This window comes from Mytilus galloprovincialis, chromosome 6 (assembly GCF_965363235.1).
Source record: "Mytilus galloprovincialis chromosome 6, xbMytGall1.hap1.1, whole genome shotgun sequence".
Classification (NCBI taxonomy): Eukaryota; Metazoa; Mollusca; class Bivalvia; order Mytilida; family Mytilidae; genus Mytilus; species Mytilus galloprovincialis.
In genome coordinates this window covers 7,870,242-8,014,420 of record NC_134843.1, presented here as the reverse complement: position 1 = coordinate 8,014,420, position 144,179 = coordinate 7,870,242, and the positions used below count along the sequence as shown (strand labels likewise).

At 32.5% G+C, this 144,179-nt stretch overlaps 5 protein-coding genes across 7 annotated transcripts; 3 read left to right on the top strand and 2 right to left on the bottom strand.

Moving 5' to 3' along the window:
- The first annotated feature begins 2,703 nt into the window (after window positions 1-2,703).
- On the top strand, window positions 2,704-30,504 carry LOC143078843 (proprotein convertase subtilisin/kexin type 7-like). The gene is made up of 17 exons (XM_076253838.1): window positions 2,704-2,771; window positions 5,423-5,992; window positions 6,503-6,596; window positions 7,891-7,992; window positions 8,604-8,699; window positions 9,500-9,590; window positions 10,324-10,378; window positions 20,836-20,974; window positions 24,248-24,345; window positions 24,989-25,156; window positions 25,530-25,637; window positions 26,399-26,504; window positions 26,810-26,966; window positions 27,489-27,583; window positions 28,497-28,590; window positions 29,094-29,211; window positions 29,806-30,504. Exons 2-17 carry the CDS (start codon window positions 5,426-5,428, stop codon window positions 30,472-30,474), a joined length of 2,757 nt encoding a protein of 918 aa, XP_076109953.1. The 5' UTR covers window positions 2,704-2,771; window positions 5,423-5,425; the 3' UTR covers window positions 30,475-30,504.
- Window positions 13,281-18,515, top strand: LOC143078840 (uncharacterized). The gene is made up of 5 exons (XM_076253833.1): window positions 13,281-14,464; window positions 15,291-16,090; window positions 16,446-16,594; window positions 17,244-17,330; window positions 17,773-18,515. Exons 1-4 carry the CDS (start codon window positions 13,348-13,350, stop codon window positions 17,251-17,253), a joined length of 2,076 nt encoding a protein of 691 aa, XP_076109948.1. The 5' UTR covers window positions 13,281-13,347; the 3' UTR covers window positions 17,254-17,330; window positions 17,773-18,515.
- A 12,094-nt stretch (window positions 30,505-42,598) lies between the features above and the next one.
- On the bottom strand, window positions 42,599-78,404 carry LOC143078842 (uncharacterized). Its single transcript, XM_076253837.1, has 8 exons — window positions 75,568-78,404; window positions 61,547-61,604; window positions 58,219-59,502; window positions 55,739-55,897; window positions 53,379-53,700; window positions 51,268-51,449; window positions 49,000-49,125; window positions 42,599-46,272 (listed from the first exon to the last, which is right to left on the bottom strand). The coding sequence occupies exons 2-8, from the start codon at window positions 61,566-61,568 to the stop codon at window positions 44,243-44,245; spliced, it is 4,125 nt and encodes a 1,374-aa protein (XP_076109952.1). The 5' UTR covers window positions 61,569-61,604; window positions 75,568-78,404; the 3' UTR covers window positions 42,599-44,242.
- Window positions 78,405-80,133: 1,729 nt separating this feature from the next.
- Window positions 80,134-101,990, bottom strand: LOC143078841 (uncharacterized). Of its 3 annotated transcripts, XM_076253834.1 has the most exons (8): window positions 101,837-101,990; window positions 96,692-96,746; window positions 94,530-95,759; window positions 93,719-94,273; window positions 90,878-91,199; window positions 88,772-88,962; window positions 87,063-87,194; window positions 80,134-82,349 (listed from the first exon to the last, which is right to left on the bottom strand). In XM_076253834.1, the coding sequence occupies exons 2-8, from the start codon at window positions 96,711-96,713 to the stop codon at window positions 80,332-80,334; spliced, it is 4,470 nt and encodes a 1,489-aa protein (XP_076109949.1). In that variant the 5' UTR covers window positions 96,714-96,746; window positions 101,837-101,990; the 3' UTR covers window positions 80,134-80,331. The 3 variants fall into 3 exon arrangements, with proteins under 3 accessions (XP_076109949.1, XP_076109950.1, XP_076109951.1); XM_076253835.1 differs by lacking the exons at window positions 94,530-95,759; window positions 96,692-96,746; window positions 101,837-101,990 and adding an exon at window positions 92,522-92,570 and having other exon boundaries at window positions 93,719-93,837; XM_076253836.1 differs by lacking the exons at window positions 80,134-82,349; window positions 87,063-87,194; window positions 88,772-88,962 and adding an exon at window positions 92,522-92,570 and having other exon boundaries at window positions 91,115-91,199.
- A 6,266-nt stretch (window positions 101,991-108,256) lies between these two features.
- LOC143078839 (sulfite oxidase-like) lies at window positions 108,257-112,513 on the top strand. The gene is made up of 2 exons (XM_076253832.1): window positions 108,257-108,583; window positions 110,673-112,513. Exons 1-2 carry the CDS (start codon window positions 108,316-108,318, stop codon window positions 112,169-112,171), a joined length of 1,767 nt encoding a protein of 588 aa, XP_076109947.1. The 5' UTR covers window positions 108,257-108,315; the 3' UTR covers window positions 112,172-112,513.
- Window positions 112,514-144,179: the final 31,666 nt, after the last annotated feature.

Below are 144,179 nucleotides of genomic sequence, written 5' to 3'. Positions count from 1 at the left end.
AAGAGATGATTTCAGCTTTCCAATTGTGAACTTTCCATTTCTAAGTAGCAACATTCCAGAGCACCTGCAAACGGGGTATATATCTCTCAATTGATACGATATTCCCGTGCTTGCATTTCCTATCATGATTTTCTTGATAGAGGGTTACTGCTCACAAGGAAGCTATTAAATCAAGAGTTCCAAATGGTGAAGTTGAAATCATCCCTTCGTAAATTTTACGGACGCCATCACGAGTTGGTTGACCGTTATGGAATAACCATTTCACAAATGATATCGGATATGTTCCTCACGTCGTAACTACAATCCCCTTCCCTTTCATGAATTTGACCTACCGAATTAGACTATTTACCGGATTTGTAATCACATAAGCAACACGACGGGTGCCGCATGTGGAGCAGGATCTGCTTACCCTTCCGGAGCACCTGAGATCACCCCTAGTTTTTGGTGGGGTTCGTGTTGTTTATTCTTTAGTTTTCTATGTTGTGTCATGTGTACTATTGTTTTTCTGTTTGTCTTTTTCATTTTTAGCCATGGCGTTGTCAGTTTGTTTTAGATTTATGAGTTTGACTGTCCCTTTGGTATCTTTCGTCCCTCTTTTACTATACATGATAAAATTTAATCAACACAAAAAAAGAAAAAAAAGAAACGTAGTCAGAATCTCACGTCATTTTGAAACAAGTCAATGAAACAAAAGTTATAGCAATACACTAACCAAAACATGATAAACAGTTATTCAACACAAAATAAAAAGTTGACAGAATCCCACTTTATTTAGAAAGGAATATAAATTTTTTTAACAATACACTATCCAAAACATGATTAAGATTTATTCAACACAAAAAAAATGCTGTCTCACTTTAGTTTGAGACCATGAAAACAATTATACTTATAAGAATACTACTTGCCAAAACTTGATTGCAAAGTTATTAAACACAAAACCAATTAAAATTGGGCGCGAACATGTAGGGTGCGAAAATGAAAGGGGGCGAACATGAGTGGGTGCGAACGTGAATAATTAAAAGTTATTCCTAAATTGTAAGAATCTACAACTTCTATAGCATTACCATATACATGAAAATCAAAGTTATCTCGTACCTTTTTTTTTTTTTTACTAAACACAATAATTTTTGTTTTATCTATATTAATTTGGTGCACAATTACAACTTGTAAATCTGTGTAATGGAATACTGTTTCTATGGTAATTTTCGTAGTCAAACATATACAAAAGTATATCCTCGTCTGAGTTAAATTTAAAAATATCAACTAGATTCTCGTCAGGTATAAAATAGTCTGGTAAAATACCAGTTTTGGCATTAAAATCACCAAAAATAATACAATTTAGACTATGTTTGATTATTATGATATATCATATTATCATCGGATTCCAGCAACAAGGATTAAATAATTATTCTAATAACGCAAAGTTTGTCTTGTTTGTTTTCAAGATATCATAAAAATGAAGTAAGGTTGTATAGGTTATTCATCTCATTGAAAAAAAACTCATATTTATGCATTTAAAGTTTTCGTACAAACGGCCTTAGTTCGTTATTTTATTAATTCGAAAATGAGATTATTTGTTATAACACTATTTGATGGATAAAACTTTTAACAGTGGCGAATCCAGGGAGTGTATATAGTGTACGTCACCCTATTTAATCGAGAGAAAAAAAATCATGTTTTTACAAGTTAAGGTAGATAGGGTGTCTTCCTCCATCTTGGATTTTGAAATACCAGAAAACAAGGTCTAGATCTTTTATAAAATGTGCAAATTTTGAGATAAGAAGGTAATTCATGTGTAAGAATTTTCATTGTAATACAGAAAATGTCATGTTTGACCATATTTATGGTAGTTTTTTTACAAAAAAAAGAATACTTTTGTTTTGATTCAACTTTTGCCAACTTTGCCAAATAAGGGGAGGCAACTCAAATGCAAGGGCAGATAATTTAGATAGTGCTACTTTTACAATAGAATGTGTTAGGAAATTTCTATTTTATTATGTAGCAAGAAAACGAGTTCGGTGACCGCCTTTGTTCTTTTTCTTATCTGAAAGCATAGTATTGGAGCTATCTTCTCATATTTTATCTCAAAATTCTATGGTGTAGTTTTCGTTTTATGGCAGAAAATTGGGTTTTCCATGCATAATCTATACAAAATCTGACAATTTTGCACAACCTGTAGTGTGAAAATAAGTCCTGTGACCCATTCTTTTTATTAATGTTTTCAAACAAGCAGGATATAAACTACATTTTGGCAAATTATTAAAACATTCTATGGATTATAATTTAGACACCCCATCTACCTTAAATGAATTTTAGAAAATGAATAAATCGTTCAAAAATGTGTTTTTGTCTTGCTCCGCTCACCAATATTTATTCCTTTTCCACATGAATACACAGAGCAAAATATCAACACTATTTATAATTATACTGATAGTAGTTAGCCAGGAAGGCATGTGCACACATGGGAATTTATAAATCTAATGAAAGTACACAGCTTTCTCAATTTAGATTTTTTATTTAAATTCATAATTTTCTAAAACATTATAATATTTGGTTAATTGGTTGCTCCAATATAAAAAATATAAAATACACATAGAACTAATGACAGCATTTTATTTTTATTACGATGTACCGGTAGTCCTCTTTATTTTACAGCTACTTCGGTTATTGGTAATATCAAAGCGCCAAAGAGATGCAGATAGTATAAGAAGACAACTTCCGGTCTATTTTTCTGGTACAAATCCTTATTTGATCACAACCACCGGTGAATTGTAAGTGCTTTGGTGGCAGGGCATGATAAAAGATTCCAAAATGACATTCCATTTTTCTGTGCACTTTCATAGCTTCCTTTATAATGCACATTAAGCTCCGATTTTAGTTCCAATTCCAAAGTATGTGCTGAGACAACCAAAATATTTTTTAGGATAATTTCTATGGAAATGGTCAGAAGGTTTTTCTGACAAAGCACTCGTATCTTACCTAATGCAACAGAACAGGAACCACCTGCTTTATAAGTCCCCTTCTGACTAAGGTTTGCACTTTGTTCGTCTACAAGGATAATGTATAGTTTATCAAGGCACATTGAGCATTTTCAAGATGCTTCACGGGTAATCACACAAAATCGGGTAACACTAATGACCGAATAACACTGTTATTATCCGAATAACGCTTGTAATGACCGAATAACACTTGAAATTTTAATATCAGCACATATTGGTGACTTTTAAACATTGATTATTAAATAAGAATATTGGAGCATTAGATATAAGAGGAGAACAACGACACAACATTAAAATGTAACACACAGAAACGAACTAAGCATTAGACAAAATCTGATGAGAATAACAAATATAACATCAAAACTAAATACATGAATTTTGGATAGAAAAGTACTGTGACACAACTTATATACACAAGTGTCCTTACAAACAGCGGTATATTGCTGGGTCTTCCAAGTGCTCCACAAAACCTCTTTCTAAATTATTAACATCCATTTTATCAGCAATCAAAGACGGGCTTCAAAGTTATTGTGAAACTGCCTATTCTAGAGGTGGCGTGAATCAGATGTGGATACTTAAAAATTCCAAAGATCTTTTAGAGTACATACAATCTAACTCTCTTTCATCTTGTAACAGTATTAAAACATTTGACTTCTCTACTCTTTACACAAGTATTCCACATTCCAAACTTAAAGACAAATTAAAAGAGTTGGTATTACTTTGCTTCATAAAAAAGAATGGCCAACGTAGATACAAGTATCTTGTCTTAGGGAGGGATAAATCCTACTTTGTAAAGAATCACTCTGATTCAAACAAAAAATTCTCTGAAACCGATATTATCAAGATGCTTGATTTCTTGATTGACAACATATTTGTTACGTTCGGAGGACGTGTTTTTCAACAGACTGTCGGCATACCAATGGGAACAAACTGTGCTCCTCTACTTGCTGACTTGTTTCTTTATTATTATGAGGCTGACTTCATGCAGGAACTTCTTAGGAAGAAAGATAAGAAGTTAGCAATATCCTTTAACTCTACTTTCCGCTATATAGATGACGTTCTTTCACTAAACAATTCAAAATTTGGTGACTATGTGGAACGCATCTATCCCATCGAATTGGAGATAAAGGATACTACAGATACAGTTAAGTCAGCTTCATATCTTGACTTACATCTAGAAATTGACAATGAGGGTCGGTTGAAGACAAAACTTTACGACAAAAGAGATGATTTCAGCTTTCCAATTGTGAACTTTCCATTTCTAAGTAGCAACATTCCAGCAGCACCTGCATACGGGGTATATATCTCTCAATTGATACGATATTCCCGTGCTTGCATTTCCTATCATGATTTTCTTGATAGAGGGTTACTGCTCACAAGGAAGCTATTAAATCAAGAGTTCCAAATGGTGAAGTTGAAATCATCCCTTCGTAAATTTTACGGACGCCATCACGAGTTGGTTGACCGTTATGGAATAACCATTTCACAAATGATATCGGATATGTTCCTCACGTCGTAACTACAATCCCCTTCCCTTTCATGAATTTGACCTACCGAATTAGACTATTTACCGGATTTGTAATCACATAAGCAACACGACGGGTGCCGCATGTGGAGCAGGATCTGCTTACCCTTCCGGAGCACCTGAGATCGCCCCTAGTTTTTGGTGGGGTTCGTGTTGTTTATTCTTTAGTTTTCTATGTTGTGTCATGTGTACTATTGTTTTTCTGTTTGTCTTTTTCATTTTTAGCCATGGCGTTGTCAGTTTGTTTTGGATTTATGAGTTTGACTGTCCCTTTGGTATCTTTCGTCCCTCTTTTATACATTTAGTAATGTGCATTCACACTCAAATATAAGAGGAAACAAATGACACAACAGAAGCACACTGTTAAAATGTAACGCACACAAAAACGAACTATAATATAACAGTGGTCATATTCCTGACTTGATACAGGTCATTTTTTAAAGAAAAAAATGGTGGGTTGAACCTGATTTTGTGGCATGCCAAACCTCCCGCTTTAATGGCAATGTTTAATACATGTATAACCCTATCGCATTTTTCGCAATAATACATTTTTTTTTTGCAATAAAAACATGGCAATAATTTCTGAATTTACTGTAGTCTTTTCTGAATTTTAGGCAGACAGGGGAAACACACAGTTTATATATAGTTAGCTAGATACATCCCATTATTTGACAATTAAATCTGACATATTCATCAGTTCCAACTGGCTAATATTTTTTCTGGATCAGCTCTAAATAAAAACTGAACATGCTGTCCTATCATTTTCTTGCCAATTATTGGTTATGATTTTCTAGTCATTTCAGAGCAGTAATTAATGTAAACTTTGTATTCCTCATGTTCCTTGACCACCTATGTTTTTATTATTGATAACATATCTCAATTATTTTATTGATTTCAGGACATGCATAATGGAGTAAAGACTTTGTTATGGCATGTATTGATTCTTCTTAGTCTTACATGTTGTTCATTTCAAAAACCTGCTGAAAGAAAAAAACAGATTCCAGTTGCTCCTCACACAGACAATTATAAAGACACTTTGTTATGGACGATTGAACTAAAACACAATAATAGTGAACATGTAAAACAAATTCCAGGTCACAGCCATGACCTTCAAGATGATCTCTTCAGATTTGGCGATATTTACATACACAGTGAAGGTCAAACTGAAAGTGACAGAAATCTGGCAAGAAAAATAGCACCAGAATGTAATCTAACCTTCCTTGGACATATTGGACATTTGAAAAATATATATCTGTTTGGGCATGCCTTGTCTGAGTATACAGGACAGAATACAACACATCAATTTATAAATGTTGACTTTAAAACATTGAAATCTGTGATAGATGATATAGAAACAAAACTAGATAATCATGATAATGTGGTTTGGTTCCACAGAGAGAAAGTTTTCTCCAGGGAAAAGAGAAGGATACAGTTCAGTGATCCAGCTTATAATCAACAGTGGCATTTGGTACGGTGGTTATTATTATTCCTCAGTTTACTTCTTGAAGATTTCTTATTCATGCTATTTGATATAAATTAGATTTGTTAATCATGTTAATGGCTGAATTATCTTTTTCCTCTTTTTTGCCAGCTGATGTTTCGAAGCAATAAGATATTAACATATTTTACATCTGAAAAAGGTCCATGGTATATTTTAATTGAAAGTTTCATTTCTTGAAGTGTTGTATTTGTGATATGTTGTAATATTGCCACAGTAAATTATATAATTCAAAAGTTCATCAGACTTGAAAAAATTATCAATTAATGAGATATGATGAGCACTAACATTGCTAACGCATGTAACATGCTTAAAATTGATTAAATCTTCTTATTTATAATTAAAACATAGCATGCTTCTTTTAATTGTGACAGCTAATATACAAGTTGCCATTATAATGTATTAATAATTTATTAACCAATATTTTTAATACGATTACGTAACACACCAAAATACAATACTAACACCTCTTTATTTCAGAATAACTATGCTAGTGGTATGGATATTAATGTAACTGGTGTATGGGAACACAATATCACTGGTTTAGGTATCACTGTTGCAGTTTTAGATGATGGTAAGTTAGGTTTCACTGTTTCAGTTGTAGATAATGGTAAGTCAGGTTTCACTGTTTTAGTTGCTAGATGATGATAAGCAAGGTTTCAGTTGAAGATGATGGTAAGTTAGGTTTCACTGTTTCAGTTGCATGAGTTGTAGATGATGGCAAGTTGGATCTCACTGTTTCAGTGGAAGATGATGGTAAGTAAGCTATATGTTTTACTGTATTAGTTGCAGATTATGGTAAGTCAGGTTTCACTGTATCAGTTGCAGATGATGGTAAGTCAGGTTTCACTGTTTCAGTTGTAGATGATGGTAAGTCAGGTTTCACTATTTCAGTTGTAGATGATGGTAAGTCAGGTTTCACTGTTTCAGTTGTAGATGATGGTAAGTCAGGTTTCACTGTTTCAGTTGCTAGATGATGATAAGTAAGGTTTCATTGTTTCAGTTGTAGATAATGGTAAGTCATGTTTCACTGTTTCAGTTGTAGATGATGGTAAGTCATGTTTCACTGTTTCAGTTGCTAGATGATGATAAGTAAGGTTTCAATGTTTCAGTTGAAGATGATGGTAAGTTAGGTTTAACTGTTTCAGTTGTAGAGGATGGCAAGTAAGATCTCACTGTTTCAGTGGAAGATGATGGTATTAAAGTTAGCTATAGGTTTAACTGTATCAGTTGCAGATGATGGTAGGTAAGTTAGATTTCACTGTTTCAGTTGTAGATGATGGTAAGTTAGGTTTCACTGTTTCAGTTGTAGATGATGGTGAGTTAGGTTTTACTGTATCAGTTGAAGATGATGGTGAGTTAGGTTTCACTTTTTCAAGTTGCAGATGATGGAAAGTTAGGTCTCACTGTTTCAGTTGTATATGATGGTAAGTTACATCTCACTGTTTCAGTTGTAGATGATGGTAAGTTAGGTCTCACTTATTCAGTTGTATATGATGGTAAGTTAGATCTCACTGCAGATGATGGTAATTATGTTGGAGAAATTTAATTCTGAACAAATAAGACAAATGTCTACTTTATGGATTGTAAATTCTGAAATTATTGTGATGTTTTTATTATATAAACATGTTTATAAAACACAGTTGGCAGCACTCACCCTTTTATCTGACACCCTGTGTTCTATTTTCTTGTGTTTGGCATCAGATTTTATTACACATTATAAGCACCTTTAAACACAATTGTTATTTTTTATGCCCCACCATTAGGCAAAGGGGGCATGAATTGTAACCCATGACCCTGAAAATTGTCACATTGTTGGGACAGTTTAGCATTGAAATATGTATATTTGCATGTATTATTTTTTTCAGGATTAGAATGGACCAATAAAGACATCACAGAAAACTATAGTAAAGAAGGAAGTTATGATTTAAATTCAAATGATGATGATCCGATGCCTAATGGGAGAGTTGGTAAATATTGTTTAAATCAGAAATAAACAAATAAAGCAATACAAACAAAAGCAAGTGATAACTATGGTCTATCAGGGGATTTCTTTTGGGTAGCTGCTGAATTTATAAATTAAAAGCAAGTTCTCTTCCCCTCTAAATATTTTTAAAGAAGAGACATTTATTTTTGTGTTGTTTGGTTGCTGTCTATATGATGTATATCATATATTTTTATTTATTTTGGATTAATGCAGACAGATTATTCAGTTTTTGTTATGAAATCATTCCAAATAACAGGTATAAAATAAACAAAGGATATGGGATATCCATCCATGACACATAATCATTACATGCACATAAAAAAAACATTTACAAAAGGAACAGCTCTGTTATAGTTTAATTTCAAAGATACAGTTAGGCCTCCAAAATATAGCAAAAAGACCAAACTCTCACCACACTGCAAGTTTAAGACACCCCCTAGCACTAAATTGGTATTTCATTTCTTAAAAAAATATTCTTGGTATAAATGACTAGTAGAATTTCTTTATGAATTAGAAAATGAAAATATACCCAAAGGAAAAAATCACAATAACGTTCACTTGTGACTTAATGTTTACATTTTTCTATTTATATAGCTAATAACCACCATGGTACTCGGTGTGCTGGAGAAATAGCAGCTGTGGTGAATAACTACTGTGCTGTAGGTGTGGCTTATAAAGCTAAAGTTTCTGGTAAGTGGATACTACAATTAGCTTGTCTGTCCTATGATACAATGACCGAGTTCTTCCATTTGTCTAGCATTTTGTCCCATTGTGGTGCTTTATTGAGTTGTGCCATGTATTTGTTTTCTGGATCTGACTGCATAGATTCCAACCTCTAGCATCAAGAAATCATGCCGTAAAATTGATTCCTGGTAGAATTTAACCAAAGACTTGCAAATTGTTATTTTTTTTATTCTCTGCTAAGCACAAAGTTTCAAAGTACTTTGAGTTATGCCATGTATTTGTTTTTTGGATCTGACTGCATAGGTTCCAACCTCTAGCATCAAGAAATCATGCCGTAAAATTGATTCCTGGTAGAATTTAACCAAAGACTTGCAAACTGGTATTTTCTGATTCTCTGCTAAGCACAAAGTTTCAAAGTACACCATAAATTTTTTCCCTGGGGTATCATATCTTCCCCCCCTCAAATATTTTGAAAATAGTTCAAATCCTCACCATTTAAAATATGTGTTCTTAATTGCCATGATCAGACATTTCCAGTGCAGCAAATTTTTTGTCAGTAACTTGAGGGTCATTACCTGCCCCTTCATATCATACCATAACACCCTTTCGACCTTTCCATAGGTTTGACCTCTCCGTTACCTAAGTTGCTAATGAAAATAAAAGGGGGATATGTGGTCAAGTCCACTAATATAAAAACAGATTCTACTTCTTTTCAAGTCAAGTAAAAAAGAAATGTATATTCAGTGTGGTGTGTTAGACACATGTTTTGATTGAGTGTAAATGATGTTAGTTATATTTTTGTTTAGGAATACGTATACTAGATGGACCAATGACGGACAGTCTGGAAGCTAAAGGTTTTAATGAAAGGATCCAAATCAATGACATATATAGCTGCAGGTACGATATTTTTATTGTCAAAACATATATATTGGAAGTATTTCGGCAGAGCCTTGCAACTTTAGTTACCATCAATTAATTGGAAGCGATTTATCAACATGACTGCTTGTACCAATAAGGACTTATGCCCTTTATAAGCAAAAGTCTAGAATGGACTGTTTCATTTATGTTTTTATAGCCCAATCACTTCAGTCTGACCCATATAGTGTTACCCTTACCAAATCTGTCATGCCCTCATGTGGCAAGGAACAGTTATAAAGCATTTTATTGTAAATGCCTTCACATATTGAGCTGACTTTTTATACATGAGCTTACTATGAAGAGTTACAAATTTTGGTTCCGCTCCGCTGGTTTTTTGCAGAAAATACAGTATTTTGACTTAAAATGGCTTCAAGCATTTTTTCAAGCTAGGCCATTTATGTGGTTCTGACACATCTAGTTTTAGCATATGTTTTCTTTAATCAAGATATTATTCACATATTAGGACTGTTCCATTAAATAACATACATCTACTTTTACAAATTGTCACTTGGATGGAGAGTTGTTTGATTAGCAACAATACATATCTTCTTATATCTATTGGACCCAAAGAATGCACTTTGAATTTGCAACTATGGGTAGGCCTCTAAAACCTTTTCCTGCAGTTGATATTTAAGGGATGTTCTTAAATTGCTTCTATATAAAGTGGTTAAGCTGAAATGTAGTTATTATAAGCTATGGCTTATATTTACAGTTGGGGACCTGATGATGATGGTAAAACAGTAGATGGACCTCATTTTTTGGCTGCTGTGAGTTTAATAAAATATTATTCTAATATATCTGTGATTAATACATTTTATTTTATTTTCTGTTAGTATTTTTAAAGATTTTTATACTTTGATACTGCTAATCTTTTTTTAAGTGTAATTCAAAGCAAATGGTAAAATCCTTTTATTAATTTTATTGAAGGGTAACACTGCACATATCTTTTTTTCTGTTCCTTGATGTTTCTGTGCTCGTTCAAAGTAAAAAAAATCCTGCTGTGATTTCCAATATTATGTTAATAAAATTTTAAAAGATGTTCTATCAGAGACAATTGTTTTAGTTAGTGACAACTGCTTTATGTACAAAATAGATAGAGTGATTAAAAGAAAGTTATAAAATAATACTAGATGTATAAAAATACCACATATATGCTGACAAGTCATATAATTAGCTCACCTGGCCTAAAAGGCCATGTGAGCTTTTCTCGTCACTTGGCGTCTGTCGTCGTCGTCTGTCGTCGTTAACAATTTTTCAAACATCTTCTCCTCTGAAACTACTGAATGGATTTGAATGAAACTTAGCATGATTGTTCCTTAGATTATCCTGCACAAAGTGTGTGCTTCGATTTTTGATCCGTCAAAAAACATGGCCGCCGTTACTGAAAATAGAACATAGGGGTCAAATGCAGTTTTTGGCTTATATCTCAAAAACGAAAGCATTTAGAGCAAATCTGACATCGGGTAAAAATGTTCATTAGGTCAAGATCTATCAGCCGTGAAATTTTCAGATGAATCAAACAAACCATTGTTGGATTGCTGCCACTTAATTGGTAATTTTAAGGAAATTTTGCAGTTTTTATACGACCGCAAAATTTGAAAAATTTTTCGTCGTATATTGCTATCACGTTGTCGTCGTCGTCGTCGTCCGAATACTTTTAGTTTTCGCACTCTAACTTTAGTAAAAGTGAATAGAAATCTATGAAATTTTAACACAAGGTTTATGACCACAAAAGGAAGGTTGGGATTGATTTTGGGAGTTTTGGTCCCAACATTTTAGGAATTAGGGGCCAAAAAGGGCCCAAATAAGCATTATTCTTGGTTTTCGCACAATAACTTTAGGTTAGGTAAATAGAAATCAATGAAATTTAAACACAATGTTTATGACCACAAAAGGAAGGTTGGTATTGATTTTGGGAGTTTAGGTCCCAACAGTTTAGGAATTAGGGGCCAAAAAGGGACCCAAATAAGCATTTTTCTTGGTTTTCGCACCATAACTTTAGTATAAGTAAATAGAAATCTATGAAATTTAAACACAAGGTTTATGACCATAAAAGGAAGGTTGGTATAGATTTTGGGAGTTTTGGTCCCAACAGTTTAGGAATAAAGAGCCCAAAGGGTCCAAAATTAAACTTTGTTTGATTTCATCAAAAATTGAATAATTGGGGTTCTTTGATATGCCGAATCTAACTGTGTATATAGATTCTTAATTTTTGTTCCCGTTTTCAAATTGGTCTACATTAAGGTCCAAAGGGTCCAAAATTAAACTTAGTTTGATTTTAACAAAAATTGAATCCTTGGGGTTCTTTGATATGCTGAATCTAAAAATGTACTTAGATTTTTTATTATTGGCCCAGTTTTCAAGTTGGTCCAAATCGGTGTCCAAAATTAAACTTTGTTTGATTTCATCAAAAATTGAATAATTGAGGTTCTTTGATATGCCAAATCTAACTGTGTATGTAGATTCTTAATTTTTGGTCCCGTTTTAAAATTGGTCTACATTAAAGTCCAAAGGGTCCAAAATTTAACTAAGTTTGATTTTAACAAAAATTGAATTCTTGGGCCTCTTTGATATGCTGAATCTAAACATGTACTTAGATTTTTGATTATGGGCCCAGTTTTCAAGTTGGTCCAAATCAGGATCCAAAATTATTATATTAAGTATTGTGCAATAGCAAGAAATTTTCAATTGCACAGTATTCAGCAATAGCAAGAAATCTTCAATTGCACAGTATTGTGCAATAGCAAGAAATCTTTAATTGCACAGTATTGTGCAATTGCAAATATTTTCAATTGCACAGTATTGCACAATAGCAAGAAATATCTAATTGCACAATATTGTGCAATAGCAAGAAATTCCAATTGGATTTCAATTGGAGTTATCTTTCTTTGTTCAGAATAGTAGTTGAATCAACTTAAATCATTGTTTTATACAATATACAATGTATATTCACTTTTACTACCAACTGATAGATTAAAACAATCTTTACCATTCAGTGATAACAAGCACTTTTTTTACATTTTAATATTTTATGATGTATTTAAATGAGTAGTTATCATTGCAAACTTCATTAGAAATTTGAATTGAGATCAGTTTTGAAATAAGGGAAAGGGGGATGTGAAAAAAAAATTGGGGGTCAATTTTTTTCATTTCAGATTTCATAAATAAGAAAATTTCTTCAAACATTTTTTTGAGAGGATTAATATTCAACAGCATAGTGAATTGCTCAAAGGCAAAAAAAAATTTTTAAGTTCATTAGACCACATTCATTCTGTGTCAGAAAGCTATTCTGTGTCAACTATTTAATCACAATCCAAATTTAGAGCTGATTCCAGCTTGAATGTTGTGTCCATACTTGCCCCAACCGTTCAGGGTCAGTGATTTTCCAACCCTCATTTTGGGGCCGAATTTCGGCCCCATTCCCAAAGAGAAATATGCTCTTTTTTTCCCAATTTTCAGCTCTAAAATTCCCAATCGTATATGGACATCGTCGCGAGATTTTGTTATTGTCGTATCTCCGTATCGTGTATTTTTTGTTGACAAATCTCTGAGCGTTTGGGGTATTTCGGGAGTTATCATTATCGTTCACTTAAGACGATGATTGGTTTGCAATCTTTTATGGATTGCATTGCAATCTACGATATTCTGGTCATGTTTGCGCTTGAAACATCCGAATGAATAATTCAATGACAAAGCAAAAAAATGAGACATAATGTAAACAAAATGAACGTAGATCATGTCTCATAATTCAAAATATTACACAAAGAAGCTAAAGGCGGCGGACGGTAGTAAATGCCGGAAGCTGGAAGCTTTTGGATTCAAAAAGTCGTTTCTACTTCCTTCTGATGAAACAAGTGAAATTCCAGCTGTTCCATCTCCGCCATCCGTCTCTGAGTTTCAACCATGTAAAGATGACAATGAACCTATAGCTAGTGTAACTGATCATGTTACAAATGAAATTCAAATTCAAAGTGAAGCTGTTTCATCTGAGTCTGAAACATGTAATGATCCTGACCCTTGTGTAACTGATAATGAGTCACAGTCTTCCTCCTCTTCTTGTCAAGTTTCTGATGCCAGAAAATTTAGCTCTCTGAAATATGAGAACAAATATCCCTGGTTGTATCACAGTGCTCAAGGATACTTGTGTAAATACTGTGAACTATTTGGTGGAACATGTGTAAATGCACGTGAATTTGTTAATATTGCTGTTGGTCTTGGGACCCATCCAACCAGAAAACTTGAAAAACATCAGTCAAGTGAAAAACATATTTTTTCGGTTGAAAGATATGCCCAGTTCAGTGCAAAGGTAAATGTTTTAGACGAAATAAAAAAACATTCTGAAAGTACCAAGGAGGCAAACAGGTCAGTGCTGAAAAAACTATTTCGCTGTCTGTACTTCATGATAAGACAAAAATGGGCCGTAACTGAAAACTTCGAAAGTTTCGTTCGTTTTATTGCTGAGCTTGGGGTGGAGGATTTACAAAGACATATTTCAAACTCTGAGTTTACTAAAGTTACCTACATGAGTTCAAAAATTGTAACTCAAATGACCACGCTGTTAAGCGATCTGATTGAATCATCACTACTCAACTCTTTAAGAACAGAAAAATTTGCATTATTGGCAGATGAATCAACTGACAATGCTAACCGCATGCAACTATCAGTCATGGCGAGATGGAATATGGGTGGAAATGTAAATGACCACTACATGGGGCTGATCCACCTGGACAGGGCAAGGGCAGAAGATATCTGCAAATCCCTTCAGTCATTCTTTGTAGGAAAGAATATTCCAATAGAAAACATGAGATTTATGGCATTTGATGGCTGTAACACAATGAGTGGCGAAGAAAAAGGTTGGTATACATATAAATTATTTAATAATATATTAATTTGCGCAAAATGTTGGGTCACATGTACACTGACAGGATTTATCTCATTCATACATGTATCAAAAATTACATTTACATGTACATGTACCCCACATTATTCAGCCAGTCCACAATAATGCTGACTATGATTTTTTTTTATTAGATATAATACAATAAAAGAAAAAGACAAAACAATTAAGGGTTAAGGTAGAACATTTTATTGCTCACATCATTTTCAATCATATTTATTTATTCATGAAGATACACAAATAAAAACAAGAAACCTGTAAAAAATATAAATTATTTTTATTGAACAAAACGCACAACTTACTTACATGTATGCATATTTATCATCATTTAATTATAATGACTCTTAATAACAGCCCCACAATGTTAGATCTGTAAATTTTTTGTTCTTCCCTCGCCGGGATTCAACTCGTGCCTCCGTGATCAAATTGCTTTGCACTATATACCGACAATTAAATAAATCAATAAATCAAAAAGAAGCCTTTATTAAGACCATTGAGGTTGTTTTCATCTTTATAATCTTACAACATAAGTAGACCTGCTAGACCACCTAGGCTTGATAAAAAACAAGCTTTCCCGTCCGTGGACGGGTGTTATCTTTCCTCGTCAGTTTTAATCAAGCGGCGTAATATAGTACATGATACATTATATAAGGCATCAGCTGAATTATCTATTAATTTATTTATATATATTTTAATGTATATAAAAAAACATATTACTGTAAAACACTGTGCATGTAAATTTATTAGTCTTTTTACTGTTATTAAAATTTGTAATGTTTTAGGTCTGCAGAGGAGAATGAGACACCTTTCACCATTGTCATTTTATATAAACTGCAGGAACCATAAGCTGGCTTTGTGTCTCAAACACTTGGCGAAAGATATTCCCCTACTTGCTGAATTGGACAAGACGCTTCTCTGTCTTTGGAAGATGTTTGAATACTCACCTTTAAAGGCAGGCGTTTTCAGAGTATTCCAAGAAACATATGGCCTAAAACCTATGGTACTAATCAAAGCATCCATGACTAGGTGGCTGTCGCACCTTCATGCATGTCTTAGGGTAATTGAGAGATATGAAACCATTGTTGACACCCTTGATTCATTGTATAATGATCTCAAAGAACCCGAGATCTTTGGAGTCAGACATATCTTAACACGGAAAGATGTTGTGGCCATGATGTTATTATTATGTGATGTACTAAAGCCAGTCAACATATTAAATCTTTGCTTGCAATCCGAAAATGTGAATTTTACAAATTTGGACCAAAATGTTCAGAAAACCATTGATGCATTGCATGAAATTAAAGATAAATATCAAAACAACAATTATCAGGACACTGAATTTGCCAAAATTGACACTTTAATGAATATCATAACAGAAAGAACTGCCCTTGGTAGGCGTGTCCGAGGAGCTGTGGAAAACCTTGTGCCACAACAGTTTCTTCTGAACACAGGCATTCCATTTATCTTTAAGTTAACTAATGAAATCCAAGATGCATTCCATTCTACTCCTCTACTGAAAGCTTTTGGAGCATTGGATCCAAGGAATTTACCTGAAGCAGATGATCTACAAGATTATGGCAATGTAAGAAAATAACAGAAATATTTTTAAGTCTGATATCTTTTAATTAGTTTTATTAATTACATTAATTTATAGATTGCTGACCTCTGTCAGCATAAAATTCCATAATGAATTCATAAAAAGATATTATACATTTTTTGCAAATTGTGTTGTTTTGAATTGTACACATCTTATTAACATACATACAATGTATATTAATAAGTAAATACAATAGAATTTTGAATATTGACAATACAACTTGGATTAACTCATGTTAATCATATGAGCAGCTAATAATAATAATTGATTGAATGTTTAATTTCAATTTAACAGAATTCTTTTGAATTTCAAATTTTTATATTTTATATTATTTTTCCAGGAAGAATATCAGAGACTTGCTGATTTTTATGGGCAACCCAAGGAGGATATTTACAATGGCCATACAACAGTGGTTAGATCTGACATAGATATTCCAGCTGTTGCCTTCAATGAGCTGAAGGTCTTTAAACCACAACTGTTGATGATGAGGTATTATTTTTATTCGTTTTTCTTGATGTTCAAATAAGAGTTGACAAGAAGCTTGCAAGCATTTTATTTTACAATCAGTCTGGCATTCATATTTTTTTCTAAGCTTCAATTCTTTTAATTATGCTAAATGAATGAAATAACATAATTTGTTATTTTTAATATTTAGTCTTGCAAACACTGTCAACTCTGATTTAAATTATTCTTTTAACATGTTGAAACTTTATTTGTTTTTTGACAAATGTTTTTATTTTATTTTTATGAAAGATTATTGAGATTGTCACAATACATCAGCATTTTTAAGTATGCAATTTATAATGTTTACATTAATTTTGAAATTTAATTTCAGTCAGTTTAATACTGAGTTAGTCAGTAATTTATTAAGTATATTAGATCATATATTGATAATTTTGTTCTTTTACTCAAATAACTTCTGTTTATATAAAAGGGCTTATTTTAGACATGTAGCATTGCAATGGATATCACTCCGTATGTGATAACCCTACTGAAAGTGATGCTACATAACAATCAAATAATCTTAGTCTATCTGATTTATTGAGTTCATATTATATTATTTTGTTTTGCATGAATTGTTAAATTAGTTTATTAACTTGTTCTTTTATTTTAATCCTTCATACAACATTTTTTTCAGCTTGAAATAAAAAAGGATTGTTTATGGATTTTAATCATAATGAAAAAGTTGTTCAAATCATGACTAGCAGCTTAGCTATATATAGAGGTACAAATATAAATTTAAAATTGTATAGTTCAGTGAGTATTAGAATGGATCATTAGGATCACCAAATAAAAATAAGGAAATATGGTACGCTTGCCAATGAGATCATCATTCTAGTTTAAATGTTATATTACAGTTATCAATCAAGGAACTTGTTTTTCATATTAATTTACGTGCATGATTCTTTTAATTGCAAAGCTTAAACAATAATTTTGAATTTCCATATTGATATAAATTTGATTTTATTTAAATTTCAAAAAGCAAGCAAAGGTTTGGAATTAGTTTTATTCAATTCATTAGTTATTTCTTATTAAAAGAATTTGTAAATGTTTTTTTCTGTTGAACAGGGATATTTTTGAATGTCAATGATAGAAATTTTAATTGCTTTATACACCTAAGGATACTATAAACTAAAAGAGGGATGTTTTTATTTTATTTTTTGCAGAATGAGAGGAATAGATTCAATAAGCAAAGTATTGCAAGCCTTTGAAGCTGATGATGTGCTAAGAACATGCTTTCCCAGAGTATTTAAACTGCTTTGTTATGCCCTGCTCATCCCATGTTCTACAGCAGCAGTTGAAAGATCATTCAGTCTGATGAATGACATATGTACTAATGATAGGAACAGATTAACACAAAAGAATCTAGATGCGATAATGAGGATAGCGAAAGAAGGAAAAGACCGACTCTCAGATACAGAACTGGAACAACTAGTTGACATGTTTAAAAATAAACATGAACGAAAACTTGAATTTTAAATAAAACTAAAAAATAAATGCTTCAGATTAATTTCAAATGTGTCTTTTTAGAATTTCTATAGATTCTCATCATTATAAATAGAATCAGAAGGGATAGGTTGAATTTTACCTTTCAAGAGTAAAGTTACAAAGCTTGAGTGCATGCAAAATGTGTCCTCAGACACATTCAACTTTTATTTTTAATCCTTTTCCTTAAAAAGATAGCTTATTTTGTAGGCAATTCATGCAGTTAATCCTTCTCAGAATGCAGGATTTTGCACCTAATTTTTCAAAATTTTCTTGGGGGGGCATGCCCCCAAACCCCCCTAGCGAGGCGCACACGGCTACGCCGTGTGCCCACCGTCGTAAACACCAATCATATTTTTCCCAAACCATAATTTTTTTCCCAATTGCATGGGCCCCAGGACCCTTCCCTTAAACACCAGGAAAATCACTGAGGGTTCAACCTCTGCGGTCGTATAAAGCTGCGCCCTGCGGAGCATCTGGTTGGTCATTATCTTGAATATTATTATAGATAAAGATAAACTGTAAACAGCAAAAATGATCAGCAAAGTAAGATCTACAAATAAGTTAAAATGACCAAAATTGTCAATTGACTCCTTAAGGGGTTATTGTCCTTTAATGACAATTTTTCACAATTTGTTCATCATATTTGCTTACTTTAAAAAATCTTCTCCTCTGAAACTACTGAATGGATTTGAATGAAACTTAGCATGATTGTTTCTTAGATTATCCTGCACAAAGTGTGTGCTTCGATTTTTGATCCGTCAAAAAACATGGCCGCCGTTACTTAAAATAGAACATAGGGGTCAAATGCAGTTTTTGGCTTATATCTCAAAAACGAAAGCATTTAGAGCAAATCTGACATCGGGTAAAAATGTTCATTAGGTCAAGATCTATCAGCCCTGAAATTTTCAGATGAATCAAACAAACTATTTTTGGGTTGCTGCCACTTAATTGGTAATTTTAAGGAAATTTTGCAGTTTTTGGTCATTATCTTGAATATTATTATAGATAAAGATAAACTGTAAACAGCAAGAATGATCAGCAAAGTAAGATCTACAAATAAGTTAATATGACCAAAATTGTCAATTGACCCCTTAAGGGGTTATTGTCCTTTAATGACAATTTTTCACAATTTGTTCATCATATTTGCTAACTTTAAAAAATCTTCTCCTCTGAAACTACTGAATGGATTTGAATGAAACTTAGCATGATTGTTCCTTAGATTATCCTGCACAAAGTGTGTGCTTCGATTTTTGATCCGTCAAAAAATATGGCCGCGGTTACTTAAAATAGAACATAGGGGTCAAATGCATTTTGTTGGCTTATATCTTAAAAACGAAAGCATTTAGAGCAAATCTGACATGATGTAAAAAGGTTCATTAGGTCAAGATCTATCAGCCCTGAAATTTTTAGATGAATCAAACAAACCATTGTTGGGTTGCTGCCACTTAATTGGTAATTTTAAGGAAATTTTGCAGTTTTTGGTCATTATCTTGAATATCATTATAGATAAAGATAAACTGTAAACAGCAAAAATGATCAGCAAAGTAAGATCTACAAATAAGTTAATGTGACCAAAATTGTCAATTGACCCCTTAAGGGGTTATTGTCCTTTAATGACAATTTTTCACAATTTGTTCATCATATTTGCTAACTTTAAAAAATCTTCTCTAAAACTGCCTAACCAAATTCAACCAAACTTCAACTGAATGATCAGTAGGGTGTATAAAATAAAGTTTGTGCTTTATTTTTTATTTCGTCAAAAAACATGGCCGTCATGGCTAAAAATAGAACACAGGGTAAAATGCAGTTTTTGGCTTATATCTCAAAAACTCCAGCATTTAGAGCAAATAAGACAAGAAGTTAAAGTATTTATTAGGTCAAGGTCTACCTGTCCTGAAATTTTCAGCCGAATTTGGTAACTGGTTTTTCAGGTATAATGCCCCTGAATTGATGATTTTAAAGAAATTTTGCAGTTTTTGGTTATTATCTTGAATATTATTATAGATACAGATAAACTGTTAATAGCAAAAATGTTAAGCAAAGTAAGATCAACAAATAAGTCAATTTGAGGAGTTATTGCCCTTTAAAGACTTTTTTCACAATTTGTTCATCATGTTGACTTACTTTAAAAAATCTTCTCCTTTGAAACTGCTGTATCAATTTCAGCCAAACTTAGGCTAAACGAGTTTCAGAGTATCTAGTATAAATTTTATATTTCATTTCCTTGTATGTCAGAAACATAGCTCCTATGGCTAAAATAGAACATAGGAGAAAATGATTTTTTTTTTGCTTTTGAAGAAAATAGGACGATTCAAAGAACATTTAAATAAATTGAAAAGCCAAAATAATCATTGATGAGAGATTTAACCAAAAAAATTAAGGTGAGCGATTCAGGCTCTTGAGAGCCTCTTGTTTTTCTTTTGTTATCTAGAAAAAAGCATCAGTGCCTAATCATCTTTCACAAAAGAACACATGTTCTATGCAGATCCTGTAATAACATTGTTAAACTTACTAACACATCATTTATAAATATCCTTTGAGAAACAGATTTATCCATTGTATCTAGAGAGAAATACACATATTTCAAGTTTGACTATCTATCTTGTATAGCTTAATAGTTGTAGACTGTATTTAATTTGAATATGTTTGTTAATGGTTTTCTATAACCTATCAATTGCAACAATGCAAAAAATAATGAGTTTACAATATACTTTATATTCTCCTAAATATTTATCTTTCAGAAAGCTATAAGATATGGTATAGATTTTGGTAGGAAAGGTTATGGTAGTATATATGTTGTTGCTAGTGGAAATGGAGGTCGTTTCCATGACAACTGTAACTATGATGGTTATGCAAATTCTATATATACTGTAACAATTGGTAAGTAACATGTGGAATCTCCTGATGATTTTATGGTTAGATAAATAATGGTCATATTTTGAATATAGAAAAATACATTTTTATGACATATAAGTTTTGATCAGGGTCTACAAGTGGTAGAATTAAAGTCATGAAACAATCCTCTTTCTTAATTATCTGACTGTGTTAAGGTTATACACCACTGTATACAAAGTTATGTGTCAAACTTTTTGTGGAAATTACAACAAATCAGTAAATAAATAATTTAAAAGAGTTATGTCCCTTTCAACTTAGAATCTATTACTTAAAGGTAATCATCTTCATTCAAATAGGATCCTCCCCTGCGAAATGATTATGAATAGTTCATGAATGTTCATGGATGATTCATGAATGATTCATGAACATAATTCATGAATTGTTCATAAAAGATTCATGAACAGTTAATGAACTAGACATGAACTACAAATGGACAAGCACGTTCATGAACCAGTGAATAATGAACTATTCATGAACAGAAAGTGTTCATGAACTCTTTGGTTCATTAAAGTTCATGAACAAAAATAGTTCTTGAACTTTTATTATTCATGAATTGTTCATGATTTTATAGTTCATGAACACGCTTGTCCATTTGTAGTTCATGTCCTGTTCATGTATAGTTCATGAATTTTTTTATGAATGATTCATGAATTTGTTCATGAATTTGTTCATGAACTATACCAGTCCATGAATCATTCATGAACACATGAACTACTGTGTTTATGAACTGTAACAGTGTTCATTAGTAATTTAATTCATGAACATTGTCTGTCCACTTGTAGTTCATGAACTGTTCATCTAAAGTTCATGAAATAATTTAAAAGGATTTTTTTGAATTTTCATTTTTTGTGTTATTATCATAAGTAAACTTCTCTTCCTGTCTGTAATTAAAATTGCTGTATCAGGACTTCCAACTAGAAATGCTAAATAACATCTTGGTGCAGTTGTTCTGCTTGAAATTCTTCACAGTTGAACAGATCTTTTATTCAATAAATGCATCTGAGTTTCCCCCTGCAAAATCAAAAATCACTCCACAAAGAATCAAAAGTCCTTGATATTTGTTTTTTAAATAAGCACTCAAGATTAAACAGTTTCTAACAGGTATAATACAATGTAATAATTTAATTTAATAAATGTTGTTTTTATTAAAATATCAATAGAGTAAGATTAATAACATGAATATCACTTCAGCCTTTTCATGACATTTCAAATAATGTACCTACCCCCCTTTTTCCCCTTTTAATTTACCCACACACAATCATAAGAGTGGCTGAAGCATGAATTATTTTTACCTTGAAATACAATATATTGTACAAATCTATCAGTTATTCCTGAATGGAAATCATTAAACTAACACTGTAAAATGTAAAGGCTACTTTCTGGTGTTTTATATTTATTTTAATTAATCAATAATTATTATAAAATGCTTCAACAAATAGTTATTCAGCAAAAAAATATAATCAAAATATATATAATTTACTTATCTGATAACAAATCTGCTTTGTTTTGACAGCTATATTACTTCACTCCTCATCAAACATCTTCATTTGTATTGTAAGCGTCAAAAACATCATTTTGCTGACGTCATTATGACGTTTTTCTATTCCCAGTCACTTGTAATCATTTGTCTACATTGTAATCTTTTGTCAAAGTCATTGAAGCGTTTTACAATAGGTAAACGTAATTCATTAATAATGATAATTATTGACACCAGTCTGCAATGTTTGGGAAAGAATGAATTGTCATTAATCTGTCCTTATTTTCCAAGTTCCTCTATGTGCCGTATGATGGTTAAGAAAGGCACATGTTTGAACTTTGAGAGACAATCAGAAATTACATCTTTAGAAGAAAGAAATTAAGTTTACCAAATTTGTCATGATTGTAAAAACGAAACATGAGAAACATCTCCAGCTCAAAGTAAGTTACAAAACTTCAAAGTGAGTCCCAAATTTTGTATGACTCTAAAAATGTAACACTCTTCTGGCATAGTATGAAAAAAAGAAAAAGGTGCTGAGCTAATATCTGTTGTTAAATGATTTTTTTTTAATGATTATTTTATTTTCTTTAATTTACCACAAAAAAGAGAGATATTTTATTTTTTGTCTCCAACTTTTTCTCTTTCTCCCAGCCTTCCTCTCCTTTCTCCTACCCCCTTTCTCCTTTCTCCTACACCCTTCCTCCCTGTCTCCCTTACCCCTGTCCTCCCCCTCATACATGTATTTACACTTTTGCTATTCAACTGAATTTTGTCTCAAAATGATCTCAAGATCTGTAAATGAATAAACTAGAGGTCATGCTAAAAGCACTTTAATTGTGATGTCATGATACAATGTAATGGATGTCAAATTTTATGAGAACTTGTATGACAGTCAAATTTATGAATTTTTTTATAAACTTTATGTATTCATTTATTCATTAAAGTTCATAAAATGTTCATGAACATGTGTTATGAACAATTTATGAACATTATGAACTGACTTACAGTTCATTAAAGTTCAGAAAATATTCATGAACTGCATTTTATGAACTATTCATGAACTAAATTCATGAACGAAACTTAATGAACTCATTATGAACAGTCATGCATTGTTCATGAACATTCATGAACAGTTCATGGTGGTTCATCAGTTCATGAATTTCATCTCGCAGGGGCTGAGATTGCTATGGTTGTGCAATTATTATTGACTATAATTTATTTTAATAAAACTGCATTCATTCATTTTTTCAAGCCTATTTTAACCTCAAACTAGGTCATACTTACTGTCAGTTTTACATAGTTTTTTGTTATGCAGAACTACTTTATTCAGATGTTATAACTGTATCTTATTTAATCCATATTTGTCAACAACATTTTGTTTACTATTACATTAGTGTACACACATACTTTATTTAGAGCAAATTGACTTGGTCTCGCAAACGTTTTTTAGAAAAAAAGTCAGTTTCAAATTAGAGCTTTGAGCATGTTGAGTAAACAGCTGAGTTTGACAGTTTAGTAGTATTTTTGTTATTGAGGTATTTTGCACACACTGCAAGTTATTTAGCACATATATCAACTTATTTATATTAGTTAATAACTTAAATTAAAAGTATTAGCTTTTGATAAAGCTGCTTTTATTTATCAAAACATATCTTGTTTTTAGTTATTCAAAGTTTTGATTTTAAACACTGTGACATTTGGAATCTATATTTGCATAATGTCTGCCAACCATTCAATTATTCAGTTTTTAAACTTGATAAACAATGTATTTATTTCTTCAGGGGCAGTTGATGAGCATGGTAATATGCCATACTATGCTGAAGAGTGTGCCTCTATGTTAGCTGTTACCTTTAGTAGTGGAATGGGAACCAGGAGTATCGTAAGTCAGATAAAATAATTTACCAGATTCTGGTTCCCAGTAATAACCCCTGTCACAATATATGTTTAATATCAACTGATTATTTTTATGCCCCATTTATAGGCATTATGTTTTCTGGTCTGTGCCTCGGTGTGTCTGTTCATCCGTCTGTTCGTCCCTCTGTCCCGTTTTAGGTTAAATTTTTGGTTAAAAATTTTAGTGGAGGTAGTTTTTGATGAAGTTGAAGTCCGATCAACTTGAAACTTAGTAAACATGTTATCTATGATATCATCTTTCTAATTTTAATGCCAAATTAGAGATTTTATCCCATTTTCATGGTCCACTGAACATAGAAAATGATAGTGGGGATGGGCCATCCGTGTACTTAGGACACATTCTTGTTTTTACCTAAAAACAAATAATTTGTGTATTCACCAGTCTGCCAAAATAGTGAAAAAGCTTAAAAAGAATCTAGTTAGTTTTATTTTGCTTTCAATAATTTTGAGCATTATTAGTTTATTACAATATAGTTTTTATTATTTATTTAAGTGAAATTGTGGGTTTTTTTTATCCGTTATGCCATTATTATTAAGTGTCTTTTTTCATCAGAATATTTTTTTAACATTCTTCAATGTATATTTTACCATTTTCTCTTTGACACCAGGTAACAACAGACTGGAATAAGCATGGAGCTTCAGGATGTACATACTCCCACACAGGTACCAGTGCATCAGCTCCTATCGCTGCGGGTATGGTAGCGTTGATGTTACAAGCTAGACCTTGCCTGACATGGAGAGATGTGCAGTATATCATTATAATGACAGCACAAAAGGTAGGAGTCACATTAGTATTAGATTTACCGGTTGTTTGATTTAGTAAAGTTTTTGAAATACTACTGTTTAAGGGGAAAGCTGCAATTTATAGCTTCATTTACATATATGATAATGAGAGCATGAGACATTGGGAGATTTTTTTTATAGTACAAGAAAAGAGACTGAAGTCATTTACTAAAGTAAAAGATTGTGTTAAATAAACAATATTTACATTTTATGTCATTACAGTGTACTATCAAATGAAAAGGTAAATTTTTTATATGAACTTTTTTTTTACGATTTTCTTTAAAATGAATGAAATTTTTGCCACTTGACATTAGCAAATCATCAATCGATCAATTATTCTAATAACTTAACATGATTGTTCTATAGGTGGACATAGATTTAGCTCATTGGCAGAAGAATAAAGCAGGTTTATATCACAGCCACAAACATGGATTTGGTCTAATGAAGGCTTGGAGGCTAGTTAATGCTGCAAGGGTATGTTGGACTAATAATGTTATCTAATGAAGGAATGTGGTCTATGCTTACCACAACTTGAAAAAAGACACATAAAAATGATTTACATATAGATCTACAAATACTTAAAAGCATGAAAAGTGATTAGTCTAATACTTGTCAGATTTTTATCTTATTTTACACTTGGATAGACTATGTTCCCAAAAACTACTTTCTTTAAAAATGCAATCACTATTTTCAGTTATTATAAATTTATTGGTTATACACATCAATGGAATCCAGGAGTATGCCAGACTCACAAACTATACATAAAGTCTTTTGGTACACATGTTGGTGCTGTAGAGCACTCCCCTCTTCTGTGACTATCTAGTCCATATGTTAGAAAAGTAACCCAACGAAGAAAAAGAGCTGGAAATCCAAGTGACCTAGAGGATGACCACTTGAACGTGGAAATAAAAGGTGGCAGATTATTTAAAAAGCAAGGTCAAAATGTTCTCTTTACTTCAGGAAGCTAGCTAACAGCTCAAGAAAAGAACGAAACATACTTGAAACAGGTTTCATGTAGTCTATCGATAAAATTTAATTGAAATCAGCGATATATATGTTTAATAGAGACCATTACCCTTTCTTTTCAAATAAACTGAGTAAACTTGCTGGATACCTTCATATGAATTGTTAGTAGACTCTGCTATATGTGCTTAACTAATTTTAAAATGTTTTTCATATGACATTTTCATATGACATTTGTTATTGCAGAATATTAATGACTTTTTACTTTGTAGGTATGGGAACCTGTTCCATGGTTGACCTCCTATATGCATTCCAGTGGTGATATCAATGTACAGATACCAAAAGGTGTAAACAAACCTCTTTTAATCAAGTACAAAGGTATATAGTCAATTCAGTTATTTATGTTCATTTAACATTTTGGTTTTTATGCCAACCCTTCAAAATGTTATCTTCAGTCTTTCCAAACTAGCAGTTCTTACGGTCTGTTCAAATGACATTCTACATTTTTGTCAACCTCTCATAATGTAACCTTCAACCTCTACTCAAGTCAGTGATTATTACTGATTGATATTTTTTGATGTTTCAAATTGTTTTTGTTATTTCAACCATACACAAAAAGCTGTGGCAAAATTAAATAGGTGTTCTCAAAATATAAGCAGCTTATAAACATATTTTGGTTTTAGTTTCCAAGGCAGACATTGAAGGATTTGACCTTTTTACCCTTGAGAATGCCCAGTTAGCAGTTACAATAACACATGGTACCAGAGGGGACTTAGAAACTGTCCTTCTTTGTCCCAGTGGAACCAGATCTATCATGGGGGCTTACAGAATGCATGATAGGTGAGATATTGTTTAAATAGAATATATTTATCTGTATCTTAATGTTTTTCCAAGTGCAATTGAGAATTATTTCCCCTGATCCTTGTTCAGTTATATTTTTAAGGTTTTACAAACTCTGAAAATTTATTTGGATAAAACTATCTATACTAAAAGCATACAGGAGTTAACATTTGAAAAAAAAAGACATTACACAATTGCCAAGTCATAAATTTTTATCAAGTTTATAGTATTTTGTTCATAAAATTCATAAAACGCGATTGTTTGCTATAAACACTAGAATTTTGTGGAGTTTCTTTTGTAAAGGAAATTTATGTCAGCACTACCAATAATTTTAACACCATTCTTTGCTTAAAGAAGGCTTTTACTGCTTTTGAATTAAACATACAATTTCTAAACTGAAATGCAACAGAATTGCATATTTTATTTGTTTTCAAAAGTCACCTTTTTTCTTACTGTTTTATATTTCTTCACATGCCATAATTTTGAGAGGTGTCCTCTGATATAATTAAGTTGATATTACAGATCTGATAAAGGGTTGAGTGACTGGACATTTAACACTGTAAGATGCTGGGGAGAGAGTCCAGTTGGAGAATGGGTTATAAAGATTACTGATAAAGGTATGAACACATATATATACTTACCATCTTTTGGTGTGCATAAAACACAGTTATGCATAGTACCTTTTTAACCTCTGAAACCTGTGAAAAAAGTACTAAATTATAGGGAAAAAAAGAGTTTTAAATGACCTTTTAAACTATCCAAGACTCTGTAATGAGGCGAACGTAAAAAGTACACATCCTTGTGTATGTGTTCCTAAAAATTGACACGTGTGTTTGTTTTAGCTGCACATTTTTAACAGTTTGACTATAGTACTGTCCATGCTTGTCATGAATTTTTTAAGCAGTGATCATGAATACCTGCAACATATTCTAGCTACTTATTTTTGGAAGTCTACTTTTAGTGGATGTTTTTATATTTTACTATTTTCACTGGAGACAGTGTGACAGGTTTGTGTATCTTTAAAAAACATTAAACTATGTTTAAAGATGTATATAATTGCAAATGACGAAAAAAATCAGATTGTTAGAAACCTGTAAGATTTCTAGCTTCCTTATTTCAAAATGGATGCAAGTTGGATTAGTGGATTTTAAACTTTTATATTAATTATGTTTTTACATGAATACAACATGTAAAAATGATATTTTCAGCTCTTTTATTACTGTAAGCAAATAATGCTTATCAGTACAATGCCATGCATTATATATAAAATCAGATAATTGACTTAGTTTTTCAGAGGCGGATCCAGTCATTTTAAAAAGGGGGGGTTCCAAACCCAGAGTAAAAGGGGGGGGGGGGGGGGTTCAACTATATGCTCCCATTCAAATGCATTGATCGACCAAAAAAAAGGGGGGGGGGGGTTCCAACCCCTGGAACCCCCCCTCTGGATCTGCCACTGTTTTGGCATCAATTTTGTGTAATTTAAAGGATTTCGCATACATGTAAATAAATATTTCTTACACTACATTATAGGAAGAGATATGTCCTCTATTGGATACCTGAAAAGATGGAAGTTACGATTGTTTGGTACATCTATGTCTACAGATATGTTTCAACAAAGAAGAAGGTACAATTTTACTGTTGTTTTCTATTATATTTTCCTAATATTACATAAGAGTTAACTTCTATATATTTGCCAGTTGTCAATATCAGAATGTCAGAAGGTTAGTGTTTTTTGTGATTTAGTTCTGAAAAAAACCAAAGACATCAATTATCATAGAATTTTATTGGAATTTGATATTGGGGTCTTAAATTTTTATGCTCTGCATAGCATTATGTATTCTGGTACCCCTGTTTCTCTGTAAATCTGTTCATCTATTTTGTATGTGGTTAAAGTTTTTGGTTAAGGTAGAATTCACAAGTTCATTATAATGTGAAATTTTTAGATTATATTCCAAATTATAAGTTTGACCCTGATTTCACATAAGAATCATCAAACATTGGGATTTATAGTAAAACATTATTTGTGAAAGATAACTTGAAACAAAAATTCTGCAAACTTTATGTGTTAAGTAGTTTTAACATTTGATGAATTCCTAAAACCATGCCACATTTTATTCTATTTAACAGTATAATAGAAGAGGCAATGAGTGGACAGTATTTGAACCAGAGTTACATTCCAGAGTGCCAGGCACCTCCCAACACAGCCAAACCTGATAGAACTGCCATGAGTGAGAAGACACTAAAGGTAAATACTATTTATTCACTTCTGTAAGCAAAAAACTTAATAAAAAAAAAACACTTGTATTTTCTATGTACTGTGGATTTCTTTATTATTTGTGGTATACCAATTTCCATGGATCATGAAGTTTAAGGTGAACCATGGCTACATGTAGGCTTGATTGCAGACTTTGGCTTAACCGCTAAACAAATATATAAAACTTCTATTTTTTTCTCGAAAAATTAATTTTGTTTTCTCCAAAAATTAATAAATCCAAAGTAGTTGACTGGTTTGTAGTTTTTGTGAATGATTGAAAATTGAACATGAGTAAAAATAAGTCAAATGAAAGAATGCTTTATAAAAATTACCTTATTGTGAAATGCAAAAAGCAGTTACTATATAAACTATAACATGTCTTTCACCAAATATATGAAATGCATTTTGTATAGTTTTAACATTCATGCATTTGAATGTAAGGAGATGTGGAATATACGTCAATGAGACAGCACCCGGATTTCAAAAATAGCCACAAGACATCGTAGTCTTAACAATATTTCTATGGTAGATTCGTAACTTGTAAGTAGATTCCAATTGTCATCTGATATGAATTTTTATTTGTAGATTTTGACACTTGCCAGTGCATTCTGTGTAGTTTTGGCAATTTACCAGTCTTTTGAATATATGTTCTGTTACAATGAAGAAAAAAAACTAGTTTCCAGAATGAGACAAGTATATACTAGAGCTCAGCAGCTTTCACAAGGCAATGACCCATCAGAAACCACAGGGTTGTTGTCGTCTGCTCAGGATACAACAGGAAGTAGTAATGAATTGTGGGAAGAATATCCAATGCAGGATTTAAGTTCTTCAACAAGTGAAGAGCAAGCTGATAGAGATCAGTTTTATAACCTTCGAGTGGCACTGCCACAACAAGGAGTTTATACAGAAAGACATTCCAGTTTACAGAATGGTAATAATGAGATTCAAAGTGACCTGCATGTGGCAGCAACTGACGGAACATGTCATAGTTCTGCACATGCTTGGTCAGACAATCTTGAAGAACGAGAATCATTTACAAGTAATGATACAAATCATATAGAAACAGATTTGAGCAGTATCCATAAATGTGCCAACCATTCAGAAAATCCACATACAACACATTGTGCCATAAATAGGTTACCTACAATCAGTGATGCAAGTGACAATGAGAATGTTATTTATAGTCAAGTTCTTTTAAATTCTAGTCATTCAGATGAGGAGCATGCTCATTTGATAAGTTCTAAGTCTACTTAACAGTTGCATTTTGTTTATGTATTTTGAAAATTCATAATATCAAAAAAAAAAAAAAAATTTCATGTTCAAATTTAAAATTTCATGTTCAAATTTTCCATTTAAGGATTTCTTCTTCAAAATTCTAAATAGAAATAAATTAAATTTTGTATTACTTAAAATCATCATTTATCATAGCTTTTATAATAAGTAAAATGGAATAAAAGTCTGGTACATTTATTTTGATCTCACACTTCTTTGTATTATAATTAGATTGTAATACTTTTAAAAAAAGAATAATATATGCCAACCTTTTAAAGTCTTCATTATTTGATATATATGAATTTACTGATTCCATATAAAATGTTTTTTAAATAGAATAAAACATACTTACGAATGTTATTATTTATTTCTAATATCTGTATAAAATCCATATCAGAAGTGCCATGTTTTGTCCATAATTATATTTTCTAGTCTGTTATTTTTATTCAAGTTTATGTTATGAATGTTTTATACAATAAGTTTTTTTTTAATATTTTTTTGTATAAAAGATTACAGTATCATGATTATTAGCTGTTATTTTATAAAGCTTCAAAAATATAGTGCAATGGGAATTTTTAAGCATTTTGGTTGGTGATAGTTAAAAATTGAAAAAAAACCGGGTTGCTGAAACATGGGTTTGTTATATGGGGTTAATAAAATTGTTAAGGTTGTTCCTAAACCATATATACAAGTCTTCCAAGGTGCTTTTCTAAATAAAATGGTGTTGGTTTAAAAATAGTTATAAAGGGTAATATTAGTCAGTTAAAAGTGTGGAGTTATGTATAAGGAAATGTTGTATAAATGGTATTTATAAATAGTTTTATGAGCTCCCTAAAATTTTTATTATGATTCATTCAAACTATTGTGCAACTTCTATTTCGTTTTTTCAGGAGAATCACTTTTTGGGTTTCCCTTGGCAAGTCATTAGGGGGGGGGTAGGACCTTAATCAAGACACCTGGATCAGTGTTTTGGAATCCCGGAATTCTTTTTTTCGAATTACAGGATGTCGGGATTTAAATTTCTTTAAATTTGGTCTGATTTCATGTTTTTTAAGCACAGGATTTTGGGATCATGACCCCTCCTACCCCCATCCCCCCTCAGTCAAGGTCTTTGCAAGAGACTACGAAAATCTTTTTGTGAGCTTTGATTTCAGTAACTATAGTTTTAGAATCTAGATAACCATGAATTGGAACTGTGTTAAAAGCAGTTGTTACGTGCCTTCTAATTTATGCAATTTTTATTTATTTATTTATAAATCTAAACATTTTAATAAACAATCAAGCTAAAAACGAATAATTCATCTTTCACTGTGAAACTAAAATACCAGAGTTCACCATGCATAATTATACTTAGACAAACAAGACTATTGACCAAACTTTCTCAAAAGTAAAAAAGTATTTGTAACTTTTGAAACACCTGGTCACTTCTTAATACTTTTATTCTTTTTTCTAAGTTATGGCTTATTTTATTTTTTGGTGGGTATCTTAAAAATATACCATATGCCTTTAATGCCCATATTCAATTTCTTCAAATGTTGTTCAATTGTCTAAAATAATATATAATTTGAATGTTGAATTATGCCCTATCTTTTTTTATGATATTTATTAATTTATTGCTAGGATAAATTCATGTGAATATTTTTAAAATTGTAACTTGTCCATTAATTAATACCCATTTACCTTATTTTTTTTCAACAGATTTATGAATTGCATAATGATTGTAATACCTTATATGTAAAATATGCACAATAAGATTCCTCATGTGTCAAAAGAACAACATTTCATTCAAGAAATCCATTTTTATTAAATTATACCTTGTAATATGCAGGCCATATTGCTTTATTTTTTTACTGTTTATTGGACATCAGGTCTCTCAGACATAAACTTCTACTCAGGAGTGTAAAATTTGTGCTTGAAAAAATTAATTCCAATATTTAGTCTTGTTGATTTCTGAATCCGAGTATGATAATCGTACCTAAGATGTTTATGACTGTAAGGCCCAATGTTTTGATCCTATATTAGTGATTTATATGCTACAACTGATTATGTTTTTAGTTGAGATCAGTTTAAATGAGTAGACCTTTGATTATTTATTATATTTTTGTTGTTTCTGTGATTCGTGATTTTGAAATATACTCAAGTTTCTGGGCTTTTAGCATTATTGTTTAGCTGATTTTGATAGAACTTGTTGTTTGTAGATTTAATAGCTTACTACGTTTGCCTTTTCCTTAATTAATTTTTGAACCACTTAATAGTTTTGATTATAAAATCAAATATATTTTTGAATCAATTTAAAGAAATATCAATTTAAAGTCAATTTTAAAAAAAATCATTTTATGATATTTACCTGTGTTATTTTTTCATATTTACATCTATTTGCTGTTATTTAATTTGCTTTATCATGAAACAGTAATTTGTTTCAGCATTTGTATGGGGTTCCATATGATTTATTTGCAATCAAAATTTCATAAAAAAAAACAGTAACCTTATAAAGAAAAAAATCATTTTACTCAGGCACTTTGAAATTGGGTAACCAACTATAGAGGCAAATTTAGATTTTCTCATGATAGTAGAGATTTCAAAGCCTTTCCCTAGGCTAGCACCATGTATGTTTAATTTGAACAACACTCTGGAATACTATAAACCTCTACAGATAAACATTTTTTTAAAATGAAAAGTACCTGCCTTATGGGATAAAGCTTTTACATAAATGTCAGTTTTGAATGCATGCATTTCACAGATTGTTACCTTGTGTTCACATATTTGAGTTTTAGTGTGTTCAAACTATAGCTAGTATGTAATTAGGGCAAATTCACATGCTTTTCAGAAATTATTTTTTTGGTTTGATATTCAACTACTGTGGATTCATTTATTTTCGTGGGTCTCAATTTTCGTGGATTGAAGAAAACTTGCATTTTCGTGGATATTTGATTTCGTTGTTTTGCATATCACTACATACAAAGCTTATACAAAATTTATAATTCATTGAACACTTGTATCAACGAAAGCCACGAAAATTGTTATCCAATGAATAAAAATGAATCCACAGTACATGTATTCTTAATGATTGTATTGTTATGATTCCTGTTATTTTGTGGTGCTATGATTATTATATATTTATAATAAAGGAGGGATAACTTTTATAAACTTTGACTTTTTCTTATTCATTTACAAGTATGTGTATTTAAAATATTTAGGGACTCGGTGGCCAAGTGGTCTCAGTAGTTACTACTGTAATCACTAGCCAATAAACACTGAGGTTCTGAGTTCAAACCCCGCTTGGGCAGGTGTACTCGACTCCAATCTTAATTGACGAGGATTGTCAGTTTTCCTATTGAAGGTCAGGCACTCTGGCTTCCTCTACCTATTTAAACTGGCCGCTATGAAATAGCCCAAATGTGATGCTCAAAAGTGGCGTTAAAAACCCATAAAATCAAATCTAAATATTTGTCTTTGAAATATTTATTAAATACCAGTATATATAAAGATTTTTCTCAGTCCTGCAGTATTTGAATTCTATTATTCATTTATTTCCTCAATTGCATTGCAAAGGAATAAAGGAATAGTCTGAATTGAATTGGCCATTGCCTTTGTTAATGCAGCACCTCATAAAAGTTTTGAAGAATATCACAGATAGGTTATAAAATGTTCTGTTCAAGCTAGTAAATGATTGTATTTTATATAAAATCTCTGGTCTAAATTAGAGGTATATTATTTTAGTTTGAACACAACTTTTTTGAAAGCTTAATAAAAAATAGATCTGATACAAACATCACATAATTAAAGATTTTATCATGAAGTTCAGATTACCATGCAGATCTGAAAATAACTTAAAACACATCACAAGAAAGATTTATTCTTTCCTTCATACAGAAGGTGAGAAACATATAACAAATTCATGGACAAACTGTTGTCTTTTGTAACCACCATTCAGTGAGAGGGTGTTCAATTAATTACATGGAGATTGATTTGCACCAAAGGTGATGTATATTTGATTAAAGAATGCTTACTACTGTTAGATAAACATAAGATGTGGTATGATTGCCAATGAGCCAACACTCCACCAGAGACAATTACATAAAAGATGACTTAATTAGCTAATCATATGGCCTTCAACAAGCTTTATATAGTAACCTATATGTAAAACAATTCAAACAAGTAAACTATCAGTCAGATTGATATACAAAACACTAAACAAAAACAATTATGAAACAGAAACAAATGTCAACCACTGAATTACAGGCTCCTGACAGAACAGGTACTTGTCTCATTGGCAATCATACCACATTTTCTTGTTATTTATAGCTTTTCCTTTGATGCAATAAGAAACCTTGACCTTTGACGACCAGTCTGAACATTATATTTGTACATCACAGTTGGAAACATTTTGTATTTTTTGGTTTAAATTAGACTATCTATTTATCTTTGTTGTAGCTACACTGTGGTATATAGATTGAAACATATATGTTAAACAAGGCATCTTATCAAAACAGACTCCAAATGTAACATCTGCTGAAATGTCTCACCTGCTTCACTGACCAGGATTGAAAATGATCATACAAGTTTTACATAAAATTAAAATTATCAAAAATACAAATTAATGAGGCCAAGGTTAGATGAAACCTGTCTGACAAACATGTTAGTCTTTCAATCATTCTATACTCCAAATAAAGTTGATCTATTGCCTTTGTGTGAGTCAAGTCATATCTAAGGTTTATATCAGATATCAACTAATTTTTTCATTCACATAATGGTAAACTCATTGTCCCAAGACATATGGTTTCCAGACAGTAACATGAGTATAAGTGTATGGATCTCTTTGAAATTGTACAACTAGGATCCAAACCACAACAGGAAGTATAAGATTGAATTTGGGGGTATTTTGTCCCAGCTGTTCATGAGTTATGTCCCTTTATAAAGTTTTATGCACCTACTTGTACAATATCAACCTGTAAGAGATATATATGAAAAGTCTTGAAAATAAAATAAGTAATTTGATATATTCATATATATATGCTATTCCTTGATGATTCCTGGTGTTAATTTTTTTCAAATTGGAAAAAAATAATATGATATTTATAAAAATACTTTATTCAGATGCAATACAGCTTATATAATATACAATTTACAACAAATATTCATTTCATAAGTGTCATATTAATGAAAATCATAATACAAACAAAACAAACAAACATTTTAATAAAATACACATATTGCGGAGAATGACAATAATCATAAGATAAAGTTAGTAAACATTTTTATTTAGGTGCCTGATTAAGTCCAACTCTGGGTGCAGGATTAGTGGCCTTTGGCAGTTTCCTACTCTTTGGTCGGGTTGTTGTTTCAATTTGACACATTCCCCATTTCCATTCTCAATTTTATTTTTGCTTAAAAATCATGTATTTTTAGAACCTTCTTTTTCTGCTGGGATTTATGTTATGTAGGTATGATATGGAAAAAAATATCAGCAAACAGGAAGTAGCTGTCTGACAAATCAAGGTCATGCATGCTGCTGAACAAACATGAAGTCATTCTGGGGATGAGTAATTCATAGGAAAAGTGTGTCAACAATATTGGTATTTATTTATAATGGATTTGGAAACAAGTTATTACAACTTATATTAATCCTTTTCGACTTTGCTGGTGCAATTAGTGCTGCCTTGTTGCGGCATTAGCCTGCTCTTTTTTTAAATCTACAAGGGTGCCTTTTATGTGCAAGAGATATTGCTCTCTCTTAAAAACTGTCAGCCATTTCTCGTCCCCTCCCTCCCCACTATCTTCATTTCTCTTGAAGATCATACTTCCAAATGGTGTCAAGGGAGAGCCAAAATTTTCTCAGCAGAATGGGGATCGAACCAGGAACATTTGTATTTGTAGTTGGACACACTAACCACTACACCACAGCACTCCATAATGTAATCTAGATGTGTCAAAGTGACACGAATGGCCCTGTCCCAAAAAGTTGAAACACATATGGACACAACCATGATGGTAGTCTCACATATCTAAAATCAGCTCAAAATCTGGAGGAGTATAGAAACTAGAGGCTCTAAAGAGCCTGTGTCGCTCACCTTGGTCTATGTGACTATTAAACAAAAGAAGCAGATGGATTCATGACAAAATTGTATTTTGGTGATGGTGATGTGTTTGTACATCTTACTTTACTGAACATCCTTGCTGCTTACAATTATCTCTATCTATAATGAACTTGGCCCAGTAGTTTCAGTGGAAAATGTTAGTAAAAATTTACAAATTTTATAAAAATTGTTGAAAATTGACTATAAAGGACAATAACTCCTTAGGGGGTCAACTGACCATTTCGTTCATGTTGACTTATTTGTAAATCTTACTTTGCTGAACATTATTGCTGTTTACAGTTTATCTCTATCTATAATAATATTCAAGACAATAACCAAAAACAGCAAAATTTCCTTAAAATTACCAATTCAGGGGCAGCAACCAAACAACGGGTTGTCTGATTCATCTGAAAATTTCGGGGCAGATAGATCTTGACCTGATAAATAGTTTAACCCCATGTCAGATTTGCTCTTAATGCTTTGGTTTTTGAGTTATAAGCCAAAAACTGCATTTTACCCCTATGTTCTATTTTTAGCCATGGTGGCCATCTTGGTTGAATGGCCAGGTCATCGGACACATTTTTTAAACTAGATACCCCAAAGAGGATTGTGGATAAGTTTGGATTAATTTGGCCCAGTAGTTTCAGAGGAAAAGATTTTTGTAAAAGATTACTAAGATTTACGAAAAATGGTTAAAAATTTACTATAAAGGGCAATAACTCCTAAAGGGGTCAACTGACCATTTCAGTCATGTTGACTTATTTGTAAATCTTACTTTGCTGAACATAATGGCTGTTTACAGTTTATCTCTATCTATAATAATATACAAGATAATAACCAAAAACAGCAAAATTTCCTTAAAATTACCAATTCAGGGGCAGCAACCCAACAACAGGTTGTCAGATTCATCTGAAAATTTCAGGGTAGATAGATCTTGACCTGATAAACAATTTTACCAATGTCAGATTTGCTCTAAATGCTTTGGTTTTTAAGTTATAAGCCAAAAACTGCATTTTACCCCTATGTTCTATTTTTAGCCGTGGCGGCCATCTTGGTTGGTTGGCCGGGTCACCGGACACATTTTTTAAACAAAATACCCCAAAGATAATTGTGGCCAAGTTTGGATAAATTTGGCCCAGTAGTTTCAGAGGAGAAGATTTTTGTAAAAGATTACTAAGATTTACGAAAAATGGTTAAAAATTGACTATAAAGGGCAATAACTCCTAAAGTGGTCAATTGACCATTTCGGTCATGTTGACTTATTTGTAAATCTTACTTTGATAAACATTATTGCTGTTTACAGTTTATCTCTATCTATAATAATATTCAAGATAATAAGCAAAAACTGCAAAATTTCCATAAAATAACTAATTCAGGGGCAGCAACCCAACAACGGGTTGTCCGATTTGTCTGAAAATTTCAGGGCAGATAGATCTTGACCTGATAAACAGTTTTACCCCGTGTCAGATTTGCTCTAGATGCTTTGGTTTTTGAGTTATAAGCCAAAAACTGCATTTTACCCCTATGTTCTATTTTTAGCCATGGCGGCCATCTTGGTTGGTTGGCCGGGTCACCGGACACAATTTTTAAACTAGATACCCCAATGATGATTGTAACCAAGTTTGGTTGAAATTAGCCCGGTAGTTTCAGAGGAGAAGATTTTTGTAAAAGTTAACGACGGACGACGACGACGGACGCCGGACGCCAGACGCCGGACGCCGGACGCCGGACGCCAAGTGATGAGAAAAGCTCACTTGGCCCTTCGGGCCAGGTGAGCTAAAAAAATCTGTACAACTATGATTTTCCAAAGCCTGTAATTTCAGCAAAAATTAGTGAAGCAGAACAAAACTTATACCTGATCTGTAACTCATCATGATTAACTCACATATCAAAAATCAGCCCAATATCTGAAGGCATTTAGAAAAAAAGTCTGTATAACTGTGATTTTCAACAATTTCTCAAAGTCCAAAGTCTGTAATTTTGGCAAAAATTAGTGGAGCAGAACGAAACTTAAACTTGATCTGTAACTCATCATGGTTAACTCCAAACCAAAAATCAGCCCAATATCTGAAGGCGTTTAGAAAAAAAATCTGTATAATGGTTTGTTGCGGAATGACGGAATTACGGAATTTCGGAATATCGGAATTACGAAATATCAGAATTATGGAATTATGGAATTACGGAATTACAGAATTTCGGACAAGGGTAAAACTATATGGCACCGACAACTTTGTTGCGGGGCCAAAAAAATATAAATTGAACAAAGGAGTCCAAAGGTAATTTCAATATAACCCCCACTCCTAGAATACAACTGGAATATAATATATGAAGATTGAGATCATTCAATGCACTCACACACAAAGGCTACATATTGTAACTAGAGGCTCTAAAGAGCCTGTGTCGCTCACCTTGGTCTATGTGCATATTAAACAAAGGACACAAATGGATTCATGACAAAATTGTATTTTGGTGATGGTGATGTGTTTGAAGTTCTTACTTTACTGAACGATTTTGCTTCTTACAATTATATCTATAATGAACTTTGCCCATTAGTAACAGAGAACTATATTTGGTAAAAATTTACATAAATTTACCAAATTAATGAAAATTGTTAAAAATTGACTATAAAGGGCAATAACTCCTTAAGGGGTCAATTGACCATTTAGGTCATGTTGACTTATTTGTAGATCTTACTTTGCTGAACATTATTGCTGTTTACAGTTTATCGCTATCTATAATAGTATTCAAGATAACCAAAAACGGCAAAATTTCTTTAAAAATTACCAATTGGAGGGCAGCAACCCAACAACCAGTTGTCCAATTCATCTGAAAAATTCAGGGCAGATAGATATTGACTTGATTAACAATTTAACTTTTTGTCAGATTTGCTCTAGATGCTTTGGTTTCATAGTTATAAGCCAAAAACTGCATTTTACCCCTATGTTCTATTTTTAGCCGTGGCGGCCATCTTGGTTGAATGGCCAGGTCATCGGACACATTTTTCAAACTAGATACCCCAAAGATGATTGTGGCCTAGTAGTTTCAGTGGAGATTTTGTAAAAGATTACTTAGATTTATGAAAAATGGTTAAAGATTGACTATAAAGGGCAATAACTCCTAAAGGGGTCAACTGACCATTTTGGTCATGTTGACTTATTTGTAGATCTTACTTTGCTGAACATTATTGCTGTTTACAATTTATCTCTATCTATAATAATATTCAAGATAATAACCAAAAACAGCAAAATTTCCTCAAAATTACCAATCCAGGGGCAGCAACCCAACAACCGATTGACCAATTCATCTGAAAATTTCAGGGCAGATAGATCTTGACCTGATAAACATTTTTATCCCCATGTCAGATTTCCTCAAAATGCTTTGGTTTTTGAGTTATAAGCCAAAAACTGCATTTTACCCCTATGTTCTATTTTTAGCGGTGGCGGCCATCTTGGTTGGTTGACCAGGTCACGCCACACATTTTTTAAACTAGATACCCCAAAGATGATTGTGGCCAAGTTTGGATTAATTTGGCCCAGTAGTTTCAGAGGAGAAGATTTTTGTAAAAGATTACTTTAATTTACGAAAAATGGTTAAAAATTGACTATAAAGGGCAATAACTCCTAAACGGGTCAACTGACCATGTTGGTCATGTTGACTTATTTGTAGATCTTACTTTGCTGAACATTATTGCTGTTTACAGTTTATCTCTATCTATAATAATATTCAAGATAATAACCAAAAACAGCAAAATTTCCTCAAAATTACCAATTCAAGGGCAGCAACCCAACAACCGATTACCCGATTCATCTGAAAATTTCAGGGCAGATAGATCTTGACCTGATAAACATTTTTATCCATGTCAGATTTCCTCAAAATGCTTTGGTTTTTGAGTTATAAGCCAAAAACTGCATTTTGGTCATGTTGACTTATTTGTAGATCTTATTTTGCTGAACATTATTGCTGTTTACAGTTTATCTCTATCTATAATAATATTCAAGATAATAACCAAAAACAGCAAAATTTCTTCAAAATTACCAATTCAGGGGCAGCAACCCAACAACCGATTGACCGATTCATCTGAAAATTTCAGGGCAGATAGATCTTGACCTGATAAACATTTTTACCCCATGTCAGATTTGCTCTAAATGCTTTGGTTTTTGAGTTGTAAGCCAAAAACTGCATTTTACCCCTATGTTCTATTTTTAGCCGTGGCGGCCATCTTGGTTGGTTGACCGGGTCACGCCACACATTTTTTAAACTAGATACCCCAATGATGATTGTGGCCAAGTTTGGTTTGATTTGGCCCAGTAGTTTCAGAGGAGAAGATTTCTGTAAAAGCTAACGCCGGACGACGACGGACGCCGGACGACGGACGCAAAGAGATGAGAAAAGCTCACTTGGCCCTTTGGGCCAGGTGAGCTAAAAAGCAGCTGTTTCTTTTTAAGTATTAGTATGCAGATAACTAACAGATAGTTACTTATCAACCTGCTTTCCCAATGCATATATACAATACATTAGACTTATCAGCTGATGTTCAATAGAATAATCAGGACAGTGTAATTTTTTAGCATAATTATTAATATAAATGTAAAAACAAAGTACAATAAATTGCTGTGTCTAGCGCAGCTGGATACGATCACAGAGGTCCAACCCTGAACAGCTGGGGCAAAATGGACACAATATCCGCACTTGATACAGGTCTTAATTTGGGTTGTAATTAAATATTTGACACATAATAGGTTTCTGACACAAATAACTATAGTCAAAGAACTTGAATTGGTAATGTGATTTAAATTTATATTCATTTTTTTGCTTTTGTGCAATAATCTTTGCTGTTGTGAATTGACCCCCTCCCCCCTTTTTTTGGCAGAAATTTTGTGTTTTTAATTTCTGAAAATTGACCCCCATCCCCTCAATTCCCCCCCCCCCCCTTTGCCTTTTTTCCCCCAAAAAAATTCTTTCCCTCAAGATATGGTCATTACCTGAATTTAAATTTCCAATGACGTTTGCAACCAAAACAATTCATTTTTTGAATTTAAAACTTTTTTCAAAATTCTTGTGACATTTTTTTGTGAAACTCAATTTCATATTTTCAAATATAAATATATATATTTACAAAATAATTACATAAAAGAAAAATAACATAATTCTGTCAAATTATATATTGGTTAATAACATAAAAATATAGTATTATATACCAATACACATAATTAACAGCGCCAGTGGTGATGTTTCATAGCCTGACCGGTTTCGATCCAAAAAGGACTTTCATCAGAGGCAGAATGGTGGATTAATGTTTGCACCCTATTTATATAGATATGGGAACCGGCGGTTGAGTTAACCAGCGGTTGAGAATGAACTGGCGGTTCAGATTTAAACGGCGGTTCAGATTTCACCGGCGGTTGAGTTAACCAGCGGTTGAGATTTAACCAGCAGTTCAGAGTTAACCGACAGATCAAAGTTATCCAGTGGATAAATATGTATCTGGTTGATATTTAAACAGGTTCAATTATCCTTTCAGTGAAAAATCCCGGTGGGATTTTCCATGGTTACAGTTATCTATATTTAGCTTAATGTACATGTTACAATAAACTTTTTGACATGTTACAGTAAACATTTTGACATTATACGGTAAACATGTGACCTGATGATATAACCAGATTTGGGCTTTAGCATAGGGTAAAGTGTGTTTTAATAATTTAAGAAGTACATGGTAATCATTTAGTCTTGGAATAGTATTTCATGGTAGTCGTGTGATCTTAATATTTGGCTTATGATACACCTAAATATCAAGTCTTGAAATAGTACTTCCTACTAGTCATGCAACTGAGATCAAGACTGCAATATCAACCAGATACATCTTTATCCACTGAATAACTTTGATCCGTCGGTTAACTCTGAACTGCCGGTTAAATCTGAACCGCTGGTTAACTCAACCGCCGGTTACCATATCTATATTAATAGGGTGCAAACATTAATTTACCATTCTGCCTCTAATGAAGGTCCTTTTTGGACCAAAACCCGGCTATGAAAAATCACCAGGCGCTGTTAATTATGTGTATTGGTATATATACTATATTTTTATGCTTTTACATATTTCTCACTGAAACACATAGTTAATATGGCTTCTACTAACGAAAGCTCCATTTGGAGTTAATGTGTTTAGAGACTACTTATGTCAGTACATTTCCTATATTGCCTATATATTGGTTAATACATTGTATAAACACTGGGTACAAACCAAGAAATTGCTTATAACAAAGGTTAATTAATTGGAATAATCTGATTGGTCAGTATATTATAGTGATGAAATCAAGAGATAATATTCATAAATCATAACAATATAGACACATGCGCTGTTTCAATCATCCCAAATTCCAGAAAAAATGAATGCCACATCACAAATTCCTATGAAAATAATGTGTCTCCTCCCATATCACTATAAAATTATATATAGAATTCCTACTGATTTAACTGACTATCCCAAAGAATTAAATAGCTCTGACACAAATACCAAAGGAATCTGTCCCTCCGTACACATTAAATACATTTATAAGTGATAATATTTTCCCTTAAATTATGAAGTCTGAACACTAAGAATAAAAAAAAATCAAAAACATAAACAGTATTTAACACATAAGTAGTGCAGAATAATAAAGAATATGGGTCATCTTTATTCTGAAGTTTTAAGAGAATTCTTTTGAACTAATTAATTGACAGAATTATCATATAAAAAGTTTAAAATTCTGTGGTTTTATCGTATTTCAACAGAAAACCATAATATTAGCACCAATTGTATTGCTCCAAAAGCCTGAATGGCTCACATGGTAAAATTAATTCATTTTGATAGTTATTTTTGCCTTTCAATTTTATCATGACACAGTCTAATAAAAAAATAAAGACAACTCATTACCATAGACCAAAGAGAAAGAAATAAGCTACTATTGGCCACTTGCATTGAGTGCCTTATTTGTAGGTCTTGTATTAATGATAAATTTTACTGTTCACAGTTTACACCTATCTATTACAGATTTTGAGATAACACATGTCATATTTGGCATTAAATCCTGTAATTTAAGTTTGACAATTTGGCCATGTTGACTTAGCTTGTAGATCATATATATTTTGTTGATCTTATTTGCATTTGGAAGTTCCCTCAAACTCTTAAAGCTTTTAATAACAAAATTGCAAAAATGGATAAAAATCATCATTCAGGGGAAATAACTTCTCTAGGCAGTTATTTGAAAATTTTGGCCATGATTGATTTTCAAATCAAATTGCGATAAACATTTATGATTTTTCACTGTTTCTGTTCATCTATTATAGTTTGTGAAAAACTTGAAAAATAGGAAAGAGGAGAAGATATTTTTTTAAAGTTCATAAAGCTCACTTGGCCATTTAGCCATATGAGCTAAAAAGGGTGAGACAAATCAAAATGATGAGAACAGTTATTTAACCGCAAAAACTCCCCATGTAGAAGCTTAACTTAAAAATTAATTATGACATTTTTATTTTTAACTTCTGAATGACTAGGTGTTTATATAATTAATGCAGAAATGTAACTGTTATCAAAATCACAATTTTAAAGCACTTTTATGCCATACTCTGGATGATCGTTATAATAATACATACTGGTATATACCCATTTAAAGATTTTAGAGCTTGAACTTCAACTAATTATAAGCCTTCAAACCATCTTGCTTTTCTAATGCTTCTTTCATTTTATGTTTATTGCCTAACACTTTCCATACATCTGCTAAAAGATGAAATGCTGATGGAGTAGCTAAACTATTACAAACAGAGTCAAACTGGTCAATATACTCCTGAAAATATTCAGGCTGACCTTGATAGAGGTAACATTTATATAGATTATACAAAGCGTTAGATAAATTAGCTGATAATCCAGTAACATAGGCTTGCACAAGATAATCAACTGTAGTATCCATTCCTTGTCTGAATTGATGACCTTGTAAAATTTCTGCCATGATTGAATCAGTATCATTCAAAATGGTCGTCATCATTTTAATCATTCCTCTATAATAGTGAGCAGCCAGGCGATATTCACCCTCAGTCAATAAAAATGCACACAGTTGTATAAGAAAAAAAATATCATGCAACGACTTGTAATCATATTCATAACGATAAGACTGAAGTACAATGTTCGGTACTGACACATCATCAAGGTCACCTGGAGGACAATCTCTCATCATATCAGAGATTTTCTTGAAAGGGTTGCTATGTATAAATGATGGCAAAGTATTTTCTTTCTTGTAAAGATCTACAAAGAAACAAAGCCACCAAACTTGATAAAAATGCAGTCCAGATTGTCCAGTTGCTTCTTTAATGAATCCTTCGAGTGTTAAATCCCCATACGGATGACCACTGCCATCACTACAGCACGGAAGTTCCTGGAGCATTCTATATCCAGTGGTCACAGCAGCTACAGCTTGACGGAACTTCATCAGGCTTAGAGATGTGACCGCAATCTTAGAGTATGCGGGTATAAATGTATTGAGCATTGAATCATGAATATTGTTATGATCGGACAGGTGATTTAAATCATCAATAATCTGATCAGTGGCATATGTTGTCATAAGACCATGACTTTCTGCCATCAGAATAACAGACATGATGGGAAATTCACGCACAACATTTACTTTTTCGATCAACTTATACAACACACTGCCATCTAAATGTGAAATGATGTTGTTTTCAGGAATGAAGTAATGGGGTAATTTTCTTTCCTTTAAGCTTAACAGTAAAGTTTCTATCAAATACAATACACAGGCTGATGGACAAACCTCCCATTGTTGACTAGGAATCACTTCTAATGTGTACAGGAAAATGGTCTTAAGAACAAAAGTCGATAACTCTTTTCTCCAACCTGTATGATAGTCTATTAACAGTTTGAACACATGAAAGCAATATTTCTTATCTTTTGATAAATTATCTTTCAGAAGGAATTTCTCAGGGAATGAAAAATCAAACATCCATTCGATGTCGGGTTTTGTACTGCATAAATGACCTATAGGTGTAAGAACACATGGCACTTTGATTGTCTTTTTAACTAATGTTATGTCGGGCCAACCGCTTGGCCTTTTTCTTGAAATCCATTCACTTGCTTCTTTTGGCCACCTTGGACATTTTCCATAATACCACTTATAATTAGCTAATTTTTGGAAAGGTAAATATGGACTTTTAGAATGCGGTATATTAATTTTCTTTGGATCAGTCTGAAAGTAGACATTTGAAAGGTAATATGATCCATCAACTTTCTTAAAATACTTTTTTGACTGATTTATTCCTTGTTTCAACAATGCATATCCTGGGGTACTATTTTCAGAGTCAATTACGATACCTTCACCATTTGATTCCGTTAAGTTCTCTTTATATACCAAAGGGAAAGTACCTTTCTGCTGATACAAATTTGGTAAATTAGTTGCTTTAATTGTGTTTAGGCTTTCGTTTCCCATTGATCGACCGTGTTCAGGACTTATTGAATATAAGTTTACAGAAAGACCTTCTTCAACACTGCCTGCTATCTCAAAGACTTTGGTGGTTGCACTAGTCACTAAATAATCTCGACCACCATGATAGCGATATGGGGTATAAATATTGCTTTCTGGCAGTACATTTTCTATAATGAAATTCAAGTGAAAAACTGGAACATGACTGTATTCATCAGTGAACTGGTAACTGCAATCTGAAACACAGAAATTTAAAGATTTACATAAAATAAATGAGTATATGCCCTTATAATATATGCCATTGGCAGCTGAATTTTAATTGGTGAACAGAACAGTATGTTGTTGTTTGTTTATATCCTGTATGAATAAAATGAGATGTTGATATACATATTTTCCATAGAAACTGAACGAAAAAAACCTACCAGAAGACATCTTGAGGATAACAATTGAATATATTATATAGACATCAACAGTAGACAGTTGTCTATAACATGTTCAGATCTAAATCATACAGGGGCTATAAAAACTGTGAATAAAATTAATAAAAAAAATAAAAGATCTGTAAGACACATTTAATATTCGAACATAATATATGATACAAACAATCTAAAAAAAACAATGATTTAACTTAGTCTTTTTCTTTTTTTTTTTTGGGGGGGGGGGGATACATAAACAAAATACCGGTACAACTAGATATCATTGAGATGGGAGCCATCTCTGTGGGCCCCGCTGTGAATAATGTGCATTCAAAAATTGTATCTTTACCATAGGACATGGGTTTGTCAACTGAAATCAAAGTTTTTGACCTTGACCTTTGACCTAGGAAGTTGTAAATAAATTATGACACACCCTTTGGTGTTGGTTTATAAACATGTCAAGTATAAACTTTGAAATGATAACGGTTCTCAAGATATAGAGCGGACACGATCTTTACCATAGGACATGGGGTTGTCAACTGAAACCAAAGTTTTTGACCTTGACCTTTGACCTAGGAAGTTGCACATAAATTATGACACACCCTTTGGTGTTGGTTTATATACATGTCAAGTATAAACTTTGAAATGATAACGGTTCTCAAGATATAGAGCGGACACAATCTTTACCATAGGACATGGGGTTGTCAACTGAAACCAAAGTTTTTGACCTTGAACTTTGCCCTAGGCAGTCGTTCATAAATTATGACACACCCTCTGGTGTTGGTTCATATACATGTCAAGTATAAACTTTGAAATCATAACGTTTCTCAAGATATAGAGCGGACACGATCTTCACCACAGGACACAGGGTTGTCAACTGAAACCAAAGTTTTTTTACCTTGACCTTTGACCTAGGAAGTTGTACATACATCATGACACGCCCTCTGGTGGTGGTTAATAAACATGTAAAGTATAAAGTATGAAATCATAATGGTTCTCTAGATATGGAGCGGACACAAAGTGTTACGGACGGACGGACGGATGGACGGACAGACTGATCACTATAGGGGACCCGCGCCCGTAGAAAGATAATTATATCTAAAATTGTCAACACAAGAAGGTTATTTCTCTGAGGGAGCAGCCTTTATCAAAGTTAAATAATTTTTAGAAATGATAATTTTTGATATTTATCTCTTCTAAGGGGCCACAATTGTTTTATTATAATGAGCTAACAGTAAACGGGCCCTTCTAACCATTGAAAAGAAACTGACCTTACTGTATAGTAACAAACACTTTTTTATTTTTATCTAACTTTGTTATGTTTTACACAAAAAAATTTGAACCATTGAGGTATATTTTCCAAAAATTAAGAAATGACTTCGAAATGTCATGCGATATTAACCAGAAGCAGTTGATATAAAACAGAAGCAGTTGATATAAACTGGAAGTAGTTGATAACAAAAGTCATATCACACGGCTAAGGCAATTCTTCAAGTTTAATACAAATAAGTTTTGTCATGGGGTACAATGATACCATTATTTTCCATAAGTATATGATAAAACTGTTTATTACATATGTAAAATATAATAATATCCCATAATTTACCATGCGTTGCATGTGCAGGAGCCTATTTTGTCCAGAATAGAACTAGTATACAGTTAGCAAAGGGAAACAACCTGTGTAAAAGGTCTGTTTTAATATAATGATCAAATCTGGACTACAGTAATATACTTCTGCCAGACTGACATATAAAAAAGAAGATGTGGTATGATTGCCAATGAGACAACTCACCACAAGAGACCAAAATGACACTGAAATTAACAACTATAGGTCACTGTACGGCCTTCAACAATAAGCAAAGCCCATACCACATAGTCAGCTATAAAAGGCCCTGAAATGACAATGTAAAACAATTCAAACAAGAAAACTAACGGCCTTATTTATATAAAAAAATGAACAAAAAACAAATTTGTAACACATCAACAAATGTACATCTTACAATCATTTCCATTCACCAAATATAACTAATGTACAGCTTACATTACCTGTGAATCAAACCAATTCAAAAACTTTAACCTTGATATAAACTGATCCATGAAAGTAGGTTGAGGTCAGGTGAAACCTGTTTGAGGGACATGTTGAACTTGCAAGGAACCTATATACTAAATATTGTTAGCCTATTACCCATAATGAATGAAAAAATCATATGACAAAAAAAATGAACTTAATGTTCAACCATTGGCAAATGACCACTTTGTCCTTCAGGTCAGGTGATTTAATAATGCATTCATGAAAAAGATATGAAGCCTCTCCATCATCTACTCCCTGAAATATATAGTTTAATTCAAAAAGTGTATGCAGCTGCCAATGTATGATAATAATCCCTATGTCTTGCATTCTGCAACTTTGGTCATGTTTCTAATATTTGCCATTTTTCTTAAAACAAATATTTTGATTCACATTCAGAAAAAGATAAACAATCCACATGCATCTTTTATAATCTACAATTTTAAGCTTGTAAGTTTAAATCATATAAATGTACATACTTATTAGTTTACTTGGTCTACATGGTGGCGTAAATTTTTCCATTTGCAGTGACTCCTCTTCAATAATCTCTTGGTTGTCTTTAGCTGCATTATTGATCTTCTGTTCCGATTGGATTTTTCTTGTCTCTGAATTTTAACCAAAACCAAATACTATAGAGACACAGTTCTAATAAGATATTTTTTTTATGAAAGTGCTTGAAACTTAAATAGGATACAGCATGACTTATATCTGGTAAATGATGGCATAAAGGCGTGTGAAAGTTGACAATATTTTACGGTGACATACATGATTCGAATAAAGGGCTGCGCTTAGGCGCATGATACGCCCGTTGCTCTTTTAACTTGTCTTTTATGCTTTAAATGAATTTATATGATCAACTAGAAATAGTGTGAGCCCTGTCAAATACAAATAATAAATAAAAATGCACAAAAAAATTGGCACTATTAAGGCTACCTCAAATTTAACTAAGTTTGTTTTCTTAATTTTTCATCCATACATAAAATTTTGTGAAAGTGTTAGTTATAGTCCCAAAATTGGAAAAATCCCCCCTTTTTTAAGCATAAAAATTCATAACACGGAAATGTAAAATCTGAAATTTATAAAAATTGAAAGGGAGCTTACATTAATAGATATAAACAATTCACCAAAGTTTCATGGACATTGGTGAAAGCCTTTTTGAGTTATTGTCCGAAGTGTTAAAAATCACCCTTTTTTTATGAATAAAGCCCCATAAATCCAAAACTTAAAATCTGAAATTTATAAAAATTGAAAGGGAGCTTACATCAATAGATATAAACAATTCACCAAAGTTTCATGGACATTGGTGAAAGCCTTTTTGGGTTATTGTCCTAAGTGTTAAAAATCACCCTTTTTTATGAATAAAGCCCCATAAATCCAAAACTTAAAATCTGAAATTTATAAAAATTGAAAGGGAGCTTACATCAATAGATATAAACAATTCACCAAAGTTTCATGGACATTGGTGAAAGCCTTTTTGAGAAATTGTCCGAAGTGTTAAAAATCCCCCTTTATTTATGTATAAAGCCCCATAAATCCAAAACTTAAAATCTGAAATTAAAAAAAAACGAAAGGGAGCTTACATCAATAGATATAAACAATTCACCAGATATAAACAATTCACCAAAGTTTCATGGACATTGGTGAAAGCCTTTTTGAGTTATTGTCCGAAGTGTTGAAAATCCCCCCTTTTTTATGAATAAAGCCCCATAAATCCAAAACTTAAAATCTGAAATTAAAAAAAAACGAAAGGGAGCTTACGTCAATAGATATAAACAATTCACCAAAGTTTCATGGACATTGGTGAAAGCCTTTTTGAGTTATTGTCCGAAGTGTTGAAAATTCCCCCTTTTTTTATGAATAAAGCCCCATAAATCAAAAACTTATCTGAAATTAAAAAAAAACGAAAGGGAGCTTACGTCAATAGATATAAACAATTCACTTAAGTTTCATGGAAATTGATGAAGGTGTTTTTGAGTTATTGTCCGAAGTGTTGACGACGGACGGACAGACGGACGGACGGACAACGGTATACCATAATACGTCCCGTCCCGGGCGTATAAAAATGGCTTATTATATATATTATTCATCGTGATGCCTCAAACCTCATTAAAACTACAAAATATCTAAATAAGCAGCTGCGCCTTGAGCCCATGATACAACTGATGCTTTTTTTTAAAAGAATAAAGTTCAATTACTACAAAACCTAAAATCGAAATATTATAAAAATCGAAATGGAGCTTACATCAATCATGTCAATAGATATAAACAATTCACCAAAAATTTCATGAAAACTGCTGAAATCATTTTTGAGTTATTGTCAGAAAACTAGAAAATGCCCCCTTTTTTAATAAAATAAAACAGAAACATAAAATTTTAAAATTCTAAAAATTGTAAGGGAGCTCATGTCAATAGATATAAACAACTCACCTAAGTTTCTTGCAAATTAGTGAGAGCATTTTTAAGTAATTGTCTGACATGTTGTGGATGGACGGACAGCCGGAACATACATAAAAGTGGTATACAATATTACGTCCCATAAATGGGCGTATAAAAATGCGCCAAAATGCCTTTACAGGTCAAATTCAACAATTTTAGCATATTAAAGACCTAATTATAGTGACATTATGATCACAACTAAACTGAAGTTGCCAGGTTACATATTACTTTATTCATTAATCAGCAAAACTGACATAAAATTACATACCTAATAAATCCTTTAATAAATTAACATAATAAAATATTCCTACCTTTATACCACTTTTCATGCCAGCCTTTTGGTCTTAAGCTGTAGTAATGCTGATCATTCACATGACCCAAATATATCTTTTTGACCTTGGATGCACCTTGAGGTGTAATGGTTGTCTGATTGTGTGAATCACCAAATGTACTAATGATGCAAATCTCTCTATCAATAACCTCAGCTAATCCTCTTCAATAAAAAATTAAATGTTTAATATATTTAAAGACATCTTTTGTTTATTTTTGTAAGCGTATAAGCAAAGTGAAATAGGTACAACTATTACAGAATGTCATACTGAAGGGTTTGATTAAATCATAACCAAAGGCAAAGTTTGGTACCTGAATAGCATGCAATGACTATGATACCTGCTAACCCGAAGTAGTTTTTTGTATGAAGAATTTGAAAGAGTAAAAAAACTCTGATCTCAGTATCGATCAGCATATCGCCTTTGAATGTTTCAGGACACTTACTTTTATTATTTAGGTGAATATATTAAATGATAGCATTGCACTGAATGTCAGTACATGTATTACAGTATAATAAAGGAATCAACTTTCAGTATAAACTGATCTTCCAATAGTCCATTTGCCAATTCCCTTTATTGACCCTTTAATTAGAGACTTTTTTTTAGTAATATCTCCCTTTTGAGATGACATTAATTTTTATAAACAATGGAGACCTAGCAGAAAGAGTAAATTTACTTGTGCGTAATGTTAGTAATCTTTAAGGTTTTGAAATCTTTTATTACATTAATTTGTTGTTTACGACTTACGACATCAGAAATTATTTTTCATGAAAAATTATTTAAACCGCCTATACATCATACTTTGCATTGGCAACAGCCAATATTGTTCGGTATAGAACCAGTTTAAGATTGACAAAGGGAAGTAATTTGTTTAAAAAGTGTGTACTAACAGAATCAGATTTGTAATAAGCAAATGGACTATTCTTCTGCCAAAAATATTTTGACCGATCTTATGTCCCTTGACATTCTCGCTACAAGTCTATAACCTTAGAATTATATATTATCTGAAGTCAAAACATCATTGAGTTTCAAACTGTCCTATCATAATCTTCCTAGCTATAGGTTACAGTGATATTGTTGGCTTTTTTTAAAACTAATTCTACCCTTTTTTATTGGGAAAATATGCACAATTTTCATCAAATTGGGAAAAGGATAAACCATGAATTTGACTGAAACTTCATTTTACATACCCCCCTCTTCAAGAGTCAAACCCTGCTTTGAAATAAGACCCCTTTTTGCCAGTGATGATACATAAATAGACCCTCAAATCTGCACATATAGCAATTTTAGACATGAACAAGAATCACAGTGTCCATAGTACATGAATGCCCCACTCGCACTATCATTTTCTGTGTTCAGTGGACCGTGAAATTGGGGTCAAAACTTTAATTTGGAATTAAAATTAGAAAGATCATATCATAGGGAACATATGTACTAAGTTTCAAGTTGATGTAACTTTAACTTCATCAAAAACTACCTTGACCAAAAACTTTAACCTGAACTTCGCACTATCATTTTCTATGTTCAGTGGACCCTGAAATTGGGGTCAAAACTATAATTTGGCATTAAAATTTAAAAGATCATATCATGGGGAACAAGTGTACTAAGTTTCAAGTTGATTGGACTTCAACTTCTTCAAAAACTACCTTGACCAAAAACTTTAACCTGAAGCGGACAGACGAACGGAGGCACAGACCAGAAAACATAATGCCCCTCTACTATCGTAGGTGGGGCATAAAAATGCATAAATGAGTGTTTTTTAGTGTGTATCCATGCACAATTACTACTGAGACTGCAGTTTGGGAAAAAAGTTGTCATTTTGGGAATAATTTTAAGCCATTTTTTAATATCCCTGGGTTTAATTAAGTTCAGTCAGAATTTTTCACCCATCACCCCTTTACATTTTCTCTCTAAGTTAAACTAATTAGTTCTGTCGTGATTTTCCACTCACACTGTCTGACAAAAACCTGTTACAATCTCCCAAGTTAAACTTAATATATTATTACCAGAATGGTGCACTTATCCACCCTCCTCTTTTTACATTATCCTCCTTAAATTGTCCCTAACTTCTTAGGCACTCTTCTAAAGTTTACCTGAGTACAATCTGGTCTCCCCATTCACCATCTTTAGACATTCTTCTCAAGAACTCTTCCCATGATTCATCTGCAGCCACAAAAAAATCTTCAAGATGAGTACCGTCATTCTGAAGAGGATTATTACGAAGATATTCTACGGCCATCTGTCTGATACCGTTACATGTCATGGTTATGACCCCCTGCATTCTTAGCTGGTCAATGATTGCTCTGAACATACAATTTCCATCAGGGACAACATCATGCATTTCTAACCCTTCCGTTCTTACCAACTCGTAAAGCATATGTTGATTCTTTGTAAACTGGTTACAATTGCAACATACTGAAAGAATAAAACAATTGTATTTCTTACTTAAAAATATATATAGGCCAAAAATAAGTGTTTCATTAATATCTAATGGTTATTTTATTGTAAATGGCATGTTGTCTTTCAGTATGACAATTTTACATACAACTAATAACATAATTAACTTTTGTCAAATTGGTGAAAGTAAGCTATTCTAATCTCATTAATTTTTTTTTTAATTTATCCTACACAAAGTCAGAAATCAATTATGATCATTTTTCATGTTTTTCTTCATGCAGAAACCATTCTATCAACTTTTCATGCTGGATCAAAATAATTTTTTAGACACAAGCTGCATGAGTATTCGACATGCTAAGATAAATTTGAGAATGAAAATGGGGAATGTGTTAAATAGACAACAACCTGACCAAAGAGCATACCACCACTCTTAAACCTAAGAATTTGATTGAAACAGAAACAATAAAAAATACAGATATGTGGTATAATTGCCACTGCTACATGTGCAACTATCCTAGAAGATTTGTTTGTCCACATGCTTTAGATTTATACAGTATGAACAGAAAACAATGGTGGTTATTTACAGAAGAAAATCAAGACACATGTATCAATCAACATTTATGAATATACAAGCATTGCCAACATTTCTACAAAAAGACAAATGCAAGAAGATAACATTGAATAAAAGCCCAATCTCTTTTTATAATATACAATATGACTTGTTTTAATACTTTCTAACATGTAAAAACTTGCTTTTTTCTAAAAGACATTCATCCTGTGCAACATGGATTTTAAAATACTTACTACATAATTTTTAAGAGATATTTTTTTTTTAGCTCATTGTTAAGTGAAAGCACGATCAAGAACAGTTCATTTTGCTCATAAGCTTTTGTTTGTCAATACAATTTGTTTACTTACAACAATGTGGTCCTGAAAAAATAAATTCATGTAAAACTACAAAAATGTTGATGAAAGCTGTCAGGCCATATACCTTATAGTGGTTTATTTCTGCAGGGTGTAAATTTTCTCTTATTTTCACCAATTTAAAAGTGCACATGCAAAGGTATTGATAAAAGTTTTGATTCTGCCAAAATAATAAGCACCACAATATTTGATATACCTTATTTAATGAAAATCGTGGAATTTTACAACCGTGAAAATATTCTATATGGTATATCACCTTGTTCTTAGATAGATTTTGCAAGAATGGCTGCTCATACTTACACTAAATATCAAAAAAATACTGCACTTGATGAATAACAATATTTGTTGATATGTGGCTAGGGCTTAAAATTACGAATTATCATTCTTGAACAAAAGCAAATTTTTAGTTACTTAAATAGGATATAATGAAGCAATCAAAAGAAACCCTTGAAAGACGCTTCTTTTCCTACCTACTATCAATAGCATGAAACATCATAATAAAATTTATGAAGTTCTTAAAATACAGAGGTAACACCTATGTAGGGCTGGTTTACAGGACTGCAAAATCAAATTATATGCTGCTGACATGGACTTTTGACCTAGAGAATCCAACATTACTCCTGATACACTACCTATTGGTAAAGAATAAACAGCACATCAGCATTCAAATATATAGCAAATACCTATATTGTGAAAGATCCATTGATTATAGACAAATTTAAGAATTACTCTCAAATTTCAAATTGTGCAAAGGCTGTAAAATTCATGTTCTCCAGTTTGACTCAAATTTTCATATTTGATTTAAACCATATCAAAACTATATCCAATTAGGTAAATATATGAGTAACCCATCTCCAGCTAAAGGGTTAAATTAGGTCACATGAATTCAGATCCAATGAGGTCTAATTATTCACTTGCAAGTGAATAATTCATCAGTGATGTTTCCAAACTTAATTTGACAAAATTTAACCAAACTAGCTGCTTAACCCAAATTATCATCTCAATTTTTCACTTTCATTATTGATTGAACAAAAAATCTTGTATCTAATGCCTATTTAACTTTACCTTGCAAGTCATATGCATATTAATATTGTAATTGTTATATGAAATGAGACCCTATTACTAATGTTACCATGGTGTTTTGCTACAGCTGCAGGACAATGGTGCATGTGTTCTTCAAATAGAGTCTGAGGGTCTGTAGGTAGTGAAGCAGCACTTAAATTTTCAAAAGGGGCATGACAATCCTCTGGGTCATACAAGCCAGGCAAATCCTCCATCTCAGGACCACACTCTAAAAACAATTGAAAAAGAATAATTAGTTTATAATTATATAATTATTATTCATAATATATGGATAATTTAGCAGATCAAGCAGAAGAAGCGACTAATAAAAGAGAGTAAGGCAACCTCTACAAAGTTACCAACATTATCTGTGGAAAAGGCAAGTCATCACCTAACATCCCAGTGAAAGAAAAACAGGGAAATTTACTAACATCAGAAAAGGAGCAAGAAAAAAGATGGGCAGAACACTTCAGTGAAATTTTGAACAGACCATCTCCAAAAGAACTACCTACTATTCCAGAGCCTAGCATTGAACTGGAAATAAGTATTGAACCACCTACCATATCTGAAATTACAGCAGCAATCAAGACTCTAAAGAATGGAAAAGCTCCTGGTTCAGATAATCTGAATGCAGAACTGTTCAAAACTGATCCCATCTTAGCAGCCAATACCCTCCAACCATAATTTTCCATAAGATCTGGAAAGAAGTTATAGTACCAACAGAATGGGATAAAGGTATTATCATCCGAATACCTAAAAAGGGTGCTTTAAATGATTGCAATAACTGGCATGGAATCACTCTTACATCTATTCCTAGCAAGATCATGGCCAACATTATTATAAAAAGAATATCCAAAGCAATCAACAGTTTACTAAGAAAGGAGCAAGCAAGATTTCACAAGGGAAAAGGCTGTGTTGACCAGATTTTCATCCTGAGAAATATCATTGAACAATGCACAGAATGGCAGCGGCAACTCTACATCAATTTCATCGACTTTGAAAAAGCATTTGATAGCATTCATAGGGAAACCCTTTGGAAAATCATACAACTTTATGGCATCCCACAACACCTGATCAATCTAATCAAGGCTTTTTATGAAAATTTCAAATGTACAGTCGGAGGTGAACAACTTTATTTCCCAATTAAAACTGGAGTAAGACAAGGATGTGTAATGTCATCTACACTATTTATAATAGCCATTGACTGGGTGATGCGACAAACAACTGAGGATATCCCAAGAAGCATAAGATGGGGAACTTTCACCATTCTTGAAGATTTGGACTTTGCTGACGACATTGCCATGCTATTGCACACTCACCAACTTATCCAGGAAAAGTCCAGTCGAATAGAAAAGTATGCAGGACAGATAGGTCTCAAAATAAACACTAAGAAAACTGAAGAAATGAGTTTAAACACTTACAACCCAGAACCAATTATAATAAACGGGAAACCATTACCACAGACCGATACCTTCACTTACCTAGGAAGTACTGTAAGATCAGATGACAGAACGAACACGGACATCAAACAAAGACTGTCAAAAGCTAGAGCTGCATTTCCTGTTGTATGGTTCTATATATGTTGGCAAATGACAGAGGCAGACCAACAAAAGCTCTCTACATTACATACCAAGAGTCTGAGGAGAATCCTAAGGATATGTTGGCTACCAAAAAATCACCAACCAGAACCTCCTCAATAAATGAAAACAGGAAGAGATCAGCATACTCATTAGCAGGAGAAGATGGAGATGGATTGGCCATGTCTTACGTAAATGCCCTGAAGAACTTACAAAAACAGCAATGTTCTGGACCCCAGAGGGAAATAGACGCAGAGGACGACCTAAAATAACATGGCGGCACACAGTTGAGTCTGAGATGGCAAATTTCCAATATACTTGGGGGAGCTTGAAAAAGATGGCACAAAACAGACAGATGTGGAGAAACTTTGTTGCTGACCCACAGGCCAATGGGCATAATTGGAAGTAAGTAAAAGTAAAATAATTAGTTTATAACCCTCCCTAGATAAATAACCAAATTTCTCACATTTATATTATGTATATCATGTAATAAAGGCTGTTCCATTTTAACATACACGTTCAGTGTGAAGATTGTACTTTAATCTTTAACGGTTTATTTTTGACTTGGATGGAGAGGTGCTTCATTGGCACTCATACCACACCTTCTTATATCTATATATGAGTCCCAATGACAGCTTTTCAAAATACGAAACTGTGGAAGATTGTCATATATTGTCATATATTATTTTTTGTAATGTCAAAATGTAAGCAAAAATTTTGAAATTATCTTTAATAATAACTAGGTGGTTTTCTCCATTCACAGAGTCATTGCCACTGGAATTAAACTAAGAAGAAATGTAAACGGTAGGATACCTATAATTACTTTTAACTTTATCATTTGAACTAAGGTGAATAGTTGTCTCGTTGTCAATAACGGCACATCACCTCATTTTCATAAGCATATCAAAATAAAAATAGTTTAGGTAAAAGAACATATAAACTACAGCTATAACTTAGTATAAGTATAAACTACCTGGACCAAAGATATCATCCGGTGGATCATCAAAGTCATCCATTTCATTACTGAGGAAGGTGTTGCTCTGCTGAATCTTGTAGGGAAAAGTATCATCCTCACTACTGTCTGACTTATTCAGCTCTGTTCTAGAACCTGGGGAACTGTCTTTTTCAGATGAGAATTTTCTCTGACTAGATCTTAAAGTTTTAAAATCCTCTGCAGACTTTTTTGTAGTTGCACCTTCATTCTGTACATCACTAGTGAAAGACTGACTAAATCCTGGGTTACTGTCTTTATCAAGGTCTGACTTAGTATTTCCGCGGGTAGGAAGTGACTGACTGCATTCTGGCTTCTTTTGTTCGAAAATTTCTGATGATATATGAGAACTAAAATCAATCGAAATGCTCAATTTATTTTCATCTGGAATGACTCTATTAATACTACCTGTGTCTCTGATTTCAACTGATTCATCTTCTTCAGTAGAATTATCATTGTTCAAATGATTGACACTTTCAATTACTGACTTTTCAGGTGTTTTCAAAGATGCATCATTTTCATTTTTCTCATCTTCATCAACAGAAATTGATAACTGAAACACCATTCTGGGTGGTTTCGGAGGTGGTTTTGATTGTTTTGGCGAAAATTTTAAATCTTTGCTTTGTTTCTTAGTATTCTCATTTTCATTCTTGTCTAATGGTCTCGATTTCCTGTCAAACCAATTAGGAAAAGCTTCATTTAAAAATTTCAATGTAGGAGATGACTCAAAATCTTTATTTCTTTTTTTATAAGAGTCTTCATCAGCTGATAATGGAAATGGACGTTTATCATCACCTTTACCTCCAAAAAACATTAATGAAAGAAAAGGAAATGAAAATTTTTCTTCTGATGCTTTATATGATTTCATCATTTCAAAGTCATTGATCATTCTTTTTTCCGGAGGGTCTTCCTCTTTTAGTCTATCTTCCCTTGTTAGTCTATCTATCATGTTTAAAGCACAGTTTCTTCTACCGCAGCGACAAGAACTATTGTTTTCTCTCTTCTCTTTATCATCCCCGTTATTTTCAAAGACCTCTTGCACCTGTAAACAGTTCTTTGTTGGCATTGACTGATGTTTTCCATCTTTTCTGATATCATTGTGATCTGTCACGATATTATCTTCTAGGATTTGATTTTGACAACCACCATTCCCTTCCTTATAACGAGGTTTCCAAACATCAGAAAGGAAACTGGAAGAATTCTCAATCTTTTTCTGGAATATGTCTTTCAATGGCATATTGTTTCTTGGTAATCTTGATGATAAATCTACAAAAGGAAATTTGATTTATTAAATTATAGTTTATACACGACACAATGTATCTTCTATCTCAGAATTTTCAAGCCTCTGTCAATCTATTTTTAGACTATATTATTGTTTGCACCTAGAGGGATATATGTTTTATGACCTCATTATCAGATGAACGAACTTACCATCACTTGTAACATATGTTTTTTAATCAGTTATCCCACCCACCGTCCCCAGCTACACCATCTGGGTTTCAAATAATATACTTGTATCTTACCAGTATGTATTAATTCCATCAGCATCAATCAAAGGTTCAATTATATAACTTGAAATTATTTTCAAAAATCTATCAGTTCCGTTAACCACATAGGATGATTAACTACATTCATGAAAAACCTGTTTCAAACTCATTGTTAGTTCAAAAGATAGTAAAAAAATCCCTATAAAAAAATACAGACTCTATTGTTATCTCAAAGTTGATTGTACTGAAAAATAGTTTGAGATAACAGGAATTTCGAGATATCTCAAATTTTTAAATGGAATTCAGAGTTTGAGAATATATTCAACTTATTAGGAAAAAGCAAGACTCACTGTTTTAAAAACAATTGAAATGTTTATCTCTCAAAAACAAGTACATCGATACATGACGCATATATATTTTTTTATTACCTCTTGTGCAAAAAGTCTTTCACTAGTATATATATATCAATTGTTTTAGAACTATTTTAAAACGACATTTGAACTTCCTTATCCTAGCATTTTATCTAAATGATATTGGTAATTTTCATAAGTAAACCTTCCTGTTTCTTCTAAACTTTACAGATCCTTGATTGACACATGGTCCTTTTTAGGAATATATATAGATATATATATACTAGTTTTTCAAAGTAAAATAGCATGAGGATGACTAAGTTTCCAAGTATGAATTTAACAAACGACATCAAAAATAGATTCTCCCAAGAGCATGTATATGCATATGTAAAGTCCAAATCTTTGAATTATTTTGTTTATGAAATTGTTTTTTAAGATACACATAATTTAAAAATTGTACGTTTTTTATAATCTTAGTTCATTGAAACTTCATTCATATGTTTCAGAGTTTAGTGTTACGTCCATTTCCACTGAACTACTCACTGTACACCTTTTTTTTAAGGGCCAGCTATACCCTCTTGGGGTGCAGGAATTCCAGCTGTGTTGAAGACCCATTGGTGGCCTTATGATGTTTTCTGCTCTTTGTTCGGGTTGTTGTCTCTTTGAAACATTTCCCACTTCCATTCTCAATTCTATTATTTATTATTAACTGCACATACTCCCACATTTACTAGATAATAAGTATTGCCTCTTGCTTTTCACAAACTATTTACCCCAGAATTGTGTCACGCCATGTAATTCAATAATAAAAAGGAAACAAGCATTATACTATGTCAGGTAGAAACTGGACTGACTAAAAATAAATACCTCTCTCTATGCTCTGTAATTTGGAATGCAAAATAATGTAACGTTACAGATTAAGTTTTTTTTTTATTCACTTTAATAAAGAGGAGGGAAATTTGATGAACAGTTTTATGCATTAAATTCCCCAAAATTAGATATATATAATTTGTAAATATATAAATTTATTTGTTCATCAATAAAAGTTAAACATTTTTTTTTAACTTTTTTTTAACCAATTTGAAGAAAACAATTGATAGAACTAAAAAACACATGTTACTTAAATTGCATAAAAATTTTCAACAGATATAATAATCAATGGCACAATATCAACTGATAAGATAAAGACAGGAAAATTTTATGTGAAATACCTATTAGTTATTATCCCATTTATCAGGACAAGTTTTTGACCTGAAGGACAGAGGTCGATCATGGCTAAAAATTTAACAGAAGTTATGACCTATTGTCAAATGGACATTATAAATGCACATCTGAATGCTTACAGTTGTATATATACTTTTTCAATCTATATTCATATCTGAGCAACAGATTTTTAATGTTGTTCTTTTAACATGTTTTCAACTACGTTGAATTGGAAATGATAAAATGTATTAACCTTTGATTAAAATTTACCTTGATTCTTTTTTTCTCCCATATCACACCATTTGTATTTGACTCTTTAGTTTAACATCTATAATGGAAAAATAATAAATTGTACAGTACTTCAATATATCTGTTTTCATGTTTTTAAGTTTGAAGGTTGCAACCTGACTCACCAGAGTGAGTGAGGCCAAACCGTCAACTATTAGTATTAGTACATATATGGTCAGAACTGTTGACCTTTGTCTTACATTACAGTATGTATGATCAAATGTTAAAGCTTCCTGTTACTGTAAGATTTAAATTCAGAAACTGAAATACACTGGTCTCAATTTCTTATCAAAGTCTTCTTGTTTATTTGACCTATTCTGATCAAATTGACTTAATTTTTATTTGTGGAATTTCTATAGGATAGTACTGATATAGTAATAGTTACTGGATTTTTTATTCATTTTCTTATTTCACTAAAAAAAATCTACGAAAAAACCGTTTGACAAAAATACATGTAGTTAAAATAATTTGAGATTATATACAACAAATCAGAACTTCAAGTTGACTGCTTCTAATTTTTACTTTGCATTAGCAATTTTAAATTTTAAAGTATTGAAACTTTTCTTGTTAATATATTGACAGCTAGAACACAATGGCCAAACAAGTGGATGCATCTTTTACAGAGGACTACTACATGACATTGCATGACCTTCAATAATGAACAGCAAACCACATATAGATTATTTAGCTGACAGCAATGTATATATATATATATCTATATTTTTAGTAATTGATACTCCTTCCAGAGGTTAACAATCCAGAAAAGTACTCTGCACTACTGTTGATTTCTGTAAATACATGTAGACAATTTCAAAGAAAATATATAAGATATAACACAGCAATTAAAACCAGAGGCATCAGGGAGACTGTACTTATACAACACAGATAGATATTCTTCTCATTTGTTTTAAACAGATTACACTGCATCGAGACGCTAAAAAAGTCCTTAAAAATTCCAAAAAGGAATTTCAAAAACCACATTCAAAAACAAACAGAGCAAGGGTTTCTATCTTATCGCACTAGAGATATTAAAGAATACAACAGATACAGTTCAGTCCGCCTCATACCTTGACTATGTCTAGATATTAACCATGAGGGTCAGTTGAAAACAGAGCATTACAAGTAGAGATGATTTTAGCTTCCCAATTGCGAACTTTCCATTTCTATGTAGCAACATTCCAGCAGCATCTGCATAAGCAGTATATATCTCCCAATTGATTAGATATTCCTGGCCTTGTATTTCCTATAGATCCTGATTTCCATGGTAGAGGGTTGATGCTCATAGTAAACTATCAAACCAAGGGTTCCAAATGGTGAAGTTAAAATCATCCCTTCGTAAATTTTACGAATGCCATCACGGGTTGGTTGACGTATGGAATATTTGTTTCACACATGAAAGCAGATATGTTCCTTGTGTCTTAACTACAATCCTGTTCCCTTTCCACAAAAGTGACCTACCAAATTAGACTTAATACCAGGTTTGAACTAACATAGGCAACAAGCAGGTGCAACACAGGGGGGGTCTTGGGGTTGAAAACCCCCCTTTTTTTGGCCGATCAATGCATTTGAATGGGGACATATAGGTGGAACCTCCACCCCCTCGTCCTGGGTTGGGAACCCCCCTTTTTAAAAAGGCTGGATCTGCCCCTGCAACATGTGGAGCAGGATCTGCTTACCCTTCCAAAGCACCTAAGATCAACCCCAGTTTTTAGTGGGGTTCATGTTGCTAAGTCTTTATTTTTCTATGTTGTGTTTTCTGTACAATTGTTTGTCTGTTTGTCTTTTTCTTTATTAGCCATGGCATTGTCAGTTTATTTTTAATTTATGAATTCGAGCATCCCTCTGGTATCTTTTGCTCCTCTTTTATACCTCATCCTTGTGAATCTGTCCAATTAAACACTTGAATAACAAAAGATTTCAAATGACAGAAATTGTCATTTGGAACCATTCTGCACTAACTCTAAAATTATATTTACAACAAACTAGAGGCTCTAAAGAGCCTGTGTTGCTCACCTTGGTCTATGTGAATATTAAACAAAGGACGCAGATGGATTCATGACAAAATTGTGTTTTGGTGATGGTGATGTGTTTGTACATCTTACTTTACTGAACATTATTGCTGCTTACAATTATCTCTATCTATAATGAACTTGGCCCAGTAGTTTCAGAGGAGAAGATTTTTGTAAAAGATAACTAAGATTTACGAAAAATGGTTAAAAATTGACTATAAAGGGCAATAACTTCTAAAGGGGTCAACTGACCATTTTGGTCATGTTGACTTATTTGTAAATCTTACTTTGCTGAACATTATTGCTGTTTACAGTTTATCTCTATCTATAATAATATTCAAGATAATAACCAAAAACAGCAAAATTTCCTTAAAATTACCAATTCAGGGGCAGCAACCCAACAACGGGTTGTCCGATTCATCTGAAAATTTCAGGGCAGATAGATCTTGACCTGATAAACAATTTTACTTTTCATGTCAGATTTACTTTAAATGCTTTGGTTTTTGAGTTATATGCCAAAAACTGAATTTTACCCCTATGTTCTATTTTTAGCTGTGGCGGCCATCTTGGTTGGTTGGCCGGGTCACGCTACACATTTTTTAAACTATATATCCCAATAATGATTGTGGCCAAGTTTGGTTTAATTTGGCCCAGTAGTTTCAGAGGAGAACATTTTTGTAAAAGATTACTAAGATTTACGAAAAATGGTTAAAAATTGACTATAAAGGCCAATAACTCCTAAAGGGGTCAACTGACGATTTCGGTCATGTTGGCTTATTTGTAAATCTTACTTTGCTGAACATTATTGCTGTTTACAGTTTATCTCTATCTATAATAATATTCAAGATAATAACCAAAAACAGCAAAATTTCCTTAAAATTGCCAATTCAGGGGCAGCAACCCAACAACAGGTTGTCCAATTCATCTGAAAATTTCAGGGCAGATAGATCTTGACCTGATAATCAATTTCACATCTGTCAGATTTGCTCTAAATGCTTTGGTTTTTGAGTTATAAGCCAAAAACTGAATTTTACCCCTATGTTCTATTTTTAGCTGTGGCGGCCATCTTGGTCGGTTGGCCGGGTCACGCTACACATTTTTTAAACTAGATATCCCAATGATGATTGTGGCCAAGTTTGGTTTAATTTGGCCCAGTAGTTTCAGAGGAGAAGATTTTTGTAAAAGATAACTAAGATTTACGAAAAATGGTTAAAAATTGACTATAAAGGGCAATAACTCCTAAAGGGGTCAACTGACCATTTTGGTCATGTTGACTTATTTGTAAATCTTACTTTGCTGAACATTATTGCTGTTTACAGTTTATCTCTATCTATAATAATATTCAAGATCATAACCAAAAACAGCAAAATTTCCTTAAAATTACCATCTCAGGGGCAGCAACCCAACAACGGGTTGTCCGATTCATCTGAAAATTTCAGGGCAGATAGATCTTGACCTGATAAGCAATTTGACACTGTCAGATTTGCTCTAAATGCTTTGGTTTTTGAGTTATAAGCCAAAAACTGCATTTTACCCCTATGTTCTATTTTTAGCTGTGGCGGCCATCTTGGTTGGTTGGACGGGTCACGCCACCCTTTTTTTAAACTAGATATCCCAATGATGATTGTGGCCAAGTTTGGTTTAATTTGGCCCAGTAGTTTCAGAGGAGAACATTTTTGTAAAAGATAACTAAGATTTACAAAAAATGGTTAAAAATTGACTATAAAGGGCAATAACTCCTAAAGGGGTCAACTGACCGTTTTGGTCATGTTGACTTATTTGTAAATCTTACTTTGCTAAACATTATTGCTGTTTACAGTTTATCTCTATCTATAATAATATTCAAGATAATAACCAAAAACAGCAAAATTTCCCTAAAATTACCAATTCAGGGGCAATAACCCAACAACGGGTTGTCCGATTCATCTGAAAATTTCAGGGCAGATAGATCTTGACCTGATAAGCAATTTGATCCTCTGTTAGATTTGCTCTAAATGCTTTGGTTTTTGAGTTATATGCCAAAAACTGAATTTTACCCCTATGTTCTATTTTTAGCCGTGGCGGCCATCTTGGTTGGTTGGCCGGGTCACACCACACATTTTTTAAACTACATATCCCAATAATGATTGTGGCCAAGTTTGGTTTAATTTGGCCCAGTAGTTTCAGAGGAGAAGATTTTTGTAAAAGATTACTAAGATTTACGAAAAATGGTTTAAAATTGACTATAAAGGCCAATAACTTCTAAAGGGGTCAACTGACCATTTTGGTCATGTTGACTTATTTGTAAATCTTACTTTGCTGAACATTATTGCTGTTTACAGTTTATCTCTATCTATAATAATATTCAAGATAATAACCAAAAACAGCAAAATTTCCTTAAAATTACCAATTCAGGGGCAGCAACCCAACAACGGGTTGTCCGATTCATCTGAAAATTTCAGGGCAGATAGATCTTGACCTGATAAACAATTTAACTTTTCATGTCAGATTTACTTTAAATGCTTTGGTTTTTGAGTTATATGCCAAAAACTGAATTTTACCCCTATGTTCTATTTTTAGCCGTGGCGGCCATCTTGGTTGGTTGGCCGGGTCACACCACACATTTTTTAAACTACATATCCCAATAATGATTGTGGCCAAGTTTGGTTTAATTTGGCCCAGTAGTTTCAGAGGAGAAGATTTTTGTAAAAGATTACTAAGATTTACGAAAAATGGTTAAAAATTGACTATAAAGGCCAATAACTCCTAAAGGGGTCAACTGACCATTTCGGTCATGTTGACTTATTTGTAAATCTTACTTTGCTGAACATTATTGCTGTTTACAGTTTATCTCTATCTATAATAATATTCAAGATAATAACCAAAAACAGCAAAATTTCCTTAAAATTGCCAATTCAGGGGCAGCAACCCAACAACAGGTTGTCCAATTCATCTGAAAATTTCAGGGCAGATAGATCTTGACCTGATAATCAATTTCACATCGTCAGATTTGCTCTAAATGCTTTGGTTTTTGAGTTATAAGCCAAAAACTGAATTTTACCCCTATGTTCTATTTTTAGCTGTGGCGGCCATCTTGGTTGGTTGGCCGGGTCACGCTACACATTTTTTAAACTAGATATCCCAATGATGATTGTGGCCAAGTTTGGTTTAATTTGGCCCAGTAGTTTCAGAGGAGAAGATTTTTGTAAAAGATTACTAAGATTTACGAAAAATGGTTAAAAATTGACTATAAAGGCCAATAACTCCTAAAGGGGTCAACTGACGATTTCGGTCATGTTGGCTTATTTGTAAATCTTACTTTGCTGAACATTATTGCTGTTTACAGTTTATCTCTATCTATAATAATATTCAAGATAATAACCAAAAACAGCAAAATTTCCTTAAAATTGCCAATTCAGGGGCAGCAACCCAACAACAGGTTGTCCAATTCATCTGAAAATTTCAGGGCAGATAGATCTTGACCTGATAATCAATTTCACATCTGTCAGATTTGCTCTAAATGCTTTGGTTTTTGAGTTATAAGCCAAAAACTGAATTTTACCCCTATGTTCTATTTTTAGCTGTGGCGGCCATCTTGGTTGGTTGGCCGGGTCACGCTACACATTTTTTAAACTAGATATCCCAATGATGATTGTGGCCAAGTTTGGTTTAATTTGGCCCAATAGTTTCAGAGGAGAAGATTTTTGTAAAAGATAACTAAGATTTACGAAAAATGGTTAAAAATCGACTTTAAAGGGCAATAACTCCTAAAGAGGTCAACTGACCATTTTGGTCATGTTGACTTATTTGTAAATCTTACTTTGCTGAACATTATTGCTGTTTACAGTTTATCTCTATAATAATATTCAAGATCATAACCAAAAACAGCAAAATTTCCTTAAAATTACCATCTCAGGGGCAGCAACCCAACAACGGGTTGTCCGATTCATCTGAAAATTTCAGGGCAGATAGATCTTGACCTGATAAGCAATTTGACACTGTCAGATTTGCTCTAAATGCTTTGGTTTTTGAGTTATAAGCCAAAAACTGCATTTTACCCCTATGTTCTATTTTTAGCTGTGGCGGCCATCTTGGTTGGTTGGACGGGTCACGCCACCCTTTTTTTAAACTAGATATCCCAATGATGATTGTGGCCAAGTTTGGTTTAATTTGGCCCAGTAGTTTCAGAGGAGAACATTTTTGTAAAAGATAACTAAGATTTACAAAAAATGGTTAAAAATTGACTATAAAGGGCAATAACTCCTAAAGGGGTCAACTGACTGTTTTGATCATGTTGACTTATTTGTAAATCTTACTTTGCTAAACATTATTGCTGTTTACAGTTTATCTCTATCTATAATAATATTCAAGATAATAACCAAAAACAGCAAAATTTCCCTAAAATTACCAATTCAGGGGCAATAACCCAACAACGGGTTGTCTGATTCATCTGAAAATTTCAGGGCAGATAGATCTTGACCTGATAAGCAATTTGATCCTCTGTTAGATTTGCTCTAAATGCTTTGGTTTTTAAGTTATAAGCCAAAAACTGCATTTTACCCCTATGTTCTATTTTTAGCTGTGGCGGCCATCTTGGTTGGTTGGCTGGGTCACGTCACACATTTTTTAAACTAGATACCCCAATGATGATTGTGGCCAAGTTTGGTTTAATTTGGCCCAGTAGTTTCAGAGGAGAAGATTTTTGTAAAAGATTACTAAGATTTACGAAAAATGGTTAAAAATTGACTATAAAGGGCAATAACTCCTAAAGGGGTCAACTGACCATTTTGGTCACGTTGACTTATTTGTAAATCTGACTTTGCTGAACATTATTGCTGTGTACAGTTTATCTCTATCTATAATAATATTCAAGATAATAACCAAAAACAGCAAAAATTCCCTAAAATTACCAATTCAGGGGCAGCAACCCAACAACAGGTTGTCCGATTCATCTGAAAATTGCAGGGCAGATTGATCTTGACCTAATAAACAATTTGATCCTCTGTTAGATTTGCTCTAAATGCTTTGATTATTGAGTTATAAGCCAAAAACTGCATTTTACCCCTATGTTCTATTTTTAGCCATGGCGGCCATCTTGGTTGGTTGGCCGGGTCACGCCACACATTTTTTAAACTAGATACCCCAATGATGATTGTGGCCAAGTTTGGTTTAATTTGGCCCAGTAGTTTCACAGGAGAAGATTTTTGTAAAAGATAACGACGCCGGACGACGACGGACGCCGGACGCAAAGTGATGGGAAAAGCTCACTTGGCCCTTTGGGCAAGGTGAGCTAAATATTGACTTTAAACCCCATTTCTGTATATTATTTTGGGCCCCATTTCTCTATTCTTTGTGTTTATGGCTCAATGATCTCCATTCTCTATATTAATGCAACAAATTTTTCTCTATTTTAATTTTTAATGCCTTATTTTTTTTCTTTATCATGTTAATAAAACAAGAGGCTGTCAAGAGCCTGAATCGCTCACCTGGTAAACAATGCCTTATAAACTAAATTAATAAATTAATGTTTGTTGTAAATTAAACAGAGTAACAAAGGCCATGTACTATCCTGGAAATACCTTTTAAAGCCTCTTAGGAACCTCTGGAAAGAAATGGGCATGAGTTCGCCCTACACTTGATTAAGATACAGTCTAGGTCAATCTGATGATTCACTATACAAACAGATGAGTGTGGATAGTACTATGCATTACGAGAGTTTTGAATAAAACTGTGAGTCATCTCACTAATGATACCCCCCATTTCATTATGGCATATTTACTACACTACATTCAAGCTTTATACATCTCTGAATTTGGATTGTGATTAACTATTTAACACAGAATGAATGTGTCACCACTATTTATGACTTTAAATAAAAGGAATACACATACATTTACATATAGCTATATTAAATTGACAGAACATTTAAAGTTATTCCTATATACCCTCCACCTCCCCAAAACTTTGTTTTTTGGGGTATAATAATGATTAGAGTTATCTGTCTTTGCATATTGTAAGTAAGTGTGTGGAAACAAAAAACAATAACTACATCTTTATAAAGTATGTTCAACAAGAGTGGACACAGATGAGTGTGGAAATTTTTATGCATTAAGAGAGTATTGTATAAAACTGTGAGTGAACTGACTAAGGATACCCCCAAATCCCATTATGGCATATATACTATTAGTACATTAAATTCAAGCTTGATACAGCTCTGAATTTAGATAGTGATTAAATATTTAACACAGCATAGCCTTTACATCTCACTCAACTGTTGAATTAGTCCATGGTTCATGCATACTAGTCAACCATTATAGTAAATGTCCTTTGTTAGATTTTATAACACTAAACAGTGCAATATATATTGCTTACAATATTCTCTACACATCAACATATAAATTGAATCAAAAATACAGTTGAAAGTGCTTAGTACATAAGCAGTTATAAAAAGTGTTTTAAACAACAATATATACTCATGAAAAATTATAGAAACAAATAACAAACTAAGATTTAAATCAGATTGATACAGCAGTTTCAAAGGAGAAGATTTTTTAAAGTCAGTCAACATGATGAACAAATTGTGAAAAAAGTCTTTAAAGGGCAATAACTCCTTAAGGGGTCAATTGACAATTTTGGTCAAATTGACTTATTTGTAGATCTTACTTTGCTTAACATTTTTGCTATTAACAGTTTATAGGTATCTATAATAATATTCAAGATAATAACCAAACACTGCAAAATTTCTTTAAAATCATCAATTCAGGGGCATTATACCTGAAAAACCAGTTACCCAATTCGGCTGAAAATTTCAGGACAGGTAGACCTTGACCGAATAAATACTTTTACTTCTTGTCTTATTTGCTCTAAATGCTGGAGTTTTTGAGATATAAGCCAAAAACTGCATTTTACCCTGTGTTCTATTTTTAGCCATGATGGCCATGTTTTTTGACGAAATAGAAAATAAAACACAAACTTTATTTTATACACCCTACTGATCATTCAAATGAAGTTTGGTTGAATTTGGTTGAGTAGTTTTAGAGGAGAAGATTTTTTAAAGTTAGCAAATATGATGAACAAATTGTGAAAAATTGTCATTAAAGGACAATAACCCCTTAAGGGGTCAATTGACAATTTTGGTCATAATTAATTTATTTGTAGATCTTACTTTGCTGATCATTTTTGCTGTTTACAGTTTATCTTTATCTATAATAATATTCAAGATAATGACCAAAAACTGCAAAATTTCCTTAAAATTACCAATTAAGTGGCAGCAACCCAACAATGGGTTGTTTGATTCATCTGAAAATTTCAGGGCTGATAGATCTTGACCTAATGAACATTTTTACCACTGTCAGATTTACTCTAAATGCTTTCGTTTTTGAGATATAAGCCAAAAACTGCATTTTGACCCCTATGTTCTATTTTTAGCAATGGCGACCATGTTTGTTGATAGATCAAAACTTCGGATACAATTTATAAACTAGATACCCTAAGGAACATTCAGTTAAAGTTTGGAAGTATTTGGCCTAGTAGTTTCAGAGGAGAAGATTCTTGAAATAGTTTACGACGACGGACGCCAAGTGATGGCATAAGCTCACGTGGCCCTGTGGGCCACATGAGCTAAAAAATTCTTCTGTATTTTTTATTTTCTAAGTTAGTAACACGAGTAGTCAGCTGATAGTTAAATGCATCATTGTAATTAAAATAATGAACATGTTCCTGTTTTTACACTTAAGGCCCTGTTATTTTTGCATTGTACAAAGTCATACTTTTCTTAAGACTATTACTGAAGTTTTACTTACTGTTGATGTATTTATTATGCCTGTCTTGTAAAAATGCAATTAGTTTTGCTTAGTTAAAAAGCTCCATAAATGTCCAAATTAAAAAAAAAATAAAAAAGATTAAACTGAGTAATCGATGCAATCTTTCATTCAGGAAAAGATTATAGACCAGAAATTGTAACTTTATGTAATTATATCTTTGTATGTTAATGCTTCCTGCTGGAAATTTTACATCACTTTAATTTAGTTTTCATTCCTCGTCAAATTATTTTGGATCTCAAAATGATTATACTTTTATGGGATAACCATGGCATTCTGTGGAAATTTTTCTTTTGGAATGTTATTGCTTATGCACAAAAAGATCCACATGTATTTGCACTGACCACAATAGACTTGTTTTGTGAAAATTAGTCTTTAATCAACTGAAAATAAAGTTATCTGTTTGTTTTTTTATTTTCATACTATATAATAATTCCAAAACAACCATTTAGTCATAACAAGATCCAACTCGAACTAAGTCATTCTTATCACACAACAATTATGTCCTCTCTCTTTTATTCGAAAGAGCACTGATTTGAAATATATTCTATATACATAAACAAACTTCTAAAAGAACACAATCATGCAGCAGTTCACTCTACTTTTCTATACTATCATTTACTAAATAAAACAAATTTTAGATAAAAAAGTCAAGCTTCGAAGAAAAAAAATCTGTTACATGTCTTACAATTCAAACATCATTGTTTTCACTCATTCCATGCTGACTAATTTATTTACAAAATAACTTATCTTAAATTTCCCTACTAATCCACCAAAGACAATTTATAAAATTTTCAGGAAGACATCAACATTCTAACTTAAGGATGTACTTACAATATTTTGTTCATTCAATTTCTGATATTTCGAAAGTAAATTAAAAAAAAAATTAAAGGGATTTTTTGATTATAAGAATATCAGTTTTAATATGCATGCTTTGCCTATGTAAACATTTTTTAAAAGAAGACATATGTTTAAAAGTTTCTCATTAAAGTTTATGTTTTCTATATCATGTATATATTATTTTCTTTTCTTAATACTGAAAACCTGAATTAAGACGGCAAAATATCAAAACTTTGTTTAAATCGCTTTTTTGCCTGAGTTGGCAAAATAGGACTCAATAGGCTATTTTAACAAAGCTGACAAAATGGCTGTTGCCTTATCAACAATTTTCATCTGCATTGTGGCAGGCATTTACACCTATTATAAACTCAATTATTGAAATTCCAATAATGTGTTGGACTAGCAGTAAACCATTGTAAATAAAAGATATAATCTGTATGCAATTTTGTATCATTAAAGTTTTCAAGTTGTATTCTAATATATAACATACAGATAGGTAATACTATTATATTACTATTTCCAGCACACACTGAAATGCATTATGATGCACATATCAAGAAGAATGTGTCCAAAGTACACGGATGCCCCACTCACACTATCCTTTTCCATGTTCCATGGACCGTGAAATTGGGTAATTATCTAATTTGGCATTAAAATTAGAAAGATCATATCATAAGCAACAAGTGTACTAAGTTTCAAGTTGATTGGACTTCAGCTTCATCAAAAACTACCGTGACCAAAAACTTTAACCTGAAACTCCCACTTTCATTTTCTATGTTCAGTGGACCGTGAAATTGGGGTCAAAAGTCTAATTTGGCTTAAAAATTAGAAAGATCATCTTATAAGCAACAAGTGTACTAAGATTCAAGTTGATTGGACTTCAGCTTCATCAAAAACTACCTGGACGGACGGACGGACGGACGAACGGAGCCACAGACCAGAAAAACATAATGCCCATCGTAGGTGGGGCATAAAAACATGACTTAACCATATGTAGAAATATACAGTTAGGGCACACATAGTATTGTTACTTATCAGTTAATTACTAACCCAACCTACCAATCAAGCATTTAATTTTACATTGTCCAACTTTTATCATTACATTTTCCAAGAATTAACTGTAGTCTGAGTGCTTGCAAAACATTTCCATGTTTTTTTAATTTGACTTTTCAGAAATATATTTTCTGTAATATATTTATGTAATAAATATCTGAGTAAGTTTTAAAAACTTTAATCAATACTTTATATTATTTTGTTTTAATGAAAGTATAGGCCAAATTCATTAACCAAGGGTGAACATTACTGGTCGGGCAAACGGAACAGAGCAAACATTGTTATTTAGGCAAATTGACCCAATACCACCTTACATAGCATGATTATAAGAAGACAACTAGTGTGTCGCTCACCTTGGTATATGTGCATATTAACCAAATTACACAGATGTATACAATAATTCATGACAAAATTGTGTTTTGGTGTCAGATGGTTATGTGTTATTAGATGTTACTTTACTGAACATTCTTGCTACTTACAATTATCTTTATCTATAATAAACTTGGCCGTTTCGTTACAGAGAAAAATATTTTGTAAAAGTTTACAAAAATTTACCAAATTAATCAAAATTGTTAAAAATTGACTATATTCAATCCAATATTTTATTGGAAAGAGCACAATAGAGGCATGATCCAAATACAGACAATTATAATATTAAAACAACATATAAATGAAATAAAGATGCATGTAACAACAAGTCATAAGCCAATTCTATGTATACCCTCAGTGTATACCATTACATTATAAACTGATATTGATTAATAACATAAACTCTTACATCAGTATTATTCTAAATTTTCATAAATTTACTTAAAAAGGGCATTGAATAACTCCTTAAGGGTTCAACTGACCATTTTGGTCATGTTGATTTATTTGTAAATCTTACTTTGCTGAACATTATTGCTGATTACAGTTTATCTCTATCTATAATAATATTCAAGATAATAACAAAAAATTGCAAAATTTCTTCAAAAATAACCAATAAGGGGGGCAGCAACCTAACAACCAGTTTTCCAATTCATCTAAAAATTTCAGGGCAGATAGATATTGTCTTAATAAACAATTTAACCCCTTGTCTACATTTTACCACTATGTTCTATTTTTAGCCATGGCGGCCATCTTAGTGGTTGGCCAGGTCACCGCACACATTTTTTAAACTAAATACCCTACTAATGATTGTGGCTAAGTTTGATTAAATTTGGCCAGTTGTTTCAGAGGAGAAGATTTTTGTAGAAGATTGCAAAAATTTACAAAAAATTGGTAAAAAATGACTAAAGGGCAATAACGCCTTAAGGGGTCAACTGATCATAAATGGTCATGTTGACTTATTTGTAGATCTTACTTTGATGAACATTATTGCTGATTACAGTTAATCTCTATCTATAATAATATTCAAGATAATAACCAATAACGGCAAAATTTCCTTAAAATTACCAATTCAGGGTCAGCAACCCAACAACTGGTTGTCCGATTCATCTGAAAATTTCAGGGTAGATAGATCTTGACTTGATGAACAATTTTATCCCATGTCAGATTTGCTCTAAATGCTGGTTTCAAAGTTATAAGCCAAAATCTACATTTTACCCCTATGTTCTATTTTTAGACATGGCGGCCATCTTGGTTTGTTGGCCGGGTCATCGGACATATTTTTTTAAACTAAATACCCCAATGATGATTGTGGCCAAGTTTGGTTAAATTTGGCCCAGTAGTTTCAGAGGAGAAAATTTTTGTAAAAGTTAACGACAGACGCCGACTGACAACTGATGCCAAGTGATGAGAAAAGCTCACTTGGCCCTTCAGGCCAGGTGAGCTAACACGAAATTTATTAAGGGTGGCCAAGTCATTTTGAATCTTAGAAAGCTAAATGACACAATGGCGGATCCAGAAATTTTCATAAGTGGTGGCCCACCGACTGCCTAAGAGGGGGCCCGCTCCAGTCATGCTTCAGTGATTTCCTGGACCAAATAATCTGTCGTTCAAAAGCTTTTGTCACAAAAGAACAAACCAAAAAAAAAAAAGCTTTTGAACGACAGATTATTCAGTGTAATGTTTCCCTATATATAAGCAACCAAAATTTTCCCAAAATAGGGGGGCAAGGACCCCCTGGTTCTCCCCTTACTACGCCTCTGTGACATCTTACATTAATGGGTTTTCATATGGAATCTGTGCTTTTTAAGTTTAACCAATGCCTCCTGTATGAAATGGTATTTTTCCCATTTTTATTTTGGGTTGATATAGACCTAGAATAGAAACACTTCAAATTTCTTCCTTGTTTTTGTTGTTTTAAAAACATGCCATTTACCTTTAGGTTCAACTGAAAAAGACGTTAATGAAATCTTGGTACATAAAAATATGTTCACACTGATTGAATAGCTCCTGTCATTACTCTGTTATTGCAAAATATGTCCACAATCATACAGTTAGAAATTGTTGAATGACATGAATGATCCCAAGTTGAATCGAAAGTGAAAGTGGAAAACCCCGCGGGAAAGGATTTCGATCCTTGTCTGTTAAATGCTTGAAATGGTGAACTATACGCTTTTTAATAAGCTTGTCTGACTGATATTGGAAATTATCCTATTTGTGTGTTTTTCAAGCACTAAAGACTGGATTTGAAATAATTCATTAAATAATGTTTATAGCCAGAAATAACACAAGAAATATGCTTTCAAAATTAAAATCTTAATTTTCTAGTTTCAGTCTGTCAAAGATTACTAATTATAATAACCACACAGAGAAAATTACAAAGTAATATTTTAAAATTACAAAGTATTATTATGGAAAAGTAATCTTTTATACAATAAAAGTTCAGTATTGAAAATGAAAATAAGTTTAAATTACAGAAAATCTTAACTTTTTAGTTAAGTATATGCATCAGAACTTGAAATGAACCTGAATCATACCACATCTTTTTTTTTATACTTTTGTTGCATTTTATTAGATAAGATTTAATGTAAAATACTAGCTATGCTCTGCCAGGCTCAGTGTTATATGACAGCAGAGGTTAAACCCTGAAAAGTTGGGGCAAGCATAAACACCTTGTTTAAGTTTGAAAAAGCTCTGAATTTTGATTGATAAAAATAATCGACACAGCATAAATTTGGATTCTGACACAGAAGGAATGTGGTAAAAAAACTAGAGAATTTGAAATTGGACTTATACTTACTATTATCCAAAATCTGAATAAATGGTTAGATTAGGCCATAACAAAGGGGACTTACCACCCAAGTACACCAAGAATTACATTTATCTATTAATGGACAAAATATGCTAAAGACCTAATAAACTAGCTGTTATCACAGAGATATGTCTCGCTTTTTGTAATTTCTATAATGCAAATGTTGAAATTAAAATAGCAACACTATAACATGCAAGTTTTGCAAAAAATCAAATTCAATGAACCATGACTGAAGGTACATGTACATGACTTAACAATCTCCATGGAAATGAGATGTGTCAATGCTTATCCAACTGCATCCCAAATAACATTGACTTATCATAACTAGTTTCCTTTAAAAAACATAAACACTTCTAAGTCAATAAACCATAACTGAGGGTCGGGGTAAAATAATCTCCATGGAAATGAGATATGCCAATGCTAATACAACTGCATACCAAATATCATTGACCTAGCTACCACTAGTGGTTCTCCATAAACCAATCTTACCACAAACTTATCATAAAAAACTTAAGCAAAAGTTTCAAAGTCAATGGACCATGACTGAGAGGGCGGGGCAAATAATTTCCATGGAAATGAGGTATGCCAATGCTTATACAACTGCATACCAATTATCATTAACTTACCACTAGTGGTTCCTCATATTCATAAACTGACATAATCACAAACTAACACATGAAAACTAAGCTTACCACTAGTGGTTCACCATAAACTAGACCTAATCACAAACTAGTACATTATTGAAGGCGCTGCCGTCGCCAGAAACAGCATACCTATGTCTCACTTTTTGACTCTGTCAAGCGAGACAAAAATAAAAAATCTGAAGGCATGTTTTTAGATTCATAATATCAAAGAACCCCGGGAATTCTATTATTTTTAAAAATCAAACTAAGTTTAATAACTATAAGTACTTATAATAAGACTATTAGTACCTTGATGTAAACCAAATTGAAAACCAATACCAAAATAAAAAATCTAAAAAATGGTTAGAGTCAGCATATCAGAGAACCCAAAGAATTCTGGCTTTTTAAAACAAGAGTGCACACGCTGAAATGTCTCGCCTTCTTTACTAATCATTGATATTATGTTGATAGTCTTAAGTATAAAGCTTTATAACAACTGTCACATAACTTAACATTAACCAAGATAACAAAGACCAATGAACCATGAAAATGAGGTCAAGGTCAGATGAAACATGCCAGACAGACATGTACAGCTAACAATGCTTTCATACAACAAATATAGTTGACCTCTTACTTATAGTTTAAGAAAAATAGACCAAAGCACAAAAACTTAACACTGAGCAATGAACCGTGAAAATGAGGTCGAGGTCAAATAAAACCTGCGCAACTGACATACAGATCATATAATATTTCCATACACCAAATATAGTTGACTTATAGCATATAGTATTAGATAAAAAGACCAAAACTCAAAAACTTAACTTTGACCACTCAACCAAGAAAATGAGGTCAAGGTCAGATGACATGTACACCTTACAATCATTCCATACAACAAATATAGTAGATCTATTGTGTAAAGTATGAGAAAAAGAGACCAAAACACAAAAACTTAACTACATGTATAACCACTGAACCATGAAAATAAGGTCAAGGTCAGATGACACCTGCCAGTTGGACATGGACACCTTACAGTCCTTCTATACACCGAATATACTTGCCCTATTGCTTATAGTATCTGAGATATGGACTTGACCACCAAAACTTAACCTTGTTCACTGATCCATGAAATGAGGTCTAGGTTAAGTGAAAACTGTCTGACGGGCATGAGGACCTTACAAGGTACGCACATATCAAATATAATTATCCTATTACTTAAAATAAGAGAGAATTCAACATTACAAAAAATCTTAACTTTTTTTTTCAAGTGGTCACTGAACCATGAAAATGAGGTCAAGGACATTTGACATGTGACTGACAGAAACTTCGTAACATGAGGCATCCATATACAAAGTATGAAGCATCAAGTTCTTCCACCTTCTAAAATATAAAGTTTTTAAAAAGTTAGCTAACACCGCCGCCGCCGGATCACTATCCCTATGTCGAGCTTTCTGCAACAAAAGTTGCAGGCTCGACAAAAAATCAAACACAATTTTATTTAAGACCTTTTGGACCTCAATGTGAACCAATTCAAAAACAGGGACAACAATTGAAAATCTAAATATGCTGTGAGATTCAGCAGATTAAAGAAACTCAACCCATTTAAATTGCTCAAGGGATAAGAAATTTATACAAATTAACAAAGTTTCAGTTTTTTTTGGCCCCTGATTCAGAAATGGTTCGGACATATCCCCCAAAATCCATCCAAATCTTTATTTTAATTTTTGAACATTTGGTCTACATTTTTATATCCATACACTCATACACAATTTATTGTCATGAAACAAGAAATATACTTGTTTATGGTCCCTAATTCCTTAATATTTAGGGCAATAACCCGCATAATCAATCCCAACCTTCCTTTTGTGATAAACCTTGAGTTAAAATTAAATAGAGATATTGTCTGGAAACGAAATATCTTCTGACGACTACAATGATACTTACAACATTATATTATGACTGCAAATATTTGGTGGTCATTTACAAATGTATTTTTTAGTTATATGCAACCTATCCAGTTTCAATTTTTGCAAAAATAAAAAAAATTAAAGGGGGAATGTGTCTGTAGGACACAGATGATGTTCCTTGTGCATACAACATTACAAAGGGACATAACTCAAGAACAGTAAAATTGACACCAATTCAAACTTGATCTGTGATTTGTGGTAATAAGCGTTGTGTATATAACATATGGTTGAGGCAAACTAAAGTTAGAGAAAGGGAACCTACTTTAGGACCCACGGACAGATATGGGTAAAGCTTGATGACCCCTCGGCTACAGCAGAGGCATACAAAAATCTAAATTCACAGTAGTAGACTTATCATTCTTTCTTAGTACATACTGTATATATAAGGGACATTCCAAAAGTAAATCTTTGTTTTGACCCTAATTCCTAACTGTTTAGCCAATTCCACCAAAAAACAATCCAAACCTTCCTTTTAAGGTTTGGAACCTTGTGGGTACATTTTCTTAGAGATTCATACAATCATACACACTTTATTATGATGAAACATTTTCTAAACATTTAAGATAGTAACCCCCTAAATCAATCCAAAGCCAACCTTCCTTTTGTGGTAAACCTTGTGTTAAAATTAAATAGAGATACATACACTTCTTCTTCAAAACATCTATTTAAAAAAAGAGGTGATAAGGTAAATAGGAGGGCATTTCAAAAGGGTCCCAAGTTATAATATAATAAAAAGTATGTGTGACTGCATGGGGTTTTTTTTCACGCTTCAAGTTTTGCAAAAATGTCAGATTTTGTATAGACTATGCATGGAAAACCCTATTTTGTGTGATAAAAAGAAAACTACACCATAGAATTTCAAGATAAAATATGACATGATAGCTTGAATAATATAGTTTCAGACAAGTAAAAGAAAAAATGAGGTCACAAGATCTGTTTTCTTGCTACATAATAACGTAAATTGCTAAATAAATAAGTGAATTCACAACACATTCTATTGTAAAAGTTATTGAGTTATTTCCCCTTAAATCTGAGTTAATTTGTAAAACAGCCATACATATTATAAACCACATAGTTTCTATATTAACACCAAAAGTCCTACACATGAATTAAATTTTACTCTCCAATTTGCACATTTCCTTAATGATCTAGACTGATTGTTTTCTGCTTTTTTCAAAATCCAATTTGAGGAAGACATGACAGCTACCTTAATTTATGGTTTTTCTTCCCATAAATTAAAAGTTCTTATTGCAGATTTTTTGTACATATTTAACACTTGCTGTTTTTAAGTTTTTATGGTTTTAATGTTTTAAAACATCCTTAATCTTCTTGCTAGTCCCTAATGATCTGCCGATTTCAGCAAGAAAAGATAAAGCAGAGGGCGTGGCCATGTTCTTACAAACAGATTCAAATTGTTCAATGTACTCTTGAAAATATCCGGTCTGTCCTTGATGTTCATAACATCGGTACAGATTTGTGAAAATAATGAACAAACTTGATGACATCCCAGTTATAAAAGCTTGCATAAGATAATCAATATTTTTCTCCTTTGACTTTTGACAAGTTGGATTCTGTAAAACTGCCGCCATTATGGCATCAGGGTCATTCAAAACTTTTGACATCATTTTGATTATTCCCCTTAAATAATGTCCTGCCAGACCATATTCTCCCTCCTGCATTAAAAATGTGCACATTGTTAAAATAAATTCAGAACCTTTAACTTGCTTGCATTCGAATTCATGTCTGTAAAACTTTAATATAATATTAGGAACAGAAACATCGTCAAGGTCACCTGGAGGACAATCATCCATGAGATCCACAATTTTCTTGAAAGGATTGGTTCGTGTAAATAATTTCAAAGTATTTTTCTTTTTGAAGAGATCCACAAAGAAACATAGCCACCAAACCTGATACATTTTCATCCCATCAGTGGTTTCCTGAATGAACATTTCTAAAGACATATTTTCATAGGGATTGAAAACATCATCACTGCATCGTGGAAGGTCTTGCAACAAACTATATCCAGTGGTCACTGCAGTAACTGCTTGGCGTAATTTTTGACGAGCAAGAGAGGTGACTGTTATTTGAGCGTATGCGGGAATGAATGTATTTAGAACTGAATCATGAATATTGCTTACATCTGAGAGATGATTTAAATCTTCAATAATTTGGTCAGTGACATATGTTGTCATAAGACCATGACTTTCTGCCATCAGAATAACAGACATGATCGGAAATTCACGTACAACATTTACTTTTTCAATCAACTGATAAAGAATAGTACCACTCAAATGAGAAATAATGTTGTTTTCAGGAATGAAGTAGTGGGGTATTTTCCTTTCCTTCAAACTTGACAGTAGGGTTTCTGTCATGTAAAGCATGCATGCTGAGGGACAAGTCTCCCATTGCTGGCAAGGTATAACCTCTAATGTGTATAGGAAGATAGTTTTAAGAACAAAGGTAGACAACTCCTTTCTTCGACCTGTATGAAAATCTATTAAAAGTTTGAACACATGAAAGCAGTATCTCTGTTCTATTGATATGTTATCTTTCAGAAGAAATGTTTCAGGGAATGAAAAGTCAAACATCCATTCAATATCAGGGTTTCTGCTCAATGGATGGTATTTTGGCGTGAGAAGACATGGAACTTTAATGGTCTCCTCTAGCAAAGACGTGCTTGGCCAACCACTTGGCCTTTTCCTTAAAATCCACCCACTTGCTTCTTTCGGCCAATTAGGACATTTACCACAATAAAAAATCATGCAAGCATCTTTCTGAAAAATGAGATACGGGTCTTTGAGACGTAATTTTCTTATGTTTTTCAATGTTCCATTTGCATTCATTCCAGTATAAAAGGATGTATTCGATAAAAAGTATGTTCCGTTTACTTCTGTGAAGAATGGCGGTGGTTGGTTTTTTTCTGATTTTACATGGGTAAATCCTGGACTGGTAGTTTTAGAATCTATGATGGCAACATCACTCCCTAATTCATATGGGTCATCTTTAAAGACTAAAACTTGTTTTCCAAATTGTTTGAATAGATTTGGAGAATTTGATGCCTTCACCGCATTTAAGCTTTCATTTCCCATTCCACGATTATTCTCAATACTTGAGGTATATATATTTACGGAAAGTCCTTCTTCCACACTACCAGCCATTTCCCATTGCTGTTGTAATGCAATCGATATTATGTGACTTCGGCCACCTCCATATCTATATGTTGTGTATATGTTATTTTTTGGTAGCACATTCTCTATTACGAAATTCATGTGAAAAATTGGAGCATGACAGTATGCATCAATGTGCTGAGAACTGCAACCTGGAAAAGACAGAAACATTATATATATGTGAAATAAAAAGATTTTTATTTTTTTATAAAACAGAATCCTATCATGGAAATTATTACTGTGAGAGTGAATTTAATTTCAAATTTTCTTTATTACACTTTTAGATATTACCTTGTTATATGGTACAAAATCAACAATTTCGATATTACATCTATTTCTCCTATAAGTTCAACAGAAAAAAGTATTCTAACAAAACGCAAGCTTCTTTCGTTGCAGATTGTGAGCTTAAATGAACGGTTACCCCCTTTTTTAATTCTATTTCTCTATTGTGTATATGATAAAGTTCATTTATAGCAAATGACAAAGTCCTATATAAAAATAAAATGGATTTATACCCTCGAGTCCCTTAAATCTTTTTGTACAGAAAGTTGAATATGTTTAACTTGGACAATACATCAGAGGTTCAATGAGGCCTATTATTCACCTCAGGTCAAGGTCGGTAGCAATGATAAAATGTATACCTCTACTGATATGTTATAAAGCAGTATAGCATCCTAGTTCCTATATCTGCCCATGATTACATTATATAATAACCAGTATATCCACTTTTCCATAATGGGTGAAGTTTTCATTTAAATAAAGCCAAAGTTTTATGTAAAGGTGCAGATTCAAGAAAAAATGTGGTTCAAGGAAATTTAAATCTTTCAGTCTTATGGAGACTTGTTTTTGTTTGTTGCAGCGTGTAAAAAATGGAGATAAGCCACTAGGGGTCATGTTCAGTGACCTTTAAACAACAAATCTTGTGGACTATCAAAAATATAATAATATGATAGTAAACTATTTCCTAATACAGTCCTGAAATTTTATGTAAAAACCATTGTTGAATTTTCATTTTTTTTTTATATTATAATAATTATATTTTATAATTATATTTATTTAAAGTAAGTTGATCGAAAATTGAATCAATATAAAATGAACTAATATTCAATTGTGTCAAAATATGTCTGCTTGGAGACAAAATATTTAATCAAAACACCAGTGTGTCATTCAAAAAGATTGGCAGATTAAAATAAGCATAAAAATACATCGTATCCTTGGATATTTTACAATCTTGCATGCAGAAATAAATAATTCAAACAGTACATATAAAAAGTTTTGATTTTTATGAAAAATGAAAAATTTAGCATGAAAAATTGTAAAAATGTTTGCAAAGTATTCTTATCTGAAGATATAAAAGTTCCTGTTTTCTGCCATATAAAAGAACAGTGTTGTAATGTCTCATACATTGTACATATTTTGTCTATTAAAGGTACAAGGACAATATCTAAAAAATGTCCAAGGTACAAGGACAATATCTTAAAAATGTTCAAGGTACAAGGATAATATCTAATAAACAGCTGCGCCATGAGCGCATGATACGCCCGACGTCTTGTGTGGAAGTATTATGCAATAATCATAAATAGTTTCTGAGAAAGTTTTAAGCAATAACCATATATTGTTTTTGAGACACGGCGGGACATGTGAAACCCCCAACCCTGTTTTTTTTTACAAAAAACTAAATATCACTAAAATAAAATTTTGAATCAAAACCAAAAAGTATACAGATCTTTAGATTAATATAACAAAGAAGTGTGTAAAGTTTTAAGCAATAATCATAAATTATTTTTGAGATACGGCGCGACATGATGTAAAAAAACCCTCCCCTGTTTAACAAAATACTCAATAACTCCAAAATAAAGTTTTGAATCATCACCAAAAAGTATACAGATCTTTAGATTAATATAACAAAAAAGTGTGTAAAGTTTTAAGCAATAATCATAAATTGTTTTTGAGATACGGCACAACATGTAAAAAAAACCCTCCCCCTTTTTTAAAAATACTCAATAACTCAAAAATGAAATCTTGAATCATCACCAAAAAGTATACAGATCTTTAGATTAATATAAAAAAGACATGTGTAAAGTTTTAAGCAATAATCATAAATCGCTTTTGAGATATGGTGCGACATGTAAAATAAAGGGCTGCGCTTTAGCGCATGATACGCCCGTTGCTCTTTTAACTTGTCTTTTATGCTTTAAATGAATTTATATAATCAACTAGAAATATATATACAAATCAAAAGGGATGTTACATTAATATATTCACCAAAGTTTCATAAAATCCCCCTTTTTTAAGTATAAAAATTCATTACTTAAGAAAACGTAAAATCTAAAATTTATAAAAATGGAAAGGGAGCTTATGTCAATAGATATAAACAATTTATTAAAGTTGCATAAAATTTTGTGAAAGTGTTAGTTATTGTCCCAAAATTGGATATTCCCCCTTTTTTAAGCATAAAAATTCATAACACAGAAATGTAAAATCTGAAATTTATAAAAATTGAAAGGGAGCTTACATCAATAGAGATATAAACAATTCACCAAAGTTTCATGGACATTGGTGAAAGCCTTTTTGAGTTATTGTCCGAAGTGTTGAAAATCCCCCTTTTTTTTTATGAATAAAGCCCCATAAATCCAAAACTTAAAATCTGAAATTTATAAAAATTGAAAGGGAGCTTACATCAATAGATATAAACAATTCACCAAAGTTTCGTGGACATTGGTGAAAGCCTTTTTGAGTTGTTGTCCGAAGTGTTGAAAATCCCCCTTTTTTTATGAATAAAGCCCCATAAATCCAAAACTTAAAATCTGAAATTTATAAAAATTGAAAGGGAGCTTACATCAATAGATATAAACAATTCACCAAAGTTTCATAGACATTGGTGAAAGCCTTTTTGAGTTATTGTCCGAAGTGTTGAAAATCCCCCCATTTTTATGAATAAAGCCCCATAAATCCAAAACTTAAAATCTGAAATTAAAAAAAAAACGAAAGGGAGCTTACGTCAATAGATATAAACAATTCACTTAAGTTTCATGGAAATTGGTGAAAGTGTTTTTGAGTTATTGTCCGAAGTGTGGACGACGGACGGACAACGGTATACCATAATACATCCCGTCTAAAAGACGACGGGCGTATAAAAACCCTCCCCCTTTTTTACAAAATACTCAATAACTCAAAAATAAAATTTTGAATCATCACCAAAAAGTATACAGATATTAAGATTAATATAACTAAGAAGTGTTTAAAGTTTTAAGCCATAATCAAGAATCGTTTTTGAGATACGGTGCGACAAGTGAAAAAAACACACCCCTGTTTTAGTTACAAAGTGCTGTAACTCAAAAAGTTTTAATCTTATTTTCACCAAAAAGTATACAGATCATTTGACCATCATAAGAAACAACTATGTTAAGTTTCATGAAATTTGGATAAGTTGTTCTCAAGTAACGGTGCGACATGTTTACGCCGGACAGACAGACGGACAGACAGACAGACAGACGGACAGACAGACGGACAGACGGACGGACACCGGACATTTGTATACCATAATACGTCCCGTAAAAATTTTGACGGGCGTATAAAAAGGCACTTTTTTTGTTCTTTAAAACTTTTGTTAATATCTTCGAGAAATAAAGGCTACAGAGCAAATGAAAAGGGATTATCATTATAATTGATATTTCCAAGGGGCATAACTTGTTAAAAATATAAAATAAAAATATTGGATCAGAACTTATTTTTCGAAAGTGTCAAGGGCATTGCTGATATAAATAAACCCATTATATTAGTATCATAAAATTCTGGAAAGAAATTGAACATATGAGAGCACTAACAATGCAATTTTCCATATAATCAATATTTCAAAGGGGTATAACTCTTTTAAATATAATTGATCAGCACTGATTATTGAACTCATCAAAGACATTGATGATATAAACCTATTATATAAATTTCACAAATATCTGGCAAGAATTGTACACATTAGAGTGTGCATAAGGCAATTCTCCATTTAATTAATATTTCCAAGAGGCATAACTCTATAAAACAAGAATGTGTCCCAAGTACATGGATGCCCCATCCGCAGTATCATTTTCTATGTTCGGTGGACCGTGAAAAGGGGATAAAATCTCTAATTTGGCATTTAAATTAGAAAGATCATATCATAGGGAACATATTTACTAAGTTTCAAGTTGATTGGACTTCAATTCCATCAAAAACTACCTTGACCAAAACCTTTAACCTAAAGCAGGACAGACGGACAGACGAACGAACGAACAAACGAACGCACAGACGAACAGACGAATGAACAGACGCACAGACCAGAAAACATAATGCCCATAAATGGGGCATAAAAATATTGATCAAAACTGATTTTCTAACTCGTCAAAGACATTGATAATATGAACCTATGTTTTAAGTTTCATAAAAATCTGGCAAGAATTGTACACATGAGAGTGCTGACAATGCAATTTTCCATAAAATAACGCTTCCAAGGGGAATAACTCTTATATAAAAAATTGATCTGCACTGATTTTCAAACTCGTCAAAGACATTCTTGATATAAACCTATCATATAAGATTCACAAATATGACAAAAGTTAAAACAAGTGTTAACGACACATTTTTCCTTACACTAAGTGTTTCCAAGAGGCTTAACTTTAAAAAAATAATAGATCAGCTAAAAATGTAAAAATGTATGATTTTGTCCAAGACATTGCTGATATAAACCTATGATATACCGTAAGTTTCATAAACATCTGTCAAGAATTGTGTATGTAAGAGCACAAACAAGACCTGATGAACAGACAGAAGGACAATATTTTTTTCTATGTCCTCCTCACCACATGGCACAGGGAACAAAAAAGACATACCTATTAGTTTACTTGGTCTGCATGGCAATGTCAACTCTTCTTCTGACGACGATTCTTCCAAAGAATTACTCTGTTCTTCTCCATCATTACTATAGAAGGGACGACGTTCCAATAACTGTTTTCTCCTTGCTCCTGTTAGTAATCAGAAATCAATACAAAATGGTCTTAGTACATAGTATACATACTGACCTACAGTTGTTAATTTCTGTGTCATTTGGTCTCTTGTGGAGTGTTGTCTCATTGGTAATCATATAACATCTTCTTTTTTATATGAATAAGCAATTTTTATACATGTAGGTACTGGTACTCTGAAAAAAATGGTTTATTTATAGCTTGCATATACATACATATCTACAGTTGGTTTTCCTGTTTAAATGGGTTTTCCCTTATCATTTTTGGGGTCCTTTATAGCTTGCTGTTCGGTGTGAGCTAAGGCTCCATGTTGAAACCGTACTTTGACCTATAATGGTTTTCTTTTACAAATTGTGATTTAAACAGAGAGTTTTCTCATTTGCACTCATACCACATCTTCTTGTATCTATATCTTGTCTATTCTGCGGAAGGAAATGAAGAATAAATGGGCTCATTTAGTTAAAATAATAATAAAAATAAAAATTTAAAATTCATTCTACTGCACCTGTAAAATACTCTTCACTAAACTAGAACTTGGAGAAAAGTATAAATATTTTGGTATCAATTAAGGGATTTTATCCTATTCCATATCAGAAACTTTTTATTTTTTACAAATTGTATGTACAAATGGACAGTCTCTCTCTTTCTTACAAGACATGGCAATTATTAAGATATTATTATTATCAGATAAATACAATACTATGGATTCATTATTATTCGTTGGATACCAATTTTTGTGTATTTCATGGGTACATGTGAACCACCAAAAAAAATGTTCAACGAATGACAAATTGTCTATAGGCTTGTATAAAGACTTAAGCAAAACCATGAAATTAAATATCCACGAACATGCAAGTTTTCCTTAATCCACGAAAAATTGGTACCCACGTAAATAAATGAATCCACAGTATACCATTATAACAATGTTATTGAGGAAGTTGATATCTTGAAAAGCCAATTCAAACTCCCTATGGAATAATATGCCCAGAAGTAAGGGAACTCTTTTTTGGTTGTCTTTTATCAAATCAGATAAAACACAAAAATACAAATAACCAACTAAATGAGAAATAATAAGTTGACTGACCATTATTCTAGATGACTTAAAGGTATTTGTACCATGAAAAACCATTGACAAATGGTAGTCCAGTAATTGCAAGTACCAACTTTATATTGTCATTTTTATACAATTTAGAGATAACTGTAATGTATTTGAAGCTTTGGAGTTGTCCATTGGTAGTTTTACTGTCTTAATTGGAGGTTACCTGTGATGCATAGCGGAGACATGTAATTTATATGAATTGACAGAATATGAATAAAAATAGGCGCGGCTATCTGTGTATCTAAATTTTGATGACTCTAACATTGAAGATATTTGTAATTAAATAAATAAAATAAATAAATAATCTTTATTTCAAGAGGATGATCCCATTAGTTAAAACTAATCTTCCTGAGAGTCCTCAAAATAATAATAACATATTTTAAATATATATATTTCAAATTTAAATATTATCATTTGTCTATTAAATGTACAAGAAAGTCGTTCAATATTCCTTAGATGTTAAATTTTTTAGTCATACCTCTATACCAGTTTTCATGCCAGCCTTTTGGTCTTAAGCTGTAGTAATGTTGATCATTCACATGTCCCAAACATATTGTTTTGACCTTCTTGTCTTTGTCTGCACCTTGGGGTGTTATGGTTGTCTGATTGTGAAAATCACCAATTGTAGTTATGATAGAGATCTCTCTATTTACAACTTCTGCTAACCCTCTAAAATAGTAAATGAAAAATAAATCTTTGTGAAGTCTCACAATAAGCTTTTATTGACAGTGCCAACTCTTAAATGAAAAATAAATCTTTGGGAAGTCTCATAATGAGCTTTTTTTTTCAAGTGCTGACTGGTAAATTTTAAGCAATTTATAAGATATTAAAACAAATATGTGTCCCAAGTACACGGATGCCCCATCCTCACTATCATTTTCTATGTTCAGTGGACCGTGAAATTGGGATAAAATCTCTAATTTGGCATAAACATTAGAAAGATCATATCATAGGGAACATGTTTACTAAGTTTCAAGTTGATCAGGCTTAAACTTCATCAAAAACTACTGTGACCAAAAACTTTAACCTGAAACGGGACAGACGGACAAACAGACAAATGGAAGGACAAACAAACAAACGGAAGGACGAACAGACAGACGGACGCACAGACCAGAAAACATAATGCCCATAAATGAGGCATAAATACTGAACAGCACAATAGGAGGGGGCTGACAGGGTAAAGGGAGACACAGGGAGAAAAGGGCCGGGAGAAAGGAGAGAAGGGGCGGGAGAGAGGAGAGAGAGGGCCAGAGAAAGGATTTTCACATATTATCCTGTGCTTCTATAGTTTGTATTTATAAAAATTCATTTGGAAAAGGCATGCATCCAAGTTACAAATTCAATATAAACAGACAGTTTAACAGTCAGTGAAAAAGTAATAGAGGTTCTTGAAGCAAAAGAAACAACACTTTTATCTTGTGAAAGGACAAGACGGAAAAGAGCCATAAAAAACAAAGACATTTGATTGATTTCTTTTAAAATTAGCATCCTATACACTAGTTTTTTCATGTTATCAGGGTGGGAGACAAGATAAACTGGGGGTAGGAGAAAGGAGCCGAGGGACGGGAGAAAGGTACCCCTGTTCGGCCCCTCCAATAGAGTAGACAAACTGCCAAAATATGACTCTTTTGAACTAATAACCAAGACAAACAATAATTTTTGAACTAGCTGTCAGTAGCTGCAAGTACTCTCAGATCTGTACTTGTGTCTTTATTGTTGTGGGGATGTATCAATTACCTGCAATGTCTGACCTGTGTCTTTGCTAGATGTTTTTTCCTGCTTTGTATCAATATGATGAATTAAGACCGTTTCATCTGATTTATTGTGTGTTCATATGTGGTATTTTGGGGTTTTTAATAAAAAAAATAATTGTAAAGACATAGACAAATTATCTAAGAAATGCATTTAAATTTTCTAATTACTTGGAGAATGAACACAGATGATGCCCTGCTTGCATATAACATTTCAAAGGGACATAACTGGAGACCTGTGTTTTATTTTAATAAGCTTTGACTATAAGTTTCATAACATTTGTTTGCGGCAAACTTAAGTTAGAAAAGGGAAATGAAAAATTCAGCAAAGGGTAAACCTTAATGTGCAATGGAGGGGGCATAAAAGTAAAGGAATCTGTTCAATTAAGGGGAGATAATTAAACTGGATATTAATACAAATTTTAAATTGTATTCTGATCCCCTAACATTCTTCTGCTAGTCCCCTAAGTTATCTTTTTAAGTATAATCTGGTCTCCATATTCACCACTTTTCAACAAGATCCTTACCTTCACTTTAAGATTTAAATTTATTTTATTATTATAAGCAGTCCTCGAGATAACTTTATCAAAATCTTTTATCCACAATTATCCTCAACTTCATAAGCCTAATCATAATTTGATAATTCCTAAACAAACGCTTAACTTAACTGAACAAATATATATGATCATACCTTTCCATTTACCATTCCTAAATTCTCTTACACTTTACTTTTAACTATAATCTAATCTACAATTATTCCACATTTCTAAACATTCTCCTCACTTTTATCTACTATCATCCCCAAAGAAACCTTGCAATCTTCTTGAGCTTACCTAAGTATAATTTGGTCACCCCATTCACCATCCCTAGAGATCCTCTTTAGATACTCTTCCCAGGATTCATCATCAGCAACAAAGAAATCTTCAAGATGAGTACCGTCATCCTGGAGAGGATTATTCTTCAGATAATCAACTGCCATTTGTCTGATACGATGACATGTAAGAGTTAGTTCCCCTTGCATTCTTAGCTGGTCAATGATGGCTCTAAACATACAATTTCCATCAGGAACAACATCATGCATTTCTAACCCCTCAGTTTTCCCCAACTCATATAGCATATGCTGATTCTTTGTAAACTGGTTACATTTACAACATACTGAAAGAATAATACATTTTTCAATAATTGACTGATCTACGAAATCAATTATAAATGAAAATAAAATAAAAACTTTCTTCAACCAACAAAAATAAATGAATCATAAATGAATCACTAAGTGATTAGTCATTGGTATCACATTATTCTTTTTTTTTTTATACATGAACTATATGTATCTAGTACTAATGAATATATATTGACTCTTTTTTCATTGTATTTTGTTAAAATAACAAGAATGTGTCCATAGTACATGGATGCCCAACTCGCACTATCATTTTCTATGATCAGTGGACCGTAAAAAATAGGAGTCCAAACTCTAATTCAGCATTAAAATTAGAAAGATCATTTCATAGGGACACATGCACTAGGTTTCAAGAAGAATGGACAATATGGACTTCAACGTCATCGAAACTACCTTTACCAAACACTTTAACCTGAAATGGGACAGACAGAAGAATGGACCCACAGACCAGAAAACATAACATACAAAATCAATGATCATATTATTATCATTTCTGGGCCTTTTATAGCTTTCTGTGCAGTATGGTTTTTCTTTATTGTTGAATGCCATACTGTTCTATATCTGCTCACTTCTGCATGATTTGGTCATAAGTGGATGGCTGTCTAATTTGCAATCATATCACATCTTATTTTTATACTTTGAGATCAACAAGTTGAATCAAACAAGACGACTTTAATACAAGGAAAGAAAGGCTTTTATTTCCTATTAGGAAATTTTAGCTAGAAATAGTGATATTTGAGCTTAATGGAACATATACTCTTTTATGATAAATCACTCGTGCAAGTATTCAATGTAGAAGATACACTTTGGAGCATATTTCCTTATATCATGCACACTACAGCAGTTCAATGAATATAGCATTTTTAAAGAAATTAGTAAAACATTCATAAATACTATTTTGAAGCAATGCTGACAGTTTCACATAAGACAATATCACTGGGACTAACATCGAATAAAAGCTGATTTTGTATTCTGACCTGTTCAAACATGTGTCAAACAAATATATGAAAAGTACATGCTTAATATTTCATAAAGTAGTAGTTACTTTTCTACCAAATATTTTAACGAGGAGTAAAATCTAAAGCAAAATTGCTTGCAGCTTAGTAAAAGCATGAACAGGAATAATTTAGTTAAACAAGTAGCAATGTAATGTCAATTATAAACAAATTTGTTTACTTACAACAATTGGGCCCTGTAAAAAAAGCTTTTATCAAAATATGAAATTAAACTGAATGTTGGTATTTAAAACCCCTAATGTCAATTAAAAATTGATCACATTATATGATTGTTTCAAACTAACCTTTGTTGTCATGCAGCTCTAGATATGATGAGTATCTGCGACTATTATGCTATGAAATTTGTATAAAATAATTATCAGTTTAAAAAAAATAGTACATTATATAAAGTACACATGTATATTTTATAACTAATAATATTGAAAAAAACAAGAACGTGTCCATAGTACATGGATGCCCCACTCGCATTACAATGTATCATTTTCTATGTTCAGTGTACCATGCAATTGGGGTCAAAACTTCAATTTGGCATAATAACTACTTTGACCAAAAACATTAACCTGAAGTGGGACAGATGGGAGTAGAGATGAACAAACAGACGGACAGACGAATGAAGGGAGACAGACTGAAATACATATAGCCCCTAGGTGGGGCATACAAATTTTTGACTTAAGTCATTTTTATTTGAAAATACATGTAGACCTTGTTGCTATTTGGGAATCTGTGCCTCTTGAACTATTGATGTCATACAACAATCCATTTTCCATTGTAACGCATAAGATATTTTCTATTATGACCTCAAAGTTTTTCTTTGTGATGTCCAGTAATGGTGGTTAAATAGTGATAAGGTGAATAGAAGTTTGAACTTAAAAAAAATATTATCATCAACATTTTTTAGTGTAAAATGTAGGTTAGCAGGATCTATTTTATTAGGATATTATAAAACTTACCAACATACAAAGTAATCTTCATCTTCATACTTCAAAAATCAAAGATAATGTGACCTAATTTAGAAGGAAAGCTAGCATTCTTTCCTAGATGCATCCTTATGCAGTCTTTGGCCTTTGTTAGTCTAATATGGTTTTTAATTATAGTTCATTCATATGTTTGGACATCCATTATCACTGTACCAGTATACTTTTTTGTTTAGATGCCAGTTGAAGTACACCTCCAGGTGCCAGGATTTTCTCACTGTGTTGTAGACCCATTGGTGGGTTTTGGCTGTTATCTGTTTTTTGGTCGGTTGTTGTCTCTTTGACATATTCCCCATGTCCATTCTCAGTTTTATTGTTTCAATGTAGGTTATTTATTCAATATCTTGATATATAACCTGAATGCTTTCAAAACCCCATAAGTACAATATATCATATCAATAATTTTCAATCAGTTACTGAGATCTAAATGTGAATGTGGATGCAAACATTGTGGTATTTATAAAAAATGTAGCAGCCATATAAAAAGATTCTAAGTACTTATTTTACCATTGTGGTGATGAGCTACTGCAGGACAATAATGCATGTGTTCTTCCAGTAATGTCTCCGTGTCTGTACATGTTGGCATGTGTTCTTCCAGTAATGTCTCCGTGTCTGTACGTGTTGGCATGTGTTCTTCCAGTAATGTCTCCGTGTCTGTACGTGTTGGCATGTGTTCTTCCAGTAATGTCTTGGGGTCTGTACGTGTTGGCATGTGTTCTTCCAGTAATGTCTCCGTGTCTGTACTTGTTGGCATGTGTTCTTCCGGTAATGTCTCCGTGTCTGTACGTGTTGGCATGTGTTCTTCCAGTAATGTCTCCGTGTCTGTACGTGTTGGCATGTGTTCTTCCAGTAATGTCTCCGTGTCTGTCCGTGTTGGCATATGTTCTTCCAGTAATGTCTCCGGGTCTGTACGTGTTGGCATGTGTTCTTCCGGTAATGTCTTGGGGTCTGTTCTTGCTATAGGTGGTGAAGCAACACTTTTTTTTACACAAGAGGCACCACTTTCCTCTGGTTTATCATGACTTAATAAGTCAGGAAATTCCTCAAGCTTAGGACCACACTCTTAAACAAAACAGTTTGATTCATTATCATTTTGTAACCCATAATTATACATCACAGTTAACTTCAAGAGGGCAGTGATATTTAAAATATACTTAAATGACAACAGGAAAGTTTAAAGTATTATTTTCTGAAACAGAGGGATTTGTTGATTTGGGTTTTTTATTGCTGTTGTAATTTTAAAAATAGATGAAAGCTTATCATACAAAATAAAAATGAAAATAATTTTTTTTTCATAACTAAACTGTTTTTAAACTACCTGGACCAAATATATCATCCAGTGGATCATCAAAGTCATCTATTTTATTGCTGAGGAAGGTATTACTCTTCTGACTCTTGTAGGGAGGGGTATCATCCACAATGCCTATAGAGTCTAATTGGTCAATTTTCAAACCCTGAGAACTGTTTTTCCCTAATTTTTGCTGGCCAGATCCTGAAGTTCTTAAATCCTCTGCAGACTTTTTTGAGGCTGCACCTTCAGTTCGTAAACCACTAGTGAAAGACCTACTAAATACTTGGTTACTATCTTTGCCTAGACTCGACTTCTTGTTTCCGCTGGTTGGAAATGACTGACTGAAATCTGGCTTCTTCTGTTTGGAATTATCTGATAGACCATGAAGACTATGATCAATTGAAATGCTTAATTTATTTTCATCTGTAATGACTGAATCATTGTCATCAATAGATTTTCCATTGTTCAAATTATCTGCCTTATCAATTGCAGACTTCTCAAGTTTATTCAAAGACTGGTCATTTTCAATTTTCTCCTCGTCATAATTAGAAATTGAAAATTGTAGTTTTCTTTCTATCTTTCTAGGTGGTTTTGGAGGTGGTCTTAAAGATTTTGGCAAAAACTCAAAATTTGTGCCCTGTTTCTTTGTTTTCTCATTTTTATTCTCTTCTAATGATTTTGATTTCCTGCCAAATATACCAGGAAAAGCTTCATTTAAAATTCTCATTGAAGCAGATGACATGAAATCTTCACTCCTTTCTTCATAAGAGTCATCATCAGATAATAGTGGAAATGGACGTTTATCATCACCTTCACCTGGAAACCACATTAATGAAAGAAAAGAAAATGGAAATGTTCTATCTGTTGCTTTATATGATTTCATCATTTCAAAGTCATTGAACATTCTTTTTTCAGGAGGGTCTTCATTTTTATGCCTTTCTCTTATTTCAATAGGACAGTTTATAATACCACACATACATGGTATTTGTCTCTCTTCCTCGTCATCACAATTGTTTTCAAACACCTCTTGCACCTGTAAACAGTTCTTTGTTGTCCTTGAGTGATGCTTTCCATCTTTTCTGATATTATCTTGATTTGCCATGATATTATCTTCTGTGATTTGATGTGGGTGACCATCATTTCCCTCATTATAACGAGGTTTCCATACATTTGAAAGGAAACTGGAAGAATTCTCAATCTTTTTCTGGAATATGTCTTTCAATGGCATATTGTTCCTAGGTAACTTTGACGATAAATCTACAAAATGAATTTTCTAGAAATTAATTCCAGCAACATCAATCAAAGGTACAATAAGTTACCAGTTACCATGAAGATTTCATTATTAAAATAATTGTCTCTTCATCTAAGGAATTTCCATTACCGGTACATAGCTCAGAAGTATTAAGGAAAAAATAACAAATTTTGCTTAGTTTTGAAGTTATGAAATTCAAGGAACAAGGATAAAAGGGGGTTCTAACAATATGTCCCCATTCAAATGCATTGATCATGAAAAAAGGGGGGTTCCAACACCCAGTACCCTCCTGCTGGATCCGTCTATGTCAATCATCAAACTTCAACTTTTAAATTCTTTGTAAAAAATAAACAGTAGTTTTTAAACAGATATAATAATGTATAAGATATAGTAATTGTACAATACTGACTTATAAAATAAGAAGAGGGAAATATTATGTGAAATACCTATTAGTTATTATCAGATTTATCAGGACATATCATATTTGTCTTGTTCTATATTTGTCTTACGTGACCTGGGGGTCATGGCTAACATTTTAACAGTTGTAAATGTAGTAAAACTTGTGACCTTTTTGTCCATGGATAATTATAGCCACACATCTGAACGTTCATAAGTGTATATCACTATAAATTTCCGGACTTACAGATCTCAGAAATATTTCATCCTATATTTAGATCTGAGCTCTGGATTTTAAATGTCTTTTTTTTTTTTATTTTTTAACATGATTGTAAATGATGAAATGTTAACCTTTACACAATGTGTAAATTAATGATGAAATGTAAACCTTTACACAATGTGTAAATTAATGATGAAATGTAAACCTTTACACAATGTGTAAATTAATGATGAAATGTAAACCTTTACACAATGTGTAAATTAATGATGAAATGTAAACCTTTACAAAATATGTAAATTAATGATCTTCATTAAAATTTACCTCGATTCTTTTTCTCTCCCATTTCACAGCATTTGTATTTGACTCTTTAAACAATCTGTAATGGAAAAAAGTAATTTGTAATCATAAGGAGGCTTAAGTATTTGGAAATCTTTTTACATGTTTAATTTGAAGGCTGTGACTGTACTCTCAGTGCCCACTCTTCAACTCTTAATAGTACACATATGATCAGAACTGTTGACCTTTGTCTTACAATACAGTATGTATGTATAATCAAACTGTTGTAGCTTTCTGTTAATTTAAGGAGTTTAATTCAAAAACTGAAATAACTCATTGTTCTAAACTTATCAATCTATTTTATAATTTATTGTAACTTCTCCTGATCACTTGAACTTTTATGTATGGAGTAAAAAGAAAATTTACTATAAGAAAAAATGTCCAGTTGTAGAAATTGGTAATTTCTGGAATTTTTATTCATAATCAGGTTTTTTTACACTTCAAAAAAGTACATAAAAAGGTTATGTAAAAATAACTTAAATTATTTGAGATTACATCATAACCAAAAAAGTTCCAACAATAAAATCTTCAAAGATTGACTTCTATTCATTTATATTTTGCATAATCAATCAACTATACAAATGTTTTAACATTATAATCATTATAAATACAGGTCAAACTTATATGTCTTACAAAGGGCAAGCTAGGCATATCATTATTTGACCTTCAATAAGGAACAAAACCTTTACCTAATAATATAGTCTATATGCCAATACCCATAATTAACAGTGCCTGGTGATGTTTCATAGCCTGACAGAACCGCCGGTTAACTCTAAACCGCTGGTTACCATATCTATATAAATAGGGTGCAAATATTTATCCACCATTCTGCCTCTGAAGAAGGTCCTTTTTGGACCCAAACCGGTCAAGCTATAAAACTTCACAGGCACTGTAAATTATGTGTATTGGCAATATATACTATATTCTTATGCTTTTACATTTTTCCCTACTGATACACATTATTGATATGGCTTCTACTAACAAAAGCTCCATTTGGAGTTAATGTGTTTAGAGACATCTTTTGTCAGCACACCTTTCCTATATTGACCAACAAAACTTATACCTATTAACATCAGCTCAATATTAAATTCATCAAGTTTATTTTCCTTTGAATATTGTCTTCTTAAGTACAATTAAATATTTTTGGAAAGTAGTTAAAGCCATATGAAACAAGTGACTGGTGAAAAATAATGTTTATTCAATTCTTGAACCAATGGATATATACATATCATAAACATCATGAACATAGTCTTTTGTGCATGTTTTATAATTTTTTATCGATAAAAAAAATCTCTCAGTCTGTTGTGATGTGAAAGTATGGCAGCTAATTAATTGTCATTTTTTGAAACCGTAGTTAAGGCCAAGATAAAAAATATGTCTGTTTCCCCTCCCCCCACCTGGTTCAAAAATAAGCCCCAGATCAAAAAATTATTTTCACCAAAAAAATCGAAATTATTTTTATTCCCGAAAATAATTCTTTTCCATTTTTGAAAAGTGCTTGAAAGCAAAAGGACTAATAACCTGAATAAATACAGTCAAATTGAGCACAAACAACTGATAAGTGGCCTCGACTGGACAAGTCAAACCATTCATCATGCAGTAACCATGCTATGACATCCAGTAAAAAAAATTAACCTACCTTCCTGGTCTGTTTACAAAGGGTATTAAGACCCTGGGGATGGGGAAACAGACATTCCTTTAAATGTGGCCTTATCAAATGTCACCTTAGTAAACAATCAACAAAGAAGCATGGATATTGCGCACGTGTATAACATCTACAATAAGATATTAGTTTATTTCAAAGACAGATCCATGCGTATTGGGATCACCAGATATTTACCTGAAAAGTTAACGTTAAGTTCACTGTATACAGAAAACATACATGACATATTGGCCAATTGTTTACTGGAAGCAAACAATTAAAGGAAAATTTTTTTTTTCTAAATTTGAACAAATTATAGAATTTTTGGGAGAAGAAAGAATATGTACATATTACTACATAAGTTTTAATAAAAACTAGCCATTTAGTTATAAAAAACATAAGGTGTGAGACTGACAAATTTTGTATATTTTCATGCATTCATGCAATCCACATTATATAGTCAATTATTTATTCTCTGGACGGTATAACCAGTTGTATTACATTTGTATTTTTTTTGTAATTCAAAGCAACATCAAAAGTAACTACATTTGATAAATGACTCTAACTCATTTTAGTTGAAATATTAACTGAAATTATCATAAAAATTGGAACACTGTGATATTTAGTCGAAATAATAAAATTTGATCAACATCTATAATATTATGAAACACTGTTAGCTTTACTAAATGCAAATATGCAAATATACTTGCCTGTTAAAAATCTTCATAAATATCCAAATATTTTACAACAGTTTCATCTCATAGAAATATTATCTGTCATCAAGGAAAATGAAAGAAACCAGAAATTGTAACTTATATATGATTGTATGTCAATGCTTCCTGCTGGAAATTTTACATCACTTTAATTTAGTTCACAAGCAATAAATGAAAATAGTTATCCTTCCTGCATTAATTATATTTTACCACATATATCTTAGCTACCAAGAGTTACAATCCAGTTCACTTATTTCATGGAGAGGAGAGGACTGAAGAAAGTAGAAGGGGTGGGACTGGGGGGTAACCCTTGGCTTGGGAATAAAAAAAAAAGAAAAATATACTGAAATCATTGATCCTAAATCATTCAATTGATCTTTTGCATTAACCACAACATCTTCAAGTTAAAAATAGATGTACACAAAATCTGGCATACATAAAGCGCACCTGAGTATAACACTCAGGGACAAAGATAGAGAAAAAAACCTGCGGCTTATTTAATGATTTTCACGGTACAGAAAGACAGGGACTTTCTGATAAAGAGCAAGCAAGATAATTAACACTTATATCACACAATAAAACAGTAGAAATTGAAAGTAATTAATATATTTTAACGAAACTTTATGTAAAATCATTGCACTTGCATGGTTATTACTTTTAGGTAATAAAATTTGGTTTATTGTGTGATATAAGTGTTAATTATCATTTCTATACTGTTTCAGTAAATTGATACAGTTTCAATAGGAACTACATACTGGCACCATGTTAGAACATGAAACTATGGAGGAGTTCAACTAGGTTTCTTACCCAGTAAATCTGTCTCGGCCCTTTTTGTTTATATCCAACCATGGAATAATCAAATGTACAAAAAGAACAATTAATGATAGAATAAATACAGGAAAAATTCACAACTAAATACTAAAGGTATTAAAAGAAAAACACTTGTACAAGCCTATGATAATTTTGTGCCATATTTTGAAAGTTTTTTTAGATCTACAAGGAAAGATAATGTATAATTCAGAAAAAAGAATTTGTATTTGAATTTCCCTCTAACTGAAAATATAGGAATATTAGTGCTTTAATATTAGGCCTAAAATAAAATATTGTTTGTTTCCCCAATCCCGACCGACCCTGCAAAAATGGCCATACTCATAAAATTTTATTGTCAAAACTAAGCCAAATATTAGTTTATTCATTTCTGATTTTCCTGGCTTGCCGGATCATCCGATAATATTCAGGCTTTTTGGAAAAATAAAATTATTTACCTACCTACCCACACCTGGATTGGGGAAACAAACAATATATTAATTTAGGCCTTATATCAATGTAGGGAAAAAGCATATAGCTTATATGACAATAATTTATATCTCACAGTTGATATGATATTCCACATGTTCCAGAGTTTGCATTTCCTATCTTTATTTTCTTTTTAAAAAAAAAGGTTTTATTTTGTATTCTCTGCATGCTGTTACACTGGAAAATTATACATACAATATAAAAACTAGAGGCTCTCAAGAGCCTGAGTCGCTCACCTTGGTCTGTGTGCATATTAAATATATTATATAACCATAATGCAGGCAAACATAAGGCCTAAAATAAAATATTGTTTGTTTCCCAAATCCGGACCGACCCTGCAAAATTGGTGCTACTCATAAAATTTTATTGTCAAAACTAAGTGAAATATTATTTTATTCATTTTGGATTTTCAGGCTTGCTGGATCGTCCGATAATGTCAAGCTTTTTTGAAAAATAAAATTATTTCCCTACCTACCTACCCACACCTGGCTTGGCAGGGTCAGGATTGGGGAAACAAACAATATTTTAATTTAGGCCTAAGTTCCCTTGTCAACCCTTTTCTACGGCTGTATTTAGTCAAAAACACGGGGGGGTCTCAACATGGGATTTTGGGTACAGGTGTGCAGCTGGGATTTTAAAAACACCCCCCATTCATATATTGAATAATTGTGAAATCCCTACCTATACATATATTTCACAGCGAAATCATAACCCATTCATATATTTATCAGCTCAAATAGTACCTATATCGGTCAATTACTACCTATTGATATATTTCCTCGGTAAAATTGCACCCCATTGATATATTTGACAGATCAAAAAAGGGACCCATTCCAGCGGCACATATGTATATACCTTTATATAGGAAGAGACCCCCCCGTGGTCAAAAACCAGTTATATTGTATCATTTTTTGTTGTTGCATTTATTTGACGCCATCTTGAAAATCGACTTAACCTGCCCCGACCCAGGGTTGATGTAGAGTTAACTCGGGTAGGTTCAAAAGGTCAAACTCGGGTTGTTCGGTTCTCAGTCGATTTAACTCGACAGACTCTATTAACCCGAGTTGGACGAATCGAAGTAGGCTCAGGAGTTTTGGGATAAACTCATCAATGAAGTGTCAAATTATTTGTCCCATAACATACACTCAGTTCTTTTGTGTATGCTATGACACTGATAGGTGATTAGAATTTAACAATAATTATAATGGCAATCATCCTTATCACACACATCTTCAAATAGGATGTCCTTATGGTTATGCAAATTAAAACATAATCTCCACCCGATCAGTTGAAATAACATTGGTAACATTGTGTTTATCTAAATATGTTTTTTTTTCAGTTTTTTTTCTTTTCATTGTGTTTTTATCTCAAAATATATAATGTTTTGTTTACTGTGTAAATAATTACTTGTTTTCTTTTTGTATGCAAAATTTTCATATTCATGGAGGAAATAAGGACATGCCATTTAATATCATTTACCTTTCAGTTCGACTGCAAAGAACGTTTATAACACCTTTGTACATAAACATATGTTCACACTAATTAATTAGACACTGTCATCACATAGTTTGTCCACAATCTATCATAATCATTTACAAAAGAAAAATCTCTGCCAGTCCAATCGAAAGTGAAAGTGAAAAACCCCGCGAGAAAGTACTTATAACTTCATCTTTTAAACGCTTGAATTGGTCGGCAAACTTTAAGCTTCTTAAAAAAGCGTGTCTATCTAAATTTGGAAGTACTCGGGCTCTCTTAAAACTTGTCTTGTATAGGATTTTGACTTATAAACATAAGGTATCTTTACTTAACTAGAGACATATATATATTTATTGTGTATGTATAAAAAGTAAAATCACAAAAAATACCGAACGCCGTGGAAAATTCAGGCAAAACGGAAAGCACTAATCAAATGGCAAAACCAAAATCTAAAACACATCAAACGAAACTGAGAAGTATGTCTCTGATAAAGGTTATTAATTTAACACAGTAGTTATATCTTAAATATTTTTTTTATCAGTACCAAGGATTTGTATGGTACAAACAGTTGTTTTTGAAGATGATGAAAACATGACTTAAGGCCCCGGGGACTAAACATGATTTCTATGTATACAACGGTTATGATTCAGTTATGCGAACTCATGATGCTACGTCCTTTCGGTAATGTTTACTTGTAGTTTGGCATTGCACAATTTTTAAATTTGAATAAAATCATGCAAAACAACAATGTGTGTTACCTATTCATGTGAAATTAACGTTACATTTACGTGAATCTCACTGAACAAGTTCGTGTCAAATTTGCATGAAAATGTGATCCAGGTGAAATTCACTCGTGAACAAAATTTGCCTGTATAATTTTGGTAAATAGTTAAGTTGTCTCACTGGCAATCCTACTACATCTCATTATTTTTTATAAAGATAACCAGCGATAACAAAAGAAATTCGCTTCAAATTAGATTTGCAATTTTGAACTTGAAAAGTATATTATGCTGCAATGAGAAAGGAACTTCATTTTAAAAAATGCCAATATAAGAACAAGTAGCACTAGGTAAGATACTGATCGTGACAAACATGAAAAAACTACTTATAAAAAATAAAATGTGCCCCAAAATAGATTAAAATCCTTCTGTAATGCGGAGTTCACACATTGCCGATTATTGCTCCCGTTTGAGATCAGACAGCAATACGACACGAAAAGTGAAAGAGTCGGATTAGTATCCTCAATTATCTGGAATGTCCTATCATTGTCTGAACGCAGTTGTTTTAGTTCGTAACAGATTCCTACCAGTCGGGAAGGGTTCGAAAAGTTCGACAAAGCACCCCGACAGTTAGGTGCGTCCCGTAACATTCGGGGCAACTTAGCCGATTTTGTCTAGTCGGATTACAATCGTGGCTATGTCGTGACAGATTCTGCTGTATCGGATCGAATTCCGAACAATGTTTTGTGTATTCTGGACGGTGTACTGTGGAACGGGAATGATCTGGAGTAATTTTTCAAAGCTGTTTTTCTGCCGATTGAGTCCAGATTGCATCCAGATCTTGTCGATTGCGAACCGTTTTTTGTCGAAACCGTTCTCCGAAACAGTCCCGTTATTAATACGAAATTCGTCAATGATACCCACGTCTGAGTCCCGACAATTACAGAATACAATACGACTGAGACCAGACAAAGCCGTTTGCAATGCGATAGAGCGGACCGTGATAGGATTACGTTCCGACAGTACCTGATCATCCCGAATATGCCGACAGTTTTCGAACGGATAACTTCCGTCAGCGTCGGTTCACTGTGTGGTCACTGTCTGATCTCTCGCGGTCGGTGATTACATTCGGTAGAGTCGAGTCGGTCGAATTTTACCTGGCGAAAAATACGAATTGGATAAGAAGCGGATTCAGAACGGGATTATCGGGACATATTCGATTGGAAACGGTTGAATATCGACGCTTCCTGAACACTATCTGATTGTTGTCGTGATCAAATTGTTTATTTTTACAAATTTTAATTAAAGTTTGAATTTCCATCCAGGATTCACAGGATCTTGATCAGACTTTTAATAAATTTTAATCGGGAATGGTCCTGTCAAGGACGGTAGTAAAAATCGTGAATGTGTGACCCAAGCTTTAAATATCTAATTTTGTCGGCAAACGTCCCTTTTACATGCTTGTAAAGTTTATATCACGGAAAGATGTCTTTTTAACTCACTTACTGATAGGGCAAGTCTGAATTATTGTCATCTATTGCGTTAGTTGTCTGGCGTTGTCGTGATTGCCCTTTAACAAAAAATCTCTGAACACTTGGGCGGAATTGAATCAAATTTGGCAACAGTCATCATTTGGTATATCTGGTGAAATATGTGCCTGATGAATTTTTCCCTCAACCAACATGGCCACCAGGGCTAAAAATAGAACATAGGGGATAAAATGCAACTATTGCATGTGTCTTTTTGTTTTGAAAACCATTTTATCACTAAAAAATCTGACGGGGCAAAATGTTCAGCATATTGTCTATTTCAACCAATATTAGCAGACGTCTAGGGGTTGCTGGCCTTACTCCAATGTAGATTCTTTTACCAACGTTGCTGTTGTTGCAAATTAGCAAATTATTTTGAAAACTATATAAAGAAATCGAAAACTTGATAAAAGTAAAAATAATCAGCAAAGACCAACAAGACATAATTTTCGGTTGATACCATATATATATATATATATATATATATATATAAGTTAGTGCCCTTGTATGATGATGATATCTCTTTTTAATATTTTTGAATGCACCAGATGCGCATTTCGAAAACTAGCGTCTCTTCAGTGATGCTCGAGGTCGAACCATTTTAAAACGGATCAAAAATTAAACCTCAGGCTGGTTTAAACCGTTGAAAACGTTAATATGTTATCAATCAATGTTGAGCATTTGAATCAGTTCAATGCTTACGGGCACACATGCAGCTGGCAAGGATGAATCATGGAGAAGAGAAATCAACATTTTCTTTCAGAACCAAGAAAAATTCAAGGGAAAATAGAAAATTCAGCAAACAATGGATGTATCGAGAACACGATGAATAAAAAAAATGACAGAACAGAAGAATAAAATTGAGAATGAAAATGGGGAATGTGTCAGAGACAAAAAACCGACCATAGAACAGACAACAGCAGAAGGTCACCAATAGGTCTTCTCCTCAGAGAGAAATTCCCGCACCCGAAGGCATCCTACGACTACCCCCTAAACAAATATATACACTAGGTCAGTGATAATGAACGCCATACTAAACTCCAAATTATACACAAGAAACTAAAATTGAAAATAATACAAGACTAACAAAGGCCTCTTACTCGATGTCTTATATTTCTTATTGGGCCACGATGTTTTTGTCTAACTGACCCCAATGAGATATCACCAAAACAAGGAAAAAGTTTTTTTTTAATGAGAGTACCTTAAATAGTGAAACTTTGCCTTATAAATCTAGCCAGTTTGTTTCGTATGTTCATTATGTTCTTTCTGGCGTTATATTATATCATTGCTTATTTTTAAGACAATGATGAATCCAAAAGTTCTTTTCACCCAATTCCTCATCCAAAAACCATCCGAAAAGAACATAACTTTCAAATATAGCATTTTTGTCATTTAGTAGAGGATATATTTCGCAACAAGGAAAACAGTTATCGACAACCAATTAAAACGATAGTTAAAACGACATCAATCTTACAAATATTTATTTACTCTTTCCAATATAGACTTTAGTCATTTTTGATAACATAGAACCAGATTTCAAAAGAAAATGTAGCACATAAGAAAATCGTCTATCATCTAGTTTAAGAAATGCATTTAACATAAAGCTGAGGAAAGACTTACAAACCACAAGGTAGGAACAAAGGAAATTATCTAAGAAATCGACTGAGACTGTCTTGCATCGTTTTTATGAGGGTGGTAATGGCCGTACCTTCATGCCGATTAACGGTAAAAATTTCTTGCCAAATGACGTTAACGGTAACTGTTGGTGCATGACAATAAAATATACACTTTCTTTTAGACGATAAAAAAATCGAATGATTTTGACTAATCACGTTATTTTTTTTTTTGTAAAAAATTGCCTTCTAACTGTTTTTATTCGAGTTTCACTGATGAGTCCTGTGTGGACAAAGCTTACGACTGTCGTCGAGTTTCACTGATGAGTCCTGTGTGGACAAACCGTATGACTGTCGTCGAGTTTCACTGATGAGTCCTGTGTGGACAAATCTTACGACTTCGGATCAATGTTATAAGTATGACTATGTTGTAAGTATTTTTAATTTATACACTTATTTCAGTAAGCATACAAACCTTGGTGCCAACGTTAATGATTTGACACACAAAAAAACTTGAAACATGGTAAAATTTGTCACCAAAGGACACATACTTACGACCCAATGAATAATTTGACAATGTTGATATACTTTGTTGATTTTGTGTTGTGTGTCAGTCTTAGAATTTAAGTTTTTCTCTAAGTCAATAAAGTCAAAATATTAAACAAATACTAAAACAATGATGAAAATCCTCTATTAGGGCATTATCTCCTGGGCATTATCTAGACTGTATCTTAAACAGTTAAATAAGCGATCATGTTCTCTAGACAAATACGTTAAAATTCTAATATGACGTGCTTCTTTCGCTTTGTGAATTAAACCCATGCTCTAAATCCAATAAAATGTGTTTGACTACTGCAGAATAATGAATTTTATCAAATTAGCATGCATTTAATATATTTCATTAATTTAAAACATTTCCAAACTCTTTAATGATGTGCATGTTGTTACTAATTCATAATCAGAATCGAAATAATTGATGCAAGCTATACTTTATTGTAGTTTTAACATGGGTGGGAATTATATTCGTGTTATTTTAGCCCTCACTATCGCTCGGGCAAAAATAATCACGAATATAATGCCTACCTATGTTAAAACTACAATAAAGTATTTTTGCATCCATTATTTCTTTAAAAAAAGACCGTTCTCACCAGCAGAGCATGAAAAAGCGAACCTGTTCTAACCAGCAGGTCTGAGGATATGAAAAAGGAACCCTGTTCTATCCATCAGGGCATGAAAAGGCGACCCTATTTTGCGGCACACACGTACCACTGAAAATATAGGAAGTATATTAAGGGGGGAGTCTGTGAAATTTTGAACATTTGTTTGCTTTTATCATATTTTCTTTACCTACTTTGCATGGTTTAGAAGATGTACGTCTGGCTGAATTAGCTGACTACCTTATATGAGAGGGGGACTTATATTTGATGACAAGAAGGTTATGTTGATCCAGTTTGTTTCCAAATGGAAGATTATTTTACTTGAGCAGACGATTTGTGTTACTTAAAAGTTAACGGACGACGGACGCTAAGGAATAAGAATATTGACTGGTCTCAATAGCAATTCTGGCCAGGTAAGATACAAATGGGGAAACGTTCAGATTTGCGTTTAAATTAAATGTTGAGTTACTGTCATTACAACAGATCAAGTCGTGTAAGGCATTGACATCTTTCGTAAAGGTGGCCCGAGACTTCTTTTATCAATTATAATGTATATAAATTTGCAGTAGTCAGCGATTTTTTGTTGTTGATATCTCTACTTAGTCATACTATCTTGATCATGCAATTATCGTTGATAGGGCCACAATTAAAAATATTTTGGTTTGTCCAAACCCTACCCAAGGTTGAGACAGTGGGTAGGTAGGTAGGCATTTTTTTTTTTTTAAGAAATTGAAGTATCGGATGTTCGTTGTTCGTTAGTCTTCATGCCTATCTGATTAAAAAAAACTTCTTCAAATCAGGACAATAAAAGAATTTGAGTAGGCAGCTTTTTTCTGGGTAGGTAGGGTTTGGGCAAACAAACCTATTCTTTTTTATGGCCTAGTTTTTCGTAGGAGTTGGGTGTTGAGTCTGTAACGTGTTGCCGGTTGTTTGTGTAGTCTGTTGTGCTTCAAAAACGTTTGGTTATTTCTGTATAGATGTATATATTTATAGATTAAAACGAGGTTAGAAGACAAACATTCCCGCAAGATAAAAAATTCCGTCTTGACAAAATGTTTATGACCCCATACCTTATTTATTTTATTTATCTAATTACGAGTCCAGAATTATTTTGCAAGTTAGCAAAAATGAACAACGATCGATTTGAATAAATTGCCCATATATTTTCACAAATCTGAATTCAATCAGTATCGATTGAAGATAGGTCTACACAATTTCTAGCATTATTAAAAGGATCTTGAAATCATTTGATCCTTATTCTACACATTAATGTTTTATTTTCTCTATTACATACACATCATCATCATGTAATGTATTACTTCAATCAGATTCTTTAACAGTAATAAATGATTTTTTTTAGTTATCCTGATCGAACTTTATTACTTTGAGACCACCCCTGGTTAAACGCCTCGGCGACCTAAATTATTTGTTTACAACATAGCTTACTGTATACATGTGTAGATCATGCCTATTTTAGCAAGTATTGCAGCTGCTTCTACTAGGAGATTTAATTTAAATGCTTTAAAAAGGAATAGATCATGTTTAAGTAGCCTTCCTATACTTGGCAGTTCAGTTGAAACATTGAAATTAAAACGAAATATCGACATTACGCAGAGTCAGAGATCCGCATCATCATCGTCAACAAACACACGTGGCTTTGAACACGAACATGATGAACATTATAAATGGATACAGCATAAAATGGTATTTGCAGCCATTTTTGGACTGACAGGTAAGATTTATCACAATATTTTGTTGTGTCACACTTTTTGACTGACGGGTCATTTTAGGTGAAAGGGACCGTTTCAAGATACATACCAAATGGAGACCCGAATTTAGCTTATTATATATATATATATATTTATCATTGTTTTATGTTTTATAGAATTTAAGATCAACATTTTGGTTTTGCGTAAATACATTGTCGGTTATAAAAGCTGTGATGTTATTGTTATTGCCGACTTTAAATCACGAAAGCTAAAAATGAATTTAAATCGGTTTAAAATAACAGTAAACCCTGACATGCGCTTTTACATGTTTATGTCATGTACAACAGTTGTACACTGGCCATGGCCTCTGGCGCTACCTACTGATAGGATATTTTCTGCTGTCAGTGTTTACACTATTGATAGATATAAAGGTTGCAAATCATGATATAACATAGTATATATGTCAAAGTACAGAAATAACGAATCGATTTTTTTTTTAATTGGATGTTGACGTGGTTCAGGCTTTGTATAGTAAGACTATACAAATCCTTGACGTGGTCATAGAGAATATTTTTTTAAAAAGGTATCCGAAGAAATTCTGCTTGTTACGTTTAACCCAGACATACTCGATCACTATTTGTTTGTTTTTTTTTTGTTTTTTTTTTTGGGGGGGGGGGGCTTTAAATTCTTAGTATTTCATTAAAGAATTCTCTTCATTAATACATATAAAATCAACTCGGGTTTCAAATCATCTATTTATTTCCCTTTCATTAATAGTCATCCGTTTTTTTTCCAATTCATTAAATCTAACAATACATGAAAAGGGGGAGGGGAGGGGGAGAGGGGTCCTGATCCCGAAATCCCGGGCTTAGAAACACGAAATCCTGATGTCCCGAATTTAAATAAATTTAAATCCCGACATCCCGAAATTCGAAAAAAAGAATTCCCGAATAATCCCGAAGTGCCGAGCTTAAAAACACCCGACCCCGGAGTCCCGATAAAGGTCATATCCCCTTCATACATCCTTATTGTGAATGTCAACACCAACTTTCAATTTCGATACAGTTCTTGAGACATATGCATGTTTAATCTGAAAGAAACCTAATACAGGGCAAAAGTAATAGTTACCAATCATAAACCTACCTGTGATTACTCATTCCTTGACATTTTTGGAGTAATAAACGAGTATGAAAATAAAATGTTTGTGTACGGTGTACAACAACTTAACTATGCACCGTACATAAGGATTTATGTGGTCAGCTAAACACCGTACACAACGCTTCTTTAGGGATAAAATATAGAAAAATAACATATGTATGAAAGATTTCAATGCCAATTATTGAAACATCTATACTTATTTAACAGACACATTGACCTTATATCAAAAAAGGAGTTGCAATGAATATAGAATGATATCGGATGAGACGAGGGACAACTTCCGTTTGACAAGTATTTGCACACGCTTTAACAATGTTTTAGTAATCCCTCTTGTTTTGAGGAAAAAATGAGACATCTGTAATCATCAACCTACGACCAAACCATTTCTTAAAACAGCAATTATGTTAAGATTGAAGTATACATTGATATTATGTAAACAAAACAAAGATTTTCGCTACCGTGTAAGATCAAAATCGCTCACGCCCGCTTGGTTAGTACCTATATCCGCTGTATGATGATACACGGTGTACATGCTCTTTGAAAACAATCACAAGGAAACGCTACCTTTCAGATTGTTTACCTTCAGTGTCATTCTGGGAAACGATTGCTTTCTGATTCTCAGAAAACGACTTCTTTCAGATGAAACGATTCGCAAATATTTATTTCACATGCGGACTATAAATTTTTGTTTCCGAAATTTATTTATTAACACCAAACGACACAGAGGCGGTAACTAACACGTCAAATTGGCGCCTTGCTTGATCAGCTACGGGTTATTTCACTTCAATAAAATATAAAATATACACCGTGGAATTAAGATTTCGAAAGATGACGAATTAATCTATTCCTTCAACGTTGTCAACTTTTAGAATTCAAGTTTTTTAAGACATCAATAACTTTGTCTTTTCCGTATTATATATACTGATAAATGGACTTCTAGTTTTATATTTTCAGGTTCTGTTTTATATTGGAAATCAAGAAATGGTGCGATCAAAGCAGCTTCGGCAAAAAGTAGCCTTCAACCTGGAGGTGGAGTACAGCCAGGCCTACCCACTTATACTTTATCTGACGTTGAGAAGCACAAGACTAAAGAAAAACGTATTTGGGTAACATACAAAAATGGCGTCTATGATATTACTGACTACGTCACTAGTCATCCGGGAGGAACCAAGATTTTATTGGCAGCAGGTGGCTCTATTGAACCGTATTGGAATATGTATGGAGTCCACAAACAAGGAGAAATCGTTGAAATGTTGGAGGAGCTTAGAATTGGAAATATTACAGAAAAACCAAAGGAACAAGCATTTGACAAAAACGATCCGTACGCAAATGATCCCAAAAGACACCCAGCTATTATACCAGCCTCTTCAAAACCGTTTAATGGTGAACCACCATCAGCTATTTTGACAGACAACTTTTTGACACCGAATGATTTGTTCTACATACGGAATCATCTTCCAGTACCAGATGTAAATCTGAAATCTTACAAGCTTGACATTTCCGTACAAGGACCGGGAAAGTTTACGTCCTTTAGTTTTGACGATTTAAAGCGCAAATTTCATAAGAAATCTACAGCAGTTGTCTTACAGTGCGCAGGAAATCGAAGAAGTGAAATGGTTAAGATAAAACCAGTGAAGGGATTGAACTGGGGAACATCAGCAATTGGTAATGCGGAATGGTCTGGACCTTGCCTTGATGACCTGTTGAAACAGGCTGGTATAGATATTGACCAAGTAACCCAAAAACATATTCTTTTCGGTGGAATGGATAAAGATCCCGCTGGTTCTCCGTATGAAGCTTCTATACCAATTGAATTGGCACGTTTGCTCAAACGTGACATCATCGTGGCGTACGAAATGAATGGTCAGGAGATCCCACGTGATCATGGGTATCCAGTCCGTATTATCATTCCTGGGATCGTTGGCGCCAGACAAGTTAAATGGCTGACTAGTATAAAACTGAGCAACGAAGAAAGTATGTGTCACTGGCAACAAAATGACTATAAAGGTTTCCATTCATCTATTGACTGGAATAATGTTAATTTCAAATCCGTGCCTGCTATCATGGAACTTCCGGTTACCTCTGCTATTTGCGAGCCAATTGAGGGTACTGACTTGGCACCAGACGCTGATGACGTAACTGTTAAAGGATATGCTTGGAGTGGTGGTGGACGTGGTATTGTTAGAGTAGATGTATCCATTGATGGTGGTAAAACTTGGGATTCTGCAACTCTAAGTCCACCTAAACAACCAATGTACAAAACATTTGCATGGACTTTCTGGGAAGCAACTCTTCCCATTCCAAAGAACCATAAAGGGAAAGTTGAAATAATCTGTAAAGCTGCCGACTTGTCGTATAATGTTCAACCGGATAGTGTAGAGGGGATTTGGAATTTAAGAGGAGTATTGAGCAACGCATGGCATCGTGTGAATATATCTATTCCAAAGTCATAAGTTGCCGTTAGGCAATCAGTCGTGTAAATGTTGTATGTACTAAGTCTGTACCAGAAATTCGTATACAAGAGAGTCTTTTCCTCCATTTAATTCTTTTCCTCCATTTAATTGCAAATATATCACCGATATTGTAAATGTTTTCATTTTTTTCAAATTTGATATAAAAATATAAAAGATGATTATACAATTCTGACGGACTATTGTATAGTGCACATTTAAGAGTACAAATTTGTACCGTATTGGATTCATAGATGCCTTATACTATCTGATACCAAAGAGTAGAAAGTGATCTTATTATACCTTCCCCAAAAATCATCCGTTTACCGTCGTTAAGTTTTAGTGTCACTCGCGAATTAATTCGTTTACATTTATTTTCGACATTTGGGTAAGAAAATGCAGTTTTTTTTCTTAAAAAAATCCCAGTTGGCTACGAGGATATTTCTCAGCACAACTTTCTCTTTTTGTCGACGTTTTGTTACATCTGATGTTCATTCGTGTATAACTTTTATGTTGTTTATATGTTCTTTCCATAGCATTTGCCTCCCCATGACAAGAACTCTGCTTATTGTTGTCCAGATTGCTTTGAATGATTAAGGTAAATATCCTTGTGGTGTGAATGTGGGTATAACTCTTTGATCATGATCTGATTACCTTATAGATTATATTTATTCAAATAAGCAGACACTTTTTTTAAATGATAAGAAGCATAACATCGAAAATTAACAAAAAATAATTATGTTATTTGTGATATTTTGTTGTTAATCTGTATATTTCTGCTATGTTACCAAAATGTGTTGTTTAATTGGACAATCCTAAAATCTATAACTATTATAAACTGTTCAGGGAGCTATAAAAAGACACCAAGGACATACATATAAATTATATATGAAAGTTTATAGATAACTTGTGATGAAGATAGAAATTGATATATATAAATATTTGGTGATATGATAAATATAAGAGATATTTTATTTTCAAATTTATTATTAATTATTCATGTGTTTATTGATTTAATGGAGAGAAGAAGTAAACCTAATTTAAATTATTTTTTTTCTTGTACGTGATCTATATATATATTACCAAAAATAAACAGAAAGGTAAATATAATACACATTGTATTAACTCAATTTTGTGCAATTTTGTTAATAAAATTTCATTGTAAATGTTTCACAATTATATGTTGCCATCGTTTTGAATTGTCCGTTTATAAATCCCGAATTGATGCGAAATCTATAAAGAAGATGTGGTATGATTAGCAATGAGACAACTCTCCACAAGAGACCAAATGACACAGAAATAAACAGCGTTAGGTTACCGTACGACCTTCAACAATGAACAAAGCTCATATCGCATAGTCAGCATAATCACAAATGTAAAACAGGTCAATATAATACTTCCATGGTAAAACAATTTAAACGATAAAACTAACAGCCTAAATAATGTACAAAATGAATGAAAATCAAATATGTAACACAGCATCACGGAGAAACAGGTTTCCTGGCTTGGTACACAGGCACATACATACAACTACGGTTTCAACTCCCCCAGACACAGTTGTTCTTTGGTTAACATTTGGTTTCTTTTTTTGGTCGTATAGCTCTAGAACTTTTCGTTTCGTATAAAACTTGGCTTTTAAAAATTCGTCTTTAGGCGTTCGTGATGAAGGTAAATCCAGAAGAAAAAACCTTCGGACGCAAGAAATTTATATTTTTTAAAGCATCGACATTTCTGTCTTGACTCATTTGCTCCAATGTTATACATTTGTATTACCATTGATGGAACTCTTTGTTAAATATATAATCACAATGTTCGTTTAAACAAACTTTGCCCTGATTGATTTTTTTGGAAAACATAAGAAGGACTTGAGACTTTGACATTAGTTTTTCTCCAAATGCTTCCTACCAATTTTATATATATTTTTTCTGTCTAAGGCTGCATGGTTTCTTTCATCAGTTGATACACACCTATGGTCGTTGTTGATATAAGGAATAAACATTCAATAGTATGTCCTCAATTGTTAGTTCAATGCTGATTGATTGCTTCTATTGTTATTTAAGGTCCAGCAACAAATATTTCATGTATAGGTGTAGCCAAAGATATATGTATACATGGTTCTGTAAACATTAGATTAAACAAACAGTAATGAAGTACAACTTGTAGTGGTTTTGTCTGTAAGACAGGTCGGATGCCCCCTTTTAGTAATGATTTATTGGATAATGTAGGACATTTAATTGGTTTAGTTGTTGTTCCTTTCAAACCTCATAAATCAAGTTTTGCAAAGTTATGAGGTAAAATGAAATGTGTATATAATAATAGAAAATACTGAAGTCAATTGTTCTTGATGAATGTAGGACTGGTGCGATAAAACATTGGCGAAAGATACCAGAGGGACAGTCAAACTCACGGATCGAAAATTAACTCACAATGCCATGGATAAAAAAGAAAAAGACAAACAGACAAATAAAAGCACACAAGACACGACATAGAAAACTTAAGACTTAGCAACACGAACCCAACCAGATACTGGGGGTAATGTCAGGTGCCCCGGAAGTGTAAGCAGACCCTGCTCCAGATAAATTGTACATCAGACGAAAGCACTTTTTTTTACACCAAAATGTAATGACAAAGATAAACCACCGCACTATTTTAAATGGTGAAAGGAAAACGGTTTAAAAGTTCTACACTATCTCATATCTATAAAATTAAAAAAAAAAAAAAATTTCAAGAAACAAAAATCACGACAATTAACACCCCCTAGAAATTATACTAACACCGTACATAATATAGTAAAATTAACAGCATAAATCAAGTAAATTACGTATGGATAACAACGGTCATATTCCGGACATCAGAACACAATTATTCCTACCCTTGGCTATGTGTGCAATGCATTTTTTGGGTTAAAGTCAAGTTGAATTAAAAAATTTGCATCGATTCAAACATGAAATAAATTTAACTGCTTATAGATCATTATTATTTTAATAAAATACGCTGGTCCCAGGACAATCCATCAGTGCTTTTTCTTTTGAGAGCCCTTTTAGCATGCAAATGGTAGGACTTGCATCTTGAATAAATGACGAAGGCTAATTTCTATCCTACTTTAATTTTAGCCAAATCACGACTCACTTTCAACCATAATTTTTTTCCACATGTTTTTCTTATTGCAATATATATGCAACTAATAGGACCACTTAAATAATAAACATTAAAAAAAAACAGTAGACAGATTACTTGGGAAGAAATATCCCATATAATAATTGTGAACTATATTTCTAGACCACGAACGGAACTAATTGTGGTCTGATACCTGGTACAGACATTTTCATATGTAGAAAATGGTGAATTGAACCTAGTTTTATAGCTAGCTAAACCTCTCACGTGTATGACAGTCGCCATGCAATTATATCACTATATTGACAATAATGTGGGAACAAAACAAAGACATAATAGGTAAAATGTCAAAAACAGGGATACAACAGTCAAAGATGTGTTGTAACCTTAATCACTATAAAAACAATCAAATGTGAAACACTGAAAGAAACACAAAAAGGCATATACCACACCTGCTTATATCTTATATCCATATAGATAAAATATATAAGAAAAAATGCAAGACAACAATACAAAAATTTACCATAGCACAAAAACACAATTACGGTGTGTATAAGTACAAAGCTACGGAAGCGTATTAGCGCCACACATTTTTTTTTAATTTTTCTTCTTATGTTTGCGTTATAACGCAAACCTTTGCGATATAACGCAAACCTTTGCTTTATAACGCAAACCTTTGCGTTATAACGCAAACCTTTGCGTTATAACGCAAACATTTGCGATATAACGCAAACCTTTGCGTTATAACGCAAAACCTTTGCGTTACAACGCAAACATTTGCGATATAACGCAAACCTTTGCGTTATAACGCAAACCTTTGCGTTATAACGCAAACCTTTTGCGTTTAACGCAAACCTTTGCGTTACAACGCAAACCTTTGCGTTATAACGCAAACCTTTGCGATGTAACGCAAAACTTTGCGTTACAACGCAAACATTTGCCTTATAACGCAAACCTTTTGCGTTATAACGTAAACCTTTGCGTTTAACGCAAACCTTTGCGATATAACGCAAACCTTTGCGTTATAACGCAAACATCTTTATTTCAATTATTCATTAAGTTTTGTATATATGTCCGTCTGTCATTCATTTCGGATGTGATTTACTAGTAGATAAAAAAAGAAACATACATACAAGGACAAATCATTATAATAAATATGCATAGGAATAATGGAATAATTGAAGTGCAGTTATACATAAATTAAGACTGATTTGTGCATCAGAAAAGTATGTAATTTAACAAGAAAATAGATATAATATATAGTCATATTAAAATTGAAAGATCAAAAATAATGTCATACAATTGTGAAACCTCCAAGTCAAATAGACAAAATGATCTTTCTGCTTTAAAATGAATTATTAATAAGGAAACATTTTTTTTAAATCTCAGAATATGATCAAGATTCTTTGATAGAAAGTCATTGAATTTTCATTTCAATATAATGAAGTATTTTTAAGATGCTTGGGTAGCAATTTGAATAGAGAGAACATAATTTTATTAATAAAACATCTTCATTCTATAAATTTATTGCCAAAGGGTAGCTTGTTTGAATGTAACCTACTTTACACAGTTCTCAAACGAGAGCTTACTTTGGAAGTATATTTATATTCGGTTATAGCTATATTAGCAGGGTTGATTTTTTTCTTAGGTATAACCTCAATTTACTCAATTTTCTTTGTAATATATATACTAGTAGTAACTTGGATATCGTCTTTGGGGACCTTTATAGTTTGTTGTTTAGTATGAGCCAATGCTCCGTGTTGAAGACCGTAATTCGGCCTATGATGGTTTACTTTTACGAATAGTGACTTAGATGGAGAGTTTTCTTATTGGCACTCATACCACATCTTCTTATATTATTCTGCTCATTATTAGTCATTGATATGATCTAATTATTCAAGCAGTTTACATTGCAATTACTACAAAGGTGATAAATTTTATTATATCCAGCCTCCTCCATTAATAACTACTATTTCCTTTGAATCTTAAATAAGAAATAAGATGAAACAAATGTTTATAACGCAAACATAGGAAGAAAAATAAAAAAAAAATGTGTGGCGCTAATACGCTTCCGTACAAAGCCACGTCATATCCAAAAAAAAAAAAAAAAACAAACTAAAGAACCCACACAAAAAGGGACCGTCTTCAAAACAAATTCCCGAATTATTTCTATTTTTAGTAACAGTGATCTTGACCTTGACAAAATTAAGGGTTTGTGTACGGACTTTTTAGTTGTTGATCTCTATTTGGTGACTCGTCGATGTCTTAATTTTGTGTGTCGTTGGTTTGTTGTCTGAAAGTCGTACAGTTAGTTTTTATTGGGTCTTCTGTTTATCTCTTAGTATTTTTGCCTCTATAGATGATTTTTTTTTTTGTTATTGACGTATATATACTCCATTTGTATTTTTCCAAATATATATGTTTAATCACTATTCATTTCTAAAATTGAGAATGGAAATGGGGAATGTGCCTAAGAGACAACAACCCGTCCATAGAAAAAAAACAACAGCAGAAGGTCACCAACAGGTCTTCAATGTAGCGAGAAATTCCCGCACCCGGAGGCGTCCTTCAGCTGGCCCCTAAACAAATATATACTAGTTCAGTGATAATGAATGCCATACTAATTTCCAAATTGTACACAAGAAACTAAAATTAAAATAATACAAGACTAACAAAGGCCAGAGGCTCCTGACTTGGGACAGGCGCAAAAATGCGGCGGGGTTAAACATGTTTGTGAGATCTCAACCCTCCCCCTATACCTCTAGCCAATGTAGAAAAGTAAACGCATAACAATACGCACATTAAAATTCAGTCCAAGAGAAGTCCGAGTCTGATGTCAGAAGATGTAACCAAAGAAAATAAACAAAATGACAATAATACATAAATAACAACAGACTACTAGCAGTTAACTGACATGCCAGCTCCAGACTTCAATTACACTGAAAGATTATGATTTCATCATATGAACATCAGGCACAATCCTTCCCGTTAGGGGTTTAGTATCATACCATCATAACATATATGAGAAGAACATAACCCGTGTCATGCCAACAACTGTTTTTTTAATAAATGTGTTTAGTTCCGATGCAAAGACCCTATAAGTGAATCAATATTAACGCCAAAATATGCAATCTTGAATGACCTGACAACAGTATCGTAACTATATCCCTTCTTAATAAGTCTATTCAAAGGTTTTGTTAGTTTTTGAGGTGAATACTGACACCAGCCTTTTTTTATAATGTAGAAAATATAAAAAGAATACTCAGTATTTAAATTCAGAGAAATGTACAAAATGTATCTGATGTTTCAGGTACACACAGTAACTTCAGACAACTGAAGGAATTCTTTGCCTATGATGGTCACTTTGCCATAAAGACCACTCATTGGATAAATTTTTTGTAATTATTTTATTTTTCAAGATGAAATTGGATAAATTAACAACCACTGGGTCGATGCTGCTGCTGGTGGAGTTTTTATTCCCCGAGGGTATCACCAACCCAGCAGTCAGCACTTCTGTGTTGACACGAGATATCATTGATATGGTGTTGACATATGGCTAAAAATATAAATTAACTGCTTACAAAACTTTGAATTTTTGAAATACATATAGGCTTTTCTACCTGAGGAATAGTTTACCTTCGCTGTATTTGGCAAAACGTATAGGAATTTTTGGTCCTCATTGCTCTTCAACTTCGTACTTTATTTCGCCTTTTAAACTTTTGTTGATTCGAGCGTCACTGATGAGTCTTTTGTAGACGAAACGCGCGTCTAGCGTAAATACAAATTTAAATACTGATATCTATGATGAGTTTATTTGCAACCTCTGGATCGATGCCACTGCTGGTGGAGTTTTTATTCCCCGATAGTATAACCAGCCCAGTAGTCAGCACTCCTGTGTTGACATATGGCTAAAAATATAAATTGACTGCTTACAAAACTTTGAAATTTTGAAATACTTAGGCTTTTCTATCTGAGAAATAGATTACCTTCACTGTAATTGGCAAAACTTTTCGGAATATTTGGTCCTCAATGCTCTGCAACATCGTACTTTAAGCTTGGTATCTTTGTTGGTTTTTCTAAAGTTCAATAAAAAACGTAAATCACTCAATTTACGAATAATATAAAATCCCCCCTTTTTTATATATTGAATTGGGTTAACTGTTGAAAAACAATACTTCTGCCTCAGAGAGAAGTTAGCTAGGGTTATCAACATACATGTTTTGTATCATTTCTAGACCTTTGAAACACATTGAAACGAATTAACATTACATTTTGAGTGTATTTCACTCAATCATCAAGTACTTACTTCGACAGCAGACAATTTGAATAGCATTTGTTAACATTGAAACGACTGCTGGTTTACTGTATTTGTTATATTTACATATATGTCACATATTTGTACCTGCCTTATTTATCATTGAACATTAAAGATTAATAGAAATTCAGAGCTCTTGAAAATCGTGAGACCGCATATAAAGAAATAACACGAATACGAACAAAAAGGAAAATTAACAGGAGGCTCCAAGCAGCTTATTTCACTCACCTGATATTTTTATTTACAATTGATGCATGAAATAATGCAACCGTTATTCTCTTGCTTTAGTTCCAGAGTTTTAAGTCAAAATCTTCAGTTTTCCCCTATGTTCTATTTTTAGCCTGGTCTGCATGTTGGTTGTCAGGCAGGGTCATCGGACACTTTTTTAAACTAGATACCCTAATGCTGATTGTATCTAATTTGTATCAATTGTTTCAGGATGAGACTTTTGTAAAACATTACAAAGATGTACCAAAAATTTAAAGGGCAATAACTCCATATGGGGGTCAATTAATCATTTTAGTCATGTTGACTTATTTTTAGATTTTACTTTGATGAACATTATTGCTGTTTAGAGTATATCTCTATCTACAATAATATGAAATATTCAAGATAATAATTAAACACTGCAAAATGTCCTTAACATTACTTATTTAGGGGAAGCAACCCAACAACAATATATCTGATTCGTCTGAAAATTACAGGACAGATAGATCTTAACCTGCTTAACAAAGCACATAACGTCAGATTTGTTCTCAATACTTTAGTGTCAGAGATATTAGCCAAAAACTGCATTTTACCCCTATATTCTATTTATAGCCATTATTATGGAACGCCATAGCTGTCTTCCGTTGTTCATATTTAGTATATGCTGTGATCATTTAATTATTTTCAGCGTTTTTTTCTCGATTATGAGTGCCCTTTTCATTATGTTCAGTAGTATAACAATTATGTTGAGCCGTAACTTCTTAATGATCAGTAGAATAATCATTATATTGTGCAGATCTGGCATTATATTCAGCACTTTAATCAATATACTTAGTAGTTTTGGCTTTATGTTCAGTAGGTAAATTATTCTATTGAGTAGATTTGTCTTTATATTCAGTACTTTTGAAAATATCTTCTGTCAACATATTTTTATATTATGTAGATTTCCCATTATGTTGACTACAGAAACCGAAATATTCAGTGGTCAAACACACTTTATAATCAGTACTGTTATCATTATGTTGAGTGAAATAAATATTATGTTCTGTAGACTGATTATTATGTTCTGTAAAATAAATATTATGTTCAGTACAAACAACTTTATGATCAGTAGTCAAAATGTTTTATGTTTGGTTCAAAAAATATTATACTAGGTGGTTAATTAATTATATTCAGTGCTTTTTTCATTATGTGGTGGTGGTAAACTTCCGAAAATAACCGAAAACATACGAAGCCGGACAATTTTTTTCGGGTTTATTTTCATACTGTCAACATGTCGTTTGCTATACAACGTGCTCTTGCAGAACTTAATCTGCAAATCTTTCAAAAGTTTAAAGATGAGAGGATAGAGAGGATGACACTTTTCAGCACCTTACTGATCAAGACTTGATCAGACTAGGTGTTGAAATTATTGGTGATAGAATAAGATTGAGGAAAGCGATGAGGAAGACTCTGTGACTAAATAACACAGAAATTAACAACTATATGTCATCATAATGCCCCCAATTATTAGAAAAGCCCCCGTATAATCAGATATAACAGAGGGAGGAAAGATACCAGAGGGAGAGTCCCCGAAATGCTGTGTGGCAGACACTGTTATTAATTAATTATTAGCTCCTTTGGTAAAACTCCAAATTTTGTATTTAATGTATTTCGTTGTTAAATAATTTACATGAAGCTTAGCCTTAATAAGTATATATTTGTTAATTGCATAGCTTTTGCTATTTGAATTCATTGGTTAAAGATATTTATTTATATTGTAAAGTTTAATATTTGCATCGTGGCAAAATCTTTGGTAACCTTCTTTGGATACATTTAGTGAGAAACTTATATATGTTATAGATCCCATCAAAGAATGAAAAGATACTGGCCGTAGAAGAGCTGCTAAGCTAGAGATTATAGATTAAGCAAATAGAGGTAAACCCAGCCTATCAACAAGCGCAAACTACATGGCTTCTTGTAATACGGGTGAATTGAAGTATTTTGATTGTTTTATTTTTACTTTCAAACGTTGGGCACGATGTTCCTACAACCCCTAGGATTTAAAACAGAATCTTCAAAATTTCATCCGCAAAACAAAATAAAAATGTTAGAAAAAACGAACCAATATTACAACAAATTCAATATATGTTTTAAATTATGTTTTTACAGCCTTTGTCCGGCTGTATACCTTTCTTTGCTTAATCTATAATCTCTAGCTTATCAACTCTTCCATGACCGGTATCTTTTCGTTCTGTACTACAAATGGAAGTAATAAACGACCTGGACTAGCTATACAACTCTTGCACGGTCGGCCATTGCTTGTGCCTTTTGGGCATTAAATAAATTAAGTTTTACCATGTGGTATAATTTCATTCTTACATAGAATTTACAAATGTATAACATATATAACTTTCTCACTAAATATATCCAAAGAAGGTAACCAAAGATTTTGCCACGATGCAAATATTAAACTTTACAATATAAATAAATATCTTTAACCAATGAATTCAAATAGCAAAAGCTATGCAATTAACAAATATATACTTATTAAGCTTCATGTAAATTATTTAACAATGAAATACATTAAATACAAAATTTGGAGTTTTACCAAGGGAGCTAATAATTAATTAATAACAGTGTCTGCCACACAGCATTTCGGGGACGGAGAGTTGATAAGCTAGAGATTATAGATTAAGCAAATAAAGGTATACAGTCTGGTATCTTTCCTCCCTCTTTTATATCTGATTATGCGGGGGCTTTTCTAATAATTGGGGGCATTATGATGACATATAGTTGTTAATTTCTGTGTTATTTAGTCACAGAGTCTTCCTCATCGCTTTCCTCAATCTTATTCTATCACCAATAGTTTCAACACCTAGTCTGATCAAGTCTTGATCAGTAAGGTGCTGAAAAGTGTCATCCTCTATCCTCTCATCTTTAAACTTTTGAAAGATTTGTAGATTAAGTTCTGCAAGAGCACGTTGTATAGCAGACGGCATGTTGACAGTATGAAAATAAACCCGAAAAATTGTCCGGCTTCGTATGTTTTCGGTTATTTTCGGAAGTTTACTACCACCACATAATGAAAAAAGCACTGAATATAATTAATTAACCACCTAGTATAATATTTTTTGAACCAAACATAAAACATTTTGACCACTGATCATAAAGTTGTTTGTACTGAACATAATATTTATTTTACAGAACATAATATTCAGTCTACAGAACATAATATTTATTTCACTCAACATAATGATAACAGTACTGATTATAAAGTGTGTTTGACCACTGAATATTTCGGTTTCTGTAGTCAACATGATGGGAAATCTACATAATATAAAAATATGTTGACAGAAGATATTTTCAAAAGTACTGAATATAAAGACAAATCTACTCAATAGAATAATTTACCTACTGAACATAAAGCCAAAACTGCTAAGTATATTGATTAAAGTGCTGAATATAATACCAGATCTGCACAATATAATGATTATTCTACTGATCATTATGAAGTTACGGCTCAACATAATTGTTATACTAATGAATATAATGAAAAGGGCACTCATAATCGAGAAAAAACACTGAAAATAATTAAATGATCACAGCATATACTAAATATGAACAACGGAAGGCAGCTATGGCGTTCCATACATTATAGCCATCTAGGTTGGCAGGCGGGCTTATTGGACACTTTCTTAAAACTATATACCCTAATGAAGATTTTTGACAAGTTTGGTTAAATATGGCCCAGTAATTTCAGAGGAGAAGATTTTTGTAAAAGATAAAAAAAAAAAAAAAAAAAAAAAAAAAAAAAAAAAAAAATACGAAAAATTGTTAAAATTTACTTTAAAAGGCATCAACTCATACGGATCAATTGTCAATTTGGTAATGTTGACTCATTTGCATTTCTTACTTTGCTGAGTATTATTGCAGTTTACAGTTTTTCTAGATCTCTTATCTATAATAATATTCAAGATAATAACCAAAAACTGCGAAATTTTCTTAAAACTACAAATTCAGGGGCAGCAACCCAACAATGATTCGTCTGAAAATTTCAGGGCAGATATATCTGGACCTGATGAACAATTTTATCCCTGTCAGATTTGCTCTAAATTCTTTAGATTCAGAGATATAAGCCAAAATCTACATTTTACCCCTATGTTCTATTTTTAGCCATTGCGGCCATCTAGTTTGATAAGTCGTGTCAACGAACACATTTTTAAACTACATACCCCAATGATGGTCAAGTTTGATTACATTTTGCTCAGTAGTTTCTGAAAAGAAGATTTTTGTAAAAGTTAGCGACGGACGCAGACGACACTCTCTAATTTGGCATTAACATTAGAAAGATCATATCATCAGGAACATGTGAACTTAGTTTCAAGTTGATTTGACTTCAACTTCATCAAAAACTACCTCAACCAGAAACTTTAAAATGAAGTGGGACAGACGAACGGACGGACGGACGCACAGACAAGAAAACATAATGCCTATAAATGGGGCATACAAAAAAAGCATATACAAAAATGAAGTACTGAGGAAGTTATCTATGTTATATTAGTTAAATGAAAGAATCTAGGATAAAATTTAATCATCAAATGCTTTATAAAATGTTCAAAGTTAATTGTTGTTTTTAAAGAAGCATTTCGTTGTGTTGATTTGTTTCAAGTATCTTTGATCTACGCACTTTCCCCAAAACGTTTATTCAGCCATAAATGTCGTGCCTTTTGATATTTTTAACATGTTTAAGTAAAATAATATTTCAGTGTCTTTATAAGATTCTTAATGAAATTATCTTACTCACACGATAAGCCTTCACATCCACTAACAATCTTTGCATCCGTGCACTGAACAACTGCATGCTGAAACCTGTGAAACACATTGTAGTCCGTCGGCACATTTAGTCCTGTATCCGAGACACTGGTAATCTTACAGAACAATAATATTAATTTATTTAAACATTCACATACAGTATCGTAAAAACAATCAAAGAACAACATAGTGGGGCCTGATGGGTTCGTTCTTCGTGATCGGCGAATTTTCGCTATCGTGATCCGTTTTTCTACAGATTTTTTTAATATATTTTCGTGATCCGTGATCATGGAAATATATTTTCTGTGAATCGTCGTTGACAATAAAATCAACTCGTGAATCGTGATGAGACCCCCCTCCCCAATATCAGGCCCTTCAACATGCACAACCCGTGAGTCACTCATGGAATGTTTCTATCTTACCCCTGGGTACGAAAAATTGATACATCATTTATGCAATCTATGCATTAAGGCTTTTTAAAATATCTAACTATTCCTTGTAGCTGCAGTCAAGTTATCAAATCCTCGGTCTCGTGTAAAATAAAAAAATAATAACCACTGAGATAAAAACAAAAGCAATGTTCAGAAAAAGCCGTAGTGTTGTCGAAGGACATGGGAAATCATCACAAGTTAGATACACCAGTTTCCATAGGTAAATCGGATAATCAACGAGTTATTTCAAATTATCTATCTTTTAATCAAGTCCGGATTTTAGGTTATAAATAGTAATCTGCAAAGAAAGTCATTTCAGTATGCATGATTCAAATTTCTTTCCTTAAACTGCGATAAGAAAAAAGAAAGCTGTTGAAACTTAATAACAATACTGTTATTCTTCAATACTTCCAGGAACATAAATATTGACATACTGTTCCCAGGTAGTACCAACGTTATGGTGTTGAGATATATCGAACACAGATGATGAATATTTTTCCAAATTTTGTTCCATTGCCGACCAAACTTATATCACTGAGTATCTACTATCTTTAAAGGAATAGTAGAATTTGATTGATAAAAAGGAGAAAGAATATAGACACGGCATTGAAATATATTTCTAAGCAAACATGATTCATTCTTAAACATTTAGTTATAAACATTTTAAAGACGAAAAAAGTAAAAATGTGATAAATAAAGGCAACAGTAGTATGCCACTGTTCAAAAGTCTTAAATCGATTGAGAGAAAACAAATCCGGCTCATAACCTTAAAATTAGGGAAACACGTCAGCTATTACACCTAGCAAAACAAAAAAAACAACTGAAACACTAAAGTACAACAAAAAAGCAAACAACACAAAAAACGAACTATAAGATAACAACTGCCATTTTCCAGACTTGGTACTGGTCATTTTAAGAAAATTTGTGGGTTGAACCTGGTTTTGTGGCTAGTCAAACCTCCCGCATTTATGACAATGTTTAATATTCAATAAAAAATTCAAACTTCTAATCAACCAATATAACGATAAAATACTTCTGCAAACATCTTTATTTTCATCTGACTCGTCTGTGCAGTCAAATTTACCATCACAAATCAGTTCGTCATACAAGCACTTTATTGTCTTTACATTTCCAATTCCTGACCTACAAGTGTAATCTGAAAGGACCAAGAAAACTTTGCAAACTTGATTTATATATTCGTATCAAAAGAAACAACTAAAGAAGCGCACACATAAATTATTTATAAGAAATAACAAGCACTGATGCAATTATCATTTGTTTTTAATACATATATATCAATGTTGATTACACCATTAGCTAAAAAAAGATGACACAATCTAGAATATAGAACAAATTTAATCATCATATGCTATTTAAAATGTTCAAAATTAATTGTTGTTTATAAAGAAACATTTCGTTGTGTTGGTTTCTTTCATCCATCTTTTATCTACGAAGTTTTTTCCCAAACTTTCAGTCATAAATGTCTCTACCATATCGATTTTTTTGTGTACAATAATTGATTTCGACATTTTTCAGCGTGTTTATAAGATTCTAAACGCAAGAACAACTTGTACCTATATATAGTTAATCATGTCTCTTTCAGATGTAGCCCACGTGTTTTGTTGAAAGTCCACCAAGTCCACCAATTCAATAGTATTTGTGGATTATTAATTTTAGCTTGTATTCAGTATTTGACAAAATCACGAAATTAAATATCCACGAAAATATGCACGAAAAAAAAAAAATGAATCCACAGTATTCATTGCACTGATACATGTTTAGTAAAGGGATAAAAAGCAACCCTTGTCAAGTAATAAGGCAAGTTAAAAAAAGTTCCTATTTTCAATAATGGTATGGCTTCCTAAGTCGTTGATAAGCAGGTCTGAGTATTTGTTTATGGTCTTGAAAAGTCTTAAAAGACAAACGACTAATGTATGCTACGCGGATATTTGAGATTAATTGAAGTCTCTTATATACTATCAAGTTACGTTAACGCGTAATAACGGGTTATTGTCTTTTAGGAAATTACGGTCGTGTAGAAGCTTTACAATGTTAAAGCGTATTGCACAAGTGTGAATAATTGAAGGGTACATACTTTTACTAACGGGTACAAGTTTGATCCTGACCTAGAACGATTTTGAAATTGTACAAATTTGCATCTGTTTTATATGTATTTGAAGAAGAATGTATTTGAGGCAAATATTTGTACTTTTGGTAGATGTTATTATTTTCTTAATATTTTTATTTCATTTTCTGCTATATCTACTTATAAAATTCACTTTCAGTCGTTGAGTTAACGAAAAACGTCGTTGGACATTTTTCTTATTCCAGCTAAATATGCAGCCACCGAGTCAAATGAAATTTGTCAAAATAACGGCTTTAACGCCACTAAGAACCTACACATGTCGTTTTTGTGTAAAGTTTCAGGAAGATCAGAGAATAAGAAATAGGATTACTATACATAAGAGTTAAAACAGTTTTTCATAAATGTAACGTTGGACATTCTTTTTTTCACATAACTTTGTTATTTTAATCCTCAAATATACTAGATATTACTTAGTATATGATCAAGAGCTATAAAACATAATTTAAAACATATATTGACTTTGTTTTAGTAGTGGTTCGTGTTTTCTAACATTTTTATTTTGTTTTGCGGAGGAAATTTTGAAGATTCTGTTTTAAATCCTAGGGGTTGTATGTACAGTGTGCGTAACGTTACAGTTGTAGTTGCATTTTCAATGTTACTTTATTTTTATTTTTCTCTTTCTCTTGTTATTCTTTTTTTTCCTCACAAATCAATGATTAATATTACATTTATTAACAGACAATTAAATGTTTCGATACCTTTAAAATTAAAAATACTGGTTTATTTCATCCGTCGGACAGATTTCATCGAAATTCTATTATTCTTCATCTAATATCGCCACCTTTCATCTCTCCTGGGTTTTGTCCTTTTTTGTTTTTTGTTTTTTTCATAGTATATTCGGCTTTTCTTAATTTTTTAGTTCCCTTGTAGTATCTTGCACCTCTTTTTAAAAACTACCAAATGTATATATATATATATATATATATATATATATATATATATATGTCGTCAAAACGGCGAAAATATTTAGATTTTCTATAATATTTAAGGTTCAACTATTTCCCAAATGACTGTTTATATTACGAATATATGTCATTGATCAGGTAACTGGCTCATTATCTTTGAGAATACACAGTGTTTGTTATCTCCCTTGTCCCATATAGTTTTAGTTTTACTGTCATGTTTTGTAATATCAAATAATTCAACAAAAATATAATCACAATTTGATATTTGTTCACTTTAATTTAAACTGTAATTGCACTGCTCATCGGGGCGTCTTGATTGACAAATTACAAATGTTGATGCTGTTGTTTGTATGATGTTGATTGATCTGGAAATAAACTCATCATATACAGAGATTAGAAATTTAAAAAGAGAGACAATTTAATCTATGAGTTTGACTCTCCCTCTGATATCTTTCGTCCCTCTTTTATGTATATACACCAACTTTCAGGTAAATTTTGGATTTGAAAGTTATCTATCTCGTGGTATTAATTATGATAATAGTAGGAGTCTAACAAAACTTAGAAGTTCAGCAATCGACTGGTAGATATCAAGGTATGACATCCCTCCATAACGTAAGACTTTGCAGATAGTGTGTCTCAGGTGGGTTAAAGGATGGTTTACGTCAAATCCTTCATTGCACCAAGTTTATCGAGGATCGAAAAAAAAGTTTAAAACTATTTCTCAGTAATGTTATAATTTTGCTAACACCAATCCTCTACAAAAGTTCTTTGTTTAATGATATGTGATAACACATCAGTATTAAAACATTTAAATAACTTCATTCGTACTCACTGTAAATAATTGATTGCTTTAATCTTCATCATCAAAACAAGTTTTCGAAACTTACATTTTTTTTAACTACTTGCTTGGCTGGTTTAAGCACCCCACACGGGTGTCTCTTCCAGTATATCTATCATATAAATGAACCCTTTTCTGGTTTAGACAAGGAGAGATTCATATGCATTTGGTTCTTAAACACTGTCCCCAGGTGTTTTCTTCAGCTAAGCAATCAATTTACCAAAATGTTTGTCTCCTTTGTTTCGCACTGCCTCATACAGCCTTATAACAGAGAACTCACATATAGATAATCTTATATTGCTCTTGTTATTACTACATCAGTATTATACATTGAGCACATAGCACAGTAATGCATATGTTGCATTGAGACCGAAACAGTATGACTAAACCATTTGTAAACTGACCTAATTTTCCAATAGTGAATTTTTCATTTTTATTTACCCGCATGCTAAAACCACTAATGCGGCGTAAATATTATTATTTACATAGTGTGCTAGTGACCTAATACGGTATATATGTGGTCAGTAAATTCCATATGGGGGTACTTTTACGGACACTCTTATAACTTGATTTATAATTACTGGGTTATTTTTGTCATAAATAACTAGCACATTTTTAATACAAGTTAATTTTGGAATGAACAATTATGAAACACTATTATGAAAAACTATATCATAGTTTTTTTGGTTGAGGTCTAATTAGTTTTCAGTTTCATGTTCAAAATAAATAAACATGAATAGTTCTAACACTTTGTAATCAATCGTCAACCTGGGAACAGTATATCTAACGGTCAATACACATGTTCGTGTGCCAACAAACTTACATGCAGTAGGATAACGCAAATATAAAGGTATGGCAATAATCAAAATACATCAAAAGTGAGAGTTTTTTAATACCAAATGTTATTTAAATCATATATTCTTATGCATTTAATGTTACAATAAATTCCTGACCTACTATTTACCGTTAGTTCCACATGTCGTAGCTAAGAGAAGCGTAATATTGACTTGCCAAAAGTGTCGGATATCGTTAATTTGGTAGATTGCCTATTGTATATGATCTGTATAATGTAAAATAAATAAATACGACAAACAACATGCGAGCTCACCCTTATCAACGACACGCCAATTAACGGAATTAAACATCTTCTGTTGTTTTCTTCGAACCCCCCCTCCCGGTTGTATGTTTTTGAAACACCAAATGCATTTAGCCTTCACAAGGTTATTGATATGCTTATTTTGTGTTCTTTTCAGGGTTTAAAAAATGTTGAAATGTTCAAAACTACGTATTAAATTGCCTCAGCAAACAGTTCGGTTTTAATGCTGTTCCCATTCGTATTTGATTCTGGCCTTCCAAATACATTTATGCAAACATCACTTGTGTGTTGTATTCAAACGAAAAGCGCATTTGAATACAAAAAAGTAAAATCATAAAAATACCGAACTCCGATAATTCAAAATTGAAAGTCACTAATCAAATGGCAAAATCACAAGCTCAAACACATCAAACAAATGGACAACAACTGTTATATTCCTGACTTAGAACAGGCATTTTCTTAAGTGGAAAATGGTGGATTAAACCTGGTTTTATAGCTAGCGAAACCTCTCACTTGTATGACAGTCGCTTCAAATACCATTATATTAACAACGATGTGTAAACAAAACAAACAGACATAATAGGTGCAAATGTCAAAAATAAGGATACAGCAGTGAACATTGTGTTATTTTCTAAAATCACTATTAAACAAACAAATATGTAAACAAACATTGGCACAATTGATCGATAAGTCTTGTATCTTTGAAGAGGTTTTAGGACAACCATATTACAATGCGGCGGATCTCAATCTTCCATCTTTAAAAACATTCGAATACTAAAACACACTTAAGAGAACATACCATAAAAAACCAATACAGGGAAAGCACATTTCTCAATAATAACCGAATAATAAGCTTACAATAAATACCAAACAGAACATAGCTAATCATAAAATTAAAAATGGACATGGGGAATGTGTCAAAGAAACAACAACCCGACAAAAGAGCAGAAAGCAGCAGAAAACAGCCGAAGACCACAAACTGGCCTTCAACAGAGCGAGAAAATCCCGCATCTGGAGGCTGGCTTCAGCTGTTCCTTATACAAAATGTGTACTAGTTCATTGAAAATGGACGTTACACTTTACTCCGAAACATATAAATGACTAATCAGTCTTAGATTTGAAATCATGACTACTTTCAGTAATCAACACTTCGGTGAATATCAATAATGTGGTCATTTTTATAAATTTCCTGTTTACAAAACTTTTGAATTTTTCGAAAAACTAAGGATTTTCTTATCCCAGGCACAGATTACCTCAGCCATATTTGACACAACTTTTTTGGAATTTTGGATCCTCAATGTTCTTCAACTTTTTACTTGTTTGGCTTTATAACTATTTTGAGATGAGCGTCACTGTTGAGTATTATGTAGACGAAACGCGCGTCTGGCTTACTAAATTATAATCATGGTACCTTTGATAACTAATTTCATATATCTATAAAACTTCTAGCTATATTTGTCGAACTTCACCAATTAACGACTTACACATTATTTTGTTTTTCTATTTTAAAAGAAAAATATCCATAATAACTAATGCTCAGACTTCAGTTTTCTATGTTTTATTTTGTGGTGTACAGAGGTTTGTCTGTCTTTTATTTTTCAAACATAACGTTGTCAGTTTATTTATTTTTTTTTAACTTTAATGTCCCTTTTGTATCTTTCGCCTCTCTTCTATAACTACAGTTTAACTCAACTTTTTATTATCACATTATCTAAATTTTAACATGTTAGAATACCTGCACAAAACTGCGTTTATATATTTCATCATTGTTACGCTTTAAAGTGCTATATATGGTCCTTTATGTTTACATTGTATTTTAGCATTCTGCATTTTAATGTAAATATGCAATTTAGCAGCGGAGGCGTAGCTCTAATGGCGCTTGTCATATTTAGACAATTTACAGACCATATTGAAATGGCCATCTACCGAATGAACGATATGCTTTATTATCTATTAACAGTGCCCATTTTGATTTTTATAAATCAGTTATGAGAATATGTGACAAATCGACATTCAAATAATTGACAACTAATTCCAGATTTTAAAGAAAACTGATATATATATATATATATATATATATATATATATATATATATATATATATATATATATATATATATATATAAAGAATATGTCTTGTGACCAGCTGAATAATTTCATTTCATCTAACTTTGTAATTTTTAGATTCAAGGATTACAAAATTAAACTTTATTGTATCATTTTATTGTACATCAACAATTGCAATGATGTTTCAGCAAAGTTTTGAATAAAACCGCTAAGCTTCTGGAGATAGTCGACAAAAAAGATGTTGACGATACAAATTGGAAAATAAAAACACACAAGTAGTTGAAAAACGAGAAACAACGACTAGATAAATGTTAAACATCTTTATAATATTTTCTATTCCGAAATAATATCAGCAAAAACATTCTATCATATCCATGACAACAAACAAAGCAGGAACGAGACATATAATTGTAGCTCCTGCTAAGCCAATGGAAACGGCGGAAATACGATCGTCTGCTGCAGAATATTTGGTACGTAAATTCATGGTAGTATTTTTCTTATTTATCGCAATAAGTTTCTGCAATGTATTTAAATCAGTTTTTAATATCTCCTCTAATTGTGCCAAAGGCATATTTCGATCACGTAAATATCCCCATTTGTTTGGTCCAACTACAGAACAAGGACAGCGGCATGACAAAGAGTCTGTATCAGTATCAGGCGTTGTAAGATCAATGTTAACTGTTGTCTTTTCTGTTGTAATTTCTGTGTTTGCCAAAGGGTCTGTATCAGTATCAGGCAAAATCAGATCAATGTTAGCTGTTGTCTTTTCTGTTGTTATTTCTAAAATAATATATATTTATATACATCTTCATCTGGACAAAATATTTGGTTGCAATTATATTGATTTCATAATAAAGAAATATTTTTTTTCTATATTTTTTGTTTGAATTATCAAAGATGATTCTACTCTGACTAGTGTTACTTGCTGAAGCTTATCAATAAAATCGTTTTCTCAAGTCCTTGCATCTAGCAAGCATACACATTCAACTGAAAAATTGGTCATAAAAGATTCTTAGGTTTCTTTTAATATTTACATACATTATCGCAATATTTTAAATAATTTGTCAGTTTTTCTTTTTCAAGTATCAGATGAGGTATGATTTATACGGAAGTTAATTATCGCGTTGAATAATTGAGATCTTTCAAACTTAATTTCCTTTGAAAACATGAACAAAACCTATCATGGCAAAACACTTAAAGAAATTCGTTTGGTATGTGTATTAAATGATACATACTGTACTGTGAAACACCACACGTCAAGATACCCGATAGTGAAAAAAAATAAAATAAACGAAAACACACCAAACTCCACAAAACCTGTCAAAAAACCTAAGAATAAACAACACAAATGCAACTAAACACCGGTGATGAATTTAGGCATCTAAACCATTTAACGGTTATCGTTCCACTAAAGATACCCGTTTTACAATTTCTAGTGTAAATGCGTTGATAAAGTTATAATCCATGTAATCTATCGATGCAACGTTTAAGAAAACAAATGTAATATACGAAAGGATAGAAAAGTCAATAACATAATTTTATAACGCACAGAGAATGAAAAACAGAAAGGTGCAAAATAATATACAGACATTTAAAAGAAAATCATTCCCTTTGAAAAAAATTACGATCGCGTTGAATTTTTCCGTCAGATTACCGATATTGCTTACAATACATAAAATGACATGGAATTGTTTGAAAACACATTTCAGTGTCAGTTTTAATTTCTAGTTATATGTTTACCCCACCTACGATAGTAAAGGGAATTATGTTTTCTTGTCTGTGCGTCCTTTCGTCCGTCCGTTCGTCCGTCCGTCCGTCCGTCTGTTCGTCCTTTCGTCCGTCCGTCCGTCCCTCCGTTCGTCCGTGCGTCTGTTCGTTGTTCGTTCGTCCGTCTGTTCGTCCGTCCGTCCGTCCCGTTTCAGGTTTAAGTTTTTGGTAAAGGTCATTTTTGATGAAGTTGATGTCCAATTAAATTGAAACTTAGTACACATGTTCCCTATGATATGCTATTTCTAATTTGAATGCCAAATTATAGATTTGACCCCAATTGCACGGTCCACTAATTATAGAAAATGATAGTACAAGTTTCAGGTTAAAATTTTTGGTCAAGGTAGTTTTGGATAAAGTTGAATCAACTTGAAACTTAATATACATGTTCCCTATGATATGCTCTTTTTAATTAATACAAAATTAAGAGTTTTTACCTATAATACTATGTTAATAAACATTGATTAAATGCAGCTGGTCAATCATGTTTTTCTCTTATCTGAGACTGTCTGGAAAGAGGCGGAGCTTTGTCTATATTTAATTACTTCATCACAGATGTTGGTCATATCTGTGACGTCAAACTCCCGCTAAATGCCAAGTTAGTGTTGGACAGTTCACATATAATGCAAAATTTACAGCATTAGAGCATCAAATACACAAAGTGTGTAGTTCTATTGATATAGTAATGGTATCAGCACACTCCTGGGGTGTTCCCAGTGGAAGTTTGTATTTATATTGACTTTATAGGGGTTCTAACGGGAAATTCAGTTTTTAGGTCATTTCTCAGAACAAGTTTTCATGAAAATTGTAAGGAAAAAATGAAAATAGAAACTCTATGGGTACCCTCTTTGGCTTGACTTTGATATATATGATTAAAGAGTGTATGTTCTACAATACCGTGTCCCAGTTTTTGGATAATTTGCTTCTAAATGAATTTATAGGTCTCCAAAGATTAAAGGTGAAATGAGGTTTGGCACCCAGCAGTTAAATCAATATATCTTCTTACTGGAGGCATATATCAAAAATCTGAGACACGATTTTGGAGATTATATATAGTTGATTACAGGGATGAAAACAAATTTTTACTACCATTTGACATGAATGTGCCATTTTCATCCAAGTTGGAAGACCATTTTTTTGGCATTTAATGAGCTATATTTTGAGATTAATCAAACCAAAAATTAACTTATATACAATTTAAGAAAGAGTTATATTTCAGCTTTAAAATAAGTTAAAGATTTTAAAAATCCATTGAGTAGTTTTGGAGAAATTAATCTTTAAAGACTGTTGATTGGAGTCAGAAAATTCTGACTGTAGTGCTACCTTAATATAGAAACACAGGATATAAACAGGAGAATAACACTTTAGCTCGCGTTACATTAAGAACTGATAGTTCTGATTTCTTGTCTTTTTTTATTTTTGGAAGTTAGTCATAACCATCCTTACATCCAAATGTTGATGTCGCGTGATTTGGAACAAGGAGGCGATGATGCAACCAAAAAAATGTACCTGTGCCTTTGCAAAACGTTGATGAACTAGGGTTATATCAAATTAAGTCTCGTCCTTTTTCTGAAAAAAGGTCTATCGGAAGATAATTTGTTGATAAACATTCCGTTTCAACCTTGCAAATAATACGCGATGGTCTTGAAGTATGTATTCTGAGTACTGATGCTGTTTGTCATCTTAGTGTTATTTTATTTGTCACTTTCACTGTTTTTGGTAATATCCATTTGATGAGGGCCGGTACTTATTCATCCCGTCATGGTGTTATTGTGCTATTGTAAGTTTATGTATCCTTGTCTTTCGTGTTTGCTTATATGCTTTGTCAATATGCCTTTTTGTTTTTCTTTGTTGACATATTTGTTTGTTTTATAATGATTAAGAATAAACACAATAATGAGTGCTTTACCCTTTATATTTGACATTTATACCTATTATGTCTGTTAGTTTTTTCCACACAATTGTTCTCAAGATCATGGAATTTTATACGACTGTCATGGGAGGTTCAGCTAGCTATACAACCTTCACCATTTTCTACATTAGAAAATGCCTCTACCAAGTCAGGAATATGACAGTTGTTATTCATTATCGTTTGCTGTGTATTAGCTTTTGAAGTTGCCATTTGATTTGCGACTTTTCGTTTTGAATTATCCTCTGAGTTTGAATATTTTTTTATATTACTCTTTAAACTCATTCTCAAAAGTGGAATTTAACACCTGACTATCTGTTTTCCATGTAAACACGACCAAAAAACAGCGTAGTCGTATTTTTAATATTTGATTACGGGATTTCTTCACAAGGGAAATAGGTTTACATGTTGATGTGAATCCACGGCATTTAGATACTTTAAAATTACATCATCAATCATATAAAATTATATATATTCATCATACCTGCTTTCAAACAGTCATACGTAACGTTCAAGTATTTAAAAACACCTGGAGAAGGATCATCGTATAGGTCGTTGGTGGAATTGAGCAGACATGATTGTTTTCCGTCACATGCGTTGCTCACATTAGTGCTTGCAGAATTGGTATAGTTGTATTCTGTAGAATTGAACACAGTATCGTGTGGACACACAATAGAATTAGTTCTTCCGTACGTCGCCTCTAGAATTTGAATAGAACATTCCAGGCAACATTCCAAATTTGTACTATTACCTTCACATAATATATACTCATCTGCAAAATTAAGATTAAACATTTTGAATGAATAAAAAAAAATAGATTTAAAAATAAAAATCAACCTTAGTTTTTACTCACCTGAAAATATTCAAATCTGTTTTACTAAGAAAATTCTTCATTAAATACAATCTAATTGTAAAGTAACGCTATTCAGTGGATAAAAACAAATCCATATTTGGACAATTTTGCAGGTGCGACCAATCAGAATTCGTTTCTACTTATTTATCCATGGTAACGCAAGCAACATTAAAGTTACCTCGCGCGCGTTAGGCTTATTCACCATATCACTCGGAGAGTTTTGTGTAAGAGCTCAATTGAAACTACTGTAGACATTCTAACCAACAAAGAATTTACATCTATTTGAACAAAGTTATATAAATTTATTTTATGAACATGTTAAATAATTTAAACCACAGTTTAAGAGTTTGATTTGTTACATTGTTGTAGTATATGGAAATATCAATCATGTTGTTATGTGAAAACTTAACCAAAACCCGTGTGTTAATTAAAAAAAAAATCACGTTTGGAACCGCAATGCTAGTAAAGTTTGTAGGTATAGACTTCCACTGTCGACATTCTTCCGCTTACAGTCAACCCATTCAAGTTAAATACTTACGTTTAAGTTTATTTATACGATAGCCCATACAAGTTGTTAAGCTTATGTCTTTCTGATCTACCGGTAGAGTCAAAAGTATCGTTTTTTCACAGTTAAAACAGATATAATGAGGCTGATCTGTATCAACATTTTGCATTAAACTCATTTTTCCAATCACCCGTCCCTTGATTTATCACAAGAAAAGCAACAGGCTATTTATTTTATTGGTAGATATAATCTAACGTTGTATTTCGTTAGGTTTATGACTTTTTTATTTCCCTTTTCTCAAATTACCTTAGAGTCCGATATTTTTTTTTTTATTATTAAGAATTAAGTACTAGTATTCTATTTTGTTAAAACACTAAAGCCGCGCTCGTATGACAGCTATTCTTTTTCAACCACCACCAAGATTCAGTTTAGCAGAATACATTGCAGAGCACTGACTGTATATTAGGTTTTAACTTGAAAGATAACTATTCAAAAAGTAAAATCACAAACATACTTACATCTGAGGAAATTCAAAACGTAAAGACCATAACTAGATGGTAAAGCAAAATTTAAACATATCAAACGAATGGACAACACCTGTCATATTCCAGACTTGGTAAGGGTATTTTCTAATGTAGAAAATGGTGGATTAAACCTGGATTTCATAGCTAGCTAAACCCTTGACTTGTATGACCGTCGCATACACTTCAATGTTATTGACAAAGTTATGTTAACAAAACAAACAGACATAATGGGTAAAAATGTCCTAAATAGGAGTACAGCAGTCAACATTGTCTTTAATTATCTAAATCACTATCAAAACAAACAAATATGTTAAAAAACATTTACCGTGGCACAATAACACAATGACGGGATACATAAGTACAGAGCCACGTCATATGTAACAAAGAAATCATACAGACAAAGCATTTTAGCAAAAAAATAAAAGACAAGAATAAAAAATGTATAATAGACCAATAACACAATGACGGGATGTTTTAATGCAGAGCTACGTCAAATGGATACCACCAAAACAGACTGAACAGTAAAAGTAATATTCATAAAGACAAATAAAAGAGTACTATATCACGTTAAGATGATAAACAACGTCAGTATCCAGAATCTATTCCTCAAGACCATTGTGTATTATATTATTTGTGATACGGAATATTTATCAACAAGGTCTTGGTATCGTCCAACGAATTTTTTCCAGAAAAAAACGATACGTTCTTTGACATCCCCCTGATTCATAAACTTTCTACTCAGTCACTGGTGACGTTTTACAAAGTCTGAGTTGTTTCTGCCTGCTACTTAGATTGGGGAAATTGATAATTTCATAATTAAAATCGTCTCGTTTGTCATATATTTTGGAATTGAGATGACCGTGTATGTCAAAATCGAGGTACGAGCCTAAAAATGTGCAGGTGGAAGTCGTGTCTGTTGTTTCTTTAATTTCTAGTTTTGGGGGTATATTAATGGAACCCATTCAGAAAAGTTTGGATTGTTAACTGAAAGAACATCATCAATATATCTGAATGTGAAATTAAATGATCAGGCTTCTTTTTATCTCCTTATTTGTACAGGTGTCTGAAGGACCCCCGATTTAGATGAAAATAAGAAGAGTTCTTGTATATTTTTAGTTTCGTTCTATGACAATTATGATGTCACTGTGGCGTACTTTTATTATCGTCAGTATGAAATTCAAACGCTTTGTCTTATAAGCCACGTTCATTGCTAAACTTAAAAAATTGTAACGATGTGAAAGGAATTGGTTGATATTTTAACCTAATCTAAGTATTCATCACGTAGATGTGTTCATCGTTTTTTTGGGTTTAAAAAAAAGACAGGCGAAATATACCAAAGGGATACACAGACTGACAATGCCATGAAGAAAAAAAAAAGGAAAACCGACGCATAGTCAAACAAGAGTAAACACGTAGAAAAGTAAAAAACTGAGCAACAATAACCTATCAAAAACCGGGGGTGATCTCAGATGCTTCGGAAGAGTAAGCAAATCCTGCTCCAAATATGGCACCCATAGTGTTCACTTCAACATAGAACTATATTATTACGTTGTAAATTATTCCACACAACCTCTAAACTGAGCATTGGAGATAACACCACATATAGGTTGCATTTCTGTAAATATTGACAATGCATTTTCCCATAGGATCTCCTTTTACGGCTAAAACTGTACCACTTTTACTATGAAGTTTTGAAACAAATCTTATCCTAGAAATGAAAGTTCATATGCACCACAATTTTTTTCAAAGGTCAAAATATAGGGCTGTGCGGCATATTTTCAACGTTTATATGTCCTGAACTTCTCAGAGTTTCAACTAACACTAATTTTCTTAACTACCCCTACCTCGAATGAACGGTTATTACAGATTTCAATGTAAACAAGATGCACAGGTTTATTTACTGGTAACAATCCCAAGTTATGTCTCTGTGAGATGGAACACAGAGAGCATAACTGGGAACCAGTATGTAAACAAAATTAATTTTCTACGAATATTCAAGATCTCCCCAAGAGAGGCGTGTTATGAGAAATAGCTGTATTTACAAAGTGCAACCTATAGCATTGACATGTTTTAAATCAATTTCTATAGCATATACAATAAGTCCTACATAACAGTAGTAACGCATTTGTAATAATTATTCATTTGTAACATACAGTGCAAATGATAAAGCATTTCTGAAACAACAAATCGATACCTAATTTAATATTTAAATATGATATACTAGTAACATGTATACAGGCGATTTATTGAAAGAGACACGTTGATTACCAAAAACATAATGCATATAAGCATCTCAGGAAATTATATGAGCAATCTAAGAAACCGACTGACAATTTCAGTATTCAAACAAATATGATTACAAACAAATCATAATAGAGATGCGAAAGATACCAGAGCGATATTCAACCTTATGTGTCGAAAATAATCAGAAAACGCTATTGCTAAAAAAACGGAAAAAATATGAGATTATATCTTTTTATCTGTTAAATTAATAATTATCGTTTTTATGTTTTTTGTTTCTCGGTATGATTCATAATCAGTCAATATAAAACTTACCCAAAATAAAGGTAAGTTCCGATCACGATTAAATTACTTAATTAATCATTCTCCAACCGTTTTTGTCTCCACCTCAGTTTAAAATTATAACAACTCTATACTTACTTAATGGCGTAACAGTTTGATCCAATAAATATATCAAGTGACAAAAATAAAAAAAATGAAACATTTTTCCGTTAGTACTTAAAATACAAGTAAGATCAGTGACTATCTATTTGTTTGATGATTCGTTGGTGAAATGCATGAACATTTAACTCGATATTGCTGGTATCTTTCAAATTGTCAATACTATTGACACACACTCATTTTTCAATGAACTTCTAACGCATTTTTAATTGATTTGCATATACTTATGACGCAGACTATTTATTTAGAACGTTAAAAACTACAATTGTTTGTCTTACTGGTATTTGTTTATGTTTAATGGACTTTGTTTGAATAAACATAAAATATATTAGTGCTTAATTAATTTAGCTTATTCGACGACATGTGCAAATAATGAAGCCAACTTCACCGTTAGACTTTTCTTACTAAACACAATAGATCAAGCCCAATGTTCAGTTACTGAATAGAGCATTTACAAAATTGTCGCCCACAGAAGGCAGACTTCATTTAACACACATTTTTCATTTGCGTTCATGTGTTGCACTTTGTAAATACAGCCTTTTCTCAAACCAAGCCTCTTTTGGGGAGATATATAATATTCATAGATAATCTAATAACGTACTGGTTCCCAGATATGATCTCTATATTTCATCTCATAGAGACATAACTTGGGACTGTAACCAGTATAAAAAAATACTATTGCGGTGAAAAATGAATTCTGAAGTAAGTAAAACGTAAAGGTAAGGGTAGTTCATATCTAGTATAAGTTTAAACTCCAACAACTTCAGGGCATATGAATGTTGAAAATATGCCGCACAGCCATATGTTTTGACCTTTGAATAAGATATTAGTGTATATCAACTTTCCCATTCTAGGATATAATGTTTTACGAAACTTCATAGTAAATGTGTAGCAGTTTTAGCCGCAAAGTGAGTTCCTATGGGAAATTGCATTGTCTGTATTTACAGAAATGAAACCTCAAAGAACAACAGAATAAGTACTATGTTTGGCAAATATAACTTGATGACACCAGAAGTCACACGAATCTTGTTTTTGAAAGTCCTAACAAAAGTAATACTTGGCAACTGCTATTGAAGAAACTAAATTTGAATCACCTTTCATTGTTGAAGGCCCTACTGTTGCCTATAATTGCTTTCATTTGAACTTTTGGTGGATAGTTGTCTCATTGGAAATCATACCTAATCTCTTTATTTATATACAACTCATGTCGGAAGCATCAAATCGGAGAGATGATAACTCTCCTTTAAAAAAATCAAGTTTGTCTGCAAAATGTTCTATCAAACTCATTAGGGGGCCTCGGTACGGCCGGTGAACGAGTGGTCTAAGTAGTTACCACTGTAATCACTAGCCAGTCAACACTGAGGTTGTGAGTTCGAACCCCGTGTTCACCGACTCCAATCTTAATTGACTTGGATTTTCAGTTTTTCTATCGAAGGTCAGTGGTTTTCTCCGGGCACTCCGGCTTCCTCAACCAATAAAAACTGGCCTCCCAGAAATAGTCCAAAAGCGGTGTTTAAAAGTGGCATTAAAACGCAAAAAGTCAAACTCTTAAATGCCATTGTTCTTTACGAAACTGAAACAAAAGCGACCAAAAAGCGTATGATGACTATTTCAAGCCAACTTATCCTGCATTTCTTGTAGTTGTAACTGTATGATTATTGCCTTTTTCTATAACGATTAAAAGGGGAACTTACCAATTAATATTCCGCAATAGCACTGCTAAGTTTACACTAGTTCTCTATTTTTAAATAAGGAATATCAAATCGTCTACCCTTCGTGTTGCCTAGTTGTCTCCGTCCATTACATTGGCTTCCCAACGGTTGACCAGTTTTATAAAAATATATTCATTCCTGTGTATTCTTCCGCGGGGTATGAAATGAAGTAACCAGGACCTATACTATTTACATGTTAGTTGTATTAGATGTCGAAACGATTAATCATCACTGATCATAAATTAGACACAACAGTATTCTATGGATGTACAAAGATCGTTAATTCATATTTAACAAATCGGTAAACGATATATTTTATAAGCGTAATGAATTTACTTCATCACTCGTTAAGAACACAACTTTTCTGAGTAAGTTTTCCAGAAAGCTCTCATACTCAGTAGTTTTGCGGAGTACTAAACGTGACCTTTTATTGTTATCAAAAAGTCCGTTTCTATGTATGCTGGCGTTTGCTTTTGAAGAAGCGTTCTGTTAACGTTGCTTTCAGGTTTTCCTCTTATGGTAGCAATACACAGTTAGGAAAACAACTTAAAATTGACACTCATAATTTTTAAACACCCTCTTTCCCCTCATGTCTAACAAAGAAGGCTTTATATGTGTGTTATGCATGTATATACTTATAGAAAGAGATAGATTTGATTTCTAATGGTCATCTTATAACTTGATTTATCATTACTTGGTTATTTTTGTCAAAAATAACTAGCACATTTTTAATACAAGTTAATTTTGAAATGAATAATTATGATAAATTATATTATAGTTCTTTTGGTTGAGGTCTAATTAGTTATCAGTTTGAGGTTTCAAAAGAAATAAACATGAATAGTTCTAATATAACACTCTATAATCAATCACCAACCTGGTAACAGTATATCTAATGGTCGATACATATGTTCCTGCGCCAATACACTTACATGCAGCCTGGGAACAGTATATCTAACGGTCGATACATATGTTCCTGCGTCAACACACTTTATAATCAATCACCAACCTGGGAACAGTATATCTAACGGTCGATACATATGTTCCTGCGTCAACACACTTTATAATCAATCGCCAACCTGGGAACAGTATATCTAATGGTCGATACATATGTTCCTGCGTCAACACACTTTATAATCAATCGCCAACCTGGGAACAGTATATCTAATGGTCGATACATATGTTCCTGCGTCAACACACTTTATAATCAATCGCCAACCTGGGAACAGTATATCTAATGGTCGATACATATGTTACTGCGTCAACACACTTTATAATCAATCGCCAACCTGGGAACAGTATATCTAACGGTCGATACATATGTTCCTGCGTCAACACACTTTATAATCAATCACCAACCTGGGAACAGTATATCTAACGGTCGATACATATATTCCTGCGTCAACACACTTTATAATCAATCGCCAACCTGGGAACAGTATATCTAATGGTCGATACATATGTTCCTGCGTCAACACACTTTATAATCAATCGCCAACCTGGGAACAGTATATCTAATGGTCGATACATATGTTACTGCGTCAACACACTTTATAATCAATCGCCAACCTGGGAACAGTATATCTAACGGTCGATACATATGTTCCTGCTCCAACACACTTACATGCAGTAGGATTACGCAAACCTAAAGATATGGCAATAATCAAAATACATCAAAAGTAAGAGTTATATTTACCAAATGATATTTAAAATTATATATTCTTGTGCATTTTATGTAACAATAAATTCCTTACCTACTATTAACCGTTAGTAGCTTAAAGAGTCATCAGATTGACTTGCCAAAAGTGTCGGATATCGTTAATTTGGTAGATTGGCTATTGTATATGAGCTGTATAATGTAAAATAAAAATAAATACGACAAGCAACATGCAACATGCGAGCTCACCCTTATCAACGACACGCAAATTAACGAAATTTAACATTTTCTGTTTTTTTTCTTCGAAATCCCCTCTCCAAGTTGTGTGTTTTTGAAACACCAAATGCATTTAGCCTTCACAAGGTTATTGGTATGCTTATTTTGTGTTCTTTTTAGGGTTTAAAAAAATGTTGAAATATTCAAAACAACGGCTTAAATTGCCTCAGCAAGCAGTTCGGTTTTAATGCTGTTCCCATTCGTAATTGATTCCGG

What these genes read in the sequence shown, in the direction of transcription:
- LOC143078843 (XM_076253838.1), top strand. Translation starts at nt 5,426, where the DNA reads ATGCATAATGGAGTAAAGACTTTGTTATGGCATGTATTGATTCTTCTT. An exon ending in GATGCCTAATGGGAGAGTTG is followed by an intron (nt 7,993 to 8,603) that starts GTAAATATTGTT and finishes CTATTTATATAG; the next exon opens with CTAATAACCACCATGGTACT. An exon ending in GGCTAGTTAATGCTGCAAGG is followed by an intron (nt 25,638 to 26,398) that starts GTATGTTGGACT and finishes TTTACTTTGTAG; the next exon opens with GTATGGGAACCTGTTCCATG.
- LOC143078840 (XM_076253833.1), top strand. Translation starts at nt 13,348, where the DNA reads ATGTCTCATAATTCAAAATATTACACAAAGAAGCTAAAGGCGGCGGAC. An exon ending in AATGAGTGGCGAAGAAAAAG is followed by an intron (nt 14,465 to 15,290) that starts GTTGGTATACAT and finishes GTAATGTTTTAG; the next exon opens with GTCTGCAGAGGAGAATGAGA. An exon ending in ATCTACAAGATTATGGCAAT is followed by an intron (nt 16,091 to 16,445) that starts GTAAGAAAATAA and finishes TTATTTTTCCAG; the next exon opens with GAAGAATATCAGAGACTTGC.
- LOC143078842 (XM_076253837.1), bottom strand. Translation starts at nt 61,568, where the DNA reads ATGGGAGAAAAAAAGAATCAAG. An exon ending in GGGAGAAAAAAAGAATCAAG is followed by an intron (nt 59,503 to 61,546) that starts GTAAATTTTAAT and finishes TTCCTTTTGTAG; the next exon opens with ATTTATCATCAAGATTACCA. An exon ending in GGATGATATCTTTGGTCCAG is followed by an intron (nt 55,898 to 58,218) that starts GTAGTTTATACT and finishes AATTGTTTTTAG; the next exon opens with AGTGTGGTCCTGAGATGGAG.
- LOC143078841 (XM_076253834.1), bottom strand. Translation starts at nt 96,713, where the DNA reads ATGGGAGAGAAAAAGAATCGAG. An exon ending in GCATGAAAACTGGTATAGAG is followed by an intron (nt 87,195 to 88,771) that starts GTATGACTAAAA and finishes GATTACTAACAG; the next exon opens with GAGCAAGGAGAAAACAGTTA. An exon ending in CAGACCAAGTAAACTAATAG is followed by an intron (nt 82,350 to 87,062) that starts GTATGTCTTTTT and finishes TGTCTTTTCCAG; the next exon opens with GTTGCAGTTCTCAGCACATT.
- LOC143078839 (XM_076253832.1), top strand. Translation starts at nt 108,316, where the DNA reads ATGCCTATTTTAGCAAGTATTGCAGCTGCTTCTACTAGGAGATTTAAT. An exon ending in AGCCATTTTTGGACTGACAG is followed by an intron (nt 108,584 to 110,672) that starts GTAAGATTTATC and finishes TTATATTTTCAG; the next exon opens with GTTCTGTTTTATATTGGAAA.